The sequence below is a fragment of the Amblyraja radiata genome, chromosome 10 (assembly GCF_010909765.2).
Source record: "Amblyraja radiata isolate CabotCenter1 chromosome 10, sAmbRad1.1.pri, whole genome shotgun sequence".
Lineage (NCBI taxonomy): Eukaryota > Metazoa > Chordata > Chondrichthyes > Rajiformes > Rajidae > Amblyraja > Amblyraja radiata.
In genome coordinates, this window is record NC_045965.1 from 7,219,677 (window position 1) to 7,363,855 (window position 144,179).

At 42.4% G+C, this 144,179-nt stretch overlaps 3 protein-coding genes across 7 annotated transcripts; 1 reads left to right on the forward strand and 2 right to left on the reverse strand.

The window, feature by feature from the left end:
- The first annotated feature begins 16,361 nt into the window (after window positions 1-16,361).
- LOC116978103 (vascular cell adhesion protein 1) lies at window positions 16,362-24,339 on the forward strand. Its single transcript, XM_033029126.1, has 3 exons — window positions 16,362-16,669; window positions 16,788-17,054; window positions 24,320-24,339. The coding sequence occupies exons 1-3, from the start codon at window positions 16,543-16,545 to the stop codon at window positions 24,337-24,339; spliced, it is 414 nt and encodes a 137-aa protein (XP_032885017.1). The 5' UTR covers window positions 16,362-16,542.
- Window positions 24,340-30,487: 6,148 nt separating this feature from the next.
- On the reverse strand, window positions 30,488-31,625 carry gpr88 (G protein-coupled receptor 88). The gene has a single exon (XM_033029128.1). It carries the CDS (start codon window positions 31,623-31,625, stop codon window positions 30,612-30,614), a length of 1,014 nt encoding a protein of 337 aa, XP_032885019.1. The 3' UTR covers window positions 30,488-30,611.
- A 6,206-nt stretch (window positions 31,626-37,831) lies between these two features.
- cdc14a (cell division cycle 14A) lies at window positions 37,832-112,883 on the reverse strand. Of its 5 annotated transcripts, XM_033027900.1 has the most exons (16): window positions 112,553-112,881; window positions 112,275-112,365; window positions 111,907-111,982; window positions 105,501-105,593; window positions 88,160-88,239; window positions 83,126-83,192; window positions 81,187-81,249; window positions 80,575-80,662; window positions 76,506-76,736; window positions 74,419-74,557; window positions 65,798-65,960; window positions 59,768-59,883; window positions 52,542-52,589; window positions 48,278-48,403; window positions 43,909-44,215; window positions 37,832-39,740 (listed from the first exon to the last, which is right to left on the reverse strand). In XM_033027900.1, exons 1-16 carry the CDS (start codon window positions 112,596-112,598, stop codon window positions 39,711-39,713), a joined length of 1,764 nt encoding a protein of 587 aa, XP_032883791.1. In that variant the 5' UTR covers window positions 112,599-112,881; the 3' UTR covers window positions 37,832-39,710. The 5 variants fall into 5 exon arrangements, with proteins under 5 accessions (XP_032883791.1, XP_032883792.1, XP_032883793.1 ...); XM_033027901.1 differs by lacking the exon at window positions 48,278-48,403 and having other exon boundaries at window positions 112,553-112,883; XM_033027902.1 differs by lacking the exon at window positions 43,909-44,215 and having other exon boundaries at window positions 112,553-112,882.
- Between the last annotated feature and the right edge of the window lie 31,296 nt (window positions 112,884-144,179).

Consider the following 144,179-nt stretch of genomic DNA (forward strand, 5'->3'; position numbering starts at 1 on the left):
TAACTTTTCATCCCCATACTTATTAGTATCTTCTGCCTTAAAATATTTAAAGACTCGACTTCTACTGTCCTGTGAGGAAGTGCGGTCTGAGAAGCACAAACCTCTCACAGAAAGTATTTCACTTCATCTCTGTTTTAAATTCAAAATCCCTTATTTTTCTAATCAATGACAAGTCTCACTCACTCCCTCATCTCTCCACTCCCACCAGGCAAGAGGAACATAAGTGTGAAAACGCACAGCTCCAAATTTAGGGACAGTTTCTTCCCAGCTGTTATCAGGCAACTGAACCATCCTATCACCAACTAGAGAGCGGTCCTGGCCTAGCTACCATCTGACTCACTGGAGACCCTCGGACTATCTTTAATCAGACTACTGGACTATCTTGCACTAAACGTTATTCCCATTGCTCCACATCTGTATACTGTGGATGGCTTGATTGTAATCATGTATAGGAAGGAACTGCAGATGCTGGTTTAAACCGAAGATACACACAAAATGCTGCAGTAATTCAGCGGGACAGGCAGCATCTCTGGAGAGAAGGACCAGTCTGAAAAAGTGTTTCAACCTGAAACGTCACTCAATTCTTCTCTCCAGAGATGTTGCCCGTCCCTCTGAGTTACTCCAGCATTTTGTGTTTCTCTTGTAATCATGTATAGCCTTTCCGCTGACTGGATAGTACATGACAAAAAAGCTTATTGCTGTATCTTGGTACAGGTGACAATTAATTATAGTAAACTAGATCTAGATTCTCCCACAAGAGGAAACATCCTCCACCCTGGACCCTGTCACAATCTCTATTTCAAATAGCTGCTCAGAATCAGAATAGTCAGAATCAGAATAGTATTTTATTTGCAAAGTATGCTTTGCAACACACGAGGAATTTCATTTGCCAAGTTGGTCCTACAAATAAAAAGCAACAAAACACCCAAAACCCATTTTAACATGAACATCCACCACAGTGACTCCTACACATTCCTCACTGTGATGGAAGTCGAAATAAAGTTCAAGTCTCTTCCCTTTGTTCTTCTTTGTTGCTCCTCCTGACATACAATACAATAATAATAATAATAATAATAAATTTTATTTAATGGGCGCCTTTCAGACATCTCAAGGACACCTTACATAGTAATCGGAATAACATATAATCGGAATATAACAAGTAATAAAGACATCACAGAGACACAAATTAAAAACAGAATTCAATCCAAAAACAGAAAATCAAAAACCCAGTGTGAAGAGAGAGCAGCGGCAGCCAAAGCGCGCCAGCGTCCACTCTCTCTTCACGGCAGCCATCTTGGACACAGACCTACAGGACTACACTTAGACAAAAAAATCATCCCCCCACAGTGGATAGCACAGTGGAGGAAGGCACAATGTCCATCCCCACCCCATGTTGACCCCCAAAGTCAGGCCTATTGAGGCCACCGCAATTGCCTCTACGGAGGCCCGATGTCCCTGGCCGTTCTCACCGGGTGGTCTTTCCCCGGCGTCGGGAGAGTCCTTTCGGTGGATGGGCCACCTGGAACGGCCGCTTCCTGGTTGGAGCCCGCGGCTGCCGAAGCCGACAAGGCCGCGCCGGTTTGGAGCTCCCAGGCTCCCGATGAAAAAGTCGGCGCCGCCTCTCCGCACGCCGCCTCTCCGCACCGCCGCCTCTCCGCTCCGCAGCCCCGCAGCCCGGAGATGTTGCTCTCGGCGCTCCAGCGCGGCGACCCAGGCAAGGCGTCGCCCGCTCCGCTCCGCGATGGTGCTTCAACGCTGTGCCGCCGCTGAGGCCGAGGAGCTGGGCGGTCCCCGCCAGGAAACGGCGCTCCAAGCCCGCTGGTAGGCCACGAGGACGGGTCGACGGGCAGCCCGGAGAAAAGGCTGCCACACCGACCAGGTAGGGACCTAGAAATAACGTTTACACCTACCCCCCACATTAAAAAGACCATATCCCCAACAAACAAAAAACAGGACTCACTAAAAACTATTAAAAAAACGAATTTAAAACGGACGGCTGCTAGCTAGCAGCCGTTCACCAAGATGGCTCCTCCTCCTACAATACAATACAATACAAGTTTATTTGTCATTTGAACCTCGTTAAGGTCCAAATGAAATGTTGTTTCTGCAGTCATACATACAAAAAGAAAAAGACCCAAGACACAACACAATTTACACAGACATCCATCACAGCGCATCTCCTCCTCGCTGTGATGGAAGGCAAAAACTTATCTCTCCCCTGCACTCCCCTCTCCCCCCCGTTTGTCAGAGTCAAAGCCCCCGGCGGGCGATGGTAATTGTCCCGCGGCCATTAAAGCCGCGCCGGGTGATGCAAGGCAGCGCTCCGGGTCTTGTTGTTGGAGCCCCCGGCGTGCGCTAGCAAAGTCCCGCGGCCATTCCAAGCCGCGCGGGGCGGTGATGTAAGGCCCCACTCCAGGTTATCTTCAACCCCGCAACTCGGGCGGGAGAAGTCGCCGTTGCAGAAGCCCCGAAAAGCGGTCTCCCAGCAGGGACCCACGGGCTCCCGGTGTTCCTGTCTGCCAGACCTGCGGTTGGAGCCTCCGAATCTCCGGGGGTCGGGTCACAGCAGCGCGCCACCACCGCTCCTCCCGCTCCGGACTCGGCCAGCTCCGCGATGGTGAGTAGGTCTGCAGCTCCGCGACTGGAGCCCCAGGTTGTTCCTGCTGGAGGCCGCTCCACGGTGCTCGGCCCCAATGACAACGGAGACCTGACAAAGAAAAGGTCGGGTCTCCCGTGCAGGGAAAAGATTTTAAAGTTTCCCCCCCAACCCCCCACCCCTCACACACATACCCCGTCAACAAAATAAAATAAAAACTACATTAAAACGAGACAGAAAATAATAAAAGGACAGACGGACTGCAGAAGCTGCTGCGACGTGTCGCGCCGCCCACCTTGACATCCAGGTCATCTGGTAATTGTGAATACAATTGTTATTTCCTGCTTCAGGAAAGTATTGAATAGAGATGGAAGTATTTAAAGAATGGAAGTTTTCAAAAAAGTACCACTACATTTGTGACTGAAATAAATGGTGGTAAGTGAAAACGTATCGCATTAAATTAGTAAACAGGGAATAAGGTAAATACAGTCCATTAGGAAGCAACATCCTAAAAGCAGCCTCCACAGTCAAAAAGGTTCAAGAAGGCACAACAGAGGATGTACTTCCTGCGGCAGCTGAGGAAGCACAATCTGCCACAGGCAATGATGGTCCAATTCTACACGGCCATCGTAGAGTCTGTTCTCACCTTCTCCATCATGGTCTGGTTTGGCTCAGCCACCAAGCACGACACCTGGAGGCTGCAGCGAATCGTCCGATCAGCAGAGAAGGTTATTGGCTGTAACCCTCCCTCCATCGATGAACTGTACACTGCAAGGGCTAGGAAGCGAGCAGGCAAGATCATCTCTGACCCCTCTCACCCTGGCCACAAACTCTTTGAATCACTTCCCTCTGGAAGGCGACTCCGGATTGTCAAAGCTGCCACAGCCAGACATAAAAACAGTTTTTATCCACAAGTAGTTGCTCTACTCAACAGGCAAAAATCTGTAGCCTCCCTTTGATCTGGCATTTTGTTGGTTCACATGCTTGATCAATGGTGTTTTATCATTAATGTTTTATTATTATTAATGGTTAGTGTTTTCTGTAATTCGAAACTGTTACTGTATGTCATGTTGTTACTTGTGGGCGGAGCACCAAGGCAAATTCCCTGTATGTGAATACTTGGCCAATAAACTTACTTACTTACTTACTTACTTACCTACTTACTTACTTACTGTTACTTAGTATTTACAAAAACAATTTGATTTCAGGAATATGAAGCATGATTTCACGTCTGTAGTACAGGGTATAGACAAAATTTAGGGCAATGTTCAATGAAGAGGAGAGATGTGCCAAGATACACAAGACATTAATAAAGTTGACATAGAGTCATAGTCAAAGAGTGATACAGTGTGGAAACAGGCCCTTCGGCCCAATTCGCCCACACCAGCCAACAATGTCCCAGCTACACTAGTCCCACTTGTGTGCGCTTGGACCATATCCCTCCAAATCTGTGCTATCCTTGTACCGGTCTAACTGTTTCTTAAATGTTGGGATAGTCCCAGCCTCAAGTACCTCCTGTGGCAGCTTGTTCCATACACCCACCACCCTTTGCGTGAAAAAGTTACCCCTCGGATTCCTATTAAATCTTTTCCCCTTCACCTTGAACCTATGTCCTCTGGTTCTCGATTCCCCTATTCTGGGCATGAAGTTGCGAAATTAATTTCATGTCAAAGAAAATTGTCCATTAGTTGGTGTCATTCCCCACACACAAGAAGTTGGTGTAGTTGTAGGAAGTTAATTATTCCAGCCAAAGCACATGAGGAATTCGAGGACAGTGTCCCACGACTACCTCTCTTTAGCTGACACATCATAAGGTTAATGGTTCAATAGTTTCTTTATTGTCATATGTACCAGGTACAGTGGAATATATTTTTTGCATACAGATCAGCAAGACTACCCCCATATATCAGAAGTGAGGACTATCACTCATGGCACTACAATATTCAATTGCATCGTTGACTCCTCTGAAAATGAAGCAATCCGCACCTGCAACCAGACCTAGAAGGCATCAAGTATGGGCTGATAAATGTAAGGGTGTCTATAATTTATGCAATATAACCGTAGGCTGGTATGTCATCATATAGTGTTGGCTGTGCCCAGATTAGATTTGGAACGCATACGAGTAAGGTAGAAGTTCTGTTTAAGATTGTTTGCTACTTTAGAACGTTCATTAAGTATATCCTCAGCCTCTGAATACACGGATCACGTTTTCTTTTCTTTCTTTATTTTATTTATCTGGGATTTTTAGGAGATGGGATACATCATCAAAGGAATTTAAAGACTCTACTATTCTACTGGACGTAAGATCCCCTGTCATTTACTGTTTTGTTTTAACTGCCCCAAGAAGATGTTGATGAGCTGGAGTACCTCCAACATAGTAATCCCCACTGGCCTCTGGCAAATAAAACTCAGAGTTCAAGGTGGTCATTGCAGTCAGTGTGCAAGTGCTCGGCAAAGCGCTCACCTCGTCTACGCTTAGTCTCTCCAGTGTAAAGAAGGCCACGTTGCAAGCACCAAATGCAATAGACAAGGTTGGAGGGGGTGCATGTGAATCTCCGATGTTTGGTGCCCTGGACGGTGGTGAGGGAGAAGGTATAGGAACAAGTGTTGCATCATCCTATGGGTGCAGATAAGAATGGGTGGGGCAGACAAATGGGACATGGAGTCAAACCAATGAGAAAGGTGGCTCAGCCGTGGCTAATCAATGTAAAAGGGTTTATAAGGTTGCCAGAAAAAAATCCTGAGTTCAAGGACAATTACAAAATACACCAAGAGATATAAAAGGATAAAGTATTCAGTATTCAGTATTTTCAGTATTTACTTTAGTCATTTTAACTGAGTACTTACATGCACAGAAGAAACAAAAAATTGTTTCTCAATCAGTTCCCATCTGTGCAGTTAATAAAAACAGAATAAATACATGCAACTTTAAAATTAAAATTAACATATCTAAAAATAGGCCTACAATTTGGACTAAAAACAGACATTCAGACCGAACAGTGGCTTTGCTTTGACAAGTGTCCAGATGTCAAAGTATGGGCGAGGTTAGATGTGTTGGTGTATGATGTATGGGGAGGGGACACAGTCCGTTAATCAGTCTTATTGCCTGTGGGAAGAAGCTGTGGAGCATCCTGCTGCTTTTGCAGCTGATGCTCCTGTATCTCTTCCCAGATGGCAGAATGGAGAAGCTGTGGTGTGATGGGTGATAGGGGTCCTTAATAAGAAAATAGAGTACATGGGTGGTCTAACAAGAAATATAAAAATATATTGTTAAAACGTCTGTCGTTACATGAAGAGGAAAATGTTAGCCAAAGTTAACGACTTTACAGATGAGACATGTACATTTAGTCTGTCTCCAGTTTTCACCAGCATCTGCAGTTCCTCCCTACACATGTAAATTATATTGGGAGAATAGGAAACGACTGAAATATTTTGTAGTTATGTTCACAGAAGAAGATGGAAATTATCCTGGAAATAGTCGGGAAAAGCAGTGCCAAATAAACAAGGAGTTGGAATAAATAACATTAGCTCAAAGTAGTATTAGGCAGATCAATGGAACAGATTCTGATGACCTGCATGCCAGGTTCTTGAAATAAGTCGACATGGAGATAGTGGATGCATCAGCTGGCAGCTTCCTAAATTCCACAGATACTGGAACCATTCCCACAGACAAAAAGGAGAGAGAGAACAGAGAAGAGAAAAAACAGGGAACTGTTAACTAAATGGTCTGATATCAGTCGCTGCAAGAATGGTAAAATCTATTACTAAGGGAGTGGAAACATAATAATATAATAATATCCAGCAGAGTCAATTTGGATTTATAAAAGAGGAAACGTTTGATAAATTACTGGGAGTTTTTTGTAACTTCTCTTTTTAGGTTGTCATGCAGAGATAGTAACTTGTAACTGGCTGAATAGATAAGGGCAAAGATATTCACATGGTGTGCTTTGAATCTTACCATAAGGAATGAGCTGTGTGGTGAATCTGTGGAATTCTTTGCCTGTGGGGGGCTGTGGAGGCCATCAGTGGATATTTTCAAGGCAGGGATGGGTAGATTCGTGATTAGTACGTGTGTCAGAGGTTATGGGGAGAAGGCAGGAGAATGGGGTTAAGAGGGAGAGATAGATCAGCCATGATTGAATGGCAGAGTGGGTTTGATGGGCCGAATGGCCTAATTCTACTCCTATTCCTTGGCCTTGTGACCTTATGATCTTGTCTCAGTGACTCATTCAAACTAAGGAAAAACAAAGCCATTTGCTGTTCAAAAAACGGAGCCTCTGTGAAACTGTGACTTGCAAGGCCTCCAGTTAACATATTTCTTATTCAAGATTGTGATCAGGTTCATTGTTTTCCTCTCATGGGTTTACTCATGCCATGCCAACTGCCTGACTATGACAGCAGATATGATTTATATCACAGTTCAAACCTGGGCTGAAAACTGAATTGAACAATGACAGGAAAGTGCATGGCCACAGGGTTATTTCCAAAATTACGATACTAGTCGAAACCAGAGTGGAAAGTGAATCTGCTGCCAATCAAACCTTCTTATGCAGCCTATGAATATGATTAGTCTGGAAATATGGTGCGGCCGATTAGTTTGGAACTATCACAGCATGGCTTGGGGACAGCTCCATCCAAGACCGCAAGAAATAGCAGAGAAATGTGGATGCTGCCCAGACCATCACGCAAATTGACTCAGTTTATACCTCACGCTGCCTCGTCAAGGCCAGCAGCATAATCAATGATGAGTCACACACTGGCCTCTCCCTCTTCTCCCATCTCCCACCGGGCAAAAGGTATAGAAGTGTGAAAACGCACACCTCCAGATTCTGGGAGAGTTTCTTCCCAGCTGTTATCAGGCAACTGAAACATCCTACCACAACCAGAGAGCAGTGCTGAACTACTATCTCCCTCATTGGAGACCCTTGGACTATCTTTGATTGGACTTTACTGGCTCTATCGTGCACTAAACTTTATTCACGTTATTCCCTTTATCATGTATCTGTACTCTGTGAATGGCTCAATTGTAATAATTCATTGTCTTTCCGCTGACTGGTTAGCACGCAACAAAAAAATTTCACTGTTCCTCGGTACACGTGCCAACTATCTAAACTAAACAGTCTTTTGTTAAGTGTATTTTCCTGGAGAAATTACCCTTATTTCCTTGAGGGTGATGGACGTAATTTTTGGTATTGTGTTTTATTTGTACTATAAAGAGGCGTTGCATTTCCTGTAAGTTAACTTTGTAAGTAAATCCAGTCACTTACCTTATCCTGCTTTTTTATGTGGTGGAAGGAACTGCAGATGCTGGTTTAAATCAAAGATAGACACAAAATGCTGGAGTAACTCTGGAGAGAAGGTATGGGTGACGTTTCGGGTTGAGACCCTTCTTCAGACTGTTCTCGACCCGAAAGGTCACCCATTCTTTCTCTCCAGAGATGCTGCCTGTCCCACTCTGCTAATGTGTCTATTTTCTGCTTTTTTATTCATTGGCTGACTTGAAGGAGCTAAATTCCATTGAGACAATTCATATTCATAAACTTTTGCATTGGTTTGCACAGATATATTGAGTTGGAACAGAATCCACACTTGCCATTCACAGATCAGTGAATGTCAGATGGTGAGACTAAATGGTTCTGTCATAAAGTGTGAGATGCTCCTGCAGAAGGAATTTACGTAACTCAAGGAAGAGCAAGGGCCAAAAGAAAGTATCGAAATTTCATTAGTGCAGGTTCCAGGAAAAGTTGGACGAATTTGCATTTAAAACCTTTTTGTATCCTCTCCCAAAGGCAATATGAAGAGAATTATTTGCTTCTGATCATGAAACAAAAGGTATCCTGATCATTGTATAGCATTTTATAGCTCCTGTTACTGTTACAGGATGACACAGCCCAACATGGGCCATGTTATTTCATCATTTGGAAATCTCTATCCTGGAGAGATGAACAATGAAATAGATTTAAGTCTGTGACCGATTTTTGGTCACACGGGGAGTGAAGAATTAGAAATGGGAAAGGAGTAGGATTGAAGGTCAAGATTAGATAATTTCATTGAAATGCAAGGCAGACTCAATGGACCCTCTGGACAACTACTGCTGCTTTTGGTTGTATTCACATGAACTAGGAACATGAACATGAGACGGGATTAGTAACAAAAACATGAACATGAAATTAGTTTATTGTCACATGAACCCACGATCAGGAAATCTGGCAGAAATGCCAGTGCTAGAGACCGCCCCAAAATTACAGACCAGTCGGCGATCGTTGCACAAGACAACAGCTTGCTCCATTTTTTTGCTCACAGTCACTATGGAGCAGCCACCTGCGATGTTCTGCAAGAAAATAAGATCTGTGGTTAAAACCAAAAGTTGTTCTATCATGTTGGGATTGGGAGGCTATAAAATGATTTGGAATATAATTTAAATCCTAGCGTCATGGACAGATGGTATGAAACAAAACAAACAAGGCTTGCTGGAACTGTAAATAACAACTCATATTTTTCTGGCAGCACAATGGTAAGAAAAATAGTCACATTGAAGGAAAATAACGTGTCTCGCAGAAAGAGAAGGGAAGCAAAAATCCACACAAATTGTGCGGACCTCAAGGTCAAAGGGACTCGGAAGCCTAACATTCCTTGCCTTGAACAATCCTGGCCATGACAGTGTCCTGAGATTAGCCTTATCTCCTGCGGGTGATGTGGGGTGAGACATGCAAGATGGCTGCAAGAGGATTCTGTGTACTAGCACTTAAATTAACGTAATTATGAAAATTGAAACAATAGTTTTTGTCCAAGTCAATAAACTTAATCTGATCAAAAGTTGGGGATAACAATTGGACTAGAAATGAAAATAAAGAAAAGTTTAGTCTTCCAGAATACACATCAGGGTTGCCAATAAAACAGGAATGTATCGCTAAGATTGTCCTTCTTGCAATTGTCACAGGCTGTACGTTATAGTCATAGAGTGTGGAAACAGGCCCTTCGGCCCAACTTGCCCACACCAGCCAACATTTCCCAGCTACACTAGTTCCACCTGCCCGCATTTGGTCCATATCCTTCCAAATCATGTACCTGTCTAACTGTTTCTTAAATGTTGGGATAGTCCCTGCCTCTACTACCTCCTCTGACAGCTCGTTCCATATATCCACCACCCTTTGTGTGAAAAAAATTAAGGAATTCAAATCTGCTTCATATGGTTTTGCTGTAAATTTAAATAGAAGGAAACGTGTCCCTTGGCTTTTCTGAATAGATAAAGTCAGAATGCTCTGGATGAGAATTCTTATTCTCTAAAACTCTGAAACATCTGAAACAATTCAGAGCAATTTTATCAAGGAACGAATTGAGCAAATAAAGTCGCACGTAGGCTATGGTGGGAGACTTGGTGAGCTTTTACCAAGAAACAAATCTGTGACTTGTCGCTTCCTCCACAATCTGTGAACTCATATATATTTGTAAATGAGACTAAACATGCTTCAAAATCATTCACATTAGACTGTGCCAGCAACAATCTACCTTTATTTAGTGCTTTAAATCATCTTTTTAAATCCAAGGCATGTCCCAGAACTGCCAACATTTTGAGCTATAGAAGATATTTAGAAAATTTAAAAAAAAGACAAATTTGGAAATATGACATAAAAAGCAATAAATGCTGGAAACACGCAACAGGACAAGCAGTGTGCTGTAAGGAGAGTTTTCCTTAACCCCCTTGGGAGGAATTTCGTCCAGAATATCTGTCCAAGGATATTTTCTGATTGGCTGGGTGTTCAACTTTTTGTGTGTGTAATAAAAGAGAGACGTTTCTGTCCAGATGTTGTATCTAATAGTCTGATAAGGCAGAAAATTGGCTTTTGGATGTAATGTTCGGGAACTCGGGAGACAACGATAAGGAGTTGGAAAAACCGATGTAAAAGTGTTCATAGGGCCGGGGGAGTTGGGTTGACGAGGGAATGGGTGACAAAGACGACAGGGAAATAGCAATCCACCATATTCACGAAAGCAGACACAAAATGCTGGAGTAACTCAGCGGGGCAGGCAGCATCTCCGGAGAGAAGGAATGGATGACGTTTCGGGTCGAGACCCTTCTTCAGACTTCTTCTGCCCGAAAAGTGACCCATTTCTTTTCTCCAGAGCTCATGGCCGTCCGAAGGGGGGGTGCGTTGGGTGCGACCGCACCCCCCTTTTTTCCCCCTAAGAAAAAACCACACAAAAAAAGAAGAAAAAATCGGGGGGAAAAAGAAAGAAAAAATCGGGGGGAAAAAATCAACGTTTCCACTTTGGATACGGCCAATTCTCTGTTCTCCCGTCGCCGGGCAAGAGTGGGTGAATCTGAACCCAACGGCTGTAATCCCAACACCAGACGCCGCTGCGGTGGAGCCCGCTCCCCTCGCCTCCCCCCGCCGCCAGGGCCCAAGCCATCTTCCCCCCACACCACCCCTGCTGACCCCCGCTGGGCCCACGCCACTCCCGCTGGGCCCATGCCACCCCCACTGGGCTCATGCCACCCCCACTGGGCTCATGCCACCCCCACTGGGCTCATGCCACCCCCACTGGGCTCATGCCACCCCCACTGGGCCCACGCCACTCCCGCTGGGCCCATGCCACCCCCACTGGGCCCATGCCACCCCCACTGGGCTCATGCCACTCCCGCTGGGCCCATGCCACCACCGCTGGGCTCATGCCACTCCCGCTGGGGCCACGCCACCCCCTCTGACCTCCGCTGGGTCCACGCCACCCTTGCTGATCCCCACTGATCCCCACTGGGCCCACGCCACCCCCGCTGGGCCTACGCCATTCCCACTGGACCCACGCCACCCCCACTGGGTACACGCCTCCCCCGCTGGGCCCACGCCATTCCCACTGGGCCCACGCTACCCCTAAGGTAGTTTTTAGGGCTATTATATTTTCTCCATATGAATAATATTAAACAATATCAAATAATATCAAACAATTGGAACTGCTTTCTTTTCCTTGATAACAATACTGAAAAATATGAATTCCATAGTTTGTGACATAATACCCCCATTTTAATGGATCATTATATACAGATGTAACATTTCAATTTCGAGATCGGGGGGGGGGGGGGGGGGGGGGGGGGGGGGGGGGGGGGGGGGGGGGGTTGGGGGCAAATATGCATCAAGCCGATAGCCTAATCGTTAAAGAGTTAAAAGAGAGCCTAATTGATAAAGAGCTGAGAAGAGGAATCAGAGCTGCCAAGGAAAGGTACTCTGAGAAATTGAGAAGCAAGTTCTTAGCTAATGAATCTTCTTCAGTTTGGAAGGGCATGCAAGAAATCTCCAGCTATAAGAGGAAAGCCCCCCGCTCTTTGGATAATCGTCAGCTGACGAACGACCTGAATGAGTTTTACTGCAGGTTTGAAAATCAGAAACGCAACCCTGTTACCCCTTCCCCAACAAACACAGCCAGACCCCAGTCTGCAAAGAATGGACCCTGCACCCTCTCCTTCCCATTCACCACTTCACACCTACTTAAGGTAAGACTCCAGTATGAAAAGAGTGGACCCTTTCCCACCCCAACTAACACTTCACACCCACTCACAGCTTGACCTCAGTCTGCAAAGATTGGGCCCTTCTACACCCACCCCACTCCAATCACCACTTCACACCCAATTACTAATTTTTAACCATTCCCTGCCTGCTTCAAAGTCTCCACTATTGTCCCTGTACCCAAAAAGGTAAGGATTACTGGTCATAGAGACTACAGGCTTGTCGCACTGACCTCTGTAGTCATGAAGACCGATGAAAGGCTTGTGCTGGCCAAGCTGAAAAATATCACAATCCCTCTGCTGGAACATCTGCATTTAGCATATTGTGGATGACGCAGTCAATCTGGGCCTGCACTTCATCCTCCAGCACCTAGACCGCCAGGATTATGCGAGGATTTTGTTTTATTGATTTTAGCTCTGCATTCAACAGCATTGTGCCAGAGCTACTACGCTCCAAACGTTCTGAGTTGACTGTGCCTGAACCCCTCAGTCGGTGGATCACCAGCTTTCTGACAGACAGGAAGCAGCATGTGAGGCGGGAAAGCATATCTCGGACCCGCAAACACTCAGCATAGGAGCACCGCAAGATGCATACTCTCCCCTCTCCTCTACTCTCGCCACAACAATGACTGCACCTCCACAGACACCTCTGTCAAGCTTCTCAAGTTTCCGGATGACACAACCCTGATTGGACTGATCCAGGATGGGGATCTCTGTACTCTTTTCAGTTATAGGATGTTGCCAGGACTAGAGAGCCAGAGCTATAGGGAGGGGTTGAGTAGGCTGGAACTCTATTTCATGGAGCACAGGAGGATGGGGGATGATCTAATAGAGGTGTATAAAATCATGATTTGAATAGATATGGTTGAGTCTTTTGCCCAGAGTAAGTGAATCGAGGAGCAGAGGACATAAGTTTAAGGTGAAGGGCAAAAGATTTAATAGGAATCTGTGGGGTATGTTTTTCACACAAAGGGTGGTAGGTGTATGGAACAAGCTGCCAGAGGTGGTAGTTGAGGCAGGGACTATCGTAACATTTAAGAAACAGTTAGACAGGTACATGGATAGGACAGGTTTGGAGGGATATGGATCAAACGTGGGCAGGTGGGACTAGTGCAGATGGGACATGCTGGGCCGAAGGGCCTGTTTCCACACTGTATCATCCTATGACTCTATCTTTCCCTCTCAAACCCATTCTCCTGCCTTCTCCCCATTACCTTTGACATCAGTATCAATCAAGAATCTATCAATCTCCTCCTGAAAAATGTCCATTGACTTAACCTCCACAGCTGTCTGTGGCAATGAATTCCACAGTTCACCACCCTCTGACTTAAGAAATTCCTGCTCATCTCCTTCCTAAAGGAATGTATTTTAATTCTGAGGCTGTGGCCACTGGTCCTAGACTCTCCCACTAGTGGAAACATCCTCTCCAAATCCACTCCATCCAGGTTTTTACCAGGCTGGGACAGACGGCAACAGCTTCACACTGTGTCCCAAAGCTTGTGTCCTGTCCTGCATCACCCAAGGCAGCAGAGATGTTATAGGAGAGGGCAAGCACCGTAACAAAGTAGCTCAGGATGGTTTGGGTAACATTCAGGAATGTCTATGCATGACACATCATGAATATTACTGAAGAACATTCTTGACCCGAAATATAATCTATACCTTTTCTCCAGAGATGCTGCCTGACCCACTGAGTTACTCCAGCACTCTGTGACATGTCACCAATCCATGTTCTCCACAGATGCTGCCTGACTCACTGAGTTACTCCAGCACTCTGTGACATGTCACCTATCCATGTTCTCCACAGATGCTGCCTGACTCGCTGAGTTACTCCAGCACTGTGACATGTCACTTATCCATGTTCTCCACAGATGCTGCCTGACTCGCTGAGTTACTCCAGCACTCTGTGAAACGTCGCCTATTCATATTCTCCGCAGATGCTGCCTGACCCACTGAGTTACTGCAGCACTTTCTGACTATTTTCCCTTCACCCATTTGCCCAAGCCCACTCTCCCCCCTCCTTTCCTATGTTCCTTTCCACCCATAAACCTCTCTCTGCCTTTACATTTCACTCCTCTTTCAAATCTGCTCTACTTATCTACATGCATTTTTCTTCTTCACTTTTTAGTCATAGAATGATGCAGTGTGGAAACAGGCTCTTCAGCCCAACTTGCCCACACCGACCGACATGTCCCATCTAAACTAGTCTCACTCACACGCGTTTGACCCATATCGATCTAAATCTGTCCTATGCATGTTCGTGTCCAAATGTCTCTTAAACAATAAGATAGTCCCAGCCTTAACTACCTCCTCTGGCAGCTCGTTACATACACCCAGCACCCTTTGTGTGAGAAAGCTACCTCTCAGGTTCCTGTTAATTTCTGAAATATTGGCCATATATTTGGTGCAAAAATGCTCCAAAATAAGGCTCAGAATGCATCAGAGAGCATCTAAAACCCATGAGCTTCCTGGACACTGGCATCGAGGGACTTCACGCTTCGCGCTCGTGATGTGCGCAGCCCGCACATTATTTCACATTAAGTTTTTTGTAATCCTGTCATGCCCTTTTTTGAAAAGCTTCGTACGGGCCTGGAGATGCTGGCTGTCTCGCTGAGTTACTCCAGCATTTGGTGTCTATCTTCCGTGTAAACCAGCGTCTACCGTTCCTTCCTACACATTGACGAAAGCGGCTATCTTCTATGACGGGCTGAAGGGAAGCAGTAGAAACCTATTGCGTGAGATTGGAAGTGTTTAAGAAGGAACTGCAGATGCTGGAAAATCGAAGGTAGACAAAAATGCTGGAGAAACTCAGCGGGTGCAGCAGCACTATGGAGCGAAGGAGATAGGCAACGTTTCGGGCCGAAACCCTTCTTCAGAAAGCGGTTTCAGTTTGGCAAGAAGACTAAAGCGCTGGAGTAACTCAGCGGGTCGGGCAGCATCTCTGGAGAACATGGATAGGGGACGTTTGTAGTCGGAACCCTTCCTATACATACAATACTTTCGTTTCATTTCCCCTTTCAACACTTTTGTCATGAGTTATCTGATCTCTTTCATAATCCCCGGGACGTTTCATTCTCCGGTACTTCCAGACAGTGTGAAAGTACCTGGCTGTCTATAACGTGGCTGTAACGTGACTCTCCAGTTTGGGGGATTTCGGTGGCGCTTTTGTTTATCTCAACGATGGAAAGTGGACCGTTCCCACGGGACCGCTGGAATTTTGTACAATCCGAAGTTCAAAATCTGTCCAAAAGGAAGTTGAATGGTTGCTTGGCCCAGAGGGATGGGGAGTGGAAAGTTGTACTTTGCAAACTAGTATATAATAATAATAAAAATATCTTTTATTGTCATAGTCATTTTATAGTCTTAGTGGCGGAGATTTTTTCCGCTTCGTTTTGCGCGTTAGAACCAAACCAAAAGATATTTAAATACGAACGGCAAGCAGCTTAGTTCTATTTGATGTGAAAATATCTAGATTTGCTGCAAACATGTCCTCATCACTTTGAAGTAAGCTTAATATTTTGCGTTGGACACCTGGCTTCTCAGCGGGTTGACGATTTTGAATGAATATACTGCCAACCCACACACCTTGCAAACCCTCTCTCAGCGAGCAGTAGAGAGTGGGGCAAGGCCTATTTTGGAGGTAAATTTGCAGCGGTCGATGAGGTCGAACTCTTTGCAGGCCATCTGGCAGACATCTGGCAAGTGGAGGCTTTCAAAAGTGAGTTAGCAAGAGCACAGGGTAAACATGTTCCTGTTAAGGTAATGGCCAAGGCTGGCACATTTACGCAAGCAACCTGACTCAATCAGTGAAAGAATGGGATCGAAGGCTGGCCCTGACCGCTGGATGCAGATTGGGTCAACTGACCAGCTGTATCTTATCTCTATGAGTGACAAGTCAGCAAACTACACCGGTCTCTGCACTTGATTCCGCCCGGGTTATTTACTGAACGGTGCGAAATAAGGCCATAAGTTATAGGAGCAGAATTCGCCCATTCGGCCCATCGAGTCTACTCCGCCATTCAATCATGGCTGATCCATCTCTCCCTCTTAACCCCATTCTCCTGCCTTCTCCCCATAACCTCTGACTCCCGTCCAAATCAAGAATCTGCCTACCTCTGCCTTAAATAAATCCATTGCCTTGGCCTCCACAGCCTTCTGTGGCAATGAATTCCGCAGATTCACCACCCTCTGACTAAATCGATGGGCACATTGGGCGCTGTACATTCCACCCTGAATCCCTGTTTGATTCCTGAATCCATATGTCGTTGCAGCTCTGTCCGACACACTCATCGTGGAGACAGTGGGCAGCCTGGAAGTTGGCCAGAGAGGCTCTGTGAGATGTACGGTCCCCAAAGTCTACCCTGCTCAAGTGGAGGTGGAGTGGCTGAAAGGAACAACGTTGCTGAAGACCGACAGCTTCCGTGACTACACGGAGGTAGAAACGGCGATGAACTTCACCTACGAACTGACGGCCGAATTGCGAGACTCAGGACAAGAGCTGACATGCCGAGTGCAATTACTCACGGAGAACCAACCACGCAAGGCCGAGGGGACGCTAACGTTACAGGCTCACTGTAAGTATGGAGACAGAGATATAACATTGAGAACGGAATCACAGTCATAGACGTAGTCTGGACAATGGTTTAAGTCGCCCGCCTTTAATGTAGTGAATGATCCCATCTCCTTCTACAGGTGCTCCCACAGAGATTGACATTACTGCAGAGCCCTCTGCCACAGTGAGAGAGGGTCAGGATGTTCGGCTAACCTGTGCTGCAGACAGCAGCCCCGCTGCCACGATAGTGTGGAGCACGTTATCTGCCGGCAACTGGTCAGTCGTGGCCGAGGACCGAGCGATTCTGCACCTGTCACCGGCCCTGTTCGGGGACACGGGAATGTACCGCTGTGAAGCCGGCAATAAACTGGGGACAATCACCAAGGAGGTGGAAGTCCACGTTCAAGGTGCGTGGGTTTCACTATAGGGAGGTTTCACGGCAGTCGGGTCACAACCCATGACCCGTACTGTTTCCACGCTACGCCAACTGGAGTACACGCGATGAACTGCAGGTAGGCACTGACCATTGTTTCCAGCGTAGGGGCCCGTTAAAACCCGCTGAAATTGTCAAGTTTTGATCTGTAAATAATTATGGAAATCGGGATAAGCATGAGAGACATTTATCCTACTTCAGAATTCCAAAATTAGGAGAAATTATGGTAGATAGAAGCGAGAGCTGAAGGAACAACAACAGCTAAAGTGCTTGGCGAACATTGGCCGTTTGCTCACTGCATTTCATCAAAAGTAAGGCATTCATTGTGTATTTTCTTGATTCCTTTGGCATCTAAAAAGTTTCAGAAGTGATAAATCTGGCTGTAAAATTTTAAAATGCCCCATGGTTATCAAGTGGGGTTTTACATACAAAAAGAAAACGCCACTGAAGCAACATTTACAGCCAGATTGATCACTTCTGAGACTTTTTAGATACCAAAGGAATCAAGAAAAAACACAAATAATGCCTTACTGTTGATGAAATGCAGTGAGCAAATACGATAATTCCCAATAAGTTCAATTTCGATAGCTGCACGGCCAATGTTCGCCAATCACTTTAGCTGCTGTTGTCCCTTCAGCTCTGCTTCTCTTTACCTTCATTTCGCGTCACTTTTGGAATTCTAAAGTTGGGTACATGTCTCTCACATTTACACCGATTTCCACAATTTTTTACAGCCAAAAATTCATCATTTTGGCGGGTTTTAACAGGGAGGAAAGTTCGCGTTTCTTGCATTAATAACATATACCGGAAGTTACGGATGTCCTCCAGATGGATTGAGCGGCTCCGTGCGTCAAGACCTATGACCCAGTGACCTTACGTGCAACCCCCCTATTGTAATTTTACTATCACTGTTGCAGGAAAGACGTGGTCAAGCTGGAAAAGGTTCAGAGAAGATTTACCAGGATGTCGCCAGGGGTAGAGGGCATCCATTGACTTGGCCTCCACAGCCTTCAGTGGCAAAGAATTACACAGATTCACCACCCTCTGACTAAATAAATTCCTCCTCATCTCCTTAAAGGAACGTCCTTTAATTCTGAGGCTATGACCCCTCGTCCTAAATCTCCCTTCTGCTTATCCACTTTTTTTTGTTACATACAGTGTTTGCTGGCTTCCAAAGTCATTGTTTTGAGAAGATGATAGCGACCCAATGTACTGAACTGCTGCAATCACCACGAGTCAGGGTGTTTCAGGAATTAGACGCGGCGACTCTTCAACTTCCAATTGCGCTTTTCCGAGCAATGTGCACAAATGCACTCGCGTGTTTCCTTGTCAGAAGTACCCCGTGACCCCCGGTGAACAAGGCTAGCAGTTTACAGCAGTAAACAGGGATTTCAAACATGCGTAGTATAATCAATCTCCCGTGGGAGATATGTCCTGTCATTTTGTGACAGATGGGTGTGTTGTTCCCCGAATAAGACTGAAGCGGGCCTAACAAACGCCAAGAGTTCTCAGCAGCGCCAGAGAAGCAGCCAGGGGGGCTGCCGATGTGGACCCTCCAACTTGTCTCCTCCCTTCACACTTCTGTCCAAGAACTTTCCATTTTTTTTGCCAATTGATCAATTGACCCGCTGTCTCGATCTGTAGTTGCTGAGTGAAACATGATGTTTGCAACCAACACGTTTTGAGGCCGTTCTCCGACTAGTTTCACTGTCCTCCTCATTAATTTCACTGATTGTCTGCCTCCTTGTCACCTTCCCGTCAGCCAACCATGAACCGTTTCCTTGATCAACGCCTGCTTTGATCTGTGGTTTTCACACCTTACCCTTCCATATTTCTAGACTCCCATCTCCATTGATATGACTCACGGTCTCTAGAGATGCTGCCTGTCCCGCTGAGTTACTCCAGCATTTTGTGTCTATCTTCGGTGTATAACCAATGTCTGCAGTTCCTTCTTACATATTTCGGCTTGGCTCGGTTATCTGGAACCAAGCGGCCCAGATCGAGAGGGATGATGACCTAGATTCAACTAGCTTCTAAATCATTCATTACTTACAGAGTGCCTCCAAATGTCAGTGACTATCTGGGACCAGTCAGTGAAAGATTACACAAGTAAAACATCTAGTGATTGGGATACTTATTCATGGTCAGGGACGATTTCAAAAGGAATTAAGAATTATTTAATATAAAAATAAATTACAGGTAATAGTCAAATCGGGTAACAGCAGTGCAGTCAAACGTAATGTTTCAGGTACACCAGAGACTGCGGACGCTGGAATCGTAAGCAAAGGGCAAACTGCTGGAGGAAAGACAAACTGCTTCAGACCGACGAAAGGTCCCGACCCAAAATGTCTGTCCAAATCTGCAGTTCCTTCCTGCACTGTTTTGAGGCAGTGTTTGAGGATAATGTGCCAGCCTCCTTTACTCCTGCCCTATGGAGGTGTATTTTAACGTAGTCCCCTACCTTGGCTCACTTGCATTTCAAACCAGTCACATTTGAACCTATGCCTGATATCCCCACAAATACATCTGCAGAGGGATTACTGGACAACAATGAACACATTGATCTCGCTGCAAGACTACTTCCCTCAGTAGGAAGAACATGAAACCTCAGTTCCTGACCTTAGGATATCCCCGAGAGCTTTCCAGCTAATTAAAGATTTCTGCAGTGAACACACTGTTCCCATATAGAAAACAGCACATGCAGTTTACATGCAAGTTCCCATAATGGCGATATGATAATGATATGTCAGCCTGAGCTAGTGGTGTTGATTCAAATCAATCTTAAATCATTATTACTTTCAGCTCAGAATATGTACAGCTCATTTAAAATACTCAATCAATGTCACCAACTATTTGGATTTCCAAATATAAGCTTCAGTCATCATAGACCTCTTTCAGGGACTCGAGGTGGAATCACATGGTGGACAGGAGCGCCACTGTGGTGCAGCGGTAGAGCTACCTTACAGCACTTTCGATGCCGACTACGGGTGCTGACTGTACTGAGTTTGTATGATCTCCCTGTGACCGCGTGGGTTTTTGCCGAGATCTTTTGTGTCCTCCCACACTTCAAAGACGTGCAGATTTGTAGATGAATTGACTTGGTATGAGTGTAAATTGTCCCGAGTCTGGTCGGCACGAAGTATCTCTAAACTAAAGTACAAGTGTATTTGCAGTTTGTTTACCACATGCCATAATCTTGTAAAATCTCAAGGTATTGAAAGGTTTACAAAAGGTTGGAGTCTTGCTTATGTGAGTGACCTAAAATATCCAGATAATCTTTTATAAAGGTTTAAAAAGACATAGAAAGTTATAAAGTAGCAGGAACATACTCAGCAACACTCACGATTGTCATCACCCTTTTTCCTGGCCTCAGGCACACAGATTGCTGTTCTACGGTACAGACAGTTCAAGCTCATCGAGTGCTGCTATACTGTTCAGTATGAGATGTTTAATAATCCATTAATATCTTTCCATTATGTACTGAAATATGTGATTGCAAACTTTTCTGCATTCATTGCAAAAATCGGTCAAGATCACTGATGTAAAACACATACTTTAATTTCCCCCAAACTATGCTAAATAGATTTTAAATGTGGAGTAATTGAGGATTCCACATTTTCATTTCACTGTTTTATTTTAAAAAAAAGAATAAGCAACAGTTTCCTCTCTCCAACACACTTGAGTGCAGCAGTTTTAAATGAAGCGATCGTTTATGAAGCAGCATTTTAATATTAAGGGAATAAAACAGTATAGCTCGATGTTCACAACCAAAGTTTGACAACTGGCTGAAATCATTCCAGCCATGGTCCCAGAAAACAACCGGCCATCGAGGATGCTGTCCACGTGAAGGCTGATATCACCACTTGGAAGTAAGTCCCGTTTAGCCCTGGCAACTTTAATCGCACATATCAATGTTATTTCACTTATTTATGAACAACTAATGATAAACAGATACTGATATACCAGAACCAAACCCAATCAGTCAATGAGAAAAAATATGTACAAATCCAGAATCAACAAATGTACCCCAGGTTGGCCTAGAATGATGCTATTCAATACAACATCTGCCTGCTGATTTACTATTCAAATATATACCGTAGGGTACTGATTTTGGATGTGGTACTGATTTTGGATGATCAGCCATGATCATATTGAATGACAGTGCTGGCTCAAAGGGCTGAATGGCCTACTCCTGCACCTGTTTTCTATGCTTCTATGCTCAGCTGGTTGAAAAGGAACTCGTGGCCATAAAAAGAAAAATAGGGAGGTTCTCTCCCGCCCCTTGGACAATATGTATTCTTCAATCTATATGAATAGAAGCTGGTATCATGCCTTTACTAATTGATGTTTGGGGAGCTTGCTGTGGGAACATTGGCTTCCACATTTCCTCCTTTATGACTAAACTGCACTTCAAGAGTACTTCACTGGCTGCCTGGTGCAATCGAACCTACATGGAACTAACTGCCTCTGACTATTATTCAAATATATACTATTTATATCTCCAGCCACCTTGTTTCCTTGTTAGAATGCCTTTGAAATATAATGGGGTACCAAAGAAATCTGTCACCATCCCTACAGCACTACGGGGGAGAGGATGACTTAAACCAAAGCTCATCATTTAGGTACTCTCCATAACTTTCTGAATTTCATAACTAGTTTCCCATTAATACAACCCCATGCTGTTCCGCTGTGATTAGTGGCATTATTGCTACAATTTAATTAAATGAATATTCTTTCCTTTTTTATGTCTTTCTCTATGGTTTCACTTCCTGAGCCTAGACCACATTCATCCTGGAGAGGCAACAAATTCATCCTCCATGATAATTCTACACACTGGTGCCCAGTAAGGATGGTTTATCAGCCCTTTACTATGCTCCATAAATACTCACAACTTTGCAGCCATATTCTGCTCTTATTCCATTTACAAGTGTTCAGACGACACCACAATAGTGCGCCCAATCTCGAACAATGACAAGGAAGTACTGGAAGGAGATGGAGAGCTTAATGGTGTCAAGACAACAACCCTTCCTTGAATGTCAGGAAGATGAAGGAGCTAGTTACCGACTGCAAGAAACGAGGTGATGTACACGCCCCAAGTCAGCATCAAAGGTGCCAAAGTGGAGTCAGTTTCCTATCCTAAACTAGGTGACCAGCCATAAGTGGCAATATAGATAATGCTGGTAGAAGCATTCGCTGGGGCAGACAAGGAGAGAGAAAGGGTTAACATTTACTGCCACTGATCATCTGATTTTCAGGATGTTGGAGATATAATATTTTTTTAATGCAAAAACAAGAAAAAATGAACAGATAAAGAACGTTAGTGCTTTTCCTAGGTCTCTACTGTCTGCTATTTACACCGCCTCTAAAGGTCCATCTTTTGAATCTTTGTTTATCCTACCCATTTTGCCTTGAACCATCATCTAGTTTAGATGATACAGCGTGGAAACAAGCCCTTCGGCCCACCAGCCGAGTCCCACCAGCGATCACCCCCGAACACCAGCACCTACACAATTTACAGAAGCCAATTAACCTACACACCTGTAGGCCTTTGGAAGGTGGGAGGAAAACCACGCGGTCACGGGGAGAATTAACAAACCCAATACAATACCCGTAGACAGGATCAAGGCAGCAACTCTACCAGCACGCCACCGTGCCGATATGTTCTCGATATTTCCCCCCGTGATCTAGAGGTAGATGCCCTGCCCCTTTTCAAGGCCAATGTAGGGGTATAAAATAAAACTACTCTGCTGCCAATCTAAAAGCGGTTGGTGGAATGTGGAGCGGGTGAAAAAACATAAGATTGGTATAAATTGATGTCTGATGGTTTGAAGGGCCTGTTTTTTTCTGGAGCACGGGGGCTGAGGGGAGACTTGACAGAGGAATATATAATGTTGAGAACCTTTCTCCCGGGGTGGAAATGTCAAAGGCTAGAGGGGGTCGTGTGTATCTGGAACGAGCTTGCAGGAGGGGGGGCAGATACGATTGTGGTAGTTAGAAGGTTTTATGATAGGCACAATGATATGCAAGGAATGGAGGAATATAGATCATGTGCAGGCAGCACAGATTAACTAAACTGCACTTCAAGAGTACTTCACTGGCTGCCTGGTGCAATCGAACCTACATGGAACTAACTGCCTCTGACTATTATTCAAATAGATACTATTTATATCTCCAGCCACCTTGTTTCCTTGTAAGAATGCCTTTGAAATATAATGGGGTACCAAAGAAATCTGTCCCCATCCCTACAGCACTACTGGGGGAGAGGATTAACTCATGTCCGGCACAGACAGGGTTTATCTCCTGTGCTGCACTGAATTGTGTTTCGTTTGCGATTACTCTATTTACCAATGGAAGCATGATTATGGGAGTGTTACCAAGGGCAATAAGGGACAACTCAAAATTCAAAATTTAATTTTAACAACCAATATATTCATCAGATAATAGTTGGTTTACGCTATTATTGGATTCTAACAATATTCAAATGACAGCGCTGATATCTGCAATACCTGGAAAAAATGTGTGTTAAACTGTCATCCTTCAATCAAAACCTGCTGTTTACTGCCAACTCATTGCCAGGTACTTATCCACTCACCACTAATCCTAAAATAGCGCCCCGCCACTCCAAAAGCGCACTGATATTGAGTTCTGAGCCTGATGGAACTGGTCGTGAGAAGAGGCAGCATCTTGGAAAGGCGCCAAGCACGACTGGAGCAGAGGAAGGCAAAGTGGCACAGAGGTGCCGCGGCTCCAGTGTCCAACCTCCCGCATCCAAACCCCCGGCCTCGGCTGCTGTGTGTGTGTGTGTGTGTGTGTGTGTGTGTGTGTGTGTGTGCGTGTGTGCGTGAAAGGGGTCGGGTGTGTGTGTGTGTGTGTGTGAGTGTGTGAGTGTGTGTGTGTGTGTGTGAGAGTGTGAGTGTGAGAGTGTGAGTGTGTGTGTGTGTGTGTGTGTGTGTGTGTGTGTGTGTGTGTGTGTGTGTGTGTGTGTGTGTGTGTGTGTGTGTGTGTGTGTGTGTGAGATCAGCTCGGTCAATCTGTGGCCTTCTTGATTTCTTCCGAGTGCCACGGTTTCCTCTCGCAGATAACACGAGTGCCTCAATATTTAGAAAATAAAACAATTGAATGGTTGTCAGTATTCAATATCAGTATTTACTTTAATGTCATTTTAACTGAGTACTTACCTACACTGATTGGTTCGGGATAACGTGAGTAATCACCATCTCTCGTGTTTCCGAATCCCAGGTATCTCCGAAGGCTCCTGAATCTAGACTACATAGTGAAATCTGTCCATCTGTCGTAGCCGGACTTTACCATTCCCGGCTTCCCCGCCGCCTCACAATCCTATATACTTTTTTATAGTCTATACAACTATACTATACTTATGTACCTTCGGTCCACGCCGACCAATGATTCCCCGCACATTAACCCTATCCAAAACACACTAGGGATAATTTAAAATCATTCCAAGCCAATTAATCTACAAACCTGTACGTTTTTGGAGTGTGGGAGGTAACCGGTTCTCCCGGAGAAAACCCACGCAGGTCACGGGGAGAACGTACAAACTCCGTACAGACAACACCCGTGGTCAGGATCGAACCCCGGTCTACGGCAGCAACTCTACTTCTGCCGACCTAGTTTCGATATGCATTCACCCACATCTCCTTCACCCGACAGCCCATTCTAACGTTTTAGAGCAGAATGGTGCTGGCGTGAGGGGAGAGATCTTTTCACATTTCTCGTGAGATGAGTTTTTAACAGTGTTGCCTGTCTATCAGATGGTATCCTGGACAGCTATGTAAATGCCCGTGGACTATGAACCATTAAAAGTAACCGAACTCCAATTGCAACAGAAGCAACATCCTAAAGGTAAGACCCCCTGCCTCAAATTCACACGGCAGCGGTCAGCTCCAAAGCTTTTAGATCTGCTCTAAGATCTTTGGTCAGCTCCGTGCCAACAACGCGACAGTTTGCATCCGAAATGTTGGCGCAATTTATACACAGGAATCAGTTTTGACAATTGTGGCTGTAAGCGGCAGATCTTGGAGTGTGTGTATGCGCCCGACGCGACGCCTTTGCCTAATTCCCGGATCGCCGCCCCCAGGACTGCGCATCTTGGATGAGCCTTCGGAAAGGTGCTCGTGGTTCTGGATGAAAGCATCTTCTTCATCACTTAATCCAGAAAATATATATATCTTACACAGTAAAAAATCTTGCTCCAATTTCAAAGCGTGGCTTGAGGGAGCTGCAAATCGAAGCAAAAGCTTCCGAAAATAAACCATGTATAAAAGTGAAAAGTGATAGTAAAAAGAAACTCCAGGTCGAACACCGAATTTCTGGCAATTGGTTGTCCGCCCCCTCCTCTAATCCGGACAAGATCATGAGAGCGCACTTGGAATACCCTCGGATGTGCCCCCGAGTTTGTGTCGCCTGGGCCGGGGTGAAGCAGTCGGGATTTCCGCGGGCATCTCGTTAACTGGCGTCCAAGAAATGCACGTTTTTGCTGGACAATTAATTTGCATTTAATATATTCATTTTATTTAATTTTCTAGCAGTCCATGCGCTTCTGAGGGGTGGGAGGGGTATATTGAGTCGGTCAGAGGCGTATCGTTGTACCATTATTACGATCTCCGTTGATCCGGGAAAACCAATAATGGGGCTTTTTCACGGGGCGAGTTGACGCAAGATGTCACCAGAGTGAAGTGGTCGTGGTCCAGCACGAGTCTCGCACGATATAACGGGAATAGATAAAGAGTTCCCACGGTACTCGGCATTTCTGTTATTTGTGCGAGTGACGTGTCCGTCTCCCGAGCTTTCGCGTTAAATCTTGAATGAACATCGTGAACTACACGTGACAAAAATGATGTAACTTTTTTTTTCACACACTATAAATATCCTCCCTTGGTTGAATTGGCTCATTTGGAGACATGTTTTACTGTGTATGTGGGAGACACAGATGGACTGAGCACAGTACCTCGGTCTTACTGTGTGTGGGAGAGGGGGAGAAAGAGACGTACACTCACAGAGGCAGAGTCTCTCAGCCTGTGTAAGAGGGAGGGAGAGAGAGAGAGAGGCACACACAAGGTGGATGTGAAATCTCACCTGCCTGTTTCAGTGACAGACACCCGCCGCCAGTAAATGAAGACACCCCCATCTGTCTCCCCCTCCTCTCCCTCGACTCCCCCACCTTTCCCTCCCAACTCCAGTCCCGTCCCGACCCCCTGGGAAACTGAATAGAGCAACAATATAGATATAGAAACTGAAACTGAATAGCGCAACATGGCAAAAATATCTCTGACACGCTTTACCCCCTTTCTTTGAGATTTTCTGGGAGCCATCTCTGCAAGTGTTCCTGTTAAAAAGATTATCCAACAATGACAATTAGGTGGGGCGTCCTCGAAGGACACATGTTCCCTTGTCTATATTGAGACCACCTTTTTTACTCACCTTCTGTCCCCTCTGTCCAGCTTCCGGGTTTACCGTTCGCAGGAGTTCCCACGCGCTATATCTCTAAAATCTGAAGTTAGGTAATGTCTAAAGGAACTGCAGATGCTGGTTAATGCTGGTTAATACGCACAGAAGGAAACAAAATGTTGGTGTAACTCAGCAGGTAAGTCAGACCTGGGAAGAAAAACATAAAAAGCTGGAATAAGTCAGCGGGTCAGGCAGCATCTCTGGAGAAAAAGAATAGGTGGCGATTCGAATCGGAACCCTTCTTCAGACAGCCTAATCGGAATTGAGTCTGAAGATGTGTCTCGTCCCGAAACATCAGCTATTTTTCTCCAGAGATGCTGCTTGACTCGCTGAGTTACTCCAGCTTTCTGTGTCTGTCTTCGGTTTAAACCAGCATGTGCAGTTCACTCCTTACACGGGTCTCTGTACAACATTGATTGGTAGCGTTCCGGACCCTGCTTCGGAAAGGCATCGATCGCTAGTCGGCGAGGACTCCGACCTGTATCTCTCAAAGAAGTACATGTGAAAAATTTCTCACGGACCATAAAAATGCGTAACCTTTCAGTAAAGTCCCTCTTAAAGTCCCTTTTAAAGAGTATAGTTATTTTCTTGAATCTCATTAACATAACTCATGAATAAGTTGATGTCCATATGCGGATGCAAATCTTTATTTTTATTTATTTTTTAAATTCAATCCCATAGAAGACAATTTTTACTCACCTTCTGTCCCCTCTGTCCAGCTTCCGGGTTCACCGTTCGCAGGTGTTCCCACGGTACCCGCAAGAGTTATTACGGATATCGCACTGGCCACTACGTCCATATAATGTTGCAATGCTCAACCACAAGTGTACAAGTCACTCTTGGAGAAATTCAAACTTTCTTGAATTTTCTCCCGAGTGACCAAGATACACGATTACCTGCCGTTAGCGCTACGGTGGTCCACGGTGGTCCACGAATGCCGTACTGTTATCGCACGAGGTTCCCACGATGTTAAGCTCTGGTTAACTCTTGCGTCAAGTCGCCCCGCCTGTAACAAAATGTTCAAAGAAATACACTTTTGGTTTTAGTCTCGCAGGGGAACTTATCCACATTTTGAACACATTCTGACATAATAAATAAAAAGGTGGGATGTGCCTCGCCTCCTTCCTTTGTATATGCGTGAAGATTTTCAAGATTCAAGATTCAAGAGAGTTTATTGTAATGTGTCCCAGATAGGACAATGAAATTCTTGCTTTGCTTCAGCACAACAGACTATAATAGGCATAAATAAATACAGAACAGAATATATATATACACACTGACATAAATAAACAGATAAAGTGCAATGGGCTATTAATGATCAGAATTCTGTTTGAGTTGAGTTTAATAGGCTGATGGCTGTGGGGAAGCAGCTATTCCTGAACCTGGATGCTGCAGATTTCAGGCTCCTGTACCTTCTACCTGAAGGCAGCGGGGAGATGAGTGAGTGGCCAGGATGGTGTGGGTCCTTGATGATGCTGACAGCCTTTTTGAGGCAGCGACTGCGATAGATCCCTTCGATGGTAGGGAGGTCAGAACCGATGATGGACTAGGCAGTGGCTGCAACTTTTTGCAGAATTTTCCGCTCCTGGGCGCTCAAGTTGCTGAACCAGGCCACGATGCAACCGGTCAGCATGCTCTTTACTGTGCACCTGTAGAGGTTTGAGAGAGTCCTTCCTCCTTGACATACCGACTCTTGGTAAAACAATCGGAAGGTTTTTTATTGGGGCGCAGTCCTCCACACATTTCTTTATAAAGCCTGTAACGACTGTGGCGTATTCGTTCAGGTCCGTTGCCGAGTCCCTTAAATGTTGTTCAAAAAGGTGAACTTTCAGACGGAAGTCGTCTCCTTTTGACAGATCAAACCTCATTTTCCGACATAACTCCAGCAAATACATTTGAAAATAGCTTCTCAAGACCAATTGTGCTGTCGTTTAGATGGCCTTTCCTCACACAGTTAGTCCAGAATTATGCAGCTCCAGAGGAGAAACAAAATCCTTTCTTGCTTTTCGTTCGCCTAGATGCGTGAATTTATTGTTAAGATTAATAACCCTTGAAATGATGGAAGCACTTTGCAGATCAGGCAGCATCTGTGGAAAGAGAAACAGATGTAACGTTTCAGTTGTACTATGTGCAATGACAATAAAGTTGAATCTAATCTATCTAATCTAATCTAATGAAAGGTTTCAAATACAAAATGTAACTTTGAAATGTATTCCAAAATTAGCAAGAAACGAATGTACCCGAATTCGTGCATGGGAAGGGCTGACATTATCCAGGAACGGTTATGTTATTCCTCCCACACTTCAGCGTGATACCTTTGCACTAAATGTTGTTCCCTTCATCCTTAATCCGTACAATGTCAACAGCTTGATGTATTCATGTATAGTCTTTGACCGAATAGCACTCAAATAAAAGTGTTTCATTGTACCTCGGTACACTGAAATGTTGGTTCTTGTCTGGATCCAATCCGTGAAGGATTGACAATAAAATAGTAGGGACTACACAGCGATTAGATTAGTTTAAAAAGTGTCCAGAACCCCGATTATTGATCTGTTGATAAGAATTTAAAACCACCAAGACAGATGAGGGTTGAAATACATTAATTAAATAAATAAATGTCGAATTAAATGGGAGGATGTTCATGGAACTACCGAACTCGAGTTAGAAAAAATAACATTTGCTTTATTACTGCCTCACCTCGCGTTCCCCTCCGGAACTAAACGCCCAGTGAGACTTTAAAAGTCAAGTGCTATCCAACAAGAAGCCCAAACACACACCTACATACAAATATGCAGTGCACACACACACACACACACACACACACACACACACACACACACACACACACACACACACACACACACACACACACAAACACACACACACACACACACACACACACACACACACACACACACACACACACACACACACACACACACACACACACACACACACACACAGTCACACACTCGCAAACACACTCGGCCACAATCCTTGATTGGCCTTTGCTGACTTTACCTTGCACTAAACGTTATTCCCATATAGAAACATAGAAAATAGGTGCAGGAGTAGGCCTTTCGGCCCTTCGAGCCTGCACCGCCATTCAATATGATCGTGGCTGATCATCCAACTCAGTATCCTGTACCTGCCTTCTCTCCAATACCCCCTGATCCCTTTAGCCACAAGGGCCACATCTAACTCCCTCTTAAATATAGCCAATGAACTGGCCTCAACTACCTTCTGTGGCAGAGAATTCCACAGATTCACCACTCTCTGTGTGAAAAATGTTTTCCTCATGTCGGTCCTAAAAGATTTCCCCCTTATCCTTAAACTGTGACCCCTTGTTCTGGACTTCCTCAACATCGGGATATCATATATCTACACACTGTAAATGGCTCGATTGTAATCATGTATTGTCTTTCCGCTGACACTGGTTAGCACACAACAAAAGCTTTTCACTGTACCTCGGTACACGTGACAATAAACTCAACTGAAACACACAGACACACATACAGACACAGACACACACACACACGCACACTTACACCGACACACATACAGACACACGTAGGCACACACTCATACACACACTTATACGCACACATACGTAGGCACACACAGACAGACACTTACACAGACACACATACAGACACACTTAGGCACACACACTTACACCGACACAAATACAGACACACGTAGGCACACACACACTTACACAGGCACACATACAGACACATGTAGACACACACATATACACACTTACACAGACACACATCCAGACACACTTAGGCACACACACACTTACACCGACACACATACAGACACACATACACACACACACTTAGGCACACACATACACACACTTACACAGACACACACTTACCCAGACACATGTAGGCACACACATACACACACACACATCCGCGAACTAAGCACACAAAGTCATGGTTTGGGCCAGATTTACGCTTATGTTGATTGGCCAGAAGTTTGGTTCTATGATGCCCCGGTAAATCAGCATGTGTAGTTGTAGTTACGTTTGGTTCATTGTCAAATTTCGTGGTCACCGGGACACTGCGTGTATCGCCGGCTCAGCCTCGACCTCCGCCCTGGACAGGTCGATGCCGAGAACGGTCCGTAGGGACTTCCTGAACTCCTGGTTCTTGCGGGTGTACACGTAGGGACTGAGGACGAAGAGCAGCGCGAAGGGCAGCCAGGCGAGGTTGCAGAGCAGAGCGGGCACCGGCTCAACCAGCCCGCAGAGCAACACCCACACCAAGGGCTCGGTGCTCAGCAAGAAGGCGCACAGCACGAAGGAGACGTACAGACGCAGTTTCTTGTCCTTCCTGGCGCACGGGTAGGACAGGTTGTTGCCGTGGAAGTTGAGCACGCTGACCCTGTTGACGCTGACCTGCACCCGGCGCAGTATTTTGTAGTAGGCGTACAGCAGGACGGCGGTGTGGGCGAGGATGGAGGCGGCGGTGACGGCCGCAGCGTAGGGGCACAGTGTCAGGGAGCAGGAGCAGCCACCACTGGAGGAGACGGCGGCGAGGCCCGGGTAGAGCAGGCAAGCGCCGGGCCGGGGACGCCACAGAGCCGCTGCCATCAGCCAGGGCAGCAGCAGCAGCACGGCAGCCGCTAGCCAGGAGCTGGCGATCATTGCAGCCGCGTTCCTCCTGCTGTACAGGTCCCGGTAGGCGGCCGGAGCCTTGGTGATCAACGCGTAGCGGTTCAGGGCGATGAGCGAGTGCGAGAAGAGAGAGGCGAGCAAGGCAAGGAGCAGCAGCGCGGCGGCCAGCGAGCGCCAAGAGGCCGGGCCAGCAGCTGCCCGAGGCGGCCGAGCCAACGCCAACGCCACCGCCTCCTGGGGCATCCACAGGCCGCACACCAGCAGGTCGGCGGCGCACACGTTGACGATGAAGGCGTTGCTGGCGCTGCGGAGTTTGCGGACCGAGTACACCAGGTAGATGACCAGGAGGTTCCCCGAGCTCCCGGCCACCGCCAGCAAGGCGTAGGTGACAGCCCAGGAGATGTTCTCGCCCAGCGCTCCGTCCCAACAGGTGGAAGAGTTTCCCATTCTGCAGACCCCGTGTCCCGGTGTCTGGACACTGGAGGTCGCGGTGTCTGGACACTGGAGGTGGCGGTGTCTGGGGACTGGAGGTCGCGGTGTCTGGACACTGGAGGTCCCGGTGTCTGGACACTGGAGGTCGCGGTATCTGGGCACTGGAGGTGGCGGTATCTGGGGACTGGAGGTCCCGGTGTCTGGACACTGGAGGTGGCGGTGTCTGGGCACTGGAGGTCCCGGTATCTGGGGACTGGAGGTCCCAGTGTCTGGACACTGGAGGTCGCGGTATCTGGGGACTGGAGGTCGCGGTGTCTGGGGACTGGAGGTCGCGGTGTCTGGGGACTGGAGGTCGCGGTGTCTGGGCACTGGAGGTCGCGGTGTCTGGGGACTGGAGGTGGCGGTGTCTGGGCACTGGAGGTGGCGGTGTCTGGACACTGGAGGTCGCGGTGTCTGGACACTGGAGGTCCCGGTGTCTGGGCACTGGAGGTCGCGGTTTCTGGACACTGGAGGTGGCGGTATCTGGACACTGGAGGTCGCGGTATCTGGGGACTGGAGGTCCCGGTGTCTGGACACTGGAGGTGGCGGTATCTGGGGACTGGAGGTCCCGGTGTCTGGGCACTGGAGGTGGCGGTATCTGGACACTGGAGGTTGCGATGTCTGGGCACTGGAGGTCGCGGTGCACCGGCCGCCACTCTCAGCCTTGCAGATCAGGTGGACAGGGTGCCAGCCAGGCGTGTGTGCGCACTCGCCCTCCACTCCACCCCAGGGGCGCTCAGATTGCAAACACACACACACTTCGCATCGTCTGCGGCAGCAACAGCCCCCGCCCTATCACTAGTGCCAAAGCTACCGTCACTCACAGTCCCAATGCCCATGATATTGAACGTCCCAATGTTCCTGTCACCCTGTCCCAGTGCCTCTGACACTGGCTGCTCCAGTGTCCCCATCACTGATAGTCCAGTGCCTTAACACTCCACAGTGCCCCTCTCACTCAAAGATCCACTATCCCTCTCGCTCTGTCCCAATGCCCCTCTCACAGTCCCAGGGCCATTTCACTCGAAAACCCAGTCCCCCTGACACTGACAGTCCCATTATCCCAGTCACTAAACTTCCCAGTGCTCCATCACTACGCTCGATTGCCCCTATCACCAACATGCTCGCTCACTAATATTCCCAGTGCCTTGTCACTACGTGTCCCAACCTCATCATCAGTTGTACCCTGTCGGTGAAAAACAGGACATATCTATTCCAGCCATTTCCCAGTAATTGGTTTGCTCTCAGTTATCAACAAAGCAAGGAAGAGTGTCAGAGAGAATACTACCACAGGCGAACTCGCCAACAACCTGCTCATTACAGTCCAGCATGTGTTGACCAGGACCACCCTGCTCCAGAACTCATCACACCATTGTTCCAAATTGTACCACCCTAGCTCAATTCAGAGCTTAGGTGAGAATGTGTGCGCACTCGCCCTCCACTCCACCCCAGGGGCGCTCAAAAATCATTGCATTTAACTGAGTGTAGCATCAACGAGTCCTGGTAAATCAATGTGCACAAGAGAAAAAAGGTTGGGATTACATCATTAGATGATGCGATGTCTGTTCGGGAATCTGGTAACGACAGGGGAGAAGCTGTTCCTGAACCTGATGGCACAAGCTGGTTATCTTTTGTAACTTCTGCCCAATATAATAGAGAAGAGGGGAGTGACTGGCCCTTGATTTAATGGGCGGGTTTGCCAAGGCAGCTTGAAGTGTAGATGGAATTGATGGGGGGAGGGGATGGGAGGATGGGGGATGGACACATGTCCACAATCCTCTGCAAAGTTTGTGTAGTCTTGGGCAGATCAGTTGCCAACCCAAGTTGTGTTGCATCCAAGGACGCTCTCTCTGGTGCATCTCTAGAATTTGCTAGGAATTATTGTGACATGTCGAAGTTACTTAGATTGGTACCCTGTGTGTGACTGAATTCTCTCACCACTGCAATAACATGGCAGCTTAATTTATATGCTCAAATGATGAAAGTGACCTTAAATTCATCACTTTCGAACAAAGCAGAGAATCTACCATCACTAAACATTTTATGTAAAATCAACATTTATCAATCTTGCAATCTATCAAAAATAATCTTCTATTATTTTTGATAGGAGAGCGATCCTTTTCTTATAAATTGCATCTATTTGTTTACAGAAGTTAACAGTTGTCCAGACACCTGGAGTTCTAGTTAACTTTCGATAAATTAGTTTAGTTCAATGGTTTTGATAAGTAACTGGCAAAGATTGCAGCTGACCAGCAAAAACGTGACATGTTGGTATTGGATTCACGAAGACATCACCCACCAGATCTGCATTGTAGTCCGTTAGTTTGGGCTTTGTGTGCTCAAAGCAGAAGTTTGGGATCAAGAGCCCTCCCAAGCTTTTGAATGCGACATTAGGTTTTTATTGGAGCAGTTGAACTTTTCCTGAAAAAAAAAGCTGCAGCTACAATGAGTTATCACAGTGTTGTGGAGAGTTGTGCTTCCTGCGATATTGAACATGTTCTTAGAACTGAAGCCTTTAATATTTGTGCAGAATTCGATAGGGGTCTCCGACAATGAAGATGTTTCTTGTGACATGATTGGTAAGATGCTGTGACATGTGCTTCCTGCAGAAGATGCAAACCTCGGTGTCACATGTGACCTTCTCCTCAGCTCGTGATAGTAGTAAGGGGTTCCCCTGAACGTGCGATTAGCCTTATTCCATGTCTCATTTCGTCAAATACTTGGTGGGTGTCATTAAAGGTGAGTTTCTCTTTGTTGATCATACCATCCTCCATAGAGTGGGTCAGGGTTCACCTGAAAGAGAAGCAATCAAATCACAACAAGCAAAACAATAGAGATCAGACAGATGGTGGGTCATCTCTACTACATGGATCTACACGACCCGTCGAACGAGATGTGGAAAGGCTCATTGAGAAGTGGGAGCCCTTAAGTGGGAGCTCAAGCTTGTTTCACACCATATATAATTTTCAAATTATTGAAAAGTTCAGAAAATTAAAGTGTCACCATCGGCTGTTCTGCAATTGAAAGATAAACATATACAACACAGACGGCTTAAACTATGACTGCATAACCCAACATTAAGACCATTGGAATCATACACGGATAAGGAAACCGTATAACACCTTTACATTAAATATTAACCCACAGAAACATGGGATTTCAATAATTCTGCATATCACGTTTTGAGAAATCGCTTCCACATTTCACCTATTACTCTTTTTTTCCTCCCTTAGATACAAAATAAATGAAGAAACGAGTTTGAAGTAAAATAAAACATATTTCAAGTTATAGAAAAGTTATGATCAACTCACTGGTAACTAACCATGTGCTGGGGAAGATGACAATTCTGATGCTTAAGATTCTGGAAATCCTGAAATAAAATCTGATGGAAGGGCATTGACCTAAACATTAGCGGATGCTCACTCTACAGATGTGGAACCGATTTGCTAACCATTATCTTACAAGCTAACATGTAGCTGAACTGTAACATAGTTAAGTTACATGTTATAAAAAAAGCTATTTCTACGTTATTTAGGAGCTTTGTTTTTTAAGTTGTATTGAGATTGATTATATTTTAAAACTCTATAATTTGTTATTATTTTTATGTTTCTGTATGTTAGAGCCTTTCAGTGTTCTTGAAAAAAACGTTGAAAACTTTGCTTTATTATTAAAGGATTTCCACTGAACCATTGCAGGTGAGGCTTTCCTAGCGCACCCATGTCACGCCATCATACAAGGCTCAAGGCCTTGCTCCTCTGCTCCAGGAAGTCTTGACTTGTGAGATGGGCCTCCTTTACCATAAGGAAGTAGATTTGAGAGATAGGATAATAGAGGTAGCCAGAACAGCTGTCTCCTCTCAAGAAAATCCATTGGGAGCAAAGTGGGTCAAGCATGTGTAGAATCCAATATTATGTTAGGTGACAAAAGAGAAAGTGAGGAACATTTGATAATAGCTTATTGAGACAAGAATCCTTTGCAGATTCTACTATCAGATTTGAAGGAAGCAGGCACTGGATTTATAAAACATGATTAGTGGGGTATTTGTCTCATCTGGTAGTGGGTTCTGAAATGACTGGCGAGGTCAAAGTGGGATCCACAGGATCCACCATAACTGAAACATGAAGTAGGTAGACAGATGGTTTGTGGGGTGGTGACTTCTTGCCTCATTCACACCTGATATACAAACCTGAGGTTTCGACCTGAAACGTCACCTATTCCTTCGCTCCATAGATGCTGCCTCCCCATCTAAGTTTCTCCAGCATTTTTATCTACCTTCCCAGTAGCATGCTCATTTTACATTTTGAGTGCCAACCAACCAGTGATTCCAAAGAATCAAGGGGGGCATTTACTTTTGTAAGGAGGCTTTTAGTACATCCTTGAAGGTTTTCCTCTGTTCATCGGATAATTTGCCAGATTTTGCAGAGGGCAGCATTAGTTTTATCTCTCTTGTGCATTAAGGTCCCTGCTATAAGTAATTTTAAGTCTCAAAATTATGCACACGGTGCGTTTGACTGCTACCTGATAAAACAGGAGCTTTTTCTCATTTGATCTTCAAATACTCTTGCCATATGATGTTCAAAGACTGCCCTGGAACACTGAAAGGTGGGTGAATTAGAACATTGATGCCTGCCCTCTGTCCATAATGAGTTAAGTGAACCCAAAGTAATGGGAAGGAATTACTGTTTTCCAGGGAATCATCTCTTACAAAACTGATTTGTGTCTGATCAAATTTTTTGAAGAAGAAGCCAAAAAGGTTAGAACAGGCTGGAGTAACTAAGCAGGTCAGGCAGCATCTCTGGAGGACATGCATAGGTGAAGTTTCAGGTCGTGACCCCTTCTTCAGATGAGGGCAAAGCCATAGATGTTGTCTACATAGACTTCCACAAGGCATTTGAGCAAAATATGAAGTGCTGCTCCTCCAATTTGCGCTGGGCTTCACTCTGACAATGGAGGAGGCCCAGGACGGAAAGGTCAGATTGGGAATGGGAGGGGGAGTTAAAGTGCTGAATAACTGGGAGATCAGGTAGGTTAAGGCGGACTGAGCGGAGGTGTTCAGCGAAACGATCGCCAAGCCTGAGCTTGGTCTCGCCGATGTACAGAAGTTGTCAGCTGGAACAACGGATACAGTAGATGAGGTAGATGAGTACTGAACACCTCTGCTCAGTTTACCCAGGGTTGGGGAACAAAGAACTAGAGGACATAGGCTTAAGTAGAGTAGGAAAAGATTTAACAGGAACCTGAGGACAACATTTCACACAGAGGGTAGTGGGTTTATGGACTGAGTTGCAGGAGGAGATAGTTGAGGCAGGTACTAGAACAAAATTTCAAAAACATTTGGACAGGTGCATGGAGGGGAAAGGTTTAGAGGAATGTGTGCCAAACGTGGGCAGGTGCAATTAGTGTAGATGAAACATCTTGTTTGGCACGGGGAAGTTGGGGTGAAGAGGCCATTTCAGTGCTTTACGACTGTGAATCATTGTGGACCTTTGGCCTCAGGTACTGTAGCACAGATGGCAGATTAGTAAAGAACCTTTGTCTGCTGATATCAAGTAAAAGATCCATCCCTTTATCCTTCATTAAGGTGACAGGGGAAACATTTAATAGAAACATGAGGGGCAACTTTTTCCACAGAGGATGGTGGGTGTATGGTATTACTGCCAGAGGAACGAGGCAGGGACAATAAAAATGCATTTGGACAGACACATGGTTTAGAGGGATATGGGTCAAACATGGGCAAACTGAACTAGCTTTGATGGGCGCATTGGTCAGCGTGGATGAGTTGTTTCCTTGCTGTATGATATGGATTTTGAATTATTCCAAATACATATTTACAAGCATCACCTGCAACCACAGCTTGAACAGAGGTTGGGAAAAATGTTGGTTCTGGAGTGAAAGGCATTTTACAAAATTGCCCTGGATATGGGACCTTATCAAAACCTTTACTGTAATTCATCTAGACTACCTAACTACATTACCCTTATTGACCCCCTTTGTTACGTCTTTGAAAATTGAACCAAAGATACAGGTTTACTCTGGTTATTAGACAAATAATTAAATAGGGATTCGGTAAAAAACACTTTATTATACATTAATACTGCAACTGATCTCAAACAGCTCAGCAACACAATGAAAGACCTTAGTTGCCAAAATAGTGCTATTGAAGCAGTAAAAGCAAACACAGACACAATTACTTATTTAAATTGCAACTTTAATTGGGTACTTTAAAAAAATACTGGCCTATGGTTAAGAAAATTAGCATAAAAAATTTAAAACCTCATGCCGAACATGGAAAACACAAGAGCTTCAAGCTCTCTATCAAATATCTTTTCAAGAGGTAGAATCTTGACAATACATTTCCGCTGCCTACATATTGTTAAAATATACAACCATTATTTCAAACAGAAATTCCAGATTACAATGAGAAAGTATATCACAAACAAACATTTCACAATGATTTTACTGCCATATTAAAATAGTTTTTTTTATACAACACCACAAACAAGGTTTTGCTTAAGTTGATTTAAAATTTTCTTTAAAACACATATTTAAAAATCAAAGGCTTTACTTTGAATACCTAGCTGCTCGCATCCACAATACATCTCTCAACCATGTTGTTTAAACAAAAGTTTTTTTTAGGTATCTTTCCAAGTTGCCTCACCACTTTATCAATTAGTCATTTGTACAAGCTAAAAAGTATTTTTCCCAAATATGGACATAACCTGTCCAAAATATTTCATATTTTGAACTATACGGATCAGAAAGGGAGAAATAAAGAAATTACTTTTGATTTACTTTGTTGTTAGCTAAATGTTATGTTTACTTAAACAATGACAATACAATAGATCATCTGGAAAGAACAGACCAAGTCCAATATTTTTTATTTAAAATACCACATATATAATATACATAAACTATCAAAGTGGAAAAAAAGGTAAGAATTTTATAAAACAGACCTTTGAACCAAAAAATAAATCTAATTTCACTTTCCATGCAGGTGTCATATTTCACACCTTACATTAAAAGTTTGTAACTGTACATTTACACACATCTTAAGTGAATTTTAAGTGCACAATTCAAAATAGGACTGAATTGTATAATCAGCTTCTTTAAAAAAAAAAATTTCTGTAAATAAAATCTAATATCAGAAATCTGTTTATTATTGTAAGTTGTGTTTTATTCTAATTGAAGATTAAACTTTCAATATAATTTCTATCCATCTAATTTGGGAGCATGGTTTATGTTCAGATTTAATTTTCACTTCTACACTTTATCCTTTCTTCCATAATGCCTCTGATCATTGTGACTCACTGATAGTGTAGCTGACTGGACAATAGACGTGTGCACACTTAAAACGACATTAAACTGATCTCTGTTCTTCTGCTGCTACAGAGCACCATATGATGTAAAATGCTCCCTTACGCAGCTTGGCTACAAATAGCTATATTGTGCAACGTGAGTGCCGCAAAGTGCAAGTGGCAGCAAACACTGGAAAGCAAAGATTGTTATGTCTTAAGACTGTAAAACCTTATGTCTTAAGACTGCATCCACCACTACTGCAACTGGGTTGTTGTTTAAGGCTATGGAAGAAGTACAAGTATCATCTTCTACATTCTCATTGCTATAATGCACCTTGTTATGGTTCATTCGGTGTTACATAAGCTTTGGAGGTTTATTATATTCCTAGGTTTTATTTGTATTTAGGATCTTGCAGGATGCTTTACAAGAACCCAAAGTCTAGTCTTATTTGCAGCCATTCAGCTGTCAAGCTTCACTTGTCAGCTCATGTTAGTTAAATTACTGTTTATAACAGTGCAGTTAAAAGGAGAATTGATCATTGACTGGAATCTTATAGTTCAGCAATACTGATTTATCAGCTCCCAATACTTGATGCAGTCATGAAAAGTCATTTCCAAAGTATTGCTGGTGCAATGCAGCAATTTCTGACCCTTTACAAATTTTTAAAATAAAGGTTCCCTAGTTTCTAGCCCAAGAAGGTTAGTCTTCAGTTCAGTTTCCTTGCTTTTCAGCCACAATATTTTCCATTTTCAGCGGAGTAGTGATGCTTTAGTACTGAACATATTCAGACTGAAGTGACTGCAAAAGAAAAAAACTTCAGCTAAGAACATTTATATATTTTTTTAATGTTACAGGAACATTTGAAAGTGTTCAATAGTACGTCAACAAAATCAATGCACTGTACATGCTCAAAGGATTGACTCAAGGGTTGTTAACACTCAGCCAGGTTGAACCGTCGAGTTTTTAACACTTAGCCAGGTTGAATTGTAAGGGAGAGGCAAACCAGCAGAGCTCAAAATAGAAATACTGGGATGAAAAGTAGGGGAAAGACTTGGGAAGAGTTCCTGGTCCAGACTCTTAGCATTCTCTTCTGGAGATCCACAACAGATGTTGGTTTAAGTTTAGAAAACAGTGAGATTATGGATATCGCCATTAAATACATCCAAACTCAACATCCAGCCTCACTGTTGCTGGTTGGATATTTGGTGCTAGAAAAGGAATGGGAGGCTAACTTGTCAATTATTTAATCATGTTGTAGAAACGAATTCATACCTTTAGTAGAAAAAGGAAATCAAACTAAGAATTAAGAAAAGTTAATTAAGGGTCTATTATTCAAGGGACACCATTTAATTTAGCTGCATATGTTATTTAGGACAGGAGGGTAATGATTAAGTAATTTTAAGATGGCTATCTTATGTTTGGCGGTTAGGAAACTATTAACATCTATTCTAAAAGGAGAATAATGTGCTTTCATTTAGAAATAGATTAATCATTAAAATCTATTCAAGGAAAAATAATGTGCTTTAATTTAGAAAGAGACGGATTAATCATGCATTTAACAGAAGTCTCATGTTGACTAACTTAATTGAATTTTTCAACGAGGTAACAAGAAGGGTTTGATGTGTTCCACATAGATTTTAGCAAAGGTTTTGATTAGATCCCAGTAGCAGCTTAGTCATAAAAGTGAAACCTTTTCTTTGTTCGCTGAGCTAGAGATTATGAGTAGGGATGCTACTCTGGAATTATATGTGACTTTACTGAGACAAGAGATTAAGTGCAGTGGCGCTGGTTGTATTACGGATAAGATGCAATTGTTTTCGAGAGAGATCAAAGAAAATTTAAGAGGACATTGCAAGTATTGAAAAATTGTAGCTATGAGGAACGATTTCAGAGGTTAGGGTTGTGTTCGTTGAAAGATAAAGCTTAAGAAATACACAATTTGGGTATAAAAAGTTGCAAAGTGCCCAGAAAATGTAGAGCCGTAGTTAAACAGCACGGAAACAGGCCCTTTGGCCCACCTTGCCCGTGACAATCAAGCTGGCACACTGGGTTAGTCCATTTTTTTGCATTAGGACCAATTCTTGTATAGGGGCAGCATGTTCCTGTCAGGGTGAAGTGAAAGGCAGGCAATTTTAAGGAACCCTCAAAAGAGATGTCGAAGCTCTGACCAGGAAAAAGGAGACATACATCATGGATTACCATGAATAGGAAGGATCTACTTTTCTTAGTAGCAGAGTTCAAATCTAGGCCTCTTAGGTTTTGTTTTTAAGTACTTGGTAAAAGCTAAGAGGGGAGAGGAAGAAAATGCTGTCACTCATTACTTTCAGAGTGTATTTGAAGAGTCGTGGACCTGCGGGCTCCAGCTCAAGTGCGAAAAGAAAGCATTAGGTCGAATATAGTTTTTGTCTGACATGGGCCGAAAGGCCTTCTTCTGCATCACAAATCATTAAAGTGTTAATAATTAATTTAAATTAGTGAAAAATCACTTGTTTTCTGAACTGTCCACAAAAACTGAAACATCACACAAAACTATTAACTTCACAGATCAACCTTCAGAATGTAGGGACTTTCACTACTGCTCACTGAGCAGCCAAACTCATAATATTTTGCTTGCCAGTGATCAAAGGTAATTTCTTAAATTAGAATAGATTTGTCTGGTCTTCCTCATTTCATACATTCTCCAAATATAAACAAAAAAGTAATAACATCGATCAAAAAAGAATCCATTTAACTTGTCTACGCTGGCTTATTTCTTTCTTGCAAGTAACCGCACACATACGTTAAATGGTTACAGTTCTAGACCCAACAAGGTGCAAAACTAGAAAGCAAAATACTGCAAATGTTGGAAATATGAAATCAAAATGGAAAATACAGAAATATTCAGCAAGCCTGGCACCACTGGTAGAGAAAGAAACTGCTAATGTTTCAGGTCAATGCCGTTTTAGAAGAGAGAAGGAATATCTGAGATGGGTTGGAGACAAAAGAGATATCAACTGATAGAAATTGTGGACAGGTGCGAGATAGGCTGGTGAAGCCTTGCTAATTGCAGCAGATCTAGCAGGGGGTGGTATGAACGGAGAGGGGAAGGGGAACAATGCAAGGACTGAAAGATATAGACTTCTTCAGCAAGTGTCTGAGTTGCTTTGAACCAACATAAAAAAAGCATGTGAATAAAGTGGTAATAATACATGACACATTTACAGTTCTATATATTGTAGTGCATATTTAAATCGCACAAAGAACTTTAGGGCAAAAGAGTGATCAGGATCTTGGTAATTAGAAATGATTGACTGGAAGTATACATATTTCAACTCCTCTAGGTCACGATGAATACATAGCAAAGTGCTTTATAAATAGCACTTTAAAATGTTATTCAACGCCATATTAGTAAGTAGCATTTTGTTTCAGTGAAAAACATCTACTGCTCAAAATGATAAACCGAATTACCAAGCAATTGGTTTTATACCTCAAGGAGATCATTGCACTCATGAAGACTTCAGTACATTTACAAAATGCATTTCTTTTTTCAGGATTAAAAATTAATGAGGATGTAAAAAACATAATGCAAACAAGAACAAATAACATCTACAAGACTTTCCCGCAGTTAACTACTGTTTATAGTTTGATCTGGAGTAATGTATTAACCTTGGGAACAGTTTTCCACAGATGGACAGTATCAAGAATTGATAAACTGGCCACCCTACCTTCAAGGTTTCAAGATAATGAATGATAAGACACCTCATGTCTATCCACCTATTACTTGCCAGACCTTGTCTGGTCTCTTCCACCTTTCATCCCCCCCACTACAAACATGAATTGATAAACTGACCACCCTACCTTCTATGTTACAGGATAATAACATGGAAGGCAGTGTGGAAAGTGATTGGCATATCAAAGCATTCCCGCAGACTGAAGGAGTTAAACAAAGATTTGAGTACTATTATACAAGTGACAGTAGCCAGTTTTCTGGACTGCATGTCGCATTGGTTTTGATTGGAAATTCATCTGCCGGTGACAGCTAAACATGGTGAATTGACAATTTAATGGAAGAGAAATCCCCCCCCCCTCCTAATGTGGGTCTCCGTAATGCTATTTGCATATGGTTAGCACAGTTACACTGTCATGCTAGATCATCAGTCCGTAAAGTAAATTATGTAATGCAGGTTTTGGGGCAGGACATACACACAAACATCACACAAAGTTATTTAAGTAGAACTAAGAGGAGGGCTCACATTACCTGCTGTAAAAAAAGACACAAATTGCTAGAGTAATTCAACGGACCAGGCAGTGCTTCTAGAGAACATAGATAGGAGAGGATGAGTTGAAATCCATCAGGTCAGAAACGTTGCCTATCAATGTTCTCCAGAGATGCCACCTGTTACTTCAGTACTTTGTGCCTTTATTGGCAAACCAACACCTGCAGTTTCTTATATCTACACTGTCTGCTGGTACTTTATTTAAGGGGGTAAATATAATTTAATGTATCTTAAAATTATTCTATTTCGTTAAAGCCAAGATCTGAAAAAAATCCATGAAAAAGTCAAATGCCATAAGCAGAGCAGAATATAGTCTGGGAGGTCAGAAGATTAATTCTTAATTCAAACCACCCTAAATCTTGAGTCATATCATCTGTGGAGCATCAGTCCTTTACTGACACAGATTTGAATGGATTTCAGGAGACTGCTTCGCACCTACGTGCAAGGTGGCTTGACATAAAGTTTTAATCAAGTAATTGACTTCAATGGCATCTCAGCGGAGCACAATTCTGCGGTAGTCACACGGCAATTATGATTTAAAAAAATTAAAATTCTGATAAATTTGCAAATATTTATGTAAATTAAAATTCAAAGCGAAGAGCACTATTTTAGCTACTCCACATACAAGATGCCATTTTACCTCAATAAATGGAAAAACAATAAAAAACCTTTTATGACAGCTTGTAAAGCACAAATGCATGTAAACTTACGGGATGCGAGCGACTTAGGTATCGCATGGTGCCAGGACTGAGGCCACCGTAGGTGGTTCTACAGATGTAATCGTCCTTCGGACGGGAACAAGGATTGATGGGGATAGTGCAGGAAGTGCTGCAGTAGTTGTTGTTATTCAGTTCTTGGTACAATCTCGCAGGAATCTGCGAGTTGTTATACGGCTGGTTGGTGGAATAACCAGCTGCAAAACTTGACCTAGGAGTTGATGTCATGAAGTTGTCAGGTTCATCAGGGGCAGCATACAGATTCCCTAGTGAACTGCCTAGCCTGGAGTTTATGGAGAAGCTAAATGGGAAACAGACAATGGGGAAACAGGACATAATGCACATGGAAAACAATTAAGATGAAACAAAAAAAAGCATTCACATGAAAAATTTATCAAAAATATACTTCAAATGCTAAAACATGGTGTAAAATTATTCAACATTTTAAACTCACAGCTGTAATCAAATTCAATAACTTTGTGACAAACATTTTTAGCTGTTAAATCTTACCATTTCAAATGTCACATTATGACAAACATACTAGATGTTCTAGAAGGAAGACAATGACAGCCATTCACGTATTAACAAAGATCCATCTCCCAGCAAGAAATGGTGCAACTTGCATTGCAACACAAGAGAAAAATAAATGTTTAGAAATGTAAAATACTATGCTCTAAAGATGATTATTTTTTGGAATTTTTGCTTAATGAATAATTGTGAAAAAGAATAATTCACATATTTAGTAGAACAACAAACTATGAGGTAATGAACACTTCAAATTCTGCTTTTTTGTTTAGAGATACAGCATGGAAACAGGCCCTTCAGCCCACCGAGTCCACGCCAACCAACGATCCCCTACACCAATGTTTCTCAACCCTTTTACCCTTGCGGAACCCTTGAAATAATTTTCATGTCTCATGGAACCCCTGAGCTTGGGGTTGACGGGCCTGCCGCCATTTTGACACGCTTCACAACGGCAATCTCTGGCGTCACAACAGAGACCCATCAGCCGTGCCTGCGCAGTTGGGGGAGGATTGCGGGGCCGGGATCGCCATATCAACATCCAGCATTGTGTATAGGTGAGTGGGAATATTGCGTTGGGAGGGGGACCCAACGGGTCCACGCTTGATCTAGTTCAGGGGTGTCACACTCATTTTAGGTCACGGGCCGGATTAGGCAAAATGCAACTTCATGCGGGCTGGATCAGTTGTGCACGCGCGAACTCACGCTCCCTCAGCTTTCATTGCCTTCGTTTTTTCAACCTGCTCTCATGTGCCATAACTACAAAGTGTTTCACTTTTACGAGTTCTTATAAAGAAGATTGCCTAGCAAGCATTACTTACAAGAAGGTTGTGATGGGAGAGAGAAAAAGCGATGCTATTTTGGCTAAGATTGTTTTGGGAGCCACACCCTTTCTATTAATAAACCATTTGAAATCGAACATTAGCACACAAGTGTCGACCTAACGAAACAAATTGTTAGCGCTGGCATCCAAGAGAGACTCCGGGTTGTGGCCTCACCCAGTTAGTGCGGGTTTCTGGGACGATCGGGAGACTGGGAAAGGCCTAGAACAGAAATGCTTTGCGGTCGGCTGAGCTCTCTCCCCCGCCATGCTGCTCCACACGGTGTAAAGAAAAAAGTATCCATCGTGCAAGCCCGCATCGCTACAATGTTGTTTTTGTTTCCTCATAGCGTTCGAACCCAGCACCCAGCCGCTCCGCACTGAGCAGCCTAACTCCACTCAGCGCCCACCCCCTCCCTCATTGGCCACAGCTGACTGCCCAGAGGGTGGTCCCTTCTCCTATAGGGAGACAAACGAAGCATTACTTACAAGAAAGTTGTGATGAGAGAGAAAAAACGATGCTATTTTGGCTAAGATAGTTTTGGGAGCCACACCCGAACAGCCCGTTTCTCTGGCTCTTGCCGCGGGCGGACCCCCCCCGAGCGGCATCTGCGGTTCGATTGGTCGAGCCAAGTGTCAGTCAAGGAGTCATCACAATGCTGGCAGCGCGCAGCCACGGCCTCTCGCGCAATATAAGGAGCGCGCGGCTGACTAGGGAGGCAGTTCACGCGCACGAGCAGTGGCTCAAGGGGAACCCGGACGTCCCGGCACCTGGGACATCTGCAGCCCGATCCGGCTCCGGGGGCAGCTGCAGCCCGTTCCAGCATTGGGAAATCATCCCGCAGGCCAGATTGGACCCCTTCGCAGGCCGCATCCGGTCTGCAGACCTGGTCTAGTTTATCACTAGTTCTCTCGGAACCCCTAGCGACCTCTCGCGGAACCCTAGCACTTCGGGGAACCCCGGTTGAGAAACGCTGCCCTGCACCGTAGAAACAATTTACAGAAGCCAATTATCCTCCAAACCTGCATGTCTTTGGAGTGAGGGAGGAAGCTGGAGCACCCAGAAAAATCCCACACGGCCACAGAGAGAATGAAGTCTATACAGACAGCACCCAGTCAGGATCGAACCTGGGACTCTAGCACAAGGCAGTAACTTTACCACTGCGCCGCCTCGGTGCACCACACTGGAAAACCAAGGCTATAATATGTTGGTCAAATTCTATTGACTACTCAATTGTCGACTATTCAAGAACACCAAAATCAGGTTAACTAGAACATGGCACTACTAGTAGAAATGTTAATAAACTTAATAACAAACAGAAGGAAATAAATTGAGATCTTCGAGGGCCTGTTAGGTTACATTAATTGCTTGGCATTTATCAGCACTTTCTAAAAACGATTAAGTTAAACATCTAAGCCTTCCAAAAATAAGCCTTGCAATAGATTAAAATGCACAACGTTATCCATGATAGATTCAATAAACATGATTCATGACGAATTTTCAGAAGCAGTTTCATTATGAAGGAAAAACTGAACCACTTCCAAAGTTTTGTATATTAATTCTGAGCGTTTACATACATTTTCAATAAACATATTTATGCAGTCAAAAGAGACTGTAAATAAAAATCAGGCCACTGAAGGCCTTGGTAGAGACAGGGGCCATCGATTAATCTTTTTAATTCATTTAGACAATTCCTCTGTCCTTGGATAAGAACAGTCACCACTGGGTGCCGCCAGCAATGGCTGCCTCGCCAACAGTCTGTGTGTGGGGGGGGGGGGGGGGGGGGGGGGGAGGGAAGAGAAGGGGAGAGTTGGGGGAAACTTTCTAATCTCATACTTCGACGGTGATGCGATTTTTTCCCGTATCGTAACTCCGTCCGCACTGCGGCTTAACATAGAGGAGTTGGCGGCCTTTGCTGGAGACCGATTTCGAGAGCTCCACCGCGGGTGCCTGTGGACTTTAACATCATGGAGCCCGCAATCCGTTTGCTAAGGATCGACCTCTGAGCTCCACCACGGGAGTCTGCGGGACTTTAACTTTATGGAGCTCGCGGTCTCTGGTCGGAGACAGACTTTGTGAACTCCAAGCTGCAGGAGTTTCGACCGCCCCGACGCAGGAACTTCGATCGCCCCGATGCGGAGGCTTCAACCTCCCGCTGCGGGACCATCGATCGTCGAGACTGCAGATGGTTCGACTGCCCCAACAGTGGGAGAATATAAGAGGAAAAAGATTGGACTTTATTGCCTTCCATCATAGTGAGGAACGTGGGGAATCTGCTGTGGTGGATGTTTATGTCAACTTTGATGTAGTTGTGTGTCTGGTTGGGTTTTTTTTTTAGTTTGGCTGTATGGTAATTTGAATTTCACTGTACCTTAATTGGTACATGTGACAATAAACTAACCTTGAGAAAGCAGAGTTTCAGTCACTAAAAAAAGCCACTATGTTCTTTTGAATGGGTAAATTTGCCACAATACCCTCTAACAATTCTTAACTACAAATACATGCATCATACTTCACTTACTTAAAAATAAATCCAACTACTCTTGGTAGTTCAGCCAATGTAGCCAAACTCAATGTGAGCCTTGATAAGGGTCATCAATACGCCATTTGGTCCCTTGTAGCGCAACTGATCCGGTATCATTTGCGACATTTGATAGAAACAAAGCAAGATTTTCTGGCTTCCCAAATCTTTACTTCACTACCCTTTCAGGTCTGAGAAACTCGGGCAATAAACAGCATCCATCGTTATAACAACTGAGTCGATTATATAAAATAAAACAGCAATTTAATAAGAACTTTTTCTGCAATTTAGTCTACTCTTTGTCGTTTGAATAATTCAATGGTATACTGTATTCCATGTTAATAAAAAGCAGGTAAATTTTTTAAAAGTCAACTTATATGCCAAGTAAATTTACCCATGTTTTGATGAGGGAACAACAATAATGTCTTTAGCTTGTGTGCTTATGTCATTAAATTAAGATTTTTCAGACATTATCTTATTAAAAATAAAAGTGCTTCACCTTTTGTTATTACTGTTTAAGGGCGAGGGGCTTCTGTTAATTCTCCTCGGACTTGCAGAAGCAATTGAGATCTTTGATGATTTCAGAGGTGACATTGATCCTTGCCCAGTACTTAAATAATTGATCCTGTTAAAATAGTGCCGCACAATTAAACTTGCTTAAATTACAATAATAGATCATAAACAAAAATATTTTCCATGTGAATCATTGCATTTGTTTTCTAAATCTGACCTCCGTTTCACAATTATTGAAGTCAAGGAGCCACAACAAGAAAACACAATAAAGGTTATTTTATTAGTTGCGGTAATTAATGTGCAATATGAAAATCAATTAATTGTAATGAATTAAAATTCTCTAAATTAATTTCACCTTGAGAGTCAATAGGATTTTTAGATTACGGTGAACCAAAAATTTGCATGTTTAGAAATAAACTTAAATAATCAGACCAATTATCCCACAGTTGTTTGTGGAGCTTAATCTGATATTGGTTTACTATTGTCATGAGTACCGTGAGATACAGTGAAAACTTTGTTTTGAGTGGTGTCCAGGCAAATCATTCCGTACAATAAAACCCCACATGAAAGTAACAGGCAGTGCAAAAAAAGGAAGAAAACTGAGTGCAGTACAGCTGCAGAGAAATTGCAGATAAACAAAAAATTCAAGGGCCGCAACAAGGTAGATCGGAAGATTGCGAATGCATTCTTAGCTTATGAGAGGTCCATCCAAGAGTCTGATAACAGTAGGGAAGGTAGATAAAAATCCTGGAGAAACTCAGCGGGTGAGGCAGCATCTATGGAGCGAAGGAAAAGGTGACGTTTCCAGTCAAGACCCTTCTTCAGACTGATGTGGGGGTGGGTGAGGGTGGGAAGAAGAAAGGAAGAGGCGGGGACAGTGGGCTGTGGGAGAGCTAGGAAGGGGAGGGGAAAGAGGGAGAAAGCAAGGACTACCTGAAATTGGAGGTCAATGTTCATACCGCTGGGGTGTAAACTACCCAAGCAAAATATGAGGTGTTGCTCCTCCGATTTGCGGTGGGACTCACTCTGGCCATTGAGGCCCAGGACAGAAAGGTCGGATTCGGAATGGGGGGGGAGTTGAAGTGCTGAGCCACCAAGAGATCAGGTTGGTTATTGCGAACTGAGTGAAGGGATTGGGCGAAGCGATCGCCAAGCCTCCGCTTGGTCTCACCGATGTTGAGCAGCTGATACCTAGAGCAGTGGATGCAATAGATGAGGTTGGAGGAGGTGCAGGTGAACCTCTGTCGCACCCTCCCAACTCTCCCACAGCCCACTGTCTCCGCATCTTCCTTTCTTTTTCCGATCCCCACATCAGTCTGAAGAAGGGTCACGACCCAAAACATCACCTTTTCCTTTGCTCCATAGATGCTGCCGCACCCGCTGAGTTTCTCCAGCATTTTTATCTACCTTCGATTTTTCCAGCATCTGCATTTCCTTCTTAAACGATAACAGTAGGGAAGTTGTTTTTGAATCTGATGATACATGCTTTTGGCTTTTGTATCGTTTGGCTGTCACGTTTCCAGTATTACAACGATGACCACACTTCTGAAATTTACATTGCCTATGAAACATTTTGAGGCATTCTTTAAGTCATGAAAAGCATTGTATGAGACTCAGGAAGTTTTCCTCTTTCGAATGACATAACTGAACTGGTCAAAGCAGTCTGCAATAAACATTATGGTGGATTTCTTCTCATGTCATACAATTTCCTGAACAACAGATGAGGGTAAGAAATTATCACATTCTCAGGAGGCCTGCCAGTGTCCTAGATATTCTGATTTAACAGAAAATAAAAGCAGACAAGTAGCAAATCCTCATTGAATCATGGTATAAAAGAACAACATGGAGTGCAGGAAATTAATTATTCCAAGTTTAGTTTAGTTTATAGATACAGCGTGGAAACTGGCCTTTTGGCCTACCAAGTCCGCGCAGAGCAACGATCACCCGTACACTAGTTTACATCCCTACCACTATAGAGATGAAGATAAGGAGGAAGAGAAAAACAAACTTTTTGGGATTTACCTACACAGTCCCTAGTTAAAAGCAAAACAAATTTGAAAATTCCAGCACTCAAGTCTTGTTACAAATGAAAATAAGCAGACACGTTTTGAATTATCACATAAAATCAAAAAATACTGCTTGCTAGACATGAAAAAAAAGAATCTGATTTTCAGAAAATATGCTCAAGATATTGGCACATAAGATTTTGACATGGTGAGATGTTCGAGAGATTCACAATAGCATAACCAAAAAAAAAAGATGGGCATACTCCAATTGGGCAAGTAAGATGAGAAAACCCACAATCAAACAGTCACTGAGCTGGCTAGGTTCAGTACAGCTATGGTGAGAATAGGTCTCAGGAGGGCTTAACGTTTAAAATGAGAACTGTGGAATTAAAATAGCAGGAAACTGAAAGCCTGTGAAGGATAGGAAAGGCTGTGGTTTTTGGTTGAAGAATAAAAAGGGAGAATTGGCATTGAGTAGAAATCAAGGCAGCTATTAGAATAGTTGAGTCTAAAGATTACATACAAGGATTTCAGTGGTAAAGGAGCTAAAAATCAACAATGCCTAGGCTCTGTTCAGGATTATATCGAGATAACATGGTTTGGGCCACGATGACCAGAGAAAGATGGAGTCACTGGTAAGGAGGAAGATTCTGCAAGGGGAAATCAATAGAAGGAAATGCGAACTTGTATTCTGATGTTGATATCCCACACTGCAACATTTCCTTGGGCGGCAATCTAAGACTTTTTTTTGCATGATGGTGACAAATCTGTATGCTCTAGCTTGGCAATATCAACCAGAAATGGAGAGAATGATAGATCTGTGAGAGTTCATAAGTGTCAGGCCAAGAAACAGAAGTTATTATTGAGGATATCCAGATCAAAATAGAATCAAACCAGTACAAACCTGCTGAGAAGCATGAAGGGCAGTGCAATCAATAACAGATTCCAACAAACAGGTGAAAGAAACACACGTTTCTGAGCATCATGTATTTTTACAGTAAGACTAGCGTCACGTGGACTTCTTTTGGAAAACTAACCATTTCAGGTTTTCTAAGGCCACCCGTTGCTGTCACCATATACAGAATCTTTTCGTGGGCAGGTTTTCCTAACTACCTAGGTACAATTATGTAAAATCAAGGCTTTTGACAAATCAAAATAGTTTGATATTTTTAAAATGTAGAGGTTATATTAAATAAATCATATCAAAATCTACATAGGATGATTGAACCACATAATACTTTATTACCAGCAAGAAAGTCAAGTAGTGACAATTATAGGTGAACAATAATAATCTGCAGAATCAAGAAACCGATAACCTGCAGAATCAAGTAGTAATTTCCAATTAAACAACACTTTTCATAGTGAACTCTAGTTAAAAATTTAGCCAGATTCTTTGACATGTTAAGCGAGGCTGTGATCAAGTCAAAATGAGAGCTCATATCCATTCTTTTGGTATCCCCTTAATTTGCCTTCATTGGTCTAACTCCCACTCTCTATGAGCCTAATCTATGCCCTAATCTTGCACTTCCGTATGTTTTTCATCTATAGTGGCTCCCAGCTCACCAACACCTTGATTTCATTATGTTTTGACTTTCCTCTAACTTTCTTTGAAATAAATTCTAAGTCGAGCATTTTAGGCTTCTTTCTTTGTGCTTCTCCATTGGCAGCCATACCTCCACAAAGAAAAACGGAGATACCTTGTTTCTCATAAAGCGGAGCTACTCCAGTATTTTGTGCCTATTTGAGATATTTAGGCAGGAAATTGCAGTGTTTAGGCCTTGAATAACTGAAGGCCCTTCCTCATAAAGCTGTATCTTCAACCAAGCATCATTCCTTTAACTCAATATTCTTGTAACCCCTTTTAAAAAAAACAACATGCAGTGACTCAGTCAGGATTAGATTTTCATCCTTGTGTTATTTACAGCAGAAAGGATTGAAATTACCTCTAAATTAAGATCTGATACCATACCATATGGAAACTGCATCAAGGTTTGGTTGGCAGACTTGAAACAGGTGTTTACTTTTCCTAAAATGTAACTTGCAAATATTGCTAAAAAGTAAAAAAGGTATACTTCTATAAATAGTATAATCACTACAATTCAACTACCATAGGTGCCCAATGAATCAATTTTTAAGGGGATTTGAAATGTGCAGTTTTGTTCAAAACTAGCTCAATTTCATCTTTATCTGTTCAGTAATTATTTAATAATGTACTTAAGCCTGAAATACAATAAATACAGTTACCTGAAGGGTTGCGATGGCGATCTTGAATGAATTTTCATATCTTCTAACCTTTAAAATAACAAACCATACTATAATTAACTCTTATAAATAGCCATCGTTCATTTATATTTTAATCCATGTTTGGAATACTGAACATGCATAAAGCCTCATCCATGTAAAGATGACATTGCTTTGTTCCACTTTTATTTTTTGCAGGCAGGAAATGAAAACAGCAGATCATTTGTCTCTTCAAAATCCTTAACTACATTAGTGTAATCATCTTTCAAAATATACTGAAAGACTTCTTTGATCCCTGCAATTCGTACTGCATTCACCTTTGAAGAAACATTAACAAATAGGATAATGATAAAGAATGACATTATTCTTTCCATTTAATTGAACTTCATTATGCAAATTGCAACTTGATTATTTCTAAAACTAAAGTGCGACCCTACATGAGGAAGATGAAAGACCAGACATTGGTGAACTAATGTTTGCCTTTTTTTAAAAATAAACTAAGTTTATTTTTGTGCAGTAGCTGCATTTTTTTATTTAAAAAAAAACAATGACCAAAGACTTGGTGGATTGGATTCAAAATAGGCTTGGACATATAAGACAGAGTGTCGTAGTGGGGAGATGTTATTCTGACTGGAGGTCAGTAACTAATGTTCTGCAGAGATCAGTGCTCCGACCTGTTTGTGGATGAAAACATAGGTGGGCTGATTTGCAGATGATGCAAACATTGGCAGAGATGCAGATTGTGAGGAAGGCTGTCAAAGGATTCAGCAGGGTGTAGATCAGAGAGAAAAATGGGCAGAGAAATGGCAGATGGAGTTTTATCCAGTCAACTGTGAGCACTTTGGAAGGTCAAATACATGAGGAAAGTATACAATTAATGGCAGGACCCTCAGGAGCATTGATGTAGAGATGGATCTTGCAGTGCAAGTCCATAGCTCCTAGAAAGTGGCAACACAAGTACATAGGTGCAAAGGAGGTTTGCCTTCATCAGTCTAAGCACTGAGTACAAACGTCATGAAATCTTATTGCAGCCGTACAAAACTATAATAATTTGAGGACATGATTTCAGTAAAGTAAATAAGTTCATTCTCTTGCAAAGGATAATTAATTAAGTAGTATTATTCACTTTTATGACTATGTACATCAAACACTAAAATTAGCCAAATGTGTTGATTCTCAGACTAAACAATCTTCGGCAAGGAAATATGAGTTAGTATGTTAGGTCCTGTACAATAAGTGTATTATAGAATAAGCATAAGAATCTACTGGTACATATACCCTTTTACCCTGTACTGCCAGTTTTTACAATTATTTCAATGACATACTAATTCAAAATTTGTATGTGCTGAACATTATTTAAAAAAGGAAAGCATTTGATTTCCGTTTCTATTGCAATATCTAATCTTTTTTTCTTTAATGAATGATAAATCTTTGTCATTATTTCCTGGTTGACCCTCCAGCAACATTCTTCATTGTGTACGGCTGCTCAGTCAGTTTGGTAAACTAGCTCAATTGTTTGTATACATGGTGTTTATTTATTTGCATCACAATTTGTTTGGTAGAGATTTGTAAATTCCATAATGGTGAATTTCTGTCACCCTATCTGCTATAACAGAGGGGTAGGCAATACTCGATGCTGAGCATTACCTTAAATTGCAGTGAGACAACTACCAAAGTTGAAAAATTCTTGCAGGTCGGTGTGTCCAGGAAATCATTAAATCTCTATGGGCAGTGATTTATCCTTGATCATAAATTATATGCCGGTGTTATACAAGTAATTAAAATCAGGGGGAATGAAAAGTGAAGAAAAATAAAGCCAAAGACAAATCAGACCCGTGAACTACATGAGACCAGTGGAAATGATACAACATTACAGCACAATTTCTTCTCTGATACTACCATAACAACATTTGTATGGTATCTTTAAATATAATTAAATGACACAAGACACTTAATAAATGAGGTAGTGAGAAAACCGACAACAAAATACAGAGACAAGAATAAATGACCAAAGGTTTGGAATTTGAAGGAGCATTTAAAAAAAAGAAAGGTTGAAAGGCAGAGAGTATTAGGGAGAGAATTTAAGCTTTGGGTGAAGGTAAGTGGCAACATTGCAATTAAGTTGAGATTTTGAAGCCAGAATTGGAACACAGACCTAGAAGATAAAGGGGGCGAGTGAACAAACTGTAAAGTTAAAAAGTTCAAAGCACATGTGAACCTGGATGATTTTATGGAATTGAAAATGTATGATCTAACCGATGAAAAGTGAGGACACAAAGTGCTGGAGTAATTCAGCAGTTCAAGCAGCATTTCTGGAGAACATGGATAGGTGATGTTTCCGGTCCTTCCTATGATTCAATATGTACTTTCATTGCAAGTAATTGAAACAAAGAACTGCAGATGTTGGTTAATATACAAAAAGGACACAAAGTGCTGGTGTAACTCAGCAAGTCAGGCAGCATCCGAGTCAGAAGAAGGATCTTGACCTGAAACATCACCGATGCATTTTCTCCAGAGATGCTGCCTGGCCTGTTGAGTTACTCCACTACTTTGTGTCCTTTTGTGTATTAACCAGCATCTGCAGTTCTTTGTTTCTGCATGAAGAAGCACATGATCACAAACTGCTATGTCATCACCAAGGGTGAAAACAATCTTACTCAACTTCAGACCATTTCCTGAGATATTTTTGGGGGGGCAGTGAGAGTAGGCAGGGAGGGCAAGGGCAGGAAGGGAAGGAAAATCGGGAAGATAAGCTAATTGGGAAGATAAGTTACATTTTAATAATTAAACCATGGAAGTAAGCAAGAACAGTTCAACCTAGTTCCTACAACATTGGAGGAGAATTGAGCTGTCAACTTTAAGGCAGAAAGAAGAGCAGTGAACGTACACTAGAAAGGTAGACAAAAATGCTGGAGGAACTCAGCGGTGAAGCAGCATCTATGGAGAGAAGGAATGTGCGAAGTGAGCGGAGGTGTTGGGCGAAGTGATCGCCAAGCCTCCGCTTGGACTCGCCGATGTAGAGAAGATGTAGACATTAGGTCGGAGGTAGATTAAAAAAAAAGAATAACTAAAGATAAGTTGCTCAGCACAGAGGTTCAGTTAAAAGGTAGGGAACAATATCAAATGCTGGGGGAAAATTGCTCAGAAATTTGGCGAGATACTTAGATGGATAGTAAAAGAAATAGTATCTTAATTAGTTGCTCAAAACTAATGTACAAATTTGAGGAGAGGACTACAACAGCACCATTATAATTGGAATGGGACGAAATATACACAGTGCCCTCCATAATGTTTGGGGCAAACATCCATCGTTTATTTATTTGCCTCTGTACTCCACAATTTGAGATTTGTAATAGAAAAAAAATCAGTTGCGGTTAAAGTGCACATTGTCAGATTTTAATAAAGGCCATTTTTATACATTTTGGTTTCACCATGTAGAAATTACAGCTGTGTTTATACATAGTCCCCCCCATTTCAGGGCACCATAATGTTTGGGACACATGGCTTCACTTGTGTTTGTAATTGCTCAGATGTGTTTAATTGCCTCCTTAATGCAGGTACAAGAGAGCTCTCAGCACCTAGACTTTCCATCACCTTTGGAAACTTTTATTGCTGTTTATCAATGTGAGGACAAAAGTTCTGCCAATGAAAGTCAAAGAAGCCATTATGAGACTGAGAAACAAGAATAAAATGGTTAGAGACATCAGCCAAGCCTTAGACTTACCAAAATCAACTGTTTGGAACATTATTAAGAAGAAAGGGAGCACTGGTGAGCTTACTAACTGCAAAGGGACCAGCAGGCCAAGGAAGACCTCCACAGCTGATGACAAAAGAATTATCTCTATAATAAAGGAAAATCCCCAAACACCTGTCCCACAGATCAGAAACACTCTTCAGGAGTCAGGTCTGGATTTGTCAATGTGCACTGTCTGCAGAAGATTTCATGACGAGAAATACAGAGGCTGTACTACAAGATGCAAACCACTGGTTAGCCGCAAAAATAAGGATGGCCAGGTTACAGTTAGCCAAGAAGTACTTAAAAGAGCAACCACAGTTCTGGAAAAAGTTATTGTGGGCAGATGAGACGAAGATTAACATATCAGAGTGATGGCAAGAGCAACTTATGGAGGAGAGAAGGAACTGCCTAAGATCCAAAGCATACCACCTCATCTGTGAAACACGGTGGTGGGGGTGTTATGGCCTGGGCATGTATGGCTGCTGAAGGTACTGGCTCACTTATCTTCATTGATGATATAACTACTGATGGTAGTAGCATAATGAATTCTGAAGTGTATAGACACATCCTATCTGCTCAAGTTCAAACAAATGCCTCAAAACTCATTGGCCGGCGGTTCATTCTACAGCAAGACAATGATCCCAAACATACTGCTAAAGCAACAAAGGAGTTTTTCAAAGGTAAAAAAATGGTCAGTTCTTGAATGGCCAAGTCAATGATCTGAACCCAATTGCGCATGCCTTTTATATGCTGAAGTGAAAACTGAAAGGTACTAGCCTCCAAAACAAGCATAAGCTAAAGATGGCCTGGCAGAGCATCACCAAAGAGGACACCCAGCAACTGGTGATGTCCATGAATCGCAAAGTACAAGCAGTCATTGCATGCAAAGGATATGCAGCAAAATACTAAACATGACTACTTTCATTTACATGACATTGCTGTGTTCCAAACATTATGGTGCCCTGAAATGGGGTGTACTATGTATAAACACAGCTGTAATTTCTACATGGTGAAATCAAAATGTATAAAAGTGGCTTCTTTTTTTTTCTTTAATTTTTTTTTAAATGTACACTTTAACCACATGTGATTTTTTCTATTACAAATCTCAAATTGTAGAGTACAGAGGCAAACAAATAAATGATGGGTCTTTGTCCCAAACATTATGGAGGGCACTGTATTTCTGTGTATTTGTTTATTGTATTGTATTGTATTGTATATCTTTATTGTTTTTTATTGTATATCTTTATTATTTGTTTATTGTATTGTATATCTTTATTGTTATTTTCCTGAGTACTCACATACCCAGAGGAAACAAAAAAACGTTACTCAAACCAGTGTCCATTCCGTGTGCAGTAAAAAATAAATAGAAATAAAAATACATATATCATGAACAAGATTAACACTACTCTCAACTAAACATCAACAGGCGTTCCGATCGGCAGCGGCACGACAGTGGCTCTGTCCAGGTTGGTGGTTGGTGCGCGATACTTTGGCAGGGGGCAAAGTCCGTTTAACAGTCTTATAGCCTGCGGGAAGAAGCTGAGGAGCATCCTGCTGGTTTTGCAGTTAATGCTCCTGTACCTCTTCCCAGATGGCAGGAAGTTTACTGCAGATATCAAACTAATATTAGCATATAAATTAGTACGACAGCTCCTCTGCCATTTAATAAGCATGACTGATAGGATTATAACCTCAGCTCCACATTCCAATCAACACAACATCAAAATGATAGAGAAATTGAAAGTTCAAAAAAATACTAGTTGATAGCAGAACTGTAAAGTTTTAATCGGCCTGGGTCTATTTATCCTTGAAAAAAATGCTAGGGTTTATTGTTAAAATTAAGCTATTGGATACGATAGAAAATTACAAACAGCAGATATACTGAGGTCTATACATTATTAGAACAAATTAGCAAGACATTTGATAAAGTCGCTCATGGTAGGCTGATACAGAAAATTAAGATGCATGTGATAAGTAGTGACTTGGTCGTATGGATTCAGAACTGGTTGTTTAATAAGTTTGCAGATAACACCAAGATTGCTGGGGTTGCAGACTGTGAGAGAGGCTGTCAAAGTTTTCGTCAGGATATTCATCAGCTACAAAAATGGGCAAAGAAATGGCAGATGGAGTTTAATCCAAGCAAGTATGAGGTGTTGCACTTTGGGAGGTGAAATGTAAGGGCAAAATATACAATTAATGGCATGACCCTTAACATCATTGATGTACAGAGAAATCTTGGGGTCCGTCCAAAATACCCTGAAATTAACAATGCATATAGATAGATTGATGAAGAAAGCATATGGTATACTTGTGCACGAAGGAACTGCAGATGCTGGTTTAAACCGAAGATAAGACACAAAAAGCTGGAGTATCTCAGTGGGACAGGCAGCATCTCTGGAGAGAAGGAATGGGTGACTTTTTGGGTCGAGACCCTTCTTCATACGATATATTTGCCTTCATAGGTCGGGGCATTGAGAATAAGAGCCATGATAGTTTTTGGTTAGGTTGCATTTGGAGTATTGTGTGCAGTTTTGGTCGGCAGATTTCAATATTATGTGGTGCCTTTGGAAAAGGTGCAGAGTGGGGTTATCAGAAAGATGCCTAGATTGGTGGTATTATCTACGGTGCGAGGTTGAACAGACTTGGATTGCTTTTTCTGGACTATCGGAGATTGCGGGAGACCTGATAGCAGTATATAGAATTATATAGATAGTCAGAACTGTTTCCCCAGGATGGAAAAAAAATCATATACTACAAGGCATAGCTTTATGCTGCGAGGGGCAAAGTTTAAAGGAGATGTACAGGGCAGGTTTTTTTTATAACCACACTGTGGGTGGTGAGTGCCGGGAATACACTGCCAGGGTAGGTGGTTGAAGTAGATACGTTAGTGGCATTTAAGAGACTTTTGGACAGGCATATGGATATGCAGGGAATGAAACGAAATGAGTTATGTGCAAGTTGATGTGATGGCCTTAGCATCATGTTCAGCACAGACATTGTGGGCCAAGGGGCTTGCTCTATGCCGTACTGTTCTATGTTCTATACGAGAAGGAGGAACAAAGGAACAGAAGGATAAGCTGATAGGGTAAAATTAAATAAGACAAAAACTATACGGTTATATTAGTTAGACTAGTCTGGCTAATGGCCTGTTTTGGTGCGGTACACTGAAAGCAATATTGATATTGTCACAGATAAATTCAGCTATTTGAACTGGTATATCATATTGACTTTATTAGAGAAACTGCTTTATATTTTATTAGCGTATTTTGTATGGAAAAAAAAAGATCACTTTAAATTTAAGCACCAAAACTTACTGTTTGATAACTCTGGAAAAACTTTCACAAGCATGAAGAAGTAGATGAAGTAGCAATTTCAACTGTCAACTCGAGATATGGATTAAATAAATTCAACACTCATGTCTAAAATTTCCATAACATTTACTTCCAGTTAAGAATTTTATTGGTTCTTGCTGCATCACCCACATTGCATTTACCTTAATGTTCCAGTTGTTGCTGATCGTGGTTGTCTCCTACTTTTTAAGGCACGAAGTTTATCTCCCTGAGTCATATAATTTGCTGTTGGTGCGCATCCATTTTCAGCATAATTGTTCTTTTAAAAAAAAATAGAATTAGATGTTGCTTTAAGTTCGTACGAGCAAATTTAAAAACAATATTTTCAACTGCAGCTGTGTTTTTGAGACTTTGGTAATAATGATGGCCAGGAGGGGGAGTAAAATGCACACTGGACCAACTCTTTCAACAGTGCTATTAAATAGCAATTGCAGATCCCTTGCAATGTTGCCCAGAAATAGTCAGGATTCAGGGATGAGGTTTTGCTTCAGTTATACAAAGGATGAACTGTGGAGTACAAAGACTAGTTAGATGGCAGGAGACCGATATCCCATTCAGAGCCTCTTTTGTCAGTCAGATCATGAGTCTTTTGTATCAACATTTTCATTTACCCAGATCTCCTTCAGATCTATTGATGTAATTATCTGAGAAAAGAGGCACAGTGGCACAATGGTAGAGTTGCTACCTTACAGTGCCAGAGACCCGGGTTCCATCCTGACTACGAGAATTGTCAATATGGAACCGGTGCTCTTTGAGGCTGCGTGGGCTTTCTCCGGGTGCTCCGGTTTCCTCTCACACTTGAAAGGCGTACAGGTTTGTACGTTATGTGGTTTCGGTAAGTTGTAAAATCGTCCCAAGTGAGTGTAGGATAATGTAAGGTGTGATCACTGATTGGTGCAGACTCGGTGGTCCGAAGGGCCTGTTTCTGCACAGTATCTCTAAAAGTAAAGTGCAAAGTCCATCCATATCAGTCTGGAAAATTACCCGTCATCACAACCTTTTGGAGGAGGAATGTAACCCTTTCCCATCGTCCTTTGTATGAACATCATGAGTTCTGTCCAAAAATTAAATCTCTAGGCTTAATTGTTATGTGTTAGGTTTGGCCAGACGAGCATCTATGCCCACAGTACAGAAAGCTTTCAATTACTTTTAACATAGAATATAGAACAGTACAGCTGAGGAACAGCATGTCAAGTTAAATTAATCTTCTCAGCTCATATGTGATCCATATCCTTCTATATCCACATGCACTTTAAAAAAAAATCCGTTTTTACAATTGGCCGTCAAAATTTAGATACCATATTATATAACTAAGTGAATTTGCATATTCACTCAATTGTATTCCTTATGTAGCTCAACTTGCCCAGATCATACAAAACTGCTTCTCTGTCTAACCTCAAAACATTGCATTAAGGATGATAGACAAAAATGCTGGAGAAACTCAGCGGGTGAGGCAGCATCTATGGAGCAAAGGAAATAGGCAACATTTCGGGTCGAGACCCTTCTTCAGACTGATATGAGGCTGGGGGGGGGAGAAGAAAGGAAGAGGCGGAGACAGTGGGCTGAGGGAGAGCTGAGAGGGGGGGGAGGAGAAAGTAAGGACTACCTGAAATTAGAGAAGTCGATGTTCATACCGCTGGGGTGCAAACTGCCCAAGCGAAATATGAGGTGCTACTCCTACAATTTACAGTGGTCCTCACTCTGGTCATGGATGAGGCCCAGGACAGAAAGGTCAGATTCGGAATGGGAGGGGGAGTTGAAGTGCTGAGCCACCGGGAGATCAGGTTGGTCATTGCGAACCAAGCGGAGGTGTTGGGCGTTAAGGATGAAGCAACTTGTTTTTTCTATTCTTTAAATTTAAATTGCCATTTAGCTATTATTCATAACTATCTATAATTGGACTTCACCTTACACTTCATTGTAATCATGTCTAATATTTTCTTTGACTGGATAGCATGCAAATACCCCAAATTAAAAGAGGAGGTGTGTTACTTGATTAATTAAGGAAAATGTCACAGCAGTGTTCAAAGATGACAGTACTGATGGTTCATCTAGAGGTGATATAGGTGGAGCTGAGAAGTAAGAAAAGGATGATCGCCTTGCCGGGAGTGTACTACACGGCCACAAATAGTCAACAGGAATTAAAAGAGCAAATATGCCAGGAGATTGCAGGCAGCTGCAGGACAAATAAGCTTGTTGTCGTTGGGGATTTAAACTTTCCCAATGTTGACTGGGAATGTCAGAGTGCAAAAGGTTTATATGGGGGCAAATTTGTCAAATGTGTTCAGGGATGTTTCCTCAGGCAATATGTAGAGGGGCCCCACACGGGAGAGGGCAACACTTGATCTAGTCTTAGGAAATTGGGAGGGGCATGTGGATAAAGTGGGACCAGCGACCAGTTTTATTAGGTTTAAGATAGTTATGGATAGAGACAGGGCAGGCTCACAAGTTCAAATTAGTCTGAAGAAAGGTCTTGACCCGAAACACCACCCATTCCTTCTCTCCACAGATGCTGCCTGTCCCGCTGAGCCATTGTGTCTATCTTCAGATAAAATTCTAATTTGCTGCAAGGCCAACTTTAAAGGTATTAGATGGGAACTCGCTCAAGTTGATTGGAGTAGGTTGTTTGAAGGCATAAGAATGTCAGGAAAATGGAATGTTTTTAAAGGTGTGCTGACAAGAGGTCAGGACATGCACGTCTTTGTTAAAGTGAAGGGCAAGACAGGCAAATGTAAGGAAGCTTAGATAACGTGGGAAATTTAGGCCCTGGTCAAGAATAAGGAGCATGGGCAGTTATGGGTAGTTGGAATCAAGAATATCCCTGGAGGAGTTTTATACATTTTGGTTTCACCATGTAGAAATTACAGCTGTGTTTATACATAGTCCCCCATTTCAGGGCACCACGTTTGGGAAACATGGCTTCACAGGTGTTTGTAATTGCTCAGGTGTGTTTAATTGCCTCCTTAATGCAGGTATAAGAGCGCTCTCAGCACCTAGACTTTCCTCCAGTCTTTCCATCACCTTTGGAAACTTTTATTGCTGTTTATCAACATGAGGACCAAAGTTATGCCAATGGAAGTCAAAGAAGCCATTATGAGACTGAGAAACAAGAATAAAATTGTTAGAGACATCAGCCATACATTAGGCTTACCAAAATTAACTGTTTGGAACATAATTAAGAAGAAAGAGAGCACTGGGGAGCTTACTAATCGCAAAGGGACTGGCAGACCAAGGAAGACTTCCACAGCTGATGACCGAAGAATTCTCTCTATTATAACGGAAAAACCCCAAACACCTGTCCGACAGATCAGAAACACTCTTCAGGAGTCAGGAATGGATTTGTCAATGACCACTGTCCGCAGAAGATCATGAACAGAAATACAGAGGCTACACTGCAAAATGAAAACCACTGGTTAGTTGCAAAAATAGGATGGCCAGGCTAGTTTGCCAAGAAATACTTAAAAGAGCAACCACAGTTCTGGAAAAAAAGATCTTATGGACAGATGAGACGACTAACATATCAGAGTGATGGCAAGAGCAAAGTATGGAGGAGAGAAGGAACTGCCCAAGATCCAAAGCATACCACCTCATCTGTGAAACACGGTGGTGGGGGTGTTATGGCCTGGGCATGTATGGCTGCTGAAGGTACTGATTCACTTATCTTCATTGATGATACAACTGCTGATGGTAGTAGCATAATGAATTCTTAAGTGTATAGACACATCCTATCTGCTCAAGTTGAAACAAATGCCTCAAAACTCATTGGCCGGCGGTTCAATCTACAGCAAGACAATGATCCCAAACATACTGCTAAAGCACCAAAGGAGTTTTTCAAAGCTAAAAAATAGTCAATTCTTGAGTGGCCAAGTCAATCACCCGATCTGAACCCAATTGAGCATGCCTTTTACATGCTGAAGGAAAACCTGAAGGGGACTAGCCCTCAAAACAAGCATACGCTAAAGATGGCTGCAATACAGGTCTGGCAGAGCATCACCAGAGAAGACAAACAGCAACTGGTGATGTCCATGAATCGCAGACTTCAAGCAGTCATTGCATGCAAAGGATATGCAACATGACTACTTTCATTTATATGACATTGCTGTGTCCCAAACATTATGGTGCCCTGAAATGGGAGGACTATGTATAAACACAGCTGTAATTTCTGCATGATGAAACAAAAATGTATAAAAATGGCCTTTATTAAAATCTGATAATGTGCATTTTAACCACATGTGATGTTTTATTTTACAAATTTCAAATTGTGGAGTACAGAGGCAAATAAAAAAATGATTTGTACCACAATGCTTGTGCCAAACATGATGGCACGATCAATTCTTACTCACATAATCCACATCACTGCCTATCTATGTGCCTGTCTATATGTCTCTTAAATGCCACTATTGTATCTAACCCACCAGCAGCACGTTCTAGGCATTCACCACCCTCTGTGTAAAAAACGACTCATATATCTTTTTTTAAACCTTGCCCTTTTCACCTTAAGGCCAAGTGCTCTAGTATTTGATATCTTCATTCTGGTAAAAAGGTTCCAACTGTCTACCTTATCAATGCCTCTAATAATTTTAGATACTTCCATCAGATCTTCCAGCAATCAGCAATCCAGGGAAAACAATTCAAGTCTGTCTAATCTCACCCTTATAGCTATTACCCCCTAAACTAGGCATCATTCTAGTAAAGATAGACATAAAGTGTTAGAGTAACTCAGCGGGTCAGGCAGCATCTTTGGGGGTGGGGGGGGGGGGGGGGGGAAAGGACAGGCGATGTTTCCAGTGGCGACCCTTCTTCAGACTGAAAGTAAGGGGCGGTGTCAAGAGGAACTGGAGGCAAGATTAGGACAAATCAGGGCCGGCAACAAATGACCTCAGGCAGGGTGGTGCCCTAGTAAGCCATTTGCTGACTAGGTATGATGTGATCTCAAGAGGGATATAATATGGTGAACTATGAAACTGGTTAATTGACTAAGAAACATTTGGGCTGTATGACTATCTTGAAACCTACCACATTTTCTCTGGCCACATGAACAAGTTATTTTTCATGCCAATTGAACAAATGGAAAAAAGTCTGGCATTTTAAAAGGACCTCTCGTTCATGATGTGCATGAAGTATTTTGATGTATTGCGACTTATAATTTAGGATGTGTGACAACCATTTCTTATAGAAAAAGCATGAAAATCACCAGATAATTTTCTTTAAACATCAATGGCGAGGTTAATTCCTCTGCTCTTCAAAATAGTCCCTTGGGCTCTTAAGGCTTTGAAGAGAACACACAAGCCCTCATTTAATGTGTTCAAGAAGGAACTGCAGATGCTGGAAGATCGAAGGTACACAAAAATGCTGGAGAAACTCAGCGGGTGCAGCAGCATCTATGGAGCGAAGGAAATAGGCGACGTTTCGTGCCGAAACTCTTCTTCAGACTGAAACCCTTCTTCACCAGTCTGAAGAAGGGTTTCGGCACGAAACGTCGCCTATTTCCTTCGCTCCATAGATGCTGCTGCACCCGCTGAGTTTCTCCAGCATTTTTGTGTACCTTCAGCCTTCATTTAATGTCTCTCTTGGCAACTCAGATAGTGCAGCACTCGCTACTAAAAGATGATTTTAAAGTGTCAAGTATTTAAATGTGCTATGTACTGACAATAGAACAATGAATTTCTTATTTGCAGCAGCATCAGTTCTGTAAATGCAATGTACACAAATATAATAAAAATCATTAATAACCAAAGTAACAATCCCAAAAATCCAGTCCTTAGTACATTCAAATTTAAGTGCAGACTTACATTTTTGTGCCAATTTATTGGTGGGCTTTAAGAATGAAACTCAGACATGAAAGTGCTACCATCTGAATTACAGCAAACACTAACAAAAATTATAACTTGAAAACACTTGTACAAAGTTATTATTATTATTTTTTTTTTTAAATTCTTACTACAATCTAACCGATGACCATTATCAGTCACCAACGATCAATAGGATGGATATTATCACATCTAACAGAATCAAAATGGGATGTTGTATTTGATTTGCACCCTGTTTACACAAGAATGATAGATCTTTATTTTTAAGGAGCATTCCAAGCCAAAGGGTACCCATCTACATGCTGATGAAAATGCAGACTGTAGAAATTATCACGGCTGTGGTTATAATCTGAACATCCTTACCTCGACAGTCTTGTCTACGGAATGCACCTTCATATTTCCACCAACAGAGAGACTATCAATGCCAGAGATGATCCGTGATAACCCAGTGCATTCTCTATCCATAGAACGTCGTTTTTTCAGAGACCTGTAAATATCACCTTCAAGCCACATGTGACCTTGTTTCCTGCAGACAAATCATAGAGGTCTAAATTGTTTCTCAATGCTTTTCAAACCAGTACACCCAAATAAACAGGAAGGAAAACGTCATGATACAATTCAAGTGTTGCAGAATCAAAGTTGGTGGTTGAACTGAAATGGGCACAAACCAGTTCTCACAATCTTGAAATGTTTCCCTGTGGATTTTGTCATTCAGCAGATGAGAAGCTAACAAGCTTAGTACTTACGAGATACATACCCACCATTGATGGGAATTTTACCTTGTTTTATTTTCTCCTGACCTTCACATTATTTCTAATATAGTTAAAATGTATCCCTACAATATATTTTAAATTCACCTTCCAAAAAGTATAATATTTTTGAAATGTACCTTCCTTTTTATGCAAGCAGAATAGATGTTAGAAGACTTTTGAATAAACTTGACTAAAAAGTTGTAGCTACCTGAATCACATGCACGTCGCTAATGACCTGCATCTTCAGAATCTATGCCCAATGATAAAGGGCATAGATAACTGTTGCTGGAAGTTAAAATGGCAACCTGGTTCAACTACATTGTGGCCTCCATTCACAAGTCAAATAGGTTCAGAAATATAAAAATAAAACAAATGCAATGAGATAAATGAAGATTAAGACTATAAAAAAAAAAAATTGGTAGAAATTTGTGAACGCATCACTCGGGAGTATCAGTGGCTGACAGCAAAATTAATATTAAAATTAAGAGTTTGAGCTAAAAGAACTCAGCTCTAAGTTTAGTATATTTGAACAATTGTATATATCCTGAAGAGTTTTCATTTAGTTCCTTTCAATGGATCAGTAGTCAGCCTTTAAGAAATAGTGCTTCAATGCCAATGCCATTCAATGGTCTACAGTTTGGTGCTTTGTGTTAACGGTAATTCCCAGTAAAATTAGGCATTCCCAAAGGTAACTTTTCCAGCTTTCTACAACTTGCTTGTTCATTGTTCAGAAGAATTGGGGTGGAATTCAAACAAGGATTAATCATCCTTTTCTAAATAAATGCTCCAAATAATTTTGAAATTATAGTTTTCATGATGGAACATGGGAGAAAACATAGGAGAGGTATATGCATGCATTGTGGAACGGTGATAATTAGTAGTTCAAAGTTTCAGTATAAGTGCAGCCATATTGTCCAAAAATCCTACTTGTTCAATATGGTTTCTATATACTTCATGCCACCAGCTTTAGTATGACGAGCAGGAACATAATCAGCGTTCTGGAAATTAAAAATGACCCATCGACAACACTCCAGAAAATTTATACTTATTTTGAATTAGCAAAAGGCCGAACAGCAAAAATTTACCATTGCCACAAACTATCCTCATTCTTCACTCAAAATATAATGACATAATTATAGTGTTCACTAAAATCTCCCAGTTACTTTCCTGCTTAAAAAATATTTCACAAAACATTATGTGATAAGCTCCTAAATCAGATTTAGACTGTGATTAATTTCTGAAGGCACAATTAGTAATTTTCATGCAATGGATAGGGACTGTGAAGTACATGGAACCGGCATCACAAGTTCATGAAAAAGTAAACTCTTCTTTAGCTCCCTTGGGAAGAGAGTACATGATAAGCCAAACATTACTTTAAACAGTGTAGTTATCAAGCTTCACACTGAATACCAACCTTTTCACAAATAATTTTCTTTCAAATGCAATCCTTAAAAACCATACATAGCCTGCAATCAAATTATTTATTATGGTGAATTGTTTATGTTGTGGCACATTGATTATTAACGAAAGTTAATGTGCAAGGCTACAAAAAAAAGGTTGAAATACTTGGAATGGGCATGGGCATATAGCTTGTAAATACTCCTGTGCTGTAATGACTAATAATGCTTGAGAGTTAGGAATTAAATGTTGCAACACATCAGTAACGTGAATAACATTGCCCAAGACGACATTGGAGGTTCAACCATATTTTGCTGGAATAAGAAATTGAAGATCGAAATACAATTAATGTAGCTCCATGCAACATCATGTTTGTTTCCACTGCTTTCAACTTCTTTTATGCTCGGATTAGTCAAGTCAAAATAATAACGATTAACACGGAAATATAAGAAGGAATACCCACATTCCATATGTTTATGCCAGAGAAGCTGGATAGAACAGACTCTGCTAACTGAAACGTGCAATGTGAACGCAGTCTGGCACCCTTCCGGTACTACCATCATCTTTTGTAAATCATGTGAAATACCAACTAACACATAAAATATGAAATTGACCTTCATATGCCATTTTAGCACAGACAGATATGCATTCAGGACATCCACAGTCTTACAGCACAATTACAATTTTAAACTTGATTTACTATGCAATCTTTATTTTTAATGCTTTCATTAAATTCTTTGCAGAATTTAGGTAACTTGGATTATTACATCATTTGCCCGTTGAAACTGCAGTCAGCAGGCTCGCAGCAAGCCTCAAACTTCATAAAGCTGTGCTCTTCATAATCTGGAACTGGCATTTCTCAGATCCCTGGAACATTCTTCCATAATGGTGACAATTTGCCAAACTGGTAGAGTCTGTTGGAAGAGAACTTGGAAATAAGTTACCCTTGGACCTTTTATATGTGTTGAACGGATAACCTTTGTAATATTGCTCTTTTTAAATGGTCTAGGTGAATACTTTGAGGCTTTTTCTGTTTAATTCTCTGCTCTAACGTCTGACTTCAATGGACAATATTTATCTGTATGAATATACTTTCTTTTTGCTTCTAATTCCTGCTTTAATTAGGAGAAAATAGTTGGCTCATAGGACCTCATCTACTGCATCCGCTGTCGTAGATGTCACCTTCTCTACATCGGCGAGACCAAGCGAACACCTCCACGCAGTCTATACTAACCAACCTGATCTCCCGGTTGCCCAGCACTTCAACTCCCCCTCCTATATTGAATCGGACCTTTCTGCCCCGAGCCTCCTCCATTGCCAGAGTGAGGCCCAGAGTAAAATGGAGGTACAACACCTCATATTTCGCTTGTATAGTTTACACCCCAGCGGTATGAACATCAACTTTTCAGGTAGTCCTTGATTTCTCCCTCCTTTCCTCCCCCTTCCCACATAGCCTACAGTCTCCACCTCTTTCTTTCTTTTTAGCAGCTCCCCCCGACATCAGTCTGAAGAAGGGTCTCAAGCCGAAACGTCGCCTACTCCTTTTCTCCTCAGACGCTGCCTCACCCGCTGAGTTTCTCCAGCATTTTCTGTCTACTAGCTCATAGGATGTTGATTTTGCATTTAACTTCAAATTTTGTGCAATTCAGCATCCCAAAAGACGGTGAATTAGGTAGTCTTTATAGACAGGATAACATTATGTTTCAATCTTACTCTTTTATTGCATCCGCATAGAACACTTTATAATCCGTCACAATGTTTTATATGCAAAACGGCTTCTGGTAACTCACGGCATGGTGGTAAGTTAACTCTTTAAACCATTTAGTTACACTATCTAGAATTTTCTGAATTCCTTGTCAAAGACTAAAAGGGCAAAAAGAGGTTTTACATGGCTATTTTATTTCCATTCTACCACCATGACTTCCCTAAGGTTAGGAGGATCAATTACCTTTTTTTCTGGAAACAATTCCGTTTCCTCACCAATAGATACATTTTCAGTCCAAGGAGTAAAAAATGCTAAGGTACCATATAACAATAGCGTATATCATATGAGAAATATAATTACTATGGGCGGCAATATAATTACTACTGTGGATGGCATGGAGGCGCAACAGCAGAGTCGTTGCCTTACAGCGTAAGAGACCCGGGTTCAACGCTAACTAGGGAGGTGCTGTCTGTACATTCTCCCCGTGACCTTCTCCAGGAAGCTCAGGTTTCCTCCCACGCTCCAAAGGCATACAGGTTTGTAGGCTAATTGGCTTCGTATAAATGTTAAAAGTAAAATGTTTCTCGTGTTTTTAAGGATATTGTTTGTATGCGGCGGTCGCTGGTCGGCCCAGACTCTGTAGGCCAAAAAACCTGTTTCCGCACTGCATCTGTAAATTAAACTAAAACCAAACTACTATGCAAATAGATAGTATCTTTTTGAAAATCAAAAAAAACCCTGCACATGCTGGAAATCTAACCTAAATACAGGAAATGCAGGAAAGAAGCAAAAAAAAAAAATACTGGAATAACCGAGTCAGGCAGCGCTCTGTGGAGGTAATGGTCAGATGATATTTTGGATCAGAGCTGTTCTGCAGACTCGGGTCGAGTCTGGGAAGAGAAGCAGAGTTAATATTTCATGTCGAAGACCCTTCATTGGTGTTTTGACAAATGGCCTTTAATCTGAAACGTTAACTCAGTTTCTGTTCCTATGGGCGCAGCCTGATTATGCTGAGCATTTACAACATTTTCTCGTTTCATTTTATATGATGACTTTACGTCATCACGCGGCAGCCTCGCCAGCAGTATGTCCGTCATTTAACCCTTTTATTATTTTTTAGTGTGTTAAAAGTATGTTTTATAAGGTTTCTTAGTCTTTTCTATGTGGGGGATGGGAGGGGAAAGAGGAGAAACAGTTTTCTCAGTCGCTTCCTTGTCGGAGATGTGTCTTTTCTCCGAGTCACATCTTCGCGCCCCCCCCCCCCCCCCCCCCCCATCTGGATTGGTCTTTCCTACCGGAGACCGACCAGAGCTTCAGCAGCAGCGCAGCACTGAATTCCATCGCGGAGTGGGCGATGCCTTACCAGGGATCGCAGTGTGGAGCTCCGGAGTGTTGGGCCAGCTGCTTTAACATCGTGGAGCTGTAGTTTGCGGAGCTTCTAGCCACGGGCGGCACTGACTTTAACATCGCGGAGTCCTGGGATCCTTCGCTGAGGGTCGCCAGTGTTCAAGCTCCATCCAGCTCGGCCTGTGGATTTTGGGAGCCGGGGTCTCTGGTAAGAAGTGGCCGATTCGGAAACTCCAAGACGCTGAGTGTTCTTCCGTTCCGACGTCGGAGTTTCATCATCCCGGCGAGAGGCCTGAAACATCGGGCCACCCGTAGTGGTGACTGCGGAGGGCTCAAACGCCCCGACCACGGGTGAACAAAGAAGATGACTGAACTTCATTGCCTTCCCTCACAGTGGGAAACGTTGATTCCACTGTGGGGGATGTTTATGTTAAATCCTATTGTGTATTGTGCTCTTTTATTTGTATGGCTCTATGGTGACTTAAATCTCATTGTACCAATTGGTGCATGTGGCAATAAATGTAACTTGAACTTGAACTTGGTACTCTCGGAATCTTACGTCAGGAATAGCTCATCTTCAGAGCTTGTAAGCAATCGACGATCTTTCCAATAAGATGATCCTGCAATGTTCTGCTAATTTGGAAAGATCGCCTATTGATATTGCCATGATGCTTTTTTTTTTTTTTTAATCTTTGACACGATTATAGCTGCCAGCAATGGAGACTCAATCTCTTGGATTTGGTTGAAAATATAAAGATGGTGACATGTCATGAATAAATACAGAAAATAATAAGAGACCAACGGAACAGCACCTTCATAGAACTGGAGTAAGAGCAGAAAGATGTTACATCAATCTTACACAAAACTCTAGTTAAGACCACAATTGAGACAACCGTATGTTGTTCTGGATACTATGTGAAAATCAGAACTGATTTAACAGAATAATACCTGTACTCCAAGTTAAATAACTAGGAGTGAAGGCAAAAAGATAGGGTTGCAATCACCGGATATTACAATGTCGAAGAGAATATTTTATTGAAATTTTGATATAGTAACCTTGAGTCTGGCAATATATATGTCTTCAGTTTGGGTAAATTGCTGAATCCAAGGTACCAGACAAATAATTGCTGAATCCAAGGTACTAGACAAAAAATGGGTTTGATACTGACCCTGGGTGCTGTCTGTGCAGAGTTTGCACGTTCACCCTGAAACTGCAATTTCGTTCAGACTTCGGTCTGAATGACAATAAAGGCTATCTAATCTAATCTAAACAGCATGAGAACCCTTTGGGTGCTCAGGTTTCCTCCCACATCCCGAAGTCATGCAGGTGTGCAGGTTAATTGGCCTCTGTAAAATTTCCCCAATATGTAAGGAGTGGATGAGAAAGTGTTCTAACATAGAACTCATGGACAATGTGGTCTCAGTGGGCCGAAGGGCCTGTTTCCATGCTGTATCTCCAAGCTAATCTGGTGGTATAGATGATGAAATGAAACATTATTTTTTATTAGCTGGGTAATTGAGGACTGGTCTTAAAAAGTAGAATCTAGCCGTTTGGGAGCGAAATACCACGGATTGGTAAAATTCTGGAGTGCACATCAGCAATGTGTCAGAAATTCAAGAGAGTCAGGGGGAAGAAGTGAGTTAATTGTGGCTATTACTGAGAAGATGCTTAGGAAACTGAAAGGTTTGAAAGTGGATGTCACCTGGACCATTTGGACTGCACCCCAGGGGTCTGAAAGAGGTAGCTGTTGATATTGTGGAGCCATTAGCAGTGATCTATCATGAATCACCAGTCAGGAACGGTTTCAAAGGAGTGGAAATTACAAATGTGACTCAACTGTTAAGAGGGATTTGGGCAAAAAGAAAGAAAATTATAAGCCAGTTAATCTAACTTCTGTGGTTGGTAAAATTTTAAGAGTTTAAAATTTACCAATTTACACAACATTGCTAAGTCCCAAACACTGCTGTAATTTCTACATGGTGCAACCAAAATGTATAAAAATGTCCTTTATTAAAATCTGACTGTGCATTTTAACCACATGTGATTTTTTTTCTATTACAAATCTCAAATTAAGGAGTACAAAGGCAAATAAATAAATGATGGATCTTTGACCCAAACATTATGGTCTTCACTGAACAGCCCGTTCTTTCACTACTTCACAAACCTTACAAATGTGCAGTACACTTTGATATCATAAGTGGGGATATAACTCCAACAATGTCACCTGCAAATGTGGTATTGAACCACAAACAATGGAACACCTGCTGAATTGCCCTCAACCGGAAAACCGATGCACAGCTGCCGATCTCACTGCCTGCAATGAAGATGCTGAGAAGTGTGTTCAGCTCTGGCTAAACAATATTTAATCTTGTGATGTGGACTCGATAAGAAGACTTCGATATCACCTTGTCCTCTAGTTGCTACTTCTTTCCCCCATCTGCGCTTCTTTTATTGATCTGAACACCCATACATTTTTTTTAGATAAAGGATGACAGGCAGAAGAAACGAGGAAAAGGTGAGGAATAGATTTTCAACTATCAAAAAAAAACTTAATTCCCTTGCTTGATCTAGCACTGACACTCGTAAACCAGAAAGTGCTTTAAAGTATTTTTAAGCTAAAAGAATATTGATTGTATGAAAGTATATAAATATTTAAAGCTCCATCATCTCAACCAAAGAAATATATGCAAATAATGATCAAGTCTAGCCATTGCATAAAATAATGATTACAACAATTTCTCAACTGACAGGCCGCCTTCACTTTCCCATTACCAAGATTGCTGGGATCACAGACTTTGAGGAAGGCGGTCAAAGTACAGTAAACCCTCGTCTTAACGGACCCCTTCATAACAGATATTGGTTATAGAGGACGGGTCTGCCAATGCAACTCTACCACTGTGCCTCCTGTCCTCTTTATGACATCCTTTTGTCTCCTTTTCACCTCTAACCTTTGTCACTCACTTTACCGATCTGCCAAGCAAACCCCATAAACTTTCATCACCTGCCCACTCTTTCAACAAATATTGCATGACCTGCTGAGTTCCTCCAACACTTTGTGTATTTTGCTCAAGATTCCAGCATCTGATGTTTGTCCCTCCACGTGTCAAAGGCCTTGCCAAACTCCATATAGGCAATGTCTACTGTACTGCCTCAATCCTCTTGGTAACCTCTTAATATAAACCCCAGAGATTTCAAAGAGTTTCCCTTGCACAAAGCCATGCTGACTAACCCAAATCAGTTCCTACCTATCCAAGGCTAGTCCATAATAATTAGGATTCACTTTCCCCAATTCAAAATGTATCTGATGCATTCATCTGTTTGCACTTGGGTGGCACCAAATTTTAATTCCTGAACGTTTAAAGAGGGAAATTTCCAGCCAGATGCATCAAAAAATCTGAAGCTGTTGATTAGCAATCTTGAATTACTGTAATGATTGCACAGGATGAATCAAAACATTCCTGCTTTGAAATCATCAAAGCAGGTTTTAAAAGTTAGTTCTTATCTGCACAAGAATGGCATGAAACATCAAACTCCAAATAAACCAAGTGAATTTAAGAAAAAAGCATTAAATGATTCAGCATGAAGGCAGTAATTATATTTATGTCTTACATTGCAATAACAGTTGAAAATAGATCAAATTCTTAGCAGACTTATAGCAAATTTCAACACTTTTCTTTGGCTCCACAGGGTACAAGACTATTTGCTCTCTCATGATGTACAACAATGCTTTCTCCTGTGCTATGTAAAATATTTTATATTACAAGATAAACTTGTTACTTACTCCTCCAAGAAGTGCTGCTGTGGACCAATTATGGAACCTGGTCGACATATTCTGATCCATCCTATGGCTTCTGCTGCAGTGAATCTGTAGTGTTTCATTATGTAACAGGCTATTAACGTGCCTGTTCTTCCTAAACCAGCTGAAATAAAGTAACATTTGTTATGTGTGTACTTAATTACATCAGCTTTTCATTTCATACAAATCAATTAAAAAAAACTAATGTTCAATTTTGATCAATTTTTGCTAAATTTGATGATTTAACTTTTGCCTTTCTGTGGAATATTTATCTTATGAATTAACACAAATGGCCACATTATACATCAACTACTATGACAGTGCCTCTTTAGTGCTTGAACCATTCCCAAATCGATATGATACATTTTGGCAACATTTCTTAAAACACATGGGAGCGAATATACAATCAAGGTTTGTCAACAATTTAGATCCACGATAATTTGAAAATATTTAAAAAGCATCAACTCATCTGCACAGCACTCCCTCAGCGTCAGGGTAGAGGGGGAGAGAGAGCAACAAACTAATTCAAGTAAGCCCATGCTTGTTTTGAATTCTTAAGATGCCTATCTAATTCTGTAATTTGTAAGGGCTGAACAGTATATGGAAAAAAAAGAATCCAAAGAAAGGCATCTTTGGTACGGCATACTTATTGTATATAATGTCAGCAATCATACACACATTCCTCAGAAGTATTACATGTGTTTGTATCAATCTAAATGACAATTAGCCATCAAACAGATTCTAAAGAAGACAAATTAAATTCCCATTCCCATTAGGACCAAATGGCAATAGGTCTCTAAAAATTGCGAATCATCTCAATTTGACTGAACAGTCCATTCATTTTTGCTTTAAATGAGACTAGTAAATACAGATAAATTAGCATCAAATGTTTCTTTTGAAAATTTCTATTATCAAACAATGAGTTTGTTATCAAAGTATCACTTAAAAAAAAAAAGGAAATCTAGAACTTTTAAACTGATCATTTGTAATTCTACCTCGTTTTCTCTTATTTTACATGTGATTAATTTGAGTAGGTATAATACATTTCAAGCCAGTAAAAAGCAAATTTAATCATCAACATAAAACAATGTATACTTCTGCTAAGGTTTTTAAGGCCAAATTGTGTGAAGACATGTCCGTAATGCAAAGAATCACAGAAACAGGCCCATGATCCACCATGTCCATGCCACCGTTTGCCCAATACACTCATCCCATTTGCCCACATTAGGTCCATATCATTCCATGCACTACCTATTTAAATGCCCATCTAAATGTCAAGCGGCTGTTGTTATGGCTCATGTTGTAGGCCCTGGTCATAGTAATTGTATCCTATTCCATCATCTACTCTGGCAGCAAGTTCCAGATATCAACTACGTTCGATTTCTGAAAGAATTCCCTTCAAGTCCCCTTTAAAATGGAGGGAGATCCTCTCACTAAACTATGCCCTCTTGTTTTTGATATCCCTACTGAGAAAAAGATTCTGATCATCTATCCTATGCATGACTTTTATAAATGTTATATACCTATAAACAGATCAGCCCTCAGTCTCCTTCGCTCCAGAGAAATCAAACCCAGCCTATCTGATTTTTGCCCACAACTACTCTAGTCTTGGTGACATCCTGATGAATCATCACCCAGGGCAAACATATCCTTCCTACAATGTAGTGACCAGAACTGCACTCAATACGTCGAATGTCAGATCAACTGCACACAATACTTCAGGTGTCAGGTTTGACCTGTTATAAAATGGTTAACATACAAATGCTAAGAACACACCAAACTCAAATCACTGGTTACTAGTTGAGGGTGTGAATGAGTAACCAACAATTAATACACACAGCTCAGTGCTTTCCACATAGTATTGAAAAACAGGGTTAACTGGAAGAATAACATCAACATTTTGGAGAACTTGCAGATCCAGTCTGCTTTTCCGTTCAGAATTCCGAAAGGTCTGAATGACAATAAAGGATCTATCTATCTATCTATCCATCTTTCAAAAATGAAGACAAGTATAGAGGAAATAATCATAATAGCTTACAAAAGTAATGGAATTATCACTTCATAGTCTATACCTTTACAATGTACAGCAATAGCACCTTCCTCATTCTCGCATATTGTTAAAAACCTTTTCACAATGGAATCACTTGGTGTACTGCCATCGACAAAGAAGAGGTCATAGTGTTCAAACCCAGCGTCTGTAAAGCGTTTAGCGTCATAGATTTTCTTGTTAAGCCTTATGATTGTGGTAACACCATGTTTCCTGAAGTATGGAAAGTATGCTTCTGGTGCATGGAGAGGATAACCTACGAATTGTTAACAAAAACACAAGTTAATTTTAATGAAGAACACAACATAAGAAACAAAGCAGTAGGCCATTCAGTCCGATCGGCCATTCAAGAAGATACATGATTCATCCTTTACCGTGACAACAAATTCCAGTACGATCCACACCCCCCTCAATTCTGTTAATACAGTAAACTCCCAGTATAACGGGTCATGGGGGGCACTGATGTCCGTTATTGTCGATTGTTCGCTATATCTCATCAAGGGTTTATCATTGTGTTTAAGAAGGAACTGCAGATGCTGGAAAATCGAAGGTACACAAAAAAGCTGGAGAAACTCAGCGGGTGCAGCAGCATCTATGGAGAGAAGGAAATAGGCAACGTTTTGGGCCGAAACCCTTCTTTAGACTGTGACAAAGTGTTTAAGAAGGAACTGCTCCACTGCGAAATCTCCTCAAGGTATGCCTACTTTGAAAAAGTTCTCCTCCTCCCTCCAGAGACAGTTTCACAGCAGTCTGAAGAAGGCTTTCGTCCCGAAACATTGCCTATTTCCTTCGCTCCATAGATGCTGCTGCACCCGCTGAGTTTCTCCAGCTTTTTTGTGTACCAAGGATTTATCATTGTATAAGTAGTAAAAAAACAGCTGCAGTTGCTGGTTAATACACAAAAGGGCACAAAGTACTGGAGTAACACAGCAGGCCAGGCAACATTGGCGGCCATAGGCATGGGTTGGGAGGTGGTGACAGCTGTGGCTGGGATCATGATGGTGGTAGGGACGGCCTGGGAGCAGCGAGCTTTGTGGCAGCGACTAGAGTGGTCTTGTAATGGCCAGGGTGGTGGTGGATGCTGTCTGGAGCAACCTGGGTGCGATTGGCGGTAGGAACAGCCAGGGCAGTGGCGGAAGGTCCCAGGGAGGTAGCGCAGGCCTGGGTGGCGTTGGTAACCCGGTCTGGCAGTGAAGGCCAGTCCTGTATAACCAACATTTGTTATAAAGAGGTCTGTATGAACTAGGGTTTACAGTATTTAAACATTTGATTGAAACCATTTCCCCCTAATTTCCTATAAAGGCATCTGATATTAAGAGATCAAGGCTTCTTCAAAATAGTGGATTGGATTAAATACTAATTTACTAGAAAAGATTTTTTAAATATCAATTTTCCCAAATGCCATTCATGAAAAAGAATTGTCCAACTGAACTGATCAACAAGATACGTCATACTGTGCATTTCACTCAAGCCACTCAGAGCAAACACAAAATATCCAACCACTTTGTCCATCATGGTATTTAAGGGAAACAACTATTGAAGCTATTGAAAACATTCATGCTATTGAAAATAAACCTGGAACGGCTTTTATCTCACCCAAAATCCCTCAAGTATATTCTGATGCAATTTTACTTCACAGAAGCAAAAATTAAATAATTTCAAATTAAAAGTTGTGGTCTTGGCACCAATTATACAAAAACATGAGTACAATTTCCCTTGAAGTTATCCGTGCACATTTTACTATTATGCAGATTCTTAAGACAAATGGAACAAAAATGAACTTTTACCAAGATATTACCGTCTACCCTCGTTATTGTAGACCTCTTTATTAAGGGGTTTCGGTAGGAGACAGAGCGTCCCACAGTAATCACACACCACTGTCTCTTTAAGAACACAGGCTGCAAGTTACACTGCAGAAGGTCATTGAAATGGACAAAGCAATTGCTTCAACCAACACTTGTGCAATGATTATTAAACAATGTAACAAAGAGCCTTTTGTACTGTAATAAAATCTGAAGCAGGTTACCAACCCAAAAAGTCACCTATCCATTTTCTCCAGAGATGCTACCTATCCTGCTAACTTACTTTAGCATGTTGTGTCTGCAAGGTATTGTTAGTTTGCAGTGACAAAAATCCAATTTTAGTTGTTAAAAAGCACTTTGTATCTGAAATCAACTTTTCACCGCTAAGTGATTGCAGCGTAACCTTACTCAGGTACAGAGTACAATTGCCAATAACGGACACCATTCCCCACCCTCCCATCATGGTCCTTTATAACAATGGTTATCTGCATTAGCAACTGATCATTGGTAATAATTAATACAGCTATTTATGCAGCAGTGCCACCTATTGCCCAAAAATTAAATCGCGAGTCAATCATAAATGAAACATTATTTTACTAGAAGTTGCATGTGTATTAATGTTTAATTAACAATATGACAAAATAACAAGAGAAAGAATTTTGCAGTTGTTTTTACTACAAGTTATAGCTACTATCTAGTCTTGATTTAAAATGTATATCCAATTTGAGTAGCAAGCAACCGATAAATAAATTCAACATTGTAGAAGCCATGGGCAGCACCCAGATTCTGAGAGTGCGGGTGAACGCAGCCCAACTTCAGTTTACATTAAACCGAATTCAGATTGAAGTGTCCACACCCGAAACATCACTCATCCATTCCCTCCACTGCTGCCGCCTGACCGCTGAGTTACTGCAGCACTTTGTGTTTTGCTCAGGAATGCGGCATCTGCTGTTCTTTGCATCTCTCTTTGGGATATCAGTTTATCCGGCTTGAATTAAAAATCAGAATCAATTAAGGGTAGAATGGTGGATGTTGTTTGTGTGGATTTTAGTAAGGTATTTGAGAAAGTCTCCCATAGTAGGCTGATCCAGAAAATTAAAATCAAAGTTACAGACAGACATAGATCAGCTACAGATATGAGAAGAGAAATGGCAGATGGACTTTGGAAGGTCATATGCAAGGGGAAACGTTCAATTAATAGCGTGATAATTCAGAGCATTGATGTACCAAGGAAAATTGACAACCTCCCTCACAATCCACATCCCCGCCAACTTTGGTGTCATTTGCAAACTCACTTACCAAAATTTCTAAGTTTACGTCCAAGTCATCTATATATATCACAAACAGCAGAGCTGCTAGCACAGATCACTGCAGAACTCCACTGGTCCGAGGGAATTTGGGGTTCAAGTCCACAACTCCCTCAAAAGTGGCAACAAAGAAGCTTAAGTGGCAACAAAGATGGCATTTAGTATGATTGTCTCCATTGATCGGGACATTGAGTACAAGAGTCAGGAAGCAGATTTATAGGACTTTGGGTCGGCCATTTTTGAAGTATTGTGTGTAGTTCCGGTTGCATCTATATTGCAAGGATGTGGATGCTTTGGAAAGGGTGCAGAGAAGGTATACCATAATGACGCCTGGACTAGGGGTATTAGCTACAGGGAGAGGTTGGACAGATGTAGATTATTTTCTCTGTAACGCTGGAGTTGAGGGAGACCCGATAGATAGAATTATAAGAGGCATACATAGGGTAGAGTCAGAATCTTTTTCCCAGAATGGAAATATCAAATACCAGAAGACATTGCTTTAACGAGAGTGGGGCAAAGTTCAAAACAGATGTGCGGAGCATGTTTACTTTTCAGAGGGCAGTGCGTGCCTAGATTGCACTGCTGGGGGTGGTCATGGAGGCAGAATCGTTAGTGGCATTTACAAGACCTTTGGATAGGCAGGGAATGGGGGAATGTGGTTTATGTGTAGGCAATTAAGTATATGTCTTGGCATCATTTTCAGCACAGACATTATGGAGAGAATACCTGCTCCCATGCTGTACTGTTCTATGTAATCAACATTAATTCTAACCAGCCCCTCATTACATACTCAACCTGCAAACAGTAGTCCTTTAAAAAATACCATAGAGCACTGTAACAATAAAAAAATGTTTGAAGAATGAAGTCCAGCTTGAGCAATATACAGTAATTTGCAAAACAATATTTACAATTTGAACTTGGAATACTGCATTCCTGAGTAAATCAATATAAAATCTTAAAATCCGCTTTAAATTATTTGCCTCACCATTTTCAACTTTGCTTTTTGGATGCGGTCCACTGAAGGCCAAGAATTTGCCACTGATAATCCAGTTAATATCACCATTTTCAACACGCTGCAGAGAAGAAATGCTCGTCAAGAACAAGACTAAGGCAATATCTTTCCAAATGTCATACGAGAACCACATATCCAGTAGAAGGAATGTACAGATTTTAAAAATTGACCGTCATATACATAGGTTATATTATAACAAGAAGCCACGTTCCATATGTACTTAATTAACTGCAAAATGATTTGGATATAACGGGGTTGTGAAAGATCTATAATTGTATGTCCTTTTTATATGATCACTGGCTTCCATTTATTCTGCAGCCAGTGTGATGAGATACGCAAGCAATTGAGATTTCAGAGCCATGTTCCAATGTTTATGAGTGAAGAGGCACACTTAGTGGGTAACAGCAAAATTAAAACAGGTAATTATCCAATAATTCATCTGTCTGTAGGATCAGAATAGACTGCCAGACCTCAGCAGTAATTTATCCTTTCATAAATTACACCCACGAATAATTATCTAATTTACTTCGTATTAATCTCATATAATATGAATGTTCTACAGAATAGGAAAGGGGCACAACTTACCTCATAGTGCTCATATTCATCCACATCAAATTTTTCAAAATTAAGAAAGCCATGATGCAAGGCCTGAAAAAACAGGAATCAAACATATTCTGAGCACTTGTTCAAAAATAATTAACATAAACGCACAATTTAAAAGTGTAACAAGCAAAGTTCTCAATCAGACACAAAGTGTGAAAGAATTATAACCAGCCTGATAATTATTTGTGCTTTTAATATGCATCCATCATCCAGAAAAAATATGCAAGTGCAGCATAAAAATTATCTCATGAAATTTTAAACATGCTGTGAATTTGTTCCCTTGCAGCAATTACATAGTCAGAGTCATACAGAGGGAAACAGGCCCTTCCACTCAACTTACCCATGCTGACCAAGAAGCCCCATCTTCCCTAGACCTACCTGCCTGAGTTTGGCCCGTGTCCCTCTAAACCTTTCCCATCCATGTCCTTGCCCAAATATCTTTTAAGTGTTGTTATAGTACCTGCCTCAGCAACCTCCTCTGGCAACACGTTCCATATACCTACTGCCCTCTGTATGGAAAAAGTTGCCCTTCAGGTTTTTCCTCAATATTATATGCCAGAGCTATCATCTACCCTTTTTGCCTTCCTGATTTCCTTGTTAATCATGCCCCTCATTTCCTGAAACTCCTCCAGGGATACACTTGATCCCAATCTGCCTCTACGTGTCCTATCCCTCCTTTTTCCGACCAGAGCGTAAATTTTTCTTGTCATCCAAGCTTCCTTATTCCCCCCACCTGCCTTGCCTAAAGGGAACACCTGCCATCATACTTATAAAATTGTTCCACTTTCGGGATGTTCCTTTGCCCACAAACAACGTACTCCCAATCAACTTTAGCAATTTCCTATCAAACACCATCAAAGTTTAGTTTAATTTAGAGATACAGCGTGGAAACAGGTCCTATGGCCCACCAAGTCCGCACCGACCAGCGATCCCTGCACATTAACACTATCCTACACACACTAGGGACAATTTACACTTATACCAGGCCAATTAATCTACAATCCTGTATGTCTTTGGAGTGTGGGAGGAAACCAAAGATCTTGGAGAAAACCCACACGGCCACGGGGAGAACGTACAAATGCCGTACAGATAGTACCCATAGTCGGGATCGAACCCGTGTCCCTAGTGCTTCAAGCGCTGTAAGGCAGCAACTATACCGTTGCGCCACCTCAAAATTGCCCCAATTCAAAATTAACTCCCTGTTTTTATCCATAACTATTTTAAAAAGCAAATTTCACCAAAAGGTGGATTATTTGTTTCTTGCATTGGACTAATTATTCTATCTGTGACCAATGTTTATAATTTAGATTGACATTTCAATGCAATATTTTTCAAAAAACATTTAATTTATTTCATTGCTATTTGTACTTGGACTTTAGAAGTATTTCCAGCCACAATACAATATCAGTTGGAAATATTTTAATCCCTTCTGAAAAGAGACAAGAGTAGGCATTGTCTGCACATTGCAATTTGACCACTGAGATTTGAATGACTTTGGGTCTGGAGTATAGACAATAGTCATATATATGCTTCATATTCTGAAGATTAGCTTCACTTCCATGGGAACTCAGTAGTAGGTGAGGCACACAATTGTGGCAAGGAAAGATAAATTAATTGGAACCACCATTCAACTTTTATCAAGACCAATTTTTCACTCAGACTGGTTTTATCAAACCCATTGATTATTAAAATGAAGTCCCAAGAAACTGCATATGCTGGAATCCTGAGTAAAACACAAAGTGCTGGAAGAACTCATAGTGTTAGTGTATGGGGTAATTGCTAGTCGGCGCAGCTCGATGGGCCGAAGGGTCTGTTGCCATGCTGTATATCTCTGAAGTTACATATGAGCAAATATTTTCCTCTAAATCTATATCACAAAATTAAAATTAAAAAAGTAAATCAATGTAAATGGGTCACTTACCTGATTGATTGCATGTAAGCAATCTAGAATTGTTAGATGGTAGGTGGAATTTCCAAAGGAAGCATCTCTACAAAACAAAAACAAAAAAACAGAATGAAATTCTTTTAAAAGTATATCAACAATTTTCCAAGTAACCACTGGTCAAGTGCCCGGCAAAAAACTTATTGAAAAAGGTCACAAGGGGTGGTGGGAGAAAGGTCTACACATTGGGGAGGGGTGGAAGAGAATAAGAAGCAGGTTCTGGGGTTTAATTAAAATTTAGTTAAAGCCATTTAGTCTCCCCAAGAAGAACTCGAGGTGCAGTTCTTCGCAGCTTACATGTGGCCTCACTCTGGCAATAGAGGCAGCTCAGGGCAGAGAGGTCAGCATGGGAATGGGAATGAAAATGGCAAATCTGAAGTTCCCGCAGGTCTTAACGAACATCTTCAAGTGGATAGTACCTGAAAGGAAATAATCTGCAGGGCTACATGGAGAGAGTACATGAGTGAAACACTTTGGATTGCACAGAGCTAATGCAGACTGAGTAGACATCCATTCACGCACACTATTGTGATCAGATAAAATGAACCTACTCCAGCCTCCAATATTACAGCAACTCTGATCATGGTGTCAGCACCACCTGCCTCCATCAACAAAATGCTGGATGCTTCTGTACACTCTTGAGTACATTAATGATTCAACTTCCACAGATCACTGTGTTGAACTCCAAAGATTTGCTTCATTTCTGCCCCGAAGGGTGATCCCTGTATCCTGAGGTGATGCTTCATTCTTTCAACTAGTGAGCACTGACACACCTACCTACAGTGGAAATAAGGCTTCTTAAAAGCCAAAGCCTTTATTTCCACTGTAATTCCTCTGAACAGCCTCAAATATAGCAACCACACTACCCCCTCCCCCTTGCCAACAAACATTTTAACAATAACACGGAACTGCAGATGCAAAGATTACCAAAAAAAGACAAAATGCTGGAATAACCCAATGGGTCTGGCAGCATCTCTGGAGAACATGGATAGGTGATGTTTTGGGTCAGGACCCATCTTCAGACTGATTGAAGGGAGGGGGTGGGGCTGGAAAGAAAGCTGGAAGAGAGGAAGGGCAGAACAGAGCATGGCTGGTAATAGAACACAGGCGAGGGAGTTGGTGATAAGCAGATCTTTGGGCAAAGGAAAGGAAGACGGGTGTGAGCTCAATAAGGATAAACAACTGCAAATTGTGAAAGGCAGAAAGGGTAGAAAAGTTGCAAATTGTGTAACCGGTGGAAGGGGAGTGGAGAAACCAGTGCCTGGTCAGCCAGGGTTCAGTGGAAGGAAATGGGGGTGAAGGGGGTCTCAAGGGAGATGGGAGAGAGGGAAGGGGGCTGTTTGTGGGTTAGTTACAAAAACATGGAGAATTTAATCTTTAATCAATCTTGCAAGCCACCCAAGCAGAACGTGAGCTGTTATTCTTCCAGTTTGCCTGTGGCCTCATTCAGACAATGGACGAGGCATTGCCAGAATGAGGCCACTGGCACACTGGAGGAACAGCACCTCATATTCTGCTTGGGTAGCTAGTAGCTAATATTGAATTCTCCAATTTTAGGTAACTAACGCACAAATAGCCCCCTTCCACCTTTCCTTTTTCCTCACTCCCCATGCATCCCTTCCACTAGTCACACAATTCACAACTTTTCTACCCTTTCTGTCTTTCACAATTTGCAGCTTTATAATTTTTGGGCTTACATCTATCTTTTCATCCTTGGTCTTTGTCCAATAATCTGCCTATCACCCCCCCCCCCCCCCCCCCCCCCCCCCGTTCACCTATTACAGGCCATGCTCCATCCTGCCCCTCCTCTCTTCCAGCATTCCTTCCTGTCCCCATTCAATCAGTCTGAAGAAGGGTCTCAACGGGGGGCGGGGGGGGGGGGGGGGGGGGGGAAACTGTTTAAAATCTCTTCCCTGTCCGGGAGACCCGACCTTTTCCCTGTCGGGTCTCCGTTGTCGTTGGGGCCTAGCACCGTGGAGCGGCCTCCAACCTGAACGACCCGGGGGCTCGGGAGACTGCGGAGACTGCGGAGCTGCGGACTACTCACCATCGTGGGGCTGGCCGGCCTCGGAGCGTGGGGAGCGGTGGTGACTCGCTGCTGCGACTCGACTCCTGGGGCTCGGAGGCTCCAGCAACGCAGCCGCAGGTCCGGTGGACTGGGACATCGGGAGCTTGCGGGTCCGGGTGGAGAGAGAGATCGCTTCCCGGAGCTCCCGCAACGCGACTTCTCCAGCCCGTGTCGCGGTGTTGGAACGACCCGGAGCGGGACGTACATTGCCCGGCACGGCTTCATGGCCGTGGGACATTCCAGCGCCCGCCGGGGGCTCCAACATTGTGACTTTTAGACCGGGAGCGGGGCCGTAAATCGCCCGGCACGGCCTAAAATGGCCGTGGGACTTATCATCACTGGCCTGGGGCTTGGACATCGGGAGAGAAATGGAGAACAGGGGAGAGAAAAGACTTTGCCTTCCATCTCAGTGGGTTCACTGTGATGGATGTTTGTGTGAATTAAATTGTGTGTATGTCTGTAGGAAATTGTCTTTGTTTGTATGGCTGTGGAAACGGAATTTCGTTTGAGCCTCACTGAGGCTCAAATGACAATAAATGGTATTGTATTGTAACACAAAACATCACCTATCCATGTTCTGCCTGACCCACTAAGTTACTCCATCATTGTGTGTCTTTGTTAACTTAAATTTAAAAAAATTCACATTCAGTAGATCATGACTAACTTAAAATCACTCTTTGGCATCCCTCAGTGTGGGAAGAAAGAAAGCCAAAAACACACCTTTAGTTGTAGACAAGAATTCAAGTGAAACATGAAAAGGAAGGAACGGTATATGCGTGGCAAATAAACGGAATATAACGGTATATACACGGTAGCTCACAACCCAGCAGTATGAATATTGATTTATTCAAGTAGCCCTTGCTTTTCCCTCTCTTTGTCCCTCCCCTACTCTAGTTTTCTGACTAGTTTCACTGTCCTCCTGATTAATTTTACTGTATGCCTCATTGTCACCTTCCCCTCAGTCCACAATGAACTATTCTACATTGGAATTAAGGCACAGAGGAAACAAAATCACCATATGCATCAATTAATATATTGCAACCATCCATTGAAATAAATCAATATAGATTCCCATCATTACAACATGCACATTTGTAATTTGTCCATGAAATGTTCTATATACTGTATTTCCCAGCAATGAAGATGCTATTTTTTACCCAAAAATAAGGTAGAAAAATGTACCTGCGTCTTGGAGGCCGAAGGTTAGGTTGTTAGCCAAGAAAGATAGGCTTCACTATCCCTCAGTACAGCAACATCAAGAACGATGTTGCTGTACTGAGGGATAGCCAAGTCTATCCCTTATTGCTGGCAGCTGATGGGAAGTGGCTGTAAAGTGGGAAGCGACTGTAAAAGGACAGTGCCACTGGGGGGGGGGGGGGGGGGGGGGGGGGGTTGTTGGAAGAGTTCCTTTCAGAGCTCTCACTCTCTCTCCCTCCCGGCGATCTGGGAACTGCAGCCAGTCCCGGGGCATGCAGGCAATGTTACCGACCCCTGGACTAAACCAAACCCTTGATCCTGTCCCTCCATCCTTTTTTCAAAATGTAACCACTTAAATTGGGCATCTTCATTGCCTAGTTTGAATTGACTGAATAGATGGGTAAGCATTTTCACAATATATTGGTTTTTCACAAAAAACCTGAGAGCATTAAAATAAAGTCATTATGACCAACCATAAAATTAAAACATTTACCCAACTAAAAAGTGAACACCAATCATGCAGACAACCAGCTTTTGCTTTTAATCCTACATTGTATTAAATTTTGTCCAGATTAATATGAATAGTTAAAAATTTGGATGAATGTCATTTCATTTAATGCCTACATACACTTACAACTCAGAAACAGAAGCACATCTCTCGAGCCTTGGCTGCTGTTATTCAAGATTACAGCTAATCTTTTTTGCAACCTCACTCCACATTCTCATGTGCACTCTTCAGGCTGATGCCACCGACAGAACGTACATGGTCACCATGGGGCTTTCCCTCACCTCCGCCCCTCTCACTCACCTGCTACTGCTTCCAAGGTGGAGTATGTCGGCAACTCCAGGGGAGGAGGCGGCAGCGGCAGTGGAGGAAGAAGAGGCAGAGTGGACAGAACGACGGGAGATGGAGGCGGCAGCGACAGTCGAGCAGGGAGCAGATAAAGCAATGGCCGACAGTAAGCAACTGCTGGTGGGAGGGGAGGGAGCCACACGATGACCGTGCTCATCCTGTCGGTGGCCCAAAGAAACCACTGTCCCCAGGATCTACAACATAAGCCACAACAACAAATCGTGTGGTGGGTGAAAGAGAGCACGCTGGTGCACCTTGTGAGTCGGAAGCCGGGGGCTCTAAGCTGCATTCTTGTCTTTCACAAATCATGCAGTAGGATACAAATCCTTCTGCATCTCAGAACTCTACAATTCGGAAATGTAAATCAATTTCACTCAATTAAACCATCTGTGTCCCTTTATTGTCCACGTGTTCTTCACAACTTATTTTGCTATCTAATGTTAAGCCCAAAAGCACATTTAGCAACCATACCTTCAGTACATCCAAATCATAAGAAAATTCTAAGATGTTGAGACAACAATATTACACTTCTCTGGCACACTGCTCTTTACATCTTGCCTATCAGAAAAAGGGCCCACTTACAATTACATTTTTCCTTCAAGTTCTGTTAAATTCCTATTGGTGTTTTCTGAAAAAAGTAACATGTGATGTGGATAAATATGATTTAACTAATCCCAAAAGTACAAATCCCATGATCAGAAAGTACAGGACAGAGCATGAGAGGATAGAGATTAGTCCATGACACTCCTAAAGGATTCACCGTTTCAATTCCTAATCTCAGCCATTTTAGATAAATTTTCTGAAGGAGTGCAATAAACAAGAAAAAACATCTGAGAACTGTAATCAGAAAAATAGAAGACAAAACAAAACATATTATACAATGTGGCAACCATACCTGAATGGCATATAAGGAGGGTTCTTTCCTGCTACAAGAGATCTGTAGGCCTCTTCTGGTGTTTTTTGAAGGTAAATGACCTTGACAAAGAAAAGCAAGAATTTACAAGTATTTACTAGGATTTGCAATTGTTGCACACCTTCAATAGTTTCATGTTTATATTAATCCATTTGAAATGAAATTGATGACGATAATAAAACATTGAGATTATATCCTTGAGACACAACACTTGTAAGTTGCTACCAAAACATTATTTAATTCATGGAGTTTTGTGAGCTTTAGGAAGTATAAATATGTCGGACCTATTTAATCAATGCAACTAACATAATTGATCTGAAATGGTAGAGTCTAAATGAAACAAAAAACGGCAAATGTTTGGGGATTGATAGAAATTATTGCAGAATTTCTATTACATGATCAATGCAACAGATGTTCTCTGATGTTTTTCTTGTTTCTTGCACTCTTTCAGAAAACTTACCTAGGCAGCAAACACATCAAAAGTAAAGTACAACAAGATACAAGGTAGACCAAATTTCTGGTAAATGCAATTGTCGATGAGGAAAGAAATACATTCAAAATCCATTTCTGGAAAAGGGTTGAATGCTGAAACCACAGTAAGCTAAGAGTAGAAAAATATTGGGAAAGGAGATGTGCTGCAGAAGTAGAGGAAGTGCATTACAGTAGGTAGAGAAAAAAACTGGAGCATGTGCCCCCATAATCAGTGCTCAAGGTAAACCTCCCCATGTCTGGTTTATAGCTGATACATTTTTTTAAATTGTATTGTTGCATTTAATGTGCCTGTAAAGCGGCAGCAAGTAAGAAGAGTGTCATAGGACTTGATTCTTCCTCTTCGTGAGCGTCCAGGACAAATCTGGCAACCTTACTCCTCTGTTCAGGCAGCATGACAAACTCAAGCCACTTCAGAAGCATTTTCAAAAATGTCAAGACAGAGCCATATTCATCTTACAGATACGCCGCCAGAGCACACATACAAAATTGCATTTAAATACAATATATTGGTTGCAGGGAATCTGCAACTTATACTACCCCCTATTTTGCTTTCCCTTGAGGTATGATGAGATTCTACATTCAAAAATTGCATTCCTGTCTTGGCCTATAAAGCTTAAAGTCTATTAGTTTAATAAGTGCAAATACATACATGTATGCAAGTGGACTCAGTGCAGGAAGGAATGCAGAACTCAGACAGCACCTCTGGAGAAAAGGAATAGGTGACATTTTGGGTCGAGACCCTTTGTCAGACTGATATAGAGGGATATAGAATAAATGAAAGAAATGCAAAAAATGATGATCAAGGAAACAGTCCATTGGTGGCTGCAGGCTAGGAGTTAATGAGTTATACAGAAATGAAACTCATCAGGACAACGGTGAAACTAGGAAAGCGACTAGGGTGGAGGATGGACGGAGAGAGGGATGCAAGGGTTACTCGATGTTAGAGAAAACAATGTTCATACTGCTGGGTTGTAAGCTGCCCAAGTGAAATAAGAGGTGCTGTTCTACCAAGTTGCCTCACTCTGACAATAGGGAGGTTGCACGGCAGTCGAGGTCACGACCCGTGACCCGTACTGTTGCCATCTTTGGTGTTCGCCAACTGGAGTATAAGCGATGAACTGCAGGTAAGCACTTACCATTGTTTCCAGCATCGCGGACCTGTTAAAAACCGTCGAAATGGTAAATTTTTGCGCTGTAAATAATTATGGAAATCGGGGTAAGCGTGAGAGACATTTATCCTACTTCACAATTCCAAAAATGAAGAGAAATTATGGTAGAGAGAAGTGGCAGCTGAAGGGACAACAACAGCTAAAGTGGTTGGCGAACATTGCAGATATCAAGATTGAAAATAACGGGAATTATCGCGTTTGCTCACTGCATTTCATCAACAGTAAGGCAATATTTGTGTTTTTTCTTGATTCCTTTGGTATCCAAAAAGTTTCAGAAGTGATAAATCTGTCTGTAAATTTTTTTTAAATCGCCCATGGTTCTCAAGTGGGTTTTTACATGCAAAAAGAAAACGGTTCTGAAGCAAAATTTATCATTTAAAAATAAATAAATTAAAATAAAAAATGAATCGCAAACCATATGTGGGTTTTGAATTACATTTTACTCAGATGCAAGCCAAGGAATGGCATAATTGTTAGCTGTTAATTGCACATAATCAACCTCAGCAAATTGACAATATCTTTGAAAGGGAATGGTTGTTTAAGCTGTCAGGACATTTTATTATTTGCCAAAATATACATCGCAATAGCATAATGATAGAAAACGTACTTTTCCACACACCACTCGTAAGTCTGGAGATTTTTTTATGATAGATTTAGCTTCACAAGCGGTTTCTTTTTGCATGTAAAAATCCACCAGAACCTGGGTGATTTTAAAATTTTACCAGATTTATCACTTCTGAAACTTTTTAGATACCAAAGGAATCAAGAAAAAACAAATGCCTTATTGTTGATGAAATGCAGTGAGCAAATGCGATAATTGCCAATATTTTCAATCTTGATATCTGCACGGCCAATGTTCGCCAATCACTTTAGCTGTTGTTTATCTCTGCCATCATTTCTCCTCACTTTTGGAATTCTGAAGTAGGATAAATGTCTCTCACGCTTACCCCGATTTCCACAATGACCATTTTGGCGTTTCGTGTATTAACAGTGTATGCCGGAAGCTGCCATGTACTCCACATGGATTGAGCTGCTCCGTGCATCATGCCCTTTGACCCGATTACCTTATGTGCAACCCCCCTATGACAATAACCCCATCCAGAGTGATTTATAACTGTTCACTTGTTGTTAACAATCCCTACCACCAATGCAGGTCTTTCCTGGTATACTTAACATAGAAACATAGAAATTAGGTGCAGGAGTAGGCCATTCGGCCCTTCGAGCCTGCACCGCCATTCAATATGATCATGGCTGATCATCCAACTCAGTATCCCGTACCTGCCTTCTCTCCATACCCTCTGATCCCCTTAGCCACAAGGGCTACATCTAACTCCCTCTTAAATATAGCCAATGAACTGGCCTCGACTACCCTCTGTGGCAGAGAGTTCCAGAGATTCACCACTCTCCGTGTGAAAAAAGTTCTTCTCATCTCGGTTTTAAAGGATTTCCCCCCCATCCTTAAGCTGTGACCCCTTGTTCTGGACTTCCCCAACATCGGGAGCAATCTTCCTGCATCTAGCCTGTCCAACCCCTTAAGAATTTTGTAAGTTTCTATAAGATCCCCTCTCAATCTCCTAAATTCTAGAGAGTATAAACCAAGTCTATCCAGTCTTTCTTCATAAGACAGTCCGGACATCCCAGGAATCAGTCTGGTGAACCTTCTCTGCACTCCCTCCATGGCAATAATGTCCTTCCTCAGATTTGGAGACCAAAACTGTACGCAATACTCCAGGTGTGGTCTCACCAAGACCCTGTACAACTGCAGTAGAACCTCCCTGCTCCTATACTCAAATCCCCCTGCCATGAAAGCTAACATACCATTCGCTTTCCTCACTGCCTGCTGCACCTGCATGCCCACTTTCAATGACTGGTGTACCATGACACCCAGGTCTCGCTGCATCGCCCCTTTTCCTAGTCGGCCACCATTTAGATAATAGTCTGCTTTCCTGTTTTTGCCACCAAAATGGATAACCCCACATTTATCCACCTTATACTGCATCAGCCAAACATTTGCCCACTCACCCAGCCCATCCAAGTCACCTTGCAGTCTCCCAGCATCCTCCTCACAGCTAACACTGCCCCCCAGCTTAGTGTCATCCGCAAACTTGGAGATATTGCCTTCAATTCCCTCATCCAGATCATTAATATATATTGTAAATAGCTGGGGTCCCAGCACTGAGCCCACTATGTACCCCACTAGTCACTGCCTGCCATTGTGAAAAGGACCCGTTTACTCCTACTCTTTGCTTCCTGTTTGCCAGCCAGTTCTCTATCCACATCAATACTGAACCCCCAATGCCGTGTGCTTTAAGTTTGTATACTAATCTCTTATGTGGGACCTTGTCGAAAGCCTTCTGGAAGTCCAGATACACCACATCCACTGGTTCTCCCCTATCCACGCTACTAGTTACATCCTCGAAGAATTCTATAAGATTCGTCAGACATGATTTACCTTTTGTAAATCCATGCTGACTTTGTCCAATGATTTCACCACTTTCCAAATGTGCTGCTATCCCATCTTTAATAACTGACTCTAGCAGTTTCCCCACTACCGATGTTAGACTAACTGGTCTGTAATTCCCCGTTTTCTCTCTCCCTCCCTTCTTAAAAAGTGGGTTTACATTTGCTACCCGCCAATCCTCAGGAACTACTCCAGAATCTAAAGAGTTTTGAAAGATTATTACTAATGCATCCACTAATTCTGGAGCTACTTCCTTAAGTACTCTGGGATGCAGCCTATCTGGTCCTGGGGATTTATCGGCCTTTAATCCATTCAATTTACCCAACACCACTTCCCGGCTAACCTGGATTTCACTCAATTCCTCCAACTCCTTTGACCCGCGGTCCCCTGCTATTTCCGGCAGATTATTTATGTCTTCCTTAGTGAAGACGGAACCAAAGTAGTTATTCAATTGGTCCGCCATATCCTTGTTCCCCATGATCAACTCACCTGTTTCTGACTGCAAGGGACCTGCATTTGTTTTAACTAATCTCTTTCTTTTCACATATCTATAAAAACATTTGCAGTCAGTTTTTATGTTCCCTGCCAGTTTTCTTTCATAATCTATTTTTCCTTTCCTAATTAAGCCCTTTGTCCTCCTCTGCTGGTCTCTGAATTTCTCCCAGTCCTCCGGTATGCTGCTTTTTCTGGCTAATTTGTACGCATCATCCTTCGCTTTGATACTATCCCTGATTTCCCTTGTTATCCACGGATGCACTACCTTCCCTGATTTATTCTTTTGCCAAACTGGGATGAACAATTTTTGTAGTTCATCCATGCAGTCTTTAAATGTCTTCCATTGCATATCCACCGTCAACCCTTTTAGAATTAATTGCCAGTCAATCTTGGCCAATTCACGTCTCATACCCTCAAAGTTACCTTTCTTTAAGTTCAGAACCATTGTTTCTGAATTAACAATGTCACTCTCCATCCTAATGAAGAACTCAACCATATTATGGTCACTCTTTCCCAAGGGGGCACGTACAACAAGACTGCTAACTAACCCTTCCTCATTACTCAATACCCAGTCTAAAATAGCCTGCTCTCTCGTTGGTTCCTCTACATGTTGATTTAGATAACTATCCTGCATACATTCCAAGAAATCCTCTTCCTCAGCACCCCTGCCAATTTGATTCACCCAATCTATATGTAGATTGAAGCCACCCATTATAACGGTTTTGCCTTTGTCGCACGCATTTCTAATTTCCTGTTTGATACCATCTCCAACTTCACTACTACTGTTAGGTGGCCTGTACACAACACCCACCAGCGTTTTCTGCCCCTTAGTGTTTCGCAGCTCTACCCATACCGATTCCACATCCTCCAAACTAATGTCCTTCCTTTCCATTGCGTTAATCTCCTCTCTAATCAGCAACGCTACCCCACCTCCTTTTCCTTTCTCTCTATCCTTCCTGAATATTGAATATCCCTGGATGTTCAGCTCCCAGCCTTGGTCACCCTGGAGCCATGTCTCCGTGATCCCAACTATATCATAGTCATTAATAGCTATCTGCACATTCAACTCATCCACCTTATTACGAATGCTCCTTGCATTGAGACACAAAGCCTTCAGGCTTGTTTTTACAACACTCTTACCCCTTATACAATTATTTTGAAAAGTGGCCCTTTCTGATTTTTGCCCTGGTTTTGTCTGCCTGCCACTTTTACTTTTCACCTTGCTACCTATTGCTTCTACCCTCATTTTACACCCCTCTGTCTCTACGCTCACACATTTAAGAAACCCTTTCCCTTTAACTCCATCCTCCACTATCCCATTCGACACCCCACCCCCCCGTATTCAGTTTAAAACCACCCGGGTAGCAGTGGCAAACCTGCCTGCCAGAATGCTGGTCCCCCACCTGTTAAGATGCAATCCGTCCCTTTTGTACAGTTCCCCCTTACCCCAAAACAGATCCCAGTGATCTAAGAATCTAAATCCCTGCCCCGTGCACCAGTTCCTCAGCCACACGTACTGGTCCCGTATCTCCCTGTTCCTGCTCTCGCCAGCACGAGGAACTGGAAGCAAACCGGAGATAACAACCCTGGAGGTCCTGCTTTTCAGCATTTTTACGAGCTCTCTAAAGTCTTTGCAAATCAGTCCTAAGGGTTGTTGAGGCTAACATTTTCACATTATGATTTTGGGTGAAATTGTTTACAGGCTATTCACAGAAACATAACACCCTGTATAGGCTTGATAAAACAAATACATTATTTGGAGAGATATATTGATATACAAAGGATTACAAAAATATTCTTCACAAGAAAAAAACTACTATAGCATGAAGGTTCGAACAGCACACAATAAGTATATGGATGTTTGCCAATACGAGCACAATGTTATCTGTCACAGAGAACCCGTATATGTAACAAAGTAATACTACATTTGAAGAGACCATTGGACCATGCATATGTGTAATATGACTCAGGACCAGTAATCTTAAAAGGAATTTGTTAATTCTCAGCTGGGGATAATACCACATGCCAATGAAATGGCAGAACTATGCATTCATGAATATATTCAAAGTCACAATACAATGTCAGGTTACCAGGCACTAGTTGAAAGTTCAGGTGTATGGAATTATGCCACTCCCAACATCACTATGTTTCAAACAATAGTGTCCTCAACTAAAGTGAGAAACAAACAGCACAATACCAAGAGAATGTAAAGAAGGCAAAGGAACAGGAGCATTCAGTTACCAATCCCTAGTAACCAAGAATCTATGGCAACAGTGGCCACTAGATGAAAGCTTGGAATACAATTTGCACATGTTTTCATTTGGTTCATTCTGTAACAGAATGAAAACATATTTTGGTAAGGAATGAATATTCTACCTTAATCGTGCATTATTTGTTTGATATTCAGTAAAAGCAAAAGTAATACGTCACTAAATAAACAAGTTTGCTTCAGAGCAAGATCTACAGCAGCGGTTCATTTACAAGTTAAACGACAGACATTTTACGATTTTTGTTTGTAGAAATATATACTATTTTTATGCAGGTATTGTTAAGACAAACATACTACATGCTCTTTAAATCAGATCAACTATTATATTTCTTAAACCAACATTTTTTTTGGGGGGGGGGGGGGGGGGGTGGGGGGATACTGCGAAACTTTCCTGTGGTATCTGACTTCGTGGACTGGTACCCAATTTTGACATTCTATCAACCTTAGATTAAGGCTATCCCCTTCAAGCTACAAACACATTTTATTATGCAAGTTTCAATGCTCATTCACAATTTAAATGGACTTTGAGGCTGCAACATGAATAAACTAAAAAAAAAAAAAACCCACATGATACCATGCCTACTACAAGCTCTTTAAAATAGCTCTTCAAAATTGCAGTTGGTATAAACTTGTACATGAAGGCCTAGAGTGAACATGAACCTGGATTTATACATGAACACCGAAGATGTAACAGGGGCCCACATGGTCCTTTGGTATCTCATGGGGGGGGGGGGGGGGTTGTATGATTTCACAAGACATTCCTTTTAAAAAGAATGCCTACACTGCTATTCATCAAGATCATGGTTGTTCTACCTCAATACCATTGTTCTGCCCTTTTTCCATACCACTTGATCTCTTAAATATCCAAATGTCAATCTAATCCATACAAAATCTCCCTTTGATAGTCTGGTGAGATCTTGGGACTCCCATCTGCAGCACAAATTTGACAGCATAAATAATTCATTCAAATCTCTCGCTAGTCTAAATCAAATTTGGCACTCTCAGTGCAATGACCTTGTCGGGAACTAAATAAATAAAAATGGTGTAGGATATCAAAGTAAAACAGCTGGAGTCCAAGCCATATAATTCCGTTGTTAATGCTGGCTGCAGCACAAGTCCACCATATGAATGATGTTATTTTGAACATGAATAGCATCTAATATCTATCATATTTTATTATTTTGCACACAAGATTTTCAATTTGTCAGTAATCGTCTCTTTTTAAATCCTTTTATATTTCCATGTGAAACCATGAATGTGGAGATTGGAGATGGTACTCTGGAATAGATCTCAATTTGACATCTATGCAAACACAAAATCACCAGCAAAGCTTAAAAGTGTATACAAATGAGAGGAATAGATCGGGTAGCTGCAGAGTCTCTTGCCCAGAGTAGGTGAATCGAGGACCAGAGGACATAGGTTTAAAATGAAGGGGAAAACATTTAATAGGAACCTGAGGGGTACCTTTTTCACACAAAAGGTGGTGGGTGTATGCAACAAGCTGCCAGAGGAAGAAGTTGAGGCTGGGACTATCCCAATATTTAAGAAACAGTTAGACAGGTACATGGATAGGACAGGTTTGGAGGGATATGGAACAAACGCAGGCAGGTGGGACGAGTGTAGCTGGGACATGATAGTTGGTGGAAAGAGGCAAAGGGAAGAGCTGGCAAGTGATAGGTAGATACAGCAGTAGGAATCATTGAGTAGGGAGCAGAATTAACATCTGATTAAAATTTCAGGTTATCATGAATGGTGTTTCTGCATTGACAACACAAATTTGGTTGAAACTTGCTTGAAACATTTTACAGCCCCGTTATTTATGCCAATTCAATATGTAAAATGTTTTTTGATCTAACTAGCATATTGAATGCTTTATAAATTAAACAATTATAAAGCAACATTGCAATCCACATTTGTGTTCATGACCCCTTGTATAATGCTCTCTTTTCTGTTTTAGATAGACGTCAGTTCAAAGATATTTGTATAATGTTCTCATTTTCCTCTTAGATAAATTGGTCAGTTCAAAGATAATAATAATAATAATAATAATAAATACTTTATTGATCCCCTCAGGGAAATTCAGATGTCCAGAAGCCCCCAACCAACAAACCCACAGATTCAAAACGAACGCAGACAGAAAATACATAGAATACAATGTGGACACTACCTGAGAGCAATAAATACTTAAAAAGACCAATAATTAACAATTAAAAATTGCAAAATGCATCCCCCTACAGCCTAGCGGTCCGAATTATAAAATCTAATGGCTGCAGGGGTGAAGGATCTCCTGAACCGCTCCGTTCTACAGGGCAGGGAGAGGAGCCGGTTGTTGTGTCGAGTGCTCTTTTGACTCTCCAGAATTACATGGAGGGGATGCCCGGGGTTTTTCAGGATGACTTGCACCTTGTGCCTCATACGCCTCTCAAGTACATCCATTCCAGAGTCTACTCTCCCCTCCAGCACTGAGCTAGCTCGTTTAACCAGTTTGACCAGCTTCTTGTTGTTTTTTGCACTAATGCTGTTGCCCCAGCAGACAACAGCGTAGAAAATAACACTTGCAACCACAGTGTTGTAAAACATGTGCAGCATATCATTACACACATTGAAGGATTTGAGCCTTCTGAGGAAAAAGAGTCTGCTCTGGCCTTTTTTGTAGAGGGAGTCAGAGTTGACAGACCAGTCCAGTTTGTTATTAAGGTGCACTCCAAGGTATTTATATGTCTGCACCACCTCAATGTCAGCCCCTGCAGCGTTGACCGGCTGAAGGGGGAGCTTGGACCTGCCAAAGTTAACCACCATCTCTTTAGTCTTAGTTGTGTTCAGGATGAGACAGTTCTCTTCACTCCAGGCACAAAAGGAACTGGTCAAGTTCCTTACACATGCCACAATCGCTGTATCATCTGAATATTTCTGTACGTGGCATGTGTCAGACTTATAGTTATAGAAAGCTTTGATTTTTAGGTAAACTGTTCAGGGTTCAGCAATTTTTTCTGATTGTTTTTTATGTTTAGAAGTCAATTAGCATAACACTCTAATTTAGGCGTGCGTCTAGATTATGTTAACAATCACTGACATCATCTGCATTTATAAAGCCTCTTAATTTATATATATTTTTTACTATGCCATATCTTTTTCAGATTTGAAATATAAATGGCATTCAGCAATGTGCTTCTGTTGTACATTTTCATGGCCAGATTTAGGCTATGTATATGGCAATTCTACTGTCAAGCATATGATCAAATTAATTCTCATTTAGTGGCCATACTGCTTTCAACTACAGGTTGATGCGACACAAATAATCCAGTTTCCATTTCAAATACCCCAGGTAGTTTCCACTGCAATCACTGGAGATGTAACCCGTGTCCCTATACGCCTCCCTCACATCCATCCCCAGCACTCCTTCAATGCACTTCCTCTAACCACATCTGCAGAAATCATTGCTCCTGATGTGGACACCTTTACATCAGCGAGATCAGGCATAGACCAGATGACTGCTTTGCCAGACACTTGCACTCGGTATGCCAAGGCCTTCTGGATCTCCTGTTTGCTAACCATTTTGACTCCCCTTCCCATTCTGACCTTTCTGTCCTGGGCCTCCTCCACTGCTAGAGTGAGGCCACATGCAAACTGGAGGAATTGCACCTCATATTCTACTTGGGTTGCTTAAAACACACGATATGAACGTTGAATTCTCCAAATTTAGGTAACTAACAATAATCCTTTCATCTTCACCATCCACTTTCTCTGGCTTCATAATTCACATCACTTTTTTCCGTATCTCACAGTCTTTTGTCTTCTTTCCATCTCTAGCCTTTGACCAATTGAGAACCACCAGTATCAGCTATCACTTGCCAGCCTTTCTCCCACCTCCACCTCTCTTCTAACTTTCTACCCTCTACTACAATCAGTCTGAAGAAGGGTCGTGATCTGAAACAGCCTTTTCATGTTCTCCAGAGATTGGATTGGATTGGATCGGATTCAATTTATTGTCATTGCACTTTTCAGTGAAACAAAATGGTTTAGCCTGCAGTCATAACATAGAATAAATAACAAAAACTCAACACAGTTTAAAGTCCCAAAGTCATTGCCTCTTCCCTCCTTGCTCTCTCTACGCTGAGGCAATCCAAGCCTCCAATGTTGCGACCCCGCCGGGTGATGGTAAGTCCGGCGGCTGAATCCGAGCTCCGCAAACGGGCCGGTTCAAACACCACGGCCCGGGGCGGTCGAAGTTGCCGCCTTCCAGTCCAGCGGACGCAGCTGTAGTTGCGGGAGCTCCGGAAAAACAGGTCACCACCTGTGACCTGCGAGCTCCCGATGATGTCGTCCACTGGCCCGCGGCCGAGCCTCCAAAGTCAGGTCGGAAGTTGGGTCGCACCGCAAACACAGCCCCGAAGTCGGCCAGCCTCGCGTTGGTAAGTCCTGGCTCTGCCTCCGCAGCCTTGAGGTCGGTCGCAGTTGGAGGCCGCCAGCTCCACGATAGGCCTCAGCGCAGATGGACACGGAGAGTGGGGATACGGCAGGAAAGGTCGCACCCCCCCCCCGAAGGAAGATTCAAAAAACATACCACACCCACCCCCCACACATACACAACTAAATAAACCGAAATAAACTGCAACAACGGAACAAAAGAAAACAAAAAACAGAAAAGACAAACGGACTGCAGGCAAGCCGCAGCTGCAAGGCAGCGCCGCCACTTCCAGATGCTGCCTGACCTACTGATTAACTCCAACGCTGTCTTTTTTGACCATTTTAACAAGTGGAAATTACCTTCACTATTCTACAGCATATATTCAACGCTAATAGAAAACAAAATGTTATTTTCAGGCTCAGTCTTTTAATTCTGTCATAGTCCCAGTTTATAAAGTTAGTCAAATTGTGCTCATTTATTGGATTAATTCGATGTAATCCCATTCGGGGTGGGAGATTGCAACCTTCACGTGGTACACCCTGTTACAACGAATGCAATCAACCTGGCGTGCACAAACAGAAGATCAAACAGGACAAGTTGTCTTACAACTTTAGGCTGTGCACGGCATACGCAAGAAGAAGATGTAATCCCATTCGTATCCTTACACACTAGGAGCAATTTACAGAGGCTGATTAACCTGCAAACTTGTGAGGAAATCCATACGGTCACAGGAAGAATGTGCAAACTTCACATAGATAGCACATGTCCGTTTGTCAATACTTAGATATCAAAGAAGATATCAATTCTTAACTAGCTTGCAGAACCCAGTCAGCAAACATCTTGTCATGCAGCACTCTCTCGTAACATGCATCTTAAAGTTTCTCAGTAGAGCTCACTATTCACCAGTAACCGGGTTACACATCAAAGCTGGGTTACACATCATGAGCATCTTCCCATGGCAAGTTATCAAATGTAGTTTCAGATGCTGCAGATGGGTATTTATTGGTAATTCTTGTTTGTACCCTCCTTTTGCAATATGGTTACCATTCACTAAAAATATCAGCACATCCACCCATTGAGGCGTTGAGCAAATTATTAATGCTAAAGTGTGAAGAGAGGGGGATTATATTGATACTGGGAAAAATGAACATTTGCAAGGTTTGGAGGTGGGGACAGTTAAAAGGCAAATTTGTAAAACGCGTGGAACAGGCCGAGGTTTAAAGGAAGGAGGGAATATTGGGGGAAAAGGATGAAATTTGGGGATCAGCATTCATGGGAGAAAGGAATAGAAGGAACTGGGATGAGGGCGTAGTGGGTTAAAGCGTGGTGACTTATGGAAGACTGAGCAAATACTTTAAGGAGCTGGTGTAACAGATGACAAGGCTACTGAAATGCAACATAGCAGAGAAAATGGCAGAGTTGAACTCCAACACATGCTCACATCTCCTCTGAGAGGAGAGGGCAAAGTAATGGAGATACTCAGATGTGACTACCAACCCAATCGATGCAATGGCATTATATCCACACCCTATTGTCCACAGTTCTGAGTGATAAGGATTACAAATTTAACGTTTTCCATTTCTTCTGCGTTTTGTGCTTATTTTGCTCTCCCACATAAATTCTGTAGCTCAACCTTTGGGTAGTAATCTTGTGAATTGTGTAAGTGCAAATTTCCATAACCCAAACAGCTGCAACAAGAGAATTGTCCATACTATGTAGAATTGGAGAGCAAAACATTCAAAGTGCCCAACAAGGTCAGGTTATTGCTATTTCTGGCAATCAGTACTCAGTTATTTCCAATTTCAAATACAAGAAAATCTCAGACATGTACCAAGTAAAAACCACAAGTACAGACATGTGCACTTAGATTTGATACCACATGCATCAGATTTACAATTGAGATCATTAGATTATGCTTCTATCAGTAACAGGTACGAAGAACCTAGTTTTGTTTTCTATAAATAGGTAGCCAGGAGACTGTTGAGAACAGGGAACGGGGGGGGGGGGGGGGAGGAGGTGTATGGCATATCACACTCCTCCATGTCATATTTCTGCTGAAACTAAGTGCTACACAATATAAATCAGGCAAATTATTTTATAACCAAACACTACAACCTAATCAATAGCAACATTATACTCAATTTTCTTAACTGAACGATTTAATTTAATTTAATTCAAAATAGCTTTCACCTCTGTAAAATGATGAATTGAGCAAAAATGAATTCAGTAGATGTGTTACTGCTCAAAGAATTTGAACATTTTTGTTAAAATACATGTTTACCATTAACAAAAGCCAAAGTATGCATTGTGGAAAGAATGGGAAGCCAACACAACAGGTTTTGATCCTGCTACATTTTACAAGAGTTGATTGCACAAAGCAAATAAACAATGAAATTAAAAGGTAAATATTCTAACACATATTAACATCAAAAAATTGACATTAGCCTTTCAATCTCGGTTGGCATGGATGTGTTGGGCCAAAGGGCCTGTTTCCATGTTGTATGACTGTGACTAAACTATTGGTCGCAAAACTAGTTAAAATGAAAACTACTGGAAAAAGGTAACCTAGTGAAAAAAGTGAAACTAAAGTCTAATGCAATGTCATCTTCAAAATGTTCTAATAACGCTCATTCTACTAATAATCTCAAATGATTCCAGAAAATACTAAAGCCTCACTGTGCAATACTGAATAGCACTTCTGTAAGAAACAGAGGGAACGAATGAAAGAAGCCTTGTGTGCAAGGCACTTAGATCAACCGTGCTACGAATACGGGCTCTGATTGCATTTAGACAGTCAGATATCTTGTTTTGGACAAATAACAGTGAAATAAATGGGTTAACTCATAGGCCACCACATGCAGGAGGACACCAATAATGTTTTGCCTTCGAACTTCTAAATGCCGTCTGCAACCCTATTTGGTATACATACATTAAAATATACCTCTGACCAAGCTAGTGCTCAAACAATCTTTGGCTCAGTAGCAAACTTTGTTTGACATGTTCGTGATGCCTTGGCATGCCTCTGTCAAAATGTACCAAGTTATTTCTGTCCCATTACTACAATCTGAAAAAAGATCCCAACCGGAAAACGTCGCCTTTCCATGTTACCCAGAGATGCTGCCTGACTCACTGAGTTGCTCCAGCATGTTGTGTGTTTATTTTGTAAACCAGCATCTATTGTTCCTTGTGTCTCACTTTCTGTGATGGAGTATGATTCCTGGAGCTATCAGTCAGAATGACCCACACCTTTCAAAAAGTAACAAACAAACCTTAAACAGTATGCATTTCCAAAAGGAGTTAAGCCCAAGAAATTACCAGATGGGAATTACCAGATTCCCTAACCAGAAGTTAGGGAATGTGAATATAACTATATGGAAATAAACTCTATATGGCAGTAGATGGAAGTGCAAAGGCGAGAACAAAAGAAAAGATTTTGGGGTATGATGACTATGAATTGCCATTGGAGAGGGCTTGAAAAGGAGATACAGTTTACAAGAACAAAGCTTACCAAAAATCAGAATAAGAGTCAAAATAACAAGAAACTAGTGTATAAAAGGAACAAACTGCATTTGCAGCTTGAACAGAATATAGCTTCAAACAATGCATTTATGTGCCAGAACAGGAAATAGTAATTCTTTAATCTTTATTATGTGGCAGTCCATGCTGGCTTACGGTGTGGAACATTCAAACTTTGTCTGCCAGTCAGTGCAAGCTGCAAGGCTTTATTTAACATTTTATTAAGAACATTTATTTTTAATAGTTAGGGTTTAAAAAAAACCATATAAATAAAACTCAAATTAAAGAAATATACAAAGACAAACTTCAAACAGACATTTAGCATGCCTTTACAGTACAAGTGACAATGCCTACCAAAAGTAGTTTTATTTAAAAAAAGAGGGGGAAGGGAAGGAGGAACTTAATGTATCACCAGAGGGAAAAAAAGTGATAATTTGATCAACAGAAAGGTTAGCAGATGACCTTCAACCATGAGAGTTCTAAAACTGGCTGCAGTGATAATAAATACATTGTTATCTTTCCAAATTCCCCAGATTCCAGAGTAATCCCAGTGGTATGAACAGCTGCAAGTGTAATTGTGCTATCCACAACAGGAGAGACACAAAAATGGACGCTGTAGGCAGTTCGGCCAAAATCTGCAGCTGGGGAAGTGCCAGAGGTCCATTATTAAAGCTGTAATAGGCTAGTTAGAAAATCATAATATAATTCGGCAGAAAAAACTATGGGCAAGATTGGTCCTGAAAGTAGCTGGTCATTCAGTGATTTTCTGATAACAGAGAGCTACATCAGATGACCTGCCACTCCCAAGGGGCATCCTTAGAAACAAAATGGTCTCCCTAGTGGCAAACAATCCCTATGCAGAACACCCTGCAGAAGCTCAGCCCTGACTATATTTCCCAATTAGCTGGCACTTCGACATTTAAAAAGCTATTTACAAACAAAAAAACAAAATGAATAACTTAAAATATCTCAAGCAATTACCTTTCTCTGCAAAGTCAACTAACATATTAAATAGAGAATCATCATTTGAAGGCCTGTATATCTGATCTTCTCTTCAGCAAACCAGCCCTCTGTTGTTGGATTCAATAACAAGTTCAGATGATGAAGCAGGAGATCAGATGTTTCATACTCTGTCCTTCAGGACATTTTGGACTTCCAAGTTGCGACATCCACAAGCCTGAGGCTTCCTAGACATTGCATGGATGGCCGTCATCAACTCCTTCCAGAACTAAAAACTGCAGCTAAGTGCTATTTGGCCCACAGTTGAATGGACACAAAGTTGAGTTTTTTTTTTAAAGCATAACACTAGCAGGGTAGATAAAGGGGAACCAGGTGAATTTTGGAACTTCCAACAAAAAGAAATACAAAACACAAATGTGCTACATAAAAAGGGGACACCTCAAGAGTTCTTGGCATTGGAATAATGCATTAGGCAGTACAGAGGATTGGTCATTGACAAGGAACAAGATAGAGATAAAATGTGTAATTTTCAGGTTAGTATCCTGTAACTCATGGGATGTCACAGGAGTCAGTAATGGGCCCAGATGCTATTTACAATGTGCATTAATGAAATAGATGATGGGATAAGTATATTGAATCCCAGTTTATCGATAATACAAAAAAGATACGAGAAAGCTGAGAGGAGACAACTCTATCCAATGCGAGGACTTTAAGTGAACTGACAATAAGATGTCAAAGTATACAGAGAGCAAATGCGAGATTATGCACTTAGGAAAAAAGAAAAGAGAAAAAAAAACATTTTTAAATAGTATGAGACAAATGAATTGTAGTTCCCTCATTTGGAAAAATCAATGACCTAGCATTGTTGCTAAGGAAAAAGGGACAAATGGAATGAAATGTTGGTACAAGAATGGAGTACAAAAACAAAATAGGGAAAACATGATACAACTTTAAGTCCAGACCTGAAAGACTTAAAATCTGTTCACATAAAGTCCATGCATTTTGGTCCCATAAGGAAAGATAGACTTGCTTTGGACCAAATGCAGAAAATGGTTCATCAGATCAATTCCTGGAATAAAGTGATTGTTTTATTAATTAAGACTAAATAGACTGGACTCATACTCTCTGTAGTTTAGGAGAATTCGAAAAATTAAAAAAAGATGAAGGGATTGAAAAGGGACAAATTTGTGGAGGCATTGTCTCATGATAATGGATGCGTTTAAATCTGAGATGAGAATTTCTTCTCAGGAGGTGTTAATATTTTTGAAATTCTCTACCCAAAAGGAACTACAAATACAGAATAATTGGGAGCCAAGATGAACATTTTTGACACTGGAAAGAAAATTAAAAATCACAATGATCAGGCACAATCTTATTTAATGACAGGTCAGGCTTGAGAGGGTATATGCCATACTGCACCTGCTCCTATTTCTAAACCATGTAAGACTATAGGATCTTCGAATATCTTCTGGATATATTTTTAGACAGGATATCAGTCCTGTGTTGAAAGATACCCATTTAAAAATATGACCAAAAAAAAAAATCGTACTCACTGAATAAGCACCAATTAGGTATGCCGCATTAGCTCGTTTTCGTTGATCAAAGCTGGTATAGTGGACAATCTTCTTTCTTGACAAAGTAAATGACTAAAGAGAAAATAAAACATTCAGAAGATGATTACAGACATTTTAATCCATCCATACAGCAAGCTAAAAACTATCCTGATGGAAACATCAATAAAAGCTATGGGTAGGACATAATTGTTTTAAACTATACTAGATACCCAAACAAAGTTAAGCAACTCCTTCAAACTGGAACACATGCAATACAAAAGTTTGACTGTTATTAGGTAATATGCAAGACATCAACATAAAATTACTTTCTCATTCAGACCTGAATAATCAAGATTGACATAGTTTACTACCATATTATTGACAAATGCATATGAAAACAACTTCTACTAATACAATTTGAGCCCTCTCATAGTTACGGAATCAATTAGCAGCAATGTCTACATTCAAATCACCATGGTATAAATTTAGCCTTCATAGTTTAAAACTTGGTTTTATACTCGCTCGTATTCAGGGATTTAAATGGCAACAAAGAATGAAATGGATTCTTTAAACAATATCAACTCTTGTCCGGAAAAAAAGCAGAAAGACATCTGCATCTAACCATTTTACAATTTCCATTTCCTGACAAAGCTTGCATCATATCAGACAACAAAATGACCACAAAAATATTTATTCTTGAATTATAGTTTTGAGATTCTTTTACGATCTGATAAAAATCAAAAATTCACATTTTATTCTACACGAATCAACGTAATACTATGACACTTTCTAATACAAACATATTGATACAGAAACATAACAAAATTAGGAGGTAGGTTACACAGTTTTAAAAACAGAAGTAAAATGGGGAGTAACAACAGTTTAAATGGAAATAATTCAAAATGCAGCAATGACTCACAACACTGCACTATTTTAAGAGGTTGCAGCCAAAAAAGCTTGAGATTGTAAAGCTGGTACATATTCTAGAGACAGAAAGAAGCAAGTTCAGGAAGACAGGAATCAACAATGAAAATAAAACTACTGTTGCTCAAAATCTAAAAACAAAAAACAGAAGATAGTACAAATACTCTGGAGGTCAGGCAAAACATATGAAAGTGAAAAACATAATATTTTAGATCAAAGGTCATCAAATAAGTGAGGAGAGGAATAACGGTTGATTTGTGCATGCATGTAGAATAGGGCAAGCTGAAATTTAGGGAGAATCATGGATAGAAGGCGAGCCTCCAGAAGGTTATGGGTTGGTTGGGCATTGAAATTAAGTAGGCTGCAGCCTAACCAATGTTTTAGGTTGAACTTCTATAAAGCAATAGTTAGACTTAATTGAGTTTGTATCGAATTCTGGTTATCACATTTTAGAAATAATCTCAAGATTAGTACCAATAGATATGTACAAGATCGGAATGGCTTTCATGAGGTTAATAGAGAAAAATACTCCGTATTAGTAGATGATAAAAATGACCAGGCTACACAGATTTCAAGTAATACGTTTTTAAAAAATTTGAAAAGGCAGTGAGGGTGGCCGTTGTAGAGTGGTGGTTACGGTTATGATCTGGAAGCGTGGGAAAGTTAATCAATTTAAAACAACTGGATTACCACACGAGAGAAAATAAATTACAGGATTATGAGAAAAGGAGTGGGATTGTTTTATTTTAAACCAGGCACAAAGACTTAATGTTCAGAATGGATTCCTTTAGTGACCACAATGCATGGCTGCGAAGCCTCTGATTCAGGGTATAGAAACAGTTTAGAAGGATTTAGGATCAGATAAGAGTACAGTTTGTGATATGATTCTTAAGAATTAATGAAATGAGTTTGAAATTAAACATACCACAAGCCAAACTTACATTCTCAAGTTGGATATGATATTTCCTACTTTACAGCAGAGAATGCATGTGCTTCATTGGTTATGTACAAAAGAAAACCTGCTTTCTGTTCAGCTGAGCTTCTTAAAGGTTCCATACGGGAACAAGTTATTTTATTTTCACTTCATATATTACAACCTTACCTCAGGACACTTTAACTGGACACTTCAACATACCCTAAATTTGATAAAACTGACAAAACAAATAAAAGATTCCTTTCTTTGTTTCTCATTTGTGCTAAGGACCTCATGGCAATAACTGATATTCAGCATTAACGTGATTACCAAATTGGCTTCAATGATGCAAGTTTGAGAAAACAATTTCGTAACTACTTACATCATTGAAGCCAATTTGGTAATCACTTTACTGATGGAAAGGGGGTTAAGACTGCTTGAAGTCTGCAATTCATGGACATCACCAATTGCTGGGTGCCTTCTCTGGTGAAGCTCTGCCAGGCCTGTATTGCAGACATCTTTAGCTTATGCTTGTTTTGGGGGCTAGTCACCTTCAGTTTTCTCTTCAGCATATAAAAGGCATGCTCAATTGGGTTCAGATCAGGTAATTGACTTGGCCACTCCAAGAATTTACCTTTTTTTTAGCTTTGAAAAACTGTTTGTTGCTTTAGCAGTATGTTTGGGATCATTGTCTTGCTGTAGAATGAACCGCCGTCCCAAGAGTTTTGAGACATTTGTTTGAACTTGAGCAAATAGGATGTGTCTTCAGAATTCATTATGCTACTACCATCAGCAGTTGTTTCATTGATGAAGATAAGTGAGCCAGTACCTTCAGCAGCCATACATGCCCAGGCCACAACACCCCCACCACCGTGTTTCACAGATGAAGTGGTATGCTTTGGATCTTGGGCAGTTCCTTCTCTCCTCCATACTTTGCTCTTGCCATCACTCTGATATGTTAATCTTCGTCTCATCTGTCCACAAGACCTTTTTCCAAAACTGTGGTTGCTCTTTTAAATACTTCTTGGCAAACTGTAACCTGGCCATCCATTTTTGCGGCTAACCAGTGGTTTGCATCTTGCAGTGTAGCCTCTGTATTTCTGTTCATGAAGTCTTCTGCGGACAGTGCTCATTGACAAATCGACACCTGACTCCTGATAAGTGTTTCTGATCTGTCGGACAGGTGCTTGGGGATTTTCCTTTATTATAGAGAGAATTCTTCTGTCATCAGCTGTGGAGGTCCTCCTTGGCCTGCCAGTCCCTTTGCGATTAGTAAGCTCACCAGTGCTCTCTTTCTTCTTAATTATGTCCCAAACAGTTGATTTTGGTAATCCTAAAGTTTGGCTGATGTCTCTATAACAGTTTTATTCTTGTTTCCCATTCTCATAATGGCGTCTTTGACTTTCATTGGCAAAACTTCGGTCCTCATGTTGATAAACAGCAATAAAAGTATCCAACGGTGATGGAAAGACTGGAGGAAAGACTAGGCGCTGTCTCTTATAACTGTATTAAGGAGGCAATTAAACACACCTCAGCAATTACAAACACTTGTGAAGCCATGTGTCCCAAACATTTTGGTGCCCTGAAATGTGTGTGTGTGGGGTGGGGGACTACATATAAACACAACTGTGTTCTTTCAAAATGGTGAAACCAAAATGTATAAAAATATCCTTTAATAAAATCTGACAATGTGCACTTTCACCACATGATTTTATTACAAATCTCAGATTGTGGAGTACCAGAGGCAAATCAATAAATGACGGGTCTTCGTCCCAAACATTATGGAGGGCACTGGTTTAAGAGGTAATTATTCATACACAGAGATTGTAATTCAGCTTATCTTGGCAATTATTCACAAGTTATTTAATGATTAATACCTAGCACTAATCTCCCTTTATTCAGTTACTTGAAATGTTACAATTCTCGTAGAGAACACAGGAACAAAAACAAATTAAAAATGCCTCTGGAGTGTTTGAAGTGAAGCAACACGTCTCATAAGAAAATCAACTATGCTTGATGTCTTCTTTTGGAGGATTTAGGATTCACCTCTACTTTGTTAGCAAGGATTGCCAAAATACATGGGAACAACATTTATTTAAACTAGACCTTCTGACAGTTTGGCATGCTGACCAAAGGAAGATAAACAAAATTCTACTATGGACACACTACCATAGAAACATCCAAGTAAAAGACAAGGACAACCCCCTTCCCCCATCGAGATCATATTTCTCTTGTGTCAGGAACAAAATTTTAAGAGCAGTGGAAAACATTTTATTTGAAATGGTTAAATATTAACTCCATTATGAATAAATCACCAGGCCTTCACTCAAAAAACAATTAACATTCTTTTGCATCAAAGCTACTCTTTAGATTTAAGCAATTCCAATTTTTGCCAGTTTAAATACTGGCACCCAGTTTACTCTTTACCCTAACACTGCATTAAATACCTGGCCCGAAACAGTACATGCACAGAATCGGAACCAACCAGAATATCATTACATTACACACAACAAATTCTGATTCTTTGTCCAAACAGCTGAATAGATTTCATAATCCAATCAAATCAAAAGAGCCTTGGCACTTCACAACTAATGTTAAAAAGACAAATCATGATAAACCAAGATAGCAATAACTAACAAACAAAACTACATATACGTAAAATTAGCCAACAAATACTGATTTTTATTTTGTACGCTTTCACATGAGTTACTGACTATTTGCTGCTATAAGATGCGATTAATAGAACTGGCCTTTGCTCAAGGAAATTTAAAAGTATTCGTAAATACAGTGCTCTTACAAGTCTAATTCTATGCCAGCATTGTTCAAATTCATTGGGTAACCTAGATAATTAAATATGTAGTAAACAAATATTCAGATCTGGGTCAGAGAAAGGATAACACGTGTATTCATTTAAAGAATAGCACACAAAGTAGTTTGTCTTATATCAGCCATTAATTCAATTTCATGGGTGGTGTTTTTTGACATTTCGGGTCCATAATATTATTGAAAAATACGCACTTGAAATACAATCCTGGAAATTCCATGATCTCTAACAGTATTTTTCATCAATGTGGAACCCAGGGGTCTTTGGGTTAGATTGGAAAATTCTAACAACAAAAAAAAAAGTAGCCTGTTGCAGCAAGGAAGGTATTCAACATTGTCTGACAGGCTTATTAGCCAGATGAATTGGGTTGGCTTGGGAAAATGTTAAGAAGTGAAGTCACAAACTCTTTATGGGGAAAAAAATCTGCCTCACATTGCAACTGATAAAAAAAAGATAATTGCTTGGTTTAGGAAGCCAGTTGATCAGCAACTACCTCCTCATGCACTAACAGCCATTCCTCTAGAACACTGGTAACATACACTTACTGAAATTAGGACTTCGTCTTGTAAGGTTAAATGTAGGAATTGTGGATATGGGACATATTGCCCATTGGCATTTACTGCCCAAGCTCATTTATCCCCAAAAGGGACATTATTTCAGAAGCAAGAGAGAACCAAAGATACGACGCAAAAAGCTGGAGTAACTCAGCAGGACAGGCAGCATCTCTGGAGGGAAGGAATGGGTGATATTTCAGGTCGACACCCATCTTCAGACTTGAGTCTCGACCCGAAACGTCACCCATTCCTTCCCTCCAGAGATGCTGCCAATCCCGCTGAGTTACTCCAGCTTTTTGTGTCTACCATATTGTTATGGTTAGGGTTGGTCATCTTGACCAGGTTGGGCAAGGATGGCAGTTTTCTTTCCCCACAAGACATCAGTAGGTTTCTAAACAGCAGTTCAGTTTCTCAGTCAACATTGCTTTTTTTAAATTATTGCGATTTAAATTCTCCAGCTTCGATAATGCAATTTCAAATCACGTCTCTGGATGGCTGTCCATTAACTTAACCAATGTACCTATAACTGCGACTGCCACAATATTCAGCTAATTACAAGTCAAAGGTGTTTAATAGTTTTTTTGTACTGACAACAGAACTTCTTACTTGCAGCAGCTTAACAAGGCCTGTAAACGTAATACAAAGCTCAACCCCCCCCCCCCCCCCCCCCCCCCCTCCCTCCCTCCCTCCCCCTCCCTCCAAAAGTCCAGAGTGCCATCAAAGAGAGTCCATAGTTGAGTGTTCAAGAGCCTAATGGTCACTGGGAAGAAGCTATTCTTGCACCTGTTGCTTCAATTCTCTAACCAAACTCCGTTTTGTATCCTTACTGGATCCTGTCAGATTTACCTAATTGTCAAATTCTCATCTTGGCCTAGTCTTTTGAAAGTAATAATAATCAGGCACAACACTATTCACATAACTGCAGGTAATGCAAATCCAGTTCACAAGGTCTATATTATTATGCCCCTCAATCCCCCTCCAAAAAAAAGAATCACTAATTCACACACTACTAACTCACAATTTTCTTTAACCACCACCCGAAGTTCAGTCAGACACTTCAAATTTAGTTAGTTCTGACCACTGCAGAATTTGAAATACATTTCAATCATATTTCACTCCTTTGACAGTGTAAATATTAAAACGAATTTCACGTTAACTCTACACAATTATTGACTTATCATAATTACTTACTTTCAATTTCTTGTTAAGCTTGCAGCAATATCGATACAGTTGGGCCAAGTTGAGTGGTCCAAAATCTGCATAAAAACTGACAAGATAATTCACTAACGCGAGTACGTGATGGAGAGTCAATTTATCGAGAAACAAGTGTTACGATTGGAGAAGATTACCATCTGCCACAATTCTCCGGCGATATAAATAAACAGGCACACAGCCGTTCTTGAATAATTAAAATATAACATATCAGGTTAATAAAGACGCATAATGAAAATCTCTGACCCCGATTTCACTCGAGATCGCGTCACTCAGCCATTAAGGCTTCACCCAGTGTTTCTTGTAAACTTTAAAAACTTAACTCAAGTTCGTGTCGGCAGACTTACTTTTCATAAATGAGTTCTTCGTCCGTGCAGAAGTAATGAGTATTGACGGTGCTTTTGGGCTTGTTCCTCAGTGTTGCAAAATACAAACGATCTAAATTAGTTTAAAAAGACAGGGTTGGGGGTGTGGGGGGGGGAGAGAGAGCATCAGCAGTGAGCACATTCCGCATATCCATCCATACATACACCCGCGCCCTCCACCTCCCGCCACTAAGCCCAACGCTGCGACGCTGCGGGATCAGTAGCCGGCCCCGCACATTTACTCCAGCCTACGATCTCACCTTTGGTGAACTCAGACGCGCTGATCAGCTCATGTTCCTCGGCCATTTTAAAGAGATCACAGCTCGGTAAACTGGGGCTGGCTGGAGGGAGGGGGGGAGGTCAACTAGAAAAGTAAGTGCGCGTCCCGGGACGAGACCAGTGTGTGCCTGGGACTGTCCCAATTTCACAAGTTATTCAGCAGGATCCACAAACAGCGGCACTCAAGGTACGGAGCCGCCATTTCTTCCAAACTTAAAGAGAGTAGTCGGTGTAGTCTCCGCTCCCTCCGGCCAGCAGCTCCGCCTGCCCGCCCGCCGCCGCCGCCTCGGCCCGGCCACAGTCAACAGCGGGTCACGTGTCCGCTAACCATCGTTGCCGTAGCAACCGTTGGCCTATCAACCGCCCGAGAACGTTCAAAAACTCAGAAGCGGGGAAGTTGGTCCGCCTGTAGGCGGCGTCGGCCCGGCTATGCTCGGCTCGGCCCGGCTCGGCTCGGCCCGGCTCGGCTCGGCTCGGCCCGGCTCGGCTCGGCCCGGCTCGGCCCGGCTCGGCTCGGCCCGGCTCGGCTCGGCTATGCTATGCTATGCTCGGCTCGGCCCGGCCCGGCCCCGCTGTCAGAGTGAGGCCCAACCAGGGCCGGATTTAGAGAGGCCCTAGCTGTTCCACTTGAGAGGCCTCTCCCGATCCCCCACGACTAGAGGAAGATGGTCCACCAGATTGACACCGATTTGCAGTCGAGCGTGGCCAATGAGATAAGGGGCTAGAAAACTGCGCTTATTTATTTATTGCCAGTGCTGGTGTCGAGTTATCGGCTTAAAACACTATTATTCTGAATTGGAGGGCTAGGAAAATTACTGAAGGGTTGTTTAGAGACTACAGTGCTTTGTGACAGTACATGTCATATTAGGTATGTTACAATACTTACCTTCAGCGGCGCTACAGTTCTGCCACTGGCCGTGTGCGCGACTTTGGCGCCTTTGGGGCGGCGGGATTAAAATGCTGTTTTCTCCTGCCTGTCCAAGATATATTTTCTCGGCCTGCCAGCTGCTGCAGAAAAATCGTTCCGACTTTTGTTCTCGGAAGTAAATCGCAGGACAATTTAATCGCTGGTGTAAAATAAAAATGCGACTTCTAACGCTGTCAACGCCAACAACGGAACGGATCTCACGTAGGGGACAAAACATAATGTAAGTTGTGTATTTTACATATAAACTTGCTTCTTAGCATGACTTTAATCAACATTTCCTTGGCGAAAATGTGATTTTGGCCCCATACGAACCGGCAGTGTTTTTCCTGCCGATATGGGGTTTAAATTCACTGCAACCGCAACGTTCCAATCGATCGCATTCCACAAAAACCCACTCGCAAGATGATTAAAATGGCCATTAATTTACGGGAATTAAACATTAAAAATTCCTTCCATTTGGCCTATAAATTCATGACAATGAGATTTTAAAATCATGTTATATTTTTGTGAATTCTTGTGTGAATGTTATTTGGACACTTAGGCTATTTAAAAATGTTAACCTTTTCTTAAGAAATGGATAGAAACATAGCAAATAGGTGCAGGAGTAGGCCATTCGGCCCTTCGAGCCTGCACCGCCATTCAATATGATCATGGCTGATCATCCAACTCAGTATCCTGTACCAGCCTTCTCTCCATAACCCCTGATCCCTTTAGCCACAAGGGCCACATCTAACTCCCTCTTAAATATAGCCAATGAACTGGCCTCAACTACCTTCTGTGGCAGAGAGTTCCAGAGACTCACCACTCTCTGTGTGAAAAATGTTTTTCTCATCTGGGTCCTAAAGGATTTCCCCTTTATCCTTAAACTGTGACCCCTTGTCCTGGACTTCCCCAACATAGGGAACAATCTTCCTGCATCTAGCCTGTCCAACCCCCTAAGAATTTTGTAAGTTTCTATAAGATCCCCCCTCAATCTTCTAAATTCTAGCGAGTACAAGCTGAGTCTATCCAGTCTTTCTTCATATGAAAGTTCTGACATCCCAGGAATCAGTCTGGTGAACCTTCTCTGTACTCGCTCTAAGGCAAGAATGTCTTTCCTCAGATTTGGAGACCAAAACTGTACACAATACTCCAGGTGTGGTCTCACCAATACCCTGTACAACAGCAGTAGAACCTCCCTGCTCCTATGTTTAGATCTAGTAATTGAATTTTGTAATTAGCTACAATTAGGTAACTAACTAATTATATGCTTTAATTTCAGGTCATCCAAGTAAGATTGTTTTATATTTGTTTCAGAATGATTCAATCTACAATGACTGAAAAATTCTTCAGTTCTCTTAAGTTTTAAGAAAGTTATGGGCTTTTGGCTGTCCTCAATCACAGCTTTTGTGTTAAGTCAATGGAAAAGCAATAGGGAACAAGATGCTAATTTCTGTTTATGAAAATGACCATAAAATTTTTAATTCTGAAGATATGAAAGTGAAGTAGGTGTCAAATTTAACTTATTTTTATGCTTAATCTGATGGGATAAATTGCAGACTTGATTTTTTAAATCTCAAAATTTTGTAACATTGCTACGATATGTAAGAAAGGCCTATGACGGTGTCAAAAATATTATACACCTTGCAGGGTACTCACTTAATTTTTTTTCTCTGTTGTCAGCCGGGCAACCTGGGCAGCTTTTTAAGTTGCCAAATGACAGTTTAGGTGGTCATTTAAGATGGCTTGCATGACGCGTGCGATAATGTGCTCGGACCAAGTGCGTAGTTACCAGTCGGAATTATGCTCAATTAAGTCACATATTATTTCTGCTTCAAATAAAGTCACAAACTAAACATATTCACCAATCAAGGCATGATATATAACACAATGACATGCAGCAAAATTATAATACAGTATCTCAACTCTTTTTACACGTTGCAATGAATGCAATTTCTATTATTTCTTTCCACTTCCAAACAAAAATGTGGTTGAATTATTCAGCATATGATCAACCTTGGTGAGAACAAGCGCAGGCTTGGCGATCGCTTCGCCCAACATCTCTGCTCGGTTAACAATAACCAACCTGATCTCCCGGTGGCTCGGCAGTTCAACTCCCCCTCCCATTCCGAATCCGACCTTTCTGTCCTGGGCCTCCTCCATGGCCAGAGTGAAGCCTACCTTAAATTGGAGGAGTAGCACCTCATATTTCGCTTGGGCAGTTTACACCCCGGTGATATGAACATTGGCCTCTCTAATTTCAGGTAGTCCTTGCTTTCTCCCTCCTGCCCCTCCCATTCCCAGCTCTCCCACAGCCTACTGTCTCCGCCTCTTCCTTTCTTTTTTGTGTGTGTGTCCCCCCCCCCCCCGACATCAATCTGAAGAAGGGTCTCGACCCGAAACGTCGCCTATTCCTTCGCTCCATAGATGCTGCCTCACCCGCTGATTTTCTCCAGCTTTTTTGTCTACCAATGGGATCCCACCACTGGCCACATCTTCCCATCTCCTCCCCTGTTGGCTTTCCGCAGAGACCGCTCCCTGCGTAACTCCCTGGTCAATTTGTCCCTTCCCATCCAAACCACCCCCTCTCCTGGCACTTTCCCTTGCAACCACAGGAAATGCTACACTTGTCGCTTTACCTCCCCCCTTGACTCCATTCAAGGACCCAAGCAGTCTTTCCAGGTGCGGCAGAGGTTCACCTGCACCTCCTCCAACCTCATCTATTGCATCCACTGCTCTAGGTGTTAGCTGCTCTACATTGTTGAGACCAAGCGTAGGCTTGGCGACACCTCAACTCGGTTCGCAATAACCAACCTGATCTCCCGGTGGCACAGCACTTCTACTCCCCATCCCATTCCGAATCCGACCTTTCTGTCCTGGGCCTCTTCCATGGCCAGAGTGAGGCCCACCGTAAATTGGAGGAGCAGCACCTCATATTTCGCTTGGGCAGTTTACACCCCAGCAGTATGAACATTGACTTCTTCAATTTCAGGTAGTCCCTGCTTTCTCCTCCCCATCCCAGCTCTCCCGCAGCCCACTGTCTCCGCCTCTTCCTTTCTTCCTCCCGTTCCCCCCACCCTCACATCAGTCTGAAGAAGGGTCTCGACCCGAAACGTCGCCTATTTCCTTCGTTTCATAGATGCTGCCTCACCCGCTGAGTTTCTCCAGCATTTTTGTCTACCCATTCACACAAGTTCTGTTATCCCACTTTCCTCACCCACTCCCTACACATTAGGGGCAATTTTACAGACAAGTTAACCTACAAAGCCAATGCATCTTTGGGATGTGGGAGGAAACCCACACGCTTGCAGGGAGAATGTGCAAATTCAACACAGACAGTGCCCGAGGATCGAACACAGATGTCTGGCGTGTGAGGCAGCAAGTCTACCAGCTGTGCCACTATATTTTGTTTTCCAACACACAAGAAATTATACGTTGATAACTTTGGTTACTAAAAAAAAGAAAATATCCATTTTCACTCTGAAATCTCCAAGTGACGCTATGTCCCCCTTTACAGCTACTGTATGTATTAATTCAGTTGAAGACTTTGGGGCAATATATTGGCCATAAAGTTGCTGCCTAAAAGTGCCAGTGATCCGGAATTGATCCTGAATATGGCTGCATGGAGTTTGCTCCTTTTCCCTTTGATCGCATGGGTTTTCTCCGGGTGCTCTTGATTCCTTCCACATTCCAAAGGTTCATTTCAGACCCAACCTAAAACGTAATATTTTCCTTTTGTCCAGAGATTCTGTCTGACCTGTTGAGTTACTCCAGCTTTTTGTGTCTATCTTCAGTTTAAACCAACATCTGCAGTTCCTTCCTACACACACAATACTATACGATAGAACTTTATTAATCCCAGGAGGGAAATTGTTTGTGTGTGTGTGGTATATATATTATATACACACACATACACACATATATATATATATATAGTTATATATTCATATATAAATATACACCGTTTTGTTTTCTCCTTTATAACATTGTTTACAGAGTACCATGTTTACATATTCTATTGTGCTGCTGCAAGTAAGGATTTCATTGTTCTAACTGGGACGTGAGAGAATAGAACACTCTTGACTCTTGACTTACTCCTCTAATGTGTGGGACAGAACTAGTGTACGGGTGATCGATGGTCGGCGTGGACTCGGTGGGCCGAAGGGCCTGTTTCCACGCTGTATCTTTAAATTAAACTAAAAACACTAAAACCAAAGGGAGTCTAAAGAAGGGTCTCTACCCGAAACGTCACCAAATTTCTTCTATCCAGAGATGCTGCCTGCTCCATGGAGTTCCCCCGCACAATTAAAGCATGGAATAGTCTTCACCCTACCATAGTTACCCAACCAGACGCAACTAAATTTAAGGTAGCTCTTTTTTCCCCAAGAACCCTTTATTGCTTAAGTCCAAGTCAAGAGTCAAGAGATTTTTATTGTCGTGTGTTCCAGATAGGACAATTAAATTCTTGCTTCCTGCAGCACAACAGAATATGTAAACATAATACAGAACAGGAGATGAAAGTTCAGTGTGTTTATATACCATAGACCATAGTTGGCCGTGGTTGTGCGCATGTGCAGGGGGAGAATGTGTTGGGCGTAGCAGTGCGCATGTGCAAGGCAGGCTGCCGTGCCGGCGGATGAGGAGCGGGCGGAGAGCGGAGCCCGGCGGCCCGGATACGGATACGGATGGCGGGCGGAGATGGAGAGTGACAATAAGAGAGAGAGAGAGAGAGAGAGAGAGAGAGAGGGGATCCCGCTAGAGTTGAACGGCTGGTGTCCTGCCTTGGCCGGAGGCCCCCTAGATCTCGAGGCCCTAGGCTTAAGCCTATGAAGCCTATACGTAAATCCGGCCCTGGGCCCAACACAAATTGGAGGAACTGCACCTCATATCTCGCTTGGACAGCTTACAACCAAGCCGTAAGAATATTGATTTCTCTAACTTCAAGTAACTCTCGCTTTCCCTCTCTCTCCGTCCCTTCCCCAGCCTCGTTCCACAACTAGTTTCACTGTCCTCCTGATTAATTGTACTGATTGTATGTCTGTTGTCACCTTCCCCATAACGATCATAGTACCATTCTCCATTTTCCCTGATCAACGTCTGCTTTTATCTGTGGTTTTCACTGCTTGCCTTTCCATATCTCTGGACTCCCAACTTGCCTGACTCAGTTTGAAGAAGAGTCTAGACCCAAAACGTCACCCATTCCTTCTCCCCAGAGATGCTGCCTATCCCGCTGAGTTACTCCAGCATTTTGTGTCTATCTTCGGTGTATAACCAATGTCTGCAGTTCCTTCTTACATATTTCGGCTTGGCTCGGTTATCTGGAACCAAGCGGCCCAGCCGCTGCGGGGACTAAGATCGAGAGGGATGATGACCTAGATTCAACTAGCTTCTAAATCATTCATTACTTACATAGTGCCTCCAAATGTTAGTGACTATCTGGGATCAGTCAGCGAAAGATTACACAAGTAAAACATCTAATGATTGGGACAATTATTAAAGGTCAGGGACAATTTCAAAGGAATTAAGAATTATTTTATATAAAAATAATTTACAGGAAATAGTTAAATTGGGTAACAGCAGTGCAGTCAAAAGCAAGGGTAATGTTTCAGGTACACAAGAGACTGCGGACGCTGGAATCGTAAGCAAAAGGCAAACTGCTGGATGAAAGACAAACTGCTTCAGTCTGAAGAAAGGTCCCGACCCAAAATGTCTGTCCATTTCCCTCGACATATGCTGTCTGACCTGCTGAGTTCCTCCAGCACTTTTTTTATTGCTAGCCTTTTAGGTAGTTGACCTTCCAACAGAACTGGAAAAAATAGTGATGGAACAAATTTAAATCAAGTAGCAAATCAAGGAAGGGTGGGAGGGGGGCGGTGTTGAACAATGGAATGCAGGGGTTACTTGAAAGTGGATAAATCAACGTTTATGCCACTGGGTCGTAAGCTGCTTAAGTGAAATATGAGGTGCTGTTCCTCCAATTTGCGTGTAAATTCACTCTGACAGTGGAGGAGGCCCAAGACAGAAAGGTTAGTATGGGAATGGGAAGAGGAGTTAAAATGTTTGGCAACCAGGAGATTGTGTAGGCCAAGGCGAACTGAGTGTAATTGTTCAGTGGGACGATGGGTCAGTCTGCCCTTGGTCTCACCGAGAACAACGGATACAGTGAATGAGGTTGGAGGAGGTGCAAGTGAACCTCTGCCTAACCTGAAAGGACCCTCGGAGTTGGACTTGTTGGCCGGTGTGGGTGAGTTGGGTCGAAAGGCCTGTTTCCACACTATCACTCTATGACTCTATGAGTCGAGGGAGGAGGTATAAGGACATGTGTTGCATCTCTTGCGTTTGCTGAGGAAAGTTCTGGGGAGAGGGTTGTTTGCGTGAGATGGGATGAGTGAACCAAGGAGTTGCGGAGAGAACGGTCTCTGTGGAAAGCAGAAAGGGGTGGAGATGGGAGGATATGACATGGCTCTCACTTAACTTTTTTTCACTGTTGCCATCCGGGCAACCTAGGCAGCTTTTTAGGTTTCCAAATGACAGTTTAGGTGGTCATTTAAGACGGCTTGCAGGACTCGTGCGATAATGTGCTCGGACGAAGTGCGTAGTTACCAGTCGGAATTATACTCAATGAAGCATTCACATATTATTTCTGCTTCAAATAAAGTCACAAACTAAACATATTCACCAATCAAGACATGATATATACCACAACGACATGCAGCAAAATTATAATACAGTATCTCAACTCTTTTTTACGTTGCAATTAATGCAATTCTATTATTTCTTCCCACTTCGAAACAAAATGTGGTTGGATTATTCAGTGTACGATCAACCTGCTTCAATAAATCCTGGACCATGGTAACATATATGCTTAACCATGCACACTACAGAAAAGCAAAGTAAAGACAGAGCTGCTCAAATACATCTAAAAGTAATTGTCATCTGAGTCGCTCTCGAGCAGGGCATCCTCCTCATCAGACTTGTCACTGTCAAGGTGAGGTCCCGAGGCAGATGCTGCAGCTGGGTCTTCCGTGTCAGGCCTCCTTGCCCTCATCCCTCCTGAATGCCATAAGCTGATGGCTGGCCGGGGATCAAAGTCCTTGTTGTTACTGGCATGCAATATGATCAGTAACTGGTCCGTCACCTGGTCGTCCTGTAGGGAACATCTGATGGTGGTCTTCAGCCGGCTGAAGCCTCGCTCAGCCTCAGCTGAACTTGCCGGTATGGTAAGGACGAGGTCAAGGAGAGTGCAGATGTTGGGTAGCTCTTCTGGTGTGAGACTTCAGGAGCACCATGCTGTATCACAACAACCCTTTCAGCAACATGGCTGTTACTTGGCACTACACTGGAGCATTGGGGGAGCTTCAATGCCCAAATTTCAGGGTGAGTCTCTGATGACAAAGTGGGGGAGTATAGTATAGTATTTCTTTAATATCATTTTCACTGAGTACTTGCATACAAAGAGGAAACGAAAAAACGTTGCTCGATCAGTTTCCATTCAGTGTAGTTAGTAAAAAAGGATAAATACATAGAGCTTTAAAAGCAAATTAAAATTACCATGTCTAAAAACAGAAAGTAGGCCTAAAATTTACAATAGAATACAAACAGACATTCCGACCGACAGTGGCTTTACTTTGACAGGTGCCTAACTGTCAAAGTATGGACGAGGTTGAATGTGTTGGTGAACGATATTTGGGGAGGGGACACAGTCCGTTAATCAGTCTTATTGCCTATGGGAAGAAGCTGTGGAGCATCCTGCTGCTTTTGCAGCTGATGCTCCTGTACCACTTCCCAGATGGCAGAATGGAGAAGATGTGGTGTGATGGGTGGTAGGGGTCCTTGATGATGGAGATGGCTCTACTGTTGAGGATTAGTAAGCGAGAGACAGAGAGATAGAAAGAAGAGAGACAGAGACAGATAGAAAGACAGGGACAGAGACAGTACATGGATAGGATGGGTTTGGATGGATGTGGACCAAATGCGGGCAGGTGGCTTTGCAGTTTCTCTCCCCCTCCCGTGGGGTGAGGGATTTAAGGGCATCTCACTTGAGCGACATTTTTGGCGACAGCCTGAAAAGAGGTTGTCGCGTCGTGGTCGGGTCGTGACGCACGGGTGACGCGAGGTGTCTCCCTGTCGCCCCAGGATTTTGGAATGTTCAAAATCCAGGGGCGACATTTGGGTGTCTCATCATGTCGTGCGCCCTGTCACGCGCTGACGTATGCTGTCCTGCGGGTGACACACGGTTAAGATTAGGGTCAGGGTTGGGTTTGGGGACCACAGATGGGCTGTAAAATATTCTTCCTTCAATGCATGGATTTTAAACATTAATATATTAAAATTAATACAATAAAATCAATTGTGCAAATGAAAAGATGTCTGAATCGTTCAGTTTTATTTTGTATTGGTCCGCTTCCAGATCCAAATCACTGTCTCTAACTTATCACAGGGATGGATTCAGTGAGTGTAGACTGAACTCCCCTCTCCCCTCCACAGCCCTCATCCCCCTCTCGCCCCCACCCCTCCTTCTCCACTCCCCCCCTACCCATCCCCCTTCCCCTCTCCCCCCTTATTTCCTTCCCCCCTCTTCCTCCTCCCCGCTCCACTCTTCTCCCCTTTCCCCACTCCCCCCCCCCCCCTCCCCTCACATCCCCTTCTCCCCCTCTCCCTCCCTTCTCCCATTTTCCAACCCCCACCCCCTCCCACTTTCCCCATTTGTGGACCCAGCCTGTGACAGCTAGATCCCACTAACAGCACTGCACAAAGTCTACTCCACATCATCTGTTTTAGTAACATTGACTATGGGATAAATGCAGATTTTGGGAACAACACCCCTCCCCTCCGCCCCCTCGCCTTGCTTCAAAATGGGTAGTGGGTATTTAGACTCAGTGGCCGGAGCAGGTGGGTGGCACTGGTACATTGACCACATTGCCTGTACCCAGTTTCTCAGAGAGCTCCTGTCTTATCCTTGTTCCCTTCCTTGCCCTGTGGAGTTGCTGCTCGTTTGTGAACCAGCGGCTCAGGCAGCGGATTGGCGCTCGACACCACTGCAAATTGTTCTGTTGCTGTTGATGCCTTAAAGGGCCTGTCCCACTTGCCGATTTTTTTTGGGCGACTGCGGAGCGTCAGTGACTGAAGCCTGTAAAACCGTCACTGGCGCTCCGCGGTCGCTGAAAAAAAATCGCAAAATTGGCAATCGGGCAACCGTTCATTTTGAGCCCTGTAGGATCCCATTGGAGGTGGCGAAAATGTCGGAGGAAGATGTGTTGTATGCGACGGCTGATGGGGTGAATGGTGAGGATTGGGACTCAATGTCCCTGTTGCGACTGGGGGGAGAGGAAACAAGAGCGGAACTACAGGATACAAAGAAGATGCATGTGAGGGCCTTATCTGTGACAGAAGAGGGGAACTCCTGTTCCCCAAAAATGAGGACATCCCTGATGTCCTGGTATGGAACACCTCATCTTGGGAGCACATGTAGCAGAGACGGAGGAATTGGGAGTAGGGATAGAGTCTTTGCAGAAGGCAAGATGGGAAGAAGTATAGTCCAGATAGCTGTGGGAGTCAGTAGCTTTGTAATAGATGTCAATCTATAGTCTCTCTACTGTGATGGAGACAGTGAGATCAAGAAAGGAGAGGAAGGTGTCGGAGATGGTCCTGGTGAACTTGAGTGCAGGGTGGATGTTATTAGTGAAGTTAATGAAGTCCATGAGTTCTGCATGAGTGCAGGAGGTAGCTCCAATACAGTCATCAATGTAGTGGTGATAGAGTTAGCAGATAGGGCCAGTGTACGCCTGGAACAGGGATTGTTCGACGTGCCCAGCAAAAAGGCAGGCATAGCTGTGGTGCATGCGAGTGCCCATGACTACCCCTTTGATTTAGAGGAAGGATGAGGACAAGCTCCGCAGGGGGAAATTGCCTGGATCTGCGGTCAAGGAAGAAATAGAGGGATTTAAGGCCTTCCTCGTAGGTGATGGAGGTTTAGAGTGACTGAAGGTCCCAAGCAAAGATGAGTGTACGGGGGCCTGGAAACCAAAAGTCTTTAAAGAGACAAAGGGTGTGTGGGGTGTCTTGGACTAATGGGGATAAGGTGGAATCAAGGTATGATTTCAGTGGGGTACGAGCAGGCAGAAATAATGGGTCTGCCAGTACAGTTGTGTTTATGGATTTTAGGGAGAAGGTAAAAGCGGGCCTTGCGGGGCTGTGGAACGATAAAGTTGGAGGCTGTGGAGTGCAGGCAGTCGAACGTGACAAAATCAGAGATGGTCTGAGAGATAATGGCCTGGAGTTCATCTGTGGGGTCATGGTCAACAGGTAAGTAGGAGGAGGTGTCCGACAGCTGGCTCCTGGCCTCAGTGCGCCAGAATACCGCAGCATCTCCCTTGTCGGCGGTTTTGATGATAATGTCGGGATCGTTGCAAAGTGAACGGAGGGCTGTAAGTTCTGAGGGGGTGAGGTTAGAGTAGGTATGGGAAGTGGGTAAGTTAAGGCAGTTGATGTCCCGCTGGCAGTTAAAAGTGAAACGGTCCAATGAGGGTAGAAGGCCGGGCGTGAGGAGTAGTATATGGGGGGAGGGGGGGGGGCTATTCAGGGTAACCTGGTTAAAAGAGAGGGAAGGGCAAGAGCTAGTGGAATCATTCCTGAGGTTCCATGTAAGGAGGGGGGGAGGAAGGCCCCGGTGATTCAGACCACGTGGTGTGGGAGCTACAGCGTGGAGGCTGTGGGCCTGGATTTGAGCCGGAGTTTGATCCTGATCTTGGAGTTTGCACGTTTTCCCTGTGACCACGTGGGTTCCTCCCTCATCCCAAAGACGTGCACGTTTGTAGTTTAATTGGCCTCTAGTAGTATATTTCCCTTAGTGTGTAGGGAGTGGATGATGTAAAAGTGGGAAACATGAACCGGTGATCGATAATCGTCATGCTGTATCTTTAAACTAAATGGCACCGTAAATATAGAATGGCAGATAATTGGACGATCGCGGAGTGAATGGAGATGTTTCACAAGGCCTTCACTTCCCACCACACTCCTCCCATCTTCTGTATTTAGTCTCCCCAATGTGGACAGGGATATATTTGAGTTGCAAAGAATAAAGTATAATCAGGTTGTGTTCTACCTGGGGAAGGGTGGAAGGCAGGAGTAAGGTGATATGCTGAATAAGAAGACCTATTATTCAATATGGAATACTATCCATGCTGGGTCAAATGCTACTTGAGTTATGTTGAAAATTTTACTTCCTTCTTTCTCAAGTGATATACAAGTGATCGTTGCTGAGCCACACTGTTTCTCGAAACTAAACTGAGTTTGTAATGAAGTCAAGAGTTGTGGGGAAGGCCAGACTATACATTACTTGGAGATTACAATGTTAGCAACGCACTACACAGATAAAGGTGTAGTGTTCCCACACCTTTATCTACATACACCTAAACATTCTTTACTGCTCATTCGCCCTTTTTTTTACACCGTTTGCCCTTTTCTATCTTCTCTGCCATGCACTGCAACATGTTCTCTCTCAGTTCCACTGGCAGGTGTTTGATCTAAATTAACTGCCTCTCTCTCCTCAGAAGCTGCCTGGCCTGCTGAGATTTTCCAGCAATTTGGGTTTTTGTTGCATTTGACCTCCCGAAGTGCAACGCCTCTCACACTTGCTCGGATTGAACTCCATCTGCCGTTTCCCCGCCCATATCTTGATCTATATCCCATAGTATACTCTGACAACCTTCCTGACAGTCGGGGATCCCAGCAATCTTGGTATCATCTGCAAATGTACTAACCAATCCGTCTAAGTTTATGAGCTTCATTCATATATATCACACAGCAGTGATCCCAACACAGATCCCTGTGGAACTCCACTGTCACAGACCTCCAGCCTGAGTGTATTTGCTTAGTACCATGCCTAGATCCTCAGACTCCAAGAACAAATTGAATCCTTTATCCTTGAATGGTCCTATATTCTCCTGGTTATCCTCTTGTTTTTAATAAAGGTATTAATAAGTTTGAGATTTTCTTTATTCTGACTCATCAAAGTCATTTAATGGCCCCTTTTGTCCCATCTAATCCTCCTTTCTTTATATTCGTTAATGAGGCCGTATTCTTCTAAACTAGTAATGCAGGCCCAATCTCGTACAGTCATATTCATACAGCATGGAAACAGGCCCTTCAGCCCAACTTGCCCACACTGACCAACATGTCCCATCCATACTAGTGCCACCTGCCTACAGGAGGTCTATATCCCTCTAAACCTGGCCTATCCATGTACCTGTCCAAATGTTTCTTAAACATTGCGATAGCACCTGCCTCAACTACCTACAGTAAAAAAGTTACACCTAATGTTGATATTCAATCTTTCCCCCCGTCACAAACCTATGTCCTCTGGTTCTCAATTCCCCTACTCTGGGCAAGAAACTCTGTGCGTCTACCCAATCTATTCCTCTCATGATTTTGTAAACCTCTATAAGATCACCCCTCATCCTCCTGCGCTCCAAGGAATAGTATGCTAGAATGTTCAATCTCTCCCTATAGCTCAGGCCCTCGAGTCCTGGCTACATCCCCGTAAATCTTCTCTGAACACTTTCTAGCTTGACAACATCTTTCCTATAACATGGTGCCCAGAACTGAACGCAATACTAAATGCAGCCTCACCAACGTCTTAAATAGCTGTAACCTCCCAACTTTTATACTCAATACTCTGACTGATGAAGGCCAATGTGCTAAAAGCCTTTTTGACCACCTTATCTAGCCGTGTTACCACTTTCAATTAATTATTTACCTGCACTCCTAGATCCCTTTGCTCTGCAATATTTCCCAGAGCCCTATCATTCTCTGTGTAGGTCCTGCCCATGTTAGTCTTCCCAAAATGCAACATCTCACATTTCTCAGTATTAAATTCCATCAACCATTCCTCAACCCTAACTGCCTAACTGATCAAGACCTACTGCAATTTTTGACAAACATATTCACTATCTACAATAACACCCACGTTTGTATCATCTGTAAACTTGCCAATCATGCTATGTACGTTCTCATCCAAATCATTGATTTAGATGACAAATAGCAATGGGCCCAGCACTGAACCCTGAGGCACACCACCAGTCACAGGCCTCCAGTCTGTGAAGCAACCTTCTACCATTACCCTCTGCTTCCTTCCATGAAGCCAGTTTTCATTCCAATCAGCTATCTCTCCAGACCAGCCTACAATGTTGAATATGCCTTGCTGAAATCCATATCTACCAGGTCCACGTCCATCAACCTGAAGCATTTTCCTTCCTATAAGGCTAACAAGTCTATAACTTCCTATATTTTTCCCTCCTTTCTTAAATAAATCAGGTTACATTTTGTATATCGGGGTTTCAGTTGAGATTAAAGGTCAGCAAGTCAATATGTGTTTTCTATTTTTCTCTTTGCATAAATGATTCTTGACCTTCTGTGTATATGTAACATTTTCTATTTCAAATTTCCAGCATTTGCAGTGTTGTGCTTTTGTATTTGCCTTTAAGTAATTGTGTTAAATACTTGCAATAAATAAGTGAAAGAACTGACAACGGTCGGTTAATGGATATGGTATAAAAGATAAAAGGCGCATACCAAGGGTACATAGCCAGTTAAAGAATAGATGACAACAGAAAAGAGAGATGGAAGACTAAGGATAAGAATTAGGGGCAATCTCACTGACTAGCAGAAAGTGAGAAGAAATGTCCTAATTGAGTCGGACAGTATGGAAACAGTCGCTTTGGCCCAACTCATATCTCTGCCGAACAATATGCCCATCTAAACTAATCCCACTTGAACGTTAAACAAGAACACAAAACAATATTGCATTAGAACAGGCAATTTGGACCACAATATCTGTATCAAACATTATAATTCCAAATTAAACTGATTCTTTCTGCCTAGTGCCAACTATCCCCTCATTCCTTTCATGTGCCTGTCTAAAAGCATTTTAAATGCCACTATTGTATCTGCTTATGCCACCACCCAAGACAGCGTGTTACAAGCTCTCACCCATCACTCTGTGATGAATAAAAACTTGCCATGCACATCTCCTTTCAACTTCCTCCCTCTCAACTCAAACCTAGTATCTGACAATTCCACCTTAGGGAAAAAGATTCTGATTGTCTACCATCTACCTATGCCTCATCATTTTTATCAACTTATTTCAGCTCTCCCCTCAGCCTCTGCCACAACAGAGATTACAATCCAAATGTCTACCCATCTTTCTCCACACATGTCCCATCCATGTATCTGTCCCAATGGATTTTGAAATGTTGTTGTTGAATCTGCCTCAAGCAACCTCCTCTGGCAGCTTGTTCCATATCCATAGCACCCTCTGTGTGGATAACCTTTCCCCTCAGGTTTCTGTTAAATCCTTCCCTCATCTTTCGTTCTTGATTCCCCATTCCTGAGAATACGTGTGCATTCACCCTATCTATTCTCCCCTCGTGAATTTATACACCACTGTAAGATCATCCACTAGTCTCCTACGTTGCAAGGAATATAGTCCTTGCCTGCCCAACTTCTCCCTATAACTCAGTCCCTCAAGTCTGAGCAACATCCTTGTAAATCTTTTCTGCACTCTTTCCAGCTTAATGACATATTTCCTATAGGAGGGTGACTAAAACTGAGCATAATACTCCAATTGCAGACTCACTGAGGTCTGTACAACTGCAATATAGCATCCCAGTCTAGCATGTAAAATCAGTTGACTTTATTGGATATGCAATGCATTTACACATGAAGGCCAATCTGCCAAAAGCCTTTACCCTCCCTGACTACTTGTGATGCCATTTACAGCGAACCATGTACATGTACTCCTAGATCCCTCTGATCTACAACACTTCTGAGGTCTTTACCATTTACTGTGAAAATCCTACCCTCAAGGGATATGTACTGAAATTAATGTCATTCACCATGAATATGAAAAAAGACTCGGAGGTTAAAAATACTTCATTGATATTTGCAGGAGGTAGCAAATAGTTAATTCTATGTGACACCATATAAAATAATAAAACCTGCAATTCACCATACCTATGGCAAAGATCAAAGAGGAAACCAGAAAGAGGGGTGAGATTAGATTGCCCTACTCAGAATACTAAAAAGACTTCTCAGAAAATAAATTGTAGGCATGTAGCTGTCGGGAGAAGTGGAAGAAAAATTAAAGATTGAATGTAAAATCAGTTGACTTTATCGGATACAAGTTTAATGTCTGGGACATTAGTTCTCTCTCCAGGATGGGATAGAGATCAAGGATATGTTTTGAAATTTATTTCCCTTGATCATGAGCATCTTAAATGCTGTGTTTATTTCCAGTGACCAATATATAAGGCATTCAAAGCAATGCATCAAAGAGCCATTTTCCTCTCATTTGCTAAAGAGATCCAAGTTATCAGGAAAGAGTGGAGATCTAAACAGAGAAATAAGGCATGAAAAGGAAAATTGTCCAGAATATCACTTCCAATTGGATTGTGAAATTAGTGCAAGAAGATTCATATTCACGCCCATTTTTGATGGTAAATGCAACCAAAAGCTTTGGTGTTGTCAAAAATTGTTATACCCGTCAATGCAAATTTGGAACATGAATAGAAATAGTTGGAGTGGAAAATAAAAATTGAATACCTCCCATAAGAAATTACTCTGAACAGATTGGCAATACATCAAATAAAAAAATATTACTTCCATCGATTTTAATAAAAAATAATATTGGTGGAGTAAAAATCAGGTTCCCATTTAACGATTGTCCATTAGATTTAGCTATGCTGGTCACACCTAGTCTCTTCTCTCTTCTCCCCCCCCCCCCCCCCCCCCCCCGCATCAGATTTAATCTAGAATTCATTAGAAAGAAAACCAGAAAACATCTATTTAGTGCATATATGCAGCAGCTGTATTATTTTGAAAGGTCACAGTATACATTAAGAAAGTTAGAAAGGTTTGCACGATGGTACAGCTGATAGAGTTGCTGCCTCAGAGCGCCAGAAACCCGGGTTAGATCTTGACCTTAGGCACTGTCTGTATAGAGTTTACACGTTCTCTCTATGATCGCGTTAGTTCACTTCGGGTGCTCCGGTCTCCTCCCACATCCCAAAACGTACGTGTTTGTAGGTTAATTGGTCTCTGAAAATTGCCTCTAATGTGTAGGGAGTGGATGAGAAAGTGGGATTAAATAGAACTGGTATAAGCGGGAGATTAATGGTCAGTGTGGACCTAGTGAGCAGAAGGGCCGCCTGCTTCCATGCTGTGTCTCTAAACTAAACTCTGTCTGTCATATTGATCCTTTCAAAGAAACCTGATTTAACAGTGACTTAAACTGACCAGAAGTGACTACGTTTCACATTTTATAGATGGCCAACTTCTATGAATCATAATGCAGATTAATATCAGATGGTATTTCAATATTGCACACTTGCCTATATTATGGTGATCATACAGTATATGTTTGGGTAAGTATTGATAATGGAGTTCACTAACAGATGCCCATTATCTGATTCATATTTGTTTGGATGTCATTACTAGATGTATATAATCACCGAGTTTCTATTCCTGTTAGAAGGATTTACATTTGCACAGAACATCTCACAACCTCATTATGTTCCAAGGCACTTTCTTTTCAAGATGGGAAATACAACCGCAATCTCCCACACGTGTTCCTGACCAGAGAATCTATTTTAGTGATGTTAGCTAAGAGATGTTATTGTACATTCAGGACATTCCTGAAATTGTATCTTGGATCCTCTACATCAACTTCAGCGTTAAAGGAGAGTCTGGGATCTGTAGCACAATTTTTAACAGTAGTACACTGCACTAGAATTTCAAATCAGCTTTCTTCGGGTTCAAATTTGGAGTGGTATTTGACGACACAGTCTCTGAGAATCGAGAGTTGTGGATGCTACCAACTAAGCCACAGTATACCCGGTTATTAACAATGGACATACTTCTCAATTGTGAAACTGTTGACTAAAAGGATAAAGGTACATATTTAGTGAAATCTCAAGGCCCATTTCACAACAATAAAAATGTTGCATTAAGGGCAGATTGGTTCAAATTGAAAGTACAGGAAGATTTGCCTTGAGAAATCGTTTCTCATGGCCTATTCTTTTAGGTCATATGTGATAATGCAGAATCAGGCCATTCGGCCTATCAAGTGTACTCCTCCATTCAATCATAGCTGATCTGTCTCTCCCTCCTAACCCCATTCTCCTCTTTTCACACAAGTGACTACAATTTTGATGGAGGTGTCAACCCTGCTTATAAAAAACGTTGTCATCCTCAAGCCCATTTAATGACATACCCATGGTTGTTTGAAACAGTTGATTTTAACATTAAGCATTCCAACAATGGTCGCTAAATTATAATTACAATTGAAAATAAACAGTATACATATGATCCAGCCTGGAGTTAACTTATCATCACAGTGGTGCACCAATATTTAAATGACCTAATTCACAAACTAAAGTGACCCCAGCTTGTCACAGGAAACTTCTCTGTAAGCTGCTGTGACAATTGTACAAATATAGAAACAGGATTAGTGCCGTCAGCAGCAAGTTACTAGAGTCCTTCAGTTGGTAGACAAAATTGCTGGAGAAACTCAGCGGGTGAGGCAGCATCTATGGAAAGAAGGAATAGGCGACGTTTCAGGTCGAGACCCTTCTTCAGACTTCAGTCCTTCAGTTAGTCATTCCACATAATTCCCAAAGCATACTCATCTTTTTTTTCGAAGGAGAGAAAGATTAATAAACCCCATTTCATTACAAGGAGTGTTGACATCGAGATACTGCGCGGGACCAGTCACATGTGTTAGATACAGGTAGAAATATTGGTTGCCTGCTGTGACAACTCCAAACTTTCCACCGACCAACCTTCGTTTATTGTAATTTTCCTGTAATATTTTATCTATCCGTCATTTGGATTTGTACATTTATTAAACACTTCATTGCATAGTCTGAGTTCACAATCTAAGCATTGGCATCGTTGATTTTAACTCAACCCGCCGGTAAGCATATCCTGACCATAAAAGATCGCTTGCACGTATATGCATGGCTGCAATACACGTATTTCAAACTTTCACTATTGACCCGCGGGCAGTTCGGCACTCAGCTAAATAACCTACCCCCAATATCAACAAACCAAACACGGTCTGTGGCGGATCGAATGCAATGTTCGGGGCTCCACATGTCTGGACGATGATTCCAATTAGAAGGGTTTGACATCCCTTCGCAGGCTTCAGGACTTTGGTATGGGTGAAATCAAGTGAACATGCTGCATTGGATTTCGGTAGGTGAGGGTACAGGTTTGGGTTCCTGGCAGCTTGCAGTAGGGATGAGTTTCAGCACCAGCTGAGGCTTTGTGACGTCCTCTAGCCTATAACCACGTACCTTGAAACTAACAAATAAATAGTCGCTGACCCCGCACCCGGGGACTGCTGAAACTGGCACAGCGGAGCCACTGACCTCCACGTAGCACAGCATTCCACAGCATAGCTGTGGCTAATCGATCACCAATCATGTTCCTAAATCGGACGGTGCGGCCCAGTTATATCAATGCACAGAAAGCCATTAGAAGAGACAGGTAGAAAAACAGAGCCCATATGGAAGCTACGGGTTCTCTAACTTCAAGTAACCCCTGCATTCCCTCTCTCTCTCCATCCCTCCCCCACCCAAGTTGCACCAGTTTCTCGTTCTCACCTAGCAAACAGCTAACAATGGCATGTCTCCTTTATTATCATTACTTTTTTGCATATCGTTCATTCATTTGTTCTAAATCTCTCTGCATCACCATCTATACCTCTCGTTTCCCTTTCCCCTGACTCTCAGTGTGAAGAAGGGTCACGACACCAAACGCCACCCATTCCTTCGCTCCAGCGATGCTGCCTGGCTGAGTTATTCCAGCATTTTGTGTCTATCTTTTTTAAATAAAAAGGAACTGCAGGAACACATACACTGAAATCTAAGTCACTGCAAATTGTAAATGTTTGAACATCAGCCTCATCTCGTGTTCCATCTAACTGATCCAAAGGGCAAAGTCCGACCCCTTGTTTATAAACAGACTAATATCATCAATAATTTCTCCTACATTCATTAGGCTGAGGGCCGAGCATCAAAAATGTCTAGAATTCAGTTTTTGTGACCCAAGTCACCGAACTACATGACATTTCCCACAGATTTAGATGAAATATTAATTGAGAAGGATGTCATAACTCGTCAATGCCAAAAGTTGCACATTAATTAATTAAACTACTTAGAAAATGATCGGGAAAATAAGCGCCATCTAGTGGCCAATGCTCGTATTACACCATGGGCAGCCTATTTCCGTGTTGCAGTCCATTTAAACTATATTATTATACCTTTATATATATGACTTGTAAATATGACTAATCATATATAATTAAATATAATTATATTATATAAAAATAATATGATGAATATAATTGTGAGTGTTTTTTTAATGACACTGTCGCAGAGGTCCTGCTCCTGAACCAGCCTAATTAATGGGTGAGGGCCATTCTTGTGGGTTCCTCCCTTTACTGAACCCCACTGACTGCCAGTGTGCAGAGTGGGGGTCACGGCCATAGTGGGACTGGGCAGTTCCGGGCTGGGGGACAGCCCTGCAAGGCATTTTCCAGTCGCTTTAATAGGAAATGTAATGAGACTGCCGCAGAGGTCCCAGGTTTTAAGGGCTCATGAACCTGCCTAATTAAAGGGTCAGGACAGATCCTCTGGGTTCCCCCTTTTACTGAACCCCACTGACTGCCATAGTGGGGAGAGTGGGACTGGGGCAGTGCCAGGCTGGGTGGCAGACCTGTCTTATTTCTGATGTAAATGTCACATCCTGACCAAGAATCGAATGCTCTGATGTTTACTCGATGAGTATTCATTTTAAGCTACAATGAGCCTATATATATATATATGATAGAGACCCCCCGATGGTGCCTTTGCAAATGAGGGCTATTACCTTTAACCTAAAATAACCCTAAAAGTGTTGCATTGTTTGAGTATCTGTAGTTTGTGTGTGTGTGTGTCTGTGTATACCTGTCAAACGTGTATCTGTGGATGTAAGTGTGTATGTATGTGTGGATGGATGGATGTGTCAATGTATGTGTGGATATGTGTGCGGATGTATGTGTGTGCATGGAAGTGTACATGTTTGTCTGCGTGCAGATGGATGTGTGTGTGTGTGCGGATGTATGTGTGTGTGTGCATGTATGGAAGTGTGTGTACGGATGGATGTGTGTGTGTATGTATGTGTGGATGGGTGGGCTGTTGCACTGTCATTCACCAGCATGCCATTATCATAAGTAATTCACTCATTGTTTAAATAATTTGACCAAATAAACAGTGAAACGATCGACACTAAAATAAAACTTTATATAATCATTTATTTCCCCAATTTATTTGTTTACATTACATCTGATTGTCATCTGAATATTCTTCATCAGATTCCAAGTCTTTTGATATGTTTTGATAAGTCCATTGATAAGTTAGTTCAAGTTCACGTGGAGGGACAGGCAGAGGCTACAAAAAGAAACATCTCATAGCCATTAAGTCTGCATGGACTTCAATTCATAACATTTCAACCTCTTCTTAATGTTAATGAGAATAACACTGTTACCACCATAGATAAATTAGTTCAAGTTCAAGTTCACATACACCAATTAATTTCTACATAAACATCAGCCATTTCTGACCATTTCTCACTCCAATGGCAGCCTATAAAGTGCAATGAATATTCCTCCGTTTTTCTCCCGTGGTCAGGGCCTGGAAACGGCCGCTACGGACGGCACTATGTACAGCCACTATGTACAGCCTTCCCCCCCGCCCGCAGAGTTGATCCACGGCTCCGCGTTCGCGAATCGGCCGCTTCTTAATTGAGACCGCGGCTTCACTATGTTAAGTACATAGGCCCCGCGATTGGAGCACTTTTGCCGGTAAGTTATTGCAGGCAGCTCCGAGATTAGATGTTAAAGACTTATTAGACTACAACAAGCTGGCATTAGTGAAAATGTTTAATTTACCTTGTGTTATGGATACACATAGTTTAGGCCCTCAACTTCATGAATGAGTGAGTGAATGAGTGAATGAGTGAGTGAATGAGTGAATGAATGAGTGAATGAATGAATGAGTGAATGAATGAAGGAATGAATGAGTGAGTGAGTGAATGAGTGAGTGAGTGAATGAATAAATGGGTGAATGTACAGCCTCCAAATCTCATTTTTTCACATTATAAAAGGGTGCAATTAAATTAATTAAAGTCCATACAGATTAATTTTCATAAATTCAGACTTTAGATCTTACCTTTCAGAGTTGATTCACAAAGTTTCACTGGTTGCACAACTTTGTGTTGCAGCATCTCAGCAGGGACTTTGCTTTCAAGACTTTCTTCCACTTCTATCCACTTAGCTGCACATTCTTCAGACTTCTTAATGCTTTTCTCACTAAATTCAATTACCCTGCTGCAAGTTTCCACGACATGTATTCCACAGAACTAGAAAGAACCTTCATCGGAATCTCCAGTAAAACAGGCATCAGTGAAGTCTTCTCAGCCATGTTGTGTGCTAGTCTGAAACAAAGCGCGTGATTGGCCAACTGGCATACAACTCAATGTTAAACGTGCTTTGATTGGACGAAAAATACCCAACATTTTTCCGGTTTTTCTCTAATTTAATATAAATGTGCAAGTCTTGTTCATGACGAGTTTCAGGGGTGATTTATATAATATTTTTACACAATATGTGAAACTTTCATGTAGTTCTGTGACTTGGGTCACGAAAAACTGGAATAAAGCTCCTCGGCCCACAGCCTAAATGCAAGAGATACAAAAATAGCGTAGACAATTTCTATATGTGTACAAAGTTGGCTACGCCGCCACTCAGGTTAAAATGGTGTGAAGAGTCAAGAGTGTTTTATTATCATATGTCCCAGAGAGAACAATGAAATTCTTATTTGCAGCAGCACAACCAAATATGTAAACAGAGTTTCAAAGGTTTCAAATGTCTTTTATTGTCACGTACCAATTAAAGCACAATGCAAATTACCATTACAGCCATACAAAAAACAAAACAAGACACACAACTACATAAAAGTTAACAAACTTCCACCACAGCGGATTCCCCACATTCCTCACGGTGATGGAAGGCACAAAAATCCAAACTTCTTCCTCTTTATTCTCTCGCGGTCGGGGCAGTCGAACCATCCGTTGGGGCGATTGAAACTTCCGCATCAGGCGGTCAAAGCCCAGGCATCGGGGCGATCAAAACTCCTGCATCGGGATGATCGAAACTCCCCCTTCGGGGCGAACTAAACTCCCCCGGCTTGGAGTTCCCGAATTAAAATCACACATTTAACACATACAATTAAAGAACAAAGATGGAAAGGACAGACAGACTGTTGGCAAGGCAGCCATTGCTGGTACCACCCAGTGGATGTACACTGCAAACAACATAATAAATGAGAAAAAAGTTCAGAGTGTGTGTGTGTGTGTGTGTGTGTGCGTGCGCGTGTACACGGGAGGGCTGGTCCCCCAATGCAATATTCCACTTCTCCACCAATTCCAATATTGGTGGCCGGTGGGGGGTTCTGGAGCGCTAGTGTGGGTGTTGTGGGCTGAAGGGACTGGTTTCCAGAGGGCTAGTATGGACATTCAAGTCTGATGTGCTGGCAGCTCACTCACAGCTGGTGGGCTGGCAGTTGACTCACGGCTATTCCTTGAAATTCCATTTCAAGCAGGGTGCAAGGCCACCAAATTCAAATGCAGTTTCCTACCATTTCAAGCAGGGTTCAAGGTCACCAAATTCAGGTGCAGTTTCTTACCACTTCAAGCAGGGTGCAAGGCCACCAAATTCAAGTGCAGTTTCATGCCACTTCAAGCAGGTTGCAAAGCCACCAAATTCAAGTGCAGTTTCCTGCCATTTCAAGCAGGGTGCAAGGCCACCAAATTCAAGCGCAGTTTCATGCCACTTCAAGCAGGGTGCAAGGCCACCAAATTCAAGTGCAGTTTCATGCCAGTTCAATTCAATTCAACTTTATTGTCATTGCCCAGATACAAGTATGGGTACAACGAAATGCAGTTTAGCGTCAGTCCGTAGTACTAGTGCAATATAGAAATAAAAAATACAGAATAAGCAAACAATGTGGACCGAGAGACTGGAGAAATCTATCGGCGGGACTCCAAGTTCAGCAATGTGATGGTGTTGTTGTAGAAGCTGTTCCTCATCCTACTAGTACGAGACCTGAGGCTCCTGTACCGCCTCCCTGATGGGAGGAGGGCAAACAGTCCATGGTTAGGGTGAGAGGGGTCTTTGATGATCTTCCCGGCCCGTCTCAGATACCGTTTTCGGTGGAGGGCATCCATGGCAGGGAGCGGGGCACCGATGATGTACTGAGCGGTTTTCACCACCCGTTGTAGTGCCTTCCTGTCCGCTATGGTGCAACTGCTGTACCATACCGTGAAGCAGGTGGTCAGGATGCTTTCGATGGTACAGCGGTAAAAGTTGGTCAGGATCTGGGGGGACAGGTGAACTTTCTTGAGCCTCCTCAGGAAGTAAAGGTGCTGCTGCGCCTTTTTGATCAGCTTGGAGGTGTTGAGGGACCAGGACAGATCCTCCGAGATGTGTACCCCGAGGAATTTGTTGTTGGAGATGCGCTCCACCTCAGTCCCGTTTATATGGATGGGGGTATGTCTGCCCCCTCTATTCTTCCTGAAGTCAACAATAATTCCCTTCGTCTTCTTGGAGTTGAGGACGAGGTTATTGTTGGCACACCAGGTTGTCAGGTGCTGGACCTCCTCCCTGTAGGCTGACTCGTCGTTGTCACTGATCAGTCCTACCACCGTGGTGTCGTCGGCAAATTTAATGATGGCGTTGGAGCCATTCTTAGGGATGCAGTCATGGGTGAAGAGGGAATAGAGGAGAGGGCTGAGCACACAGCCCTGTGGCACTGTGTTCAGTGTTATAGTGGAGGAGGTGAGGTTGTTGACCCTAACAGACTGTGGTCTGTTGGTGAGGAAATCCAGTGTCCAATTGCAGAGGGAGGTGGAAGATGCCAAGTCCGCTGAGTTTGGTGATCAAGCTAGCGGGAATGACAGTGTTAAAGGCAGAGCTGAAGTCAATGAACAGCAATCCTGATGTAGGTGTTATTGCTGTCCAGGTGGGTCAGGGCAGAGTGTAGGGCCGCCGATATGGCGTCCTCTGTAGACCTGTTGGTCCGGTAGGCAAACTGATGGGGGTCCAGTGTGGGGGGGAGGCTAGGCTTTGAGGTGAGCCAAGATCAGCCGCTCAAAGCACTTTGCAATGACAGGGGTGAGTGCCACTGGGCGGAAGTCGTTGAGACTCCCTATAGCTGATTGTTTGGGCACTGGCACGATGGTTGATGTCTTGAGGCAAGTGGGGACGACACCCTGGGCCAGTGACAGATTGAAAATGTCAGTGAAGACCAGGGATAGTTGTCCAGCACATGCCCTGAGCACCCGCCCGGGGATGCCATCGGGGCCGGCAGCTTTGTGCTCATTCACCTTGCTCAGTGCATCTTGTACAGCAGAGGTGGAGAGACTGAGGGGTTGTTCATTCGGGGGTGGAGCAACTTTGATGGCTGGAGTTTTGTTGTCCCGGTCAAAGCGAGCATAGAACTGGTTTAGCTCGTCAGGAAGGGAAGCGTTGTCTGGGGGGGGAGGTGTTAACTTTATGGTAATCGGCAATGGATTTGATTCCTTGCCACATGCGCCTGGGGTCGGAGTTGTTTTGGAAATGCTCCTCGATCCGCCGTTTGTGATTGAGTTTAGCATTCCTAATACCCTTTTTTGGATTGGCCCTGGATGAGCTGTATCCCTCAGCGTTGCCAGATCTGAAAGCGGCATCGCGAGCCTTCAGCAGGAGTCTGACCTCCCTGCTCATCCAAGGCTTCTGGTTAGGAAAGGTCTTTATCTCTTTGTGGGTAGTGACGTTGTCAGTGCAGAATTTTATATAGTCCAGAACAGTTGAGGTGTACGAGTTGATGTCCACTTGGGAGTTAAAGGTGGCCTGGGTGGCAAACAGACTCCAGTCTGTTTGCTGAAACTGTTCCTGTAAAACAGAGACAGCCCCCCTCAGGCCAAACCTTCACTGTCCTCACGGTAGGTTTCACACGTCTGATCAGAGGTGTGTATTTGGGGAGCAGGTACAGAGAGAGGTGGTCAGACTGTCCAAGGTGGGGGAGGGGGAGGGCTTTGTAGGCTTCAGTAATATTAGTATATACTAAGTCCAGAATATTGTTTCCTCTGGTTGGGCAGGAGACATGCTGATGGAACCTGGGGAGTACAGTTTTAAGGTTGGTGTGGTTAAAATCACCCGCAACAATAAATGCCCCCTCTGGGTGTGCAGTTAGTTGTTTGCTGATAGCAGCTTGCAGCTCTTCCATTGCAAGCCTGGCATTAGCGTCCGGGGGTACATAGACTGCAGTGATAACCATCGATGTAAATTCCCTGGGCAGATAGAGGGGCCTGCACTTTATCATCAGGTATTCCAGGTCAGCAGAGCAGTGACTACCAGTCCTAACAACGTCCGTACACCATGAGTTGTTCACATAAATGCACAGTCCGCCGCCCTTGGTCTTACCGGAGTCCTCCGCTGTTCTGTCGGCCCTGAAGACAGTGCGCCCCTCCAGCTCAATGGCGTTGTCCGGGATGTTGTCTTTGAGCCATGTTTCGGTGAAGACCATGGCGTTGCAGTTGGCGATCCGTCTGCGTTTGGTGATCCGCAGCCGTAGTTCGTCAATTTCAAGCAGGGCGCAAGGCCACCAAATTCAAGTGCAGTTTCATGCCATTTCAAGCAGGGCGCAAGCCCACCAAATTCAAGTGCAGTTTCATGCCATTTCAAGCAGGCTGCAAGGCCACCAAATTCAAGCGTAGTTTCATACCACTACAAGCAAGGCGCAAGCCAACCAAATTCAAATGCAGTTTTATACCATTTCATGCAGGGTGCAAGGCCAACAAATTAAAATGCAGTTTCATACCATTTAATGCAGGGTGCAAGGCCACCTTATTCAAACGCAGTTTCATACAATTTCAAACAGGGTGAAACCACCATAAAACCACACAAAACACCACATAAACACCACACTCACAGTTCAGTAGACATTCAGTGTGTTCAGTTGATGCACAGCTCAGACAGAGTCGTGACCTCTCCCTCCACCATCTTGCTGAGACTGAGCCACACCCACACTTCCGGGTTTTATAATCCTTCCCCCTACCACCAGAAGAGGTGTGGCCTTCTTGGCGTGATTGACAGGAGAGCGATTCTCTACATTTTTTAAACACTAATAACACTTTTATTTTTCATTGATGGGAAGAATCCTCTGCACCTGATGAGCGGAGGGGGAGTGAGTAAGATGGCCAAAAATCACGGCCGTAAGTGATAGCGTTTTATCTAAAATCAATATACAGTGCAAACAGGAAGTTGTGAAGTTTAGACTTTTAATCATTTGCCATTTCAAACCAACCACCACCGACCATTTGCTGTGCTTTATTTCCAACCAACCACCACCAACCATTTGCGTGCTTTATTTCAAAACAACCACCACCAACCATTTGCTGTGCTTTACTTCAAGCCAACCACCACCAACCATTTGCTGTGCTTTTTCAAACCAACCACGTTTTCATTTTCAAACCACATTAAGGGCACTCAAGGTCAGTAAAACCACACTCACAGTTTAGTAGACAAGTGTTCAATGTTATTCACAGCTCAGATTGAAAGACGTGACCCTCTCGCTCCCCCATCTTGCAGAGACTGACTGAGGTACTCAACACTTCCGGGTTTTATAGTCCCTCCGGAAGGGGCGTGGCCTTCAGGAGAGAGAATCTCAACATTTTTTAAACACTAATAACTCTTTTATTTTTAATCTTTGGGAAAATTCCTCTTGTCCTGCTCAGCGGAGGGGGACTCTGAGTAAGATGGCCAAAAATCACAGCCGTAAGTGGCAGTGTTTTTTCTAAAATCAATATACAGAACAGCAGGAAGTGGTCAAGATCAGACTTTTAGTAATATAGATATACATACACACATACATAAAAACAAACAGTAATAGTGCAAAAAAGTAAAAACAAATGCCCCCAATTCAATGTAATTCAGTTTATTTGGAGGTTGTAGTGCTTAATAGCTTGATGACTGTGGGGAAGTAGCTATTCCTGAACCTGCAGGTTACAGTTTTCAGGCTTCTATATCTTCTTCCCGATGGCAGGAATGAAATGAGAGCATGGCCAGCGTTGTGAGGGTCTCTGATGATGCTGGATGCCTTTGTGAGCACAGCGACTCCTATAAATCACTACAATGGTGGGGACGTCAGTACCCGTGATGGGCTGGGCAGCGTTCACCACTTTTTGCAATCTTCTTTACTCCTTGGCATTCAAGTTGCCGAATCAGGCCATGATGTAGTACTAATGAAGTTGTTAAATTGTAATACTTGAAAAGATGCTTCAATGAACCTAGGAGAATATCAAAATATTACCAGTATTTTGTAACAACTGTGGTATATTGAAAATAATAACTGTAGAGAAGTTGCAGTGTTTAATCTAATAGTTAGTGTTTGTGTTATTCAAGCTAGTAGCAATTCCAAACACACTCCAAGATCGGGAAAATTGTTGTAAATAATAGTCTTCCTAGCCAGATCCAAGTGAGTGTAGGTGCAGAATAAACTATAATTTAGGTTCATTGCACATATGGTAAGATGTATTTCATAGCATTATGAGGTATGCTTTCCATTGACATTTTAAGAGCTTAGGCTTGCATCAGATCTACTAAACCAGTCTTTATGTTTATTGGCATTTGCCTTAAAAAAACTTACAATGTTTGAGATTCAAGTAAGAATTTCCGGTAATTATAAGAAAATTGGGAGAGTTTGTATTATCAAAAAGTCAAAGTCAAAGTATCCTTTATTGTCATTCAGACCTTTCGGTCTGAACGAAATTTCGTTGCCTTGCAGTCATACATGTAATAAAAATAACAAAAACACACAATAAACACAAATTTAACATCCACCGCAGTGAGTTCACCAGGCACCTCCTCACTGTGATGGAAGGCAAAAGTCTTAAAGTCCTTGTCTCTTCCCTCCTTGTTCTCCCTCTGCGCTGAGGCGATCCAGGCCTCCGATGTTGTGACCCCACCAGGTGATGGTAAGTAAGTCTTGCGGCTCAACCGTGCTCCGCGAACGGGCCGGTTCAAACTCCGCGGCCCGGGGTGGTGTAAGCTCCCGCCCTCCAGTGCAGCGGACGCAGCTGTTGTGCTTTTTACTCAAGAGCCTTACAGGATGATGGGGAGAAAGGGGCCCAAATTGCCAGAGGAACACCAGGCTGTGTGCAATAAAGTTCATCATTTATCTTACGTTACTTTATGACATCCATTAACAGTGAAAATGAGGAAAAGGCTTTCAACCGGACAAATGAGAAGGCTGCCAAAGGCTACAAAATGGGTTACTAGTGAATTGTTGTGAAATTGTTTAATCTGCATGTAACCATTGTAAAGCAAATGCTATAAAATGCTAAAGATAGACACAAATTGCTGGTAACTCAATGGGTCAGGCAGCATCTCTGGAGAAAATGGATGGGTGACGTTTTGGGTCAGGACCCTTCTTCAGTCAATGTTGAGAGAGGAGTAGACCCAAGCACAGAGAAGACACAGGTGTCAGGAGAAAGTTAAAGCTCAAAAAGGCAGTTACTGGAATCCTGATAAAGTAGAGCACAAGGCTGAGCCTGTGAAAAATCCAAGACTGAGCAAAGAGATAGACAAACATCATGCCAGAGACTGGTGTTCGAACCTGACTACAGGTGCTGTCTGTCCAGTGTTTATACATTCTCCTCAAGAAAGCGTGGGTTTTTGCCGAGTGCTCTGGTTTCCTCCCACATTCCAAAGAAGTACGGGTTTGCAGGTTAATTGGCTTCGGTAAAGACTAAATTGTCTCTTGTGTGTAGGATTGTGTACGGGGTAATCATTGGACTGCATGAACTTGGTTGGCTGAAGGGCTTCCATCCGGGCCAGTTATTTTCCAGGATTCACTCTCAGAAAAGCTGATCTTATGTCTGTCACACTAATCATTGTTGTTGGCGCACCCAAGACTGGTGGGGCAGGTGACATCGCTCCACAGCCTTCTGTTCAAAGCGGGCATCCAATACCCATTATAGCGTGCAAGGCTTGCCATAATCTACAGATGTCCATGCCATTGCCTCGTGACTCCAGCTTGGTCCGGAATTTCCTTTTTGCATCCATACTGGCTCTACAAAGGCTGTAGATAGTTTTCTTGTACTGTTTGACCAGAACTCTGCAGACTTTGACTTAATACGAGAGTGGATGTTGCATTTGGGGGAACATGAAGACGAGGCACAACATCATCTTCGATACACAAGCCTCCACACACTCACTGATGCAATCTGGGACAGCAGTGGCACACAGTTCTCCCTGGATTCCTTTCAATCTAACCCTCAAGGAATCTTATGAAAGGCCTTGTGCTAGACCACATTCTGTTTACATGTATTAATACCACCTGCTGGATATTCCGGTTCCTACAGCTTTGAGTTACCTTCCCTGTTATACAGGAAGTTATCATAAACTAGGAAGTCCAGCTCAGAGAGAGTACCGCATGGTGTAGACAGTGTAATTCCAGTGTGTAATCTATCGCCATCCTACCCCACCGAATTTGTTAGATGCAATGTCTGTGAGTAATCATGTTTGTTAACAGCATCTTTGTATGTTATAAACATTATTGAGCAGGATTACTATTATTAACAGTTAAGAATGTTTCATGTACCCTGGTTGGTTTCTCACATAACAGCGTTGTATTTAGTGGTGGCATCATAGTTTATGTGCCTATACCAAGTGTATAACGTAACTAAATATGCTGTTTCCTTTTCTGCTTGTATGTTAGTTTCACAGTTGAATACAGTAAAGAATCAACGACATCTCGTGTCTACGGGTCTTTATTGGATTAATTGTTTAACTTGCTAGATAGCTGGATAGGGACATTCAGCGAGTCCAGTATAGGCCTTACGAAACTTCTCCCATTTATACCCAATTTCTCCCATTTATACTGCACTGACCTACCAATGGCTGCCTGCACTGCCACTCGCAGTGCTGGCTACTCCTGTCACCCAGGCCACTCTGTGCCGGCTGCCCCCAACTGCACCGTCGACAGACAAGGACATAGGTTTCAGGAGAGGGGGGGAAAGATTTAATAGGAACCTGAGCGGTTCCTTTTTCCACACAAAGACTGGTGGCTGTATGGAACGAACTGGCAGAGGAGGTAGTTGAGACTGGGACTATCGCAATGTTTAGGAAACATTTAGACAGGTACATGGATAGGACAGGTTTGGTGGGATATGGGCCAAAGGCAGGCAGGTGAGACTAGTGTAGCTGGGACATGTTGGCCGGTATAGGCAAGTTGGGCCGAAGGGCCTGTTTCCACGCTGTATGACTTTATGAATCTACAAGACGGCTCGCAGTGGCGGCTGCCGGTGTTTCCCCTGCTGTTTAAGTGCCTGCCTCTGGCAGCAACGGGTGTCGCGCTGCCTCTCCTGCTGTTCGCAGCTCCGGCAGTCTTGCCGCCATGGCCACGACCAGCACGGCAGCTGTCCCGCTGGTCGCACCGCTGCTGATACTGCCCCCCAGCTCTCCCAGGCCACGACTGTCACCACCGTCACCCCGGTAAATCCTACTGCCACCAACTCTTACCTGCACTCCGGACACGACCAATGACTTCACTGATCTTCGC

Bases quoted from the DNA above. Each gene is read 5' to 3' on its own strand.
- LOC116978103 (XM_033029126.1), top strand. From the start codon at position 16,543: ATGAACTTCACCTACGAACTGACGGCCGAATTGCGAGACTCAGGACAA. The intron at 16,670-16,787 runs GTAAGTATGGAG...CTCCTTCTACAG, and splicing joins GCTAACGTTACAGGCTCACT to GTGCTCCCACAGAGATTGAC. The intron at 17,055-24,319 runs GTGCGTGGGTTT...TCCGAATCCCAG, and splicing joins GGTGGAAGTCCACGTTCAAG to GTATCTCCGAAGGCTCCTGA.
- gpr88 (XM_033029128.1), bottom strand. From the start codon at position 31,625: ATGGGAAACTCTTCCACCTGTTGGGACGGAGCGCTGGGCGAGAACATC.
- cdc14a (XM_033027900.1), bottom strand. From the start codon at position 112,598: ATGGCCGAGGAACATGAGCTGATCAGCGCGTCTGAGTTCACCAAAG. The intron at 105,594-111,906 runs GTAAGTAATTAT...TTTTCTCTTTAG, and splicing joins AGCTTAACAAGAAATTGAAA to TCATTTACTTTGTCAAGAAA. The intron at 52,590-59,767 runs GTAAATGCAATG...GTTATTTTAAAG, and splicing joins GCAACAACTGGAACATTAAG to GTTAGAAGATATGAAAATTC.